The following is a 144,179-nucleotide window of genomic DNA, read 5'->3' as shown; positions in this document are numbered from 1 at the left end:
GAGGGTCCCGTTGACGAAGAATGCCTCATATATATATATATATATATATATATATATATATATATATATATATATATAATATAAAATGAAAATTTTGATTAAGAAAATGAATATCAAAAATATATACGACACGTAATTAGTTGAGAAGTTTTCATGGCTAGGAAACATATTTCAAGTTTCAATGCTTTCGAACTAAAACTCATTAACGTTTAGGAGGCATTTCAAATTAGCCGTCGTCCTCTTAGCTGAAGTACTCTCAAATTAATTATCCGCTAATTAAGAGAGTCTTTGCCAATATAATTTTTCGTTTAACATTGTAAAAAAAGAAAGTAACCATTTAAATAGAAGTATATTATGACAATTATTTTTTTCTCTTCTTTACAGGAGAAACTAATATTATGAATAGGATAAAGTTTAGTGAAATACGTGAAAAAAATGAATCGAAAAAAGAAAATTACGATAAAAATAAAGTGGAAAGTACATTGCATAATGATGAAATATTAGCATTAATAACAGATCACAAAGTGGAAATTGTGGCAAATGATTTACCATCATCCACAGAAACATCATCATCACAACAACAACAACAACAACAACAACAACAACAACAACAACCGAACGGAACAATATCTAGTCAATAAGTTTTTAAATATCTACATCTAATTTTTTGTTATTTCTCTGTAAATATTTATTGAAAATTAACAAATTTCGTTAATTAAAAAATTTTTTATTTGCCCCAAAAAAAAACACGACGAACTTATTGAGTGAATTTGACAAAATAAAATCCGGTCATTTTTATTTCAGTTTAGGAATCTCAGGAATGTATGTAATTTACTATATATAAATTTCTTTGTATAAAATTTATATGAAAAATTTTTGTTTATGTAAAATTTAAACAAATGTTTATTCCTCTTTTTTTTAATTATAATTTTAAAAAAATTTTACAACTGGAGAAAATTACGGAAATTGAAAATAAAATCATTGGTAGTATAATTATTAGGGGTTTAAAATTTTCATTTTAAAAAAATTTTATTAGGTGTATAAATTATTTTTTAAGATCAATTTTATTAATTTTCGAATTAACATTTGACAGAATTTCTTTTTAAACAAATTTTTACTTAACAAAATTTTTATGAATTTTTTTTTTGACCGAAATTACAAATGACCGAACAAACAATCGATTTTGACGCGATGTTTATAGCCAATCAAAATATAGTTGTCAAGAAAATCGTGATTGGTAGATTTTAAAAATCGGCCATTTGCAATTTCGGACAAATAAAAATTTGGCGTTTTAAGAATTCTGACAAAAATAAAAATTCGGTGTCTAAAAATTTTGTTTATTAAAAATTCTTTAAAAAAAGAAATACCGACAAATGTTAATTCAAAAAAATTAAAATTTGTCCAAAAAAATAATTATATCTAATAAATTTGTTGAAAATAAAAATTCTAACTAATGTTTTTTGTGGGATAATCAGGCGTCCCCTCCCCCCCCTATTATTATCATTGTCAATAATCTAGAATTTTTTTGTATAAAAATTCATGTTTGTATTAAATTTTTTATAAATAATATTTTTCTGTATAAATATTATACAAATTATGTTGTTTTTTTTTTTGTATAATATTAAACAATATCAGTATCGAGCTATTGTTGTTAACTTGGTTTAAATAATTTATAAAAACACATCATTATGACACAGTATTTTTTTTCCAAATATTAAATCCGATTTATATTTATGTTATGATTAAAAAAAAAATAATAAATTTCATAACGCATTGTGTTGAATAATTGAATTATAATCTTGAGTGGAATTTTAAAAATTTTGAAAATAAAATTTTTTTAATATTTTTTTTTTACACTTATTAACAGGTCTATAATTCTCAATTAATGTTAATTTTTTTTTTTGTTACGATTTATATTACACAATTAGATATAAGTTTCGTTGTAATTTTTATTTTACTGCCAATTACGAAAGGCAATTATTGTTAATTATAATATTTTACTTTTTATTATAAAAATATAATATAACATTGAATAAAGGAATTATAATTCATTTGTCCACTTTCATTTATGCTAACCGTTATAGAAAAATTTTAATTTTCAAATTATTAATTGTACTGTGAGTTCAATAATCGTAATTTAAAAAAATCTAATAAATTCATAAATATAAAGCATAAAAATAGAACTAAAACCTTTTGTTTTATTTTTGCATTGTGCTGCTTTTATTGATTTGATTGAAAAAAAACAAATAATTATTTGTCAAGAATATAAATTGTTTATTTCAATTAAATGAGAAAATAAAATATTTCAATGTTATTTATATTTATGTTGATTGAAATATAAATTTTGTGAGATGAATTATATATGAGGGGGGAATTAAAGAACAAAATTGTTAACAAACGTTTTGGCCAATTGCAAATATTTATACACATGTTCATATATGTTTCTTTTGTTTTCTGAATTTAATCATTTATTGAAGAGCATACAACATCCGCTCTCAATTTATTTGCAATCCACTATACTGTTGATCGAATAATTGAAAGGCCAATTTTAACTATTTACCGTGTCAATTTTCGTGAAACTGGAAAATTAGCCAATCACGTCTCTGACAATTCACTATGATCAAAATGAAAGTGCTTGAAAAAAAAAATATTTTACATTCCTGAATTTTTATTTTATTTATTACAAAATTATTACAAATTATACAATCAAAAAGCAATTTTGAGATAAAAAAAAAATGACATTTTTTTTGATAAAATTATTTTTTACACTCACACTTACATTAGCACTTACACATTCAATTTAGTCAAAAAAAATTTTTTATGTTCTTTGAGTTACAAAATTTTAAATGATAGAATTTTGGATTTTTAGGTTAAGAATCTTGTAAATTGACTCAAGTATACAAGTGCCAACAGTGTAAAACAAAACTACAAAAAATGGCGCCAAATTTAAATTTTATTGAATTAAATGATGAAAAAAAATAAATAAATAAAAAATTAATGAAAAATTAAATATAAAGAAATTTTTTGAAAATTTAATCATACACAAAATTTATAAAATTAAACATTATTATAAACATTACTTAAACTTAATTTATCCCTAATATTTTCGTATAATAATTTAATGTCATGAAAGTCAGACACTTTTTTTTTATTTTTTCACCACAAATGCAAACTCGAAATAATTATACCATTTTCTCGCGGATAATAAACAAAAATTTTCGCAAAGGCTTCAATTATTATCTTTGTAAAAAAAGAAAAGAAATAAAATAAAATTCTTATATACAATGTTTAGCATTTAAAGTTAATTTTATTGGCTCTTAAAATTCTAAGACAGGTTTTTATGCACAATCATATAAAAAAAAAGTGTTTTAATTTTAACTCAAAACTTGTATTTTACCAGACCACACGTGTTTGTCAAATAATTTAATATTTACATCAACACACACCTGATCTGACGCAATTTTTAATGCTCAAAAGAAATGAAAACTCATAATTTTTATCTCGACTACTATAAAAAAAAATCTATTTACATTCTTCTGAAATTAATAACATTATTTCTTGGCCAATAGTTTCTGTTGCATTTCATGAAACAAAAATTCGTTTTTCTTAATTTTGGAATGAAAAAAATTTTATTATCAATGTTAATTTTTCAAATTAATTTTTTTTAATTTTTTTTTATTTTTTTTTGTAATTTACTTTATATGGTAGGGTAAATGTACCAGTGAACCTAGAAATCTACTTCAGCGACTGTTGGTAAAAAATTTTGAAAATAAAAATCTAAAAAATTACCGACGTAGAAATCTACCTTCCCGACTGATAGTAAAAAAAAATTTGAGAAAAATTCTGGGAATTTTTTCTACCATTAGTCGGTAAGGTAGATTTCTATGTCGATAATGTTGTATATCTTCATTTATCAAAATCATTGCCATCAGTCGGTAAGGTAGATTTCTGTGTCGGTATTTTTATATTTTCATTTAAAAAATTTTTTAAAATCAATCGATAAAGTGTCAGTCTGTGTCAGTATTTTTTATATTTACATTTTTCAAAAGAAAGAGAGTAAAATATTTCAAATTGAATTTCTTTGCGATTTTATAGCAAATCTTATTTAATAAAATAGTTTAATTTTTTTCTAATACTCTAAGATATCAAAAATTTTTCACTATGAAAATTGCCAATAATTATTATGAGTGAATAGATTTTATAAAATTAATCTCGGGACATCTAAAAAGGACAAACTCAAGAGAATCAACCATATAACTTAGTTTTATAAGTTTGAGTAAATGTAAATAATTTAATTTAAATTTTATGCTGCTATTTTCGAGAAAGAATTTTCATACGGTATTGGGGTTTATTTAATCCAAATGTAAATGATTGCCTTAAATAATAGGAAACTAATTCACGAAAGACAAATAAGTGGTTTTGTTGAACATTGTTTTGTGTGGTGGTCGTATAGTGCGAAAGTGAGGATTGTATTGGTCCAAACTCTAAAACCGCTCTAGACTTGTTTCGGGCTTTGAGTTTTGACGTCTAGTGGAGTTTAGTCACAAAGTTTCTAGAATCCTCCCCCAACGAACAATGGCAACAATCTCTCTCTCTCTCTCTTTCTCTCTAAACTATAACCAATGCAGTTTACAAAAGTTCAATTCGATTTTCTAGAAATAAGAAAATTTCCACAATAAAAATATAAAAGAACTATTCTCTGCCAAATGGACACACCCCTACTGTTAAAAATTAGTTTGATATCAAATTTTTTAAATGTAAATAATATGTAATTTTTTGTAGCGTTCAAAACCTATGTAACCCCATTTAGCAACAATTAAGTAATCAAAATTTTGAATTCTTTTGCTAAAGTTTCACAAAAGCATGTACATACACGGAGAAAAAGAAAAAGTAATTTTTACTACTTTCAGAGTAAAACTGGACCAACTCGAAGTTTCTGCGCATCTCTGGCAATTTTTACTCCAAAAATAGTAAAATTTATTATTTCTGTTGTAAATTTTACTGTTTCCGTAGTAAGTTTTACTATTTCTAGAGTAAATTTTACTATTTTTGGAGTAAAAATTGCCAGAGATGCGCAGAAACTTCGAGTTGGTCCAGTTTTACTCTGAAAGTAGTATAAGTTACTTTATAAAAGAAATCTTTTTTCTCCGTGTATGTATTTTATAAAATCATTTGAATATGTGCGGAAGTATATATATATATATGGTATACATATACATGTATGTATATAGCGAAGTGTTAAGAACTGTATTAACATTAATCCATTCTAGTTATAGTGCTTGGTGGGTTTCTGTTGGACACTCCCCTACAGTCACCTTCCATTAGCCGATTACACAGATTTGCAATTCATGGGTTAGCCACAAGAAATTATAATGAGCACACGAGGCATACTGTTTCTGCATGAAAAACTGTGTCACCCTTAGGCGCGCATCTATTCATGTTCGTTATTAATAAAATTCCAAATAATATTCATAATCACTTTCTTCTACTTCTATAATGTTCTTTTTTTCAACAATATAGCATGGGACCTTATTCCAAAGCAAACCACAACACAGAAAATTAAAAGGCATTAAAATAAGCTACAACGCTTATTATTTTAATCAAATTTTGCTTATTTTAATCCATTTTGGTATTAAAATAAGCAAAAATTTGATAAAAATAATAAGCGTTGCAGCTTATTTTAATGCCTTTTAATTTTCTGTGAAAGTGTGAATATGATATTCTGATGTATTTTGATGCGCTGAACACGAATCTGAAGTCCGATTTGCTCCATCACCTTATGATTTTTTTTCTAACCTCAAAAAATATATCTATGCAAACAAGTAACTCAAAAATTTTTTGTGAGCTTGAGTTCTAGGGGTTTTTGGGGTTGCTGATTACGAATCTGATCTCAGCAGTGGAATTACTAATAGCGCTAGTCGCTATGTAGCGCTTTTTGTTTTTTAGAATTAAAAACTTACATATTTTTAGTGAAATTTGTTCATGTTTGCCAACTGTTAGTTTCAAATAAAATAATTAACTAGTGACGAAATAAATCATACTTTAATATTGCAAATAACCTATTAATTTAATAAACAACAACTTTAAAAATAAATTATCTAGTTTAATGTTAAAATAATTTATAAAGGGAAATAAATTTTTTTCATTTAATTTAATAAATAAACATTAAGAAAATTAATCTTATTGCAAGAATTAAAAATAATAATTTCATGAGATTTAAAATTAGGATATTTTTTACCAGCCTAAATTTAAAAATTGATAAATTTTTTAAATTAAATTAATTATTTTTTAATTAAATTAATTTAAATTTTCATTTTTTGAAAAACTTACAAAAAATGCCCTATACATTTTTTTAGTGAACCCTTGCGTGAGAACAAAAATTCTATTTCTGAGGTTATATCTTGAAAATTTTTTTAATTAAAATTTTTTCCCATTTTAGACAATGTCTAATAGAAACTTTTAATCCTATGAAAAAGATAATAAATATAAATGCAATAAATATTGAATTATTAATATAAAAAAGAAAATTAAATAGTTTATTATTATTGGATAAAGGTGAATTATTTTCTTGATTTTTTGTAAGGATAGAAATTGGAAATAAAAGTGTTAATATAATAATATTAATAATTATCATTGCTTCGAATTGCCTTTTTATAACTTTTGTGATTTGAAGTGTTACACTTGAAAAATTTGTCAGCCTTTTAGATACTTCTTTTAATTGCTTCATTTCTTCATCGTGGGAAATCCTTATGAATATGATACATTCTTGATTCTAAAAAAAAATTGTTAAATTATAAAATAAAGCAAATATGAGAAAAAAAATATACAAAAAAACAATTGTACCAACCTAAATCTATCAAAATGATATCATTTTTTTAAGTCTCCCGATAGCTAGAAAATTTTTTAAAGTGAATGTAGCTTTGAATCGCTACGTAGCGAAATCTTCGTAGCGCTGTCGCTATTTGTAATCCCACTCCTGATTTTCAAAATCTAAAATGACGCACAAGTTTAAAAAAAAATTATTAGATTTTCATGCACAAAAGTATCTAGGGGTTTTTGGGGTCGCTGACCACGAATTCGATGTTAGATTTTCAAAATTCAAAATGGCGTATGCAATATTTTTTTAAAAAATTTTTTCCACATTGCATTTGACATTTTCAATTTTTAAAATTTGAGATCAGATTCCTAATCTGCGACTCCAAAAAACCCCTAGAACTCAAGTCCACAAGAATTTTGAGTTACTATTGTTTGATTAGACATGTTTTTTGAGATTAGAAAAATATCCTGATTTGATATAGAGCAAATCCGATTTCAGATTCGTGTTCAGTGCATCAAAATACGTCAGAAAATAATATTACGGTTTGCCTTGGAAAAAAGTTAGATTTTTTTGTTGTTGTCCTGCGTGTAATTAAATATGGATAATTTCTTCGAAAACTGGTAAGTTGGAGAGACAAAATTAATTTTTTAAAAATGTATCTGTCAAAAATTAAAAAAAAAAATTAGAAAAATAATAAATATAAATGAAAAATTAACGAAACATTTTGTTAAACGTCTAAATAAAGAAAGTAGAAGCTTTTTTTTTAAAAAAAAAGAAAGGGGTAACTGAAATAAAAAATAATAAATTACTCCCTTGAGTATAATTTTATTACAGTGTAAGTGTAAAAATTTGTTGAATTTACTATATGCGCAGTTTATGCATAAACTCTATTATGCGAAAGGTGATTTTTCTTTTACTGCTTTATTTATTTAGGTTAATATTTCAAATTATCCCAACAAAATATAAAAAAAAAAATTTAATGCAAAAAAAATTGTATACTTAATAAACGATAAAAAAAATTAATAACAAAATATACGTATTTTCAAACAAGTAAACTATATTTAACAATGTCTGTAAATGCAAACTTTAATAAAAATCTTCCGGTAAGTAAACAAACACAAATATTTGTTAAAAAAAAAAAAAAAAAAAACTTTCTATCTATTGTAATCTCCTTCATGAAGAAAAATGATTTCGAATTTTTTTTTTTAAAGTAAACACACACACATATATAAAAGTAAAAATAATAAAATAGAAAATAATACAGAAATAGAAAATTGTGATAAAGTACTATATGTCAAGATAAAAATAATCTAAAAATAGAAATTTGTCTTCATTATGCCTGTAATCTGTTAATAAATAAGAAATTTTGAAAAAAAAGGAACGTCTGCGAAATTGTTGCTCTCGCTCACTCTTTATTATAGTCCTTTCATGTGCTCTTTGGGGCCGTCCTTAAATCACGTTACTTGAAAGGGGTGGTGGGGGGTTAGGAAAATCATCACAGTTGATCACTTGGGGGGGGGGGTAGGGGGTTGCCCATTTGAGCACGTGATTTTTAACTGCAATTTTTTTAAAAGCGGAATTGATTGGTATTATTCCTTGCAACCGCGCGCAGCGGCGATTTTTAAATCTACACCTACAATTGGTAATATGGGTTGAAAGTGATGTTACCGACGTCGGGTATTGTAAAAGTGGGTCTAACCTTGTGATTTGTGAACGGTTTATTCTCGAAATCAAATGTCAGAGATTCTGCAAATGTAAACAAAAATTGCCGGTGTGTGTATACTAAACGTACTTTTAATGTGAAAAAATATGAATGTTATAATTTATTTTATCTAAAGAGAGTTACTTATTAGAGTCAAAATGAGTTCCAATTTAGGAACTTTATATGAAGAGCTATTCAAAGAATATAAAATTATTAACTGCTATAAGTCAGCACAAAAGACTCAACAAGATTTTGTAGCTCTCTGGATCGAAGCAAAAAATAAATATAAGAAAAAATCGGAATTGTGCGAATATGCTCAAAATCTTTTAAAAGAATTTCGACAAAAAAGCAGGATTAAACAAGCGACAAATATCACGAATTTTTTTTCGACTGCTTCAAAATCAAAAGTATGTTATTATATTTTAATATATTATATATATATATGTATACTTGTCAAATTTATTACGTTAAATGATTAAATATTTTTTATTAGCATTTCGATAATATAAAGTATATTTTTTAATAATTTTAATAAATTAAAAAATAATTTTTTTTCAAGAATAAAGCGACCATCGATTTGACCAAAGATTCAGAAAATGCGTTAGAATCTAAATCCACAGCATCAACATTCCAAGAATCAGCGACCATCGATTTAAATAAAGATTCAGGAAATGCGTTAGAATCTAAATCCACAGCATCAGTTCCTAGTACTGAATTGTTGGAATCATCAGAAGAATCTAATAATTCCGATGGTGTGAAATCGTATTGTAAGAACTAAAACGAAAATTCTTCAGTTTAATTCAGATTAAAATTTAATTAATTAATTTAATTTAGAATTCTCATTTTCAATCAAAAATAAGTACAATAATATTTTTGATAACTATGATTTATATATATATTTTTTTTTATTTCTCTCCATGTACATCTCTTTGGATAATAACTATGATTTATATTAAAAAATATATTTGTCTATTGATATATTTTGTTCCTATAAAAGTATTTTTTATTTAAGACAGTAAAAAATAATTAAGTTAAGATAAGAAAGGAATAAGACCGTAATTAATTTTATTTTTCCAATGAATTATGATTTTTATCTAAAACTAAAATAATAAATTTTTGCATAAAAAATATAAATAATAAATATTTCTCGATTATTCTAAAAAGTACAATATTTTTTCTAATTTTTAATTTTAATTTTTGGTGATAAAATTTCAGTGTTGAAACGAAAGTATGCTACTCCTGCTCAAGATGAAATCAAAAATCGCATTACGAATTTAGAAAAAGAGGTAAATATTTTGTATCTTCGAAGGGATTCTATAAATGCTGATGGAAGCGAAAAACGTAAAATAAATGAGTTAAAAAAAGAAATTGAAAATTCTAAGAAAGCGTTAAATAATTTAGAGTTACATGTTAAGCAAGCCAAAAAGTATAGAGACACTGTAAGGGAAAACATAAAAGAATTTAAAAATAAGAAAAAGCCACCTGAAAACGCGGAAATTGACTTAACACCTGGCCGGCCTCGATTAGAAGAGAATCAACCTGATTTACTAAAAACCATTGCTGATATAGCTATGTTCGGCGCTTCAGCAGAAGAACGTCGCCGCTCTGAAATCGTTCGAACTTGCAAAACACTTGACGAGCTTCATGCTCTGTTACTGGAGCTTGGTTATAAAATATCGAGAAATGCACTGTACATTCGTTTATTGCCTAGAAGATATAACACGCTTGAGGGAAAAAGACATGTTCTTACTGTTCCAGTAAAATTAAGTCGTCCTGAAGCTGATCATCATAAGGCGCATCCAGACCAGTACTTCTGCATTGCTTCAATTCGGATTCTAGAAACAATTGCTTCGATTTTAGGACCCTACCAAGTCATCTTTATATCACAGGATGATAAGGCGCGAGTACCTATCGGAATTACCGCAGCTAGGAAGCAGGCCCCATTGTTAATGCATGTTGATTATAAAGTCTCTTTGCCGGATCACGATTTTGTCGTAGCTAATCAACATAAATTGATTTCAAGTGTATATGCCGGCTGTTCGATAAAAAAGAATGCAATGGGTAAGCCAGAAGCGGTTACATATTCTGGCCCTACCTTCATTGCTATTAGAAGTGGGAAGCATTCTACATCAAATGCATCTACCCATGCAGAAGATTTCAGAAGCCTCATTGAACTTGAATCTTTTAAGGAAATCGTTTACAACGAGTCAGGTGAAGTTAAACCTATCATTATGATTTCATCTGATGGAGGACCAGACGAAAATCCTCGTTTTCCAAAAGTTATTTCGAACGCAATAGAGCACTTTAAAAAAAACGATCTTGACGTTATAATCGTCTTTACTAATGCGCCGGGTAGGAGTGCATTTAATAGAGTGGAGAGAAGAATGGCCCCACTTAGCAAAGAATTAGCAGGGCTCGTTTTGCCCCATGACTCATGTGGAACTCATCTTGATCATAGTGGACGTACTGTCAATAAGGACCTGGAAAAGCAGAATTTCGGTAAAGCTGGAGAAATTTTATCTGAAATATGGAGCAATATGGTCATCGACAATTACAGTGTTGTAGCACAATATGTCGACCCAAACCCAAAAGCTGAGCAATTCGTACCACCTATTCCTTCACCAGAATGGTACACACAACATGTACGCGAAAGTCAGTACATGGTTCAGGTATGCATAACTATATTTATTTAGATTTATTTAATTTTTAAAATAAGAGTTTAATTTAGAATTCAGTTGGTTACATTATATGATACCAAATTATAATATCAACATTTAATTCAAAATAATTTATTGCAGTAAATTCGAAATTCAATTAAAGAAAATAAATAATTTTTTTCGAAAATAGGTTGTGAAGTGCAGTGATAACTCTTGCTGCAAAACAATGAGAAGCTCCTGGTTAACTGTTGTTCCAACACGATTCTTAAGTGCACCAATTCCAATTTATCAAACTCCAGAAGGTCCACATATTCCAAGTCCACAAGATCATGATGGAAAAACATTCGCAGAATTCAGTTTAATGAAAACTCTGCACATCAAACCCGATTTGGACAAACTACCATACGATTATTATTGCCCAAGTTTACAGTCGGACATATCAGCTAGAACGTGCAAAAAATGCGGTATATATTTTTGTTCGAAGAAGGCTGTCTTGAATCATGCAAAATTCCTTCACAGAAAAAAAAAAGAAATTGTTGAAAACAATTGTGATGAAATTGTTGAAGACAATTGTGATGAAATTGTTGAAGACAATTGTGATGAAACAGAAGCAGTTGAAGTGGAAGCTAGTCAATTAAAAGATACCGAAGAAGTAGCTCCTCTAATCAGTATTGAAGAAAGTCTTCGAAATCCCTGGATTGAGACTGATTAATTTTTCGAAAATTTTTAAGCAATTTAAATTAAGGCGAATTTATGTTTTGTTATTTAAAAGAAATTAATGTGTTTATGATATAATTATTGTTAAAGTCTATATATGTATATATAATATATATATATATAAATAATATAAACAGTGTGCAATAAAAATTTTTTGCAAAAATTTTAGCCTTTAATAAAAGTCACGTGCAAATAGGGGGGGGTGGGGGGTCACGAAAACTGTCACTGTTGATCACCTGGGGGGTGGGGGGTAAAAAATTAGCCTAAATCCTGTCACGTGATTTAAGGACGGCCCCTTTATGAGAGACTCTAAATAAAGGAGTTTGCGATACCATTTTTCACGGTTGTCCCTCTTTCGTCGTGAGGGCGTGTGGCTCTCACACTTTTCAATTTTCATGATAACCGTGAATTTATGACTTCCGTCTATCGTCCGAACAATTAATGGTAACTTTTGAGATAAGACTTGACGCGCGCGCGCGCTCGCGAAAGCTCGCGACTCACTCGGAAACGAATAGAAAGATTTACGCTTATGGTGTGTTATATATATACGAACTTGACAATCACGATTCAAATCCATTGTATTTACCTCGAAATTTCACTCCCTATTTCGATTGTCCTCGAAATTCAATTGAATGATTTACCGATATATATATATATATATATATATATATATATATATATATATATATATATATATATATATATCCGCGCAGTGACCAAATATTGCTATAATGAAATTTCTGATAATATTGACTTTCTTGAGATGAAAATATTGTGAGATTCGTTTCATATTGTTATATCAAGTTAACCTATACTCAAAGAAAAGTTTTTATTTAACTAAATATACAATTATTTTTTTTTTATTAACACGTCACAGTTTTCTGAGGCTCTTAAATTGAGAGCATAAACAGCATCAAAACGTTGCATTATCAACAATTTGATACACTTTATATTCTCAATTTGAGATCCTCAGAAAAACTGTGTTTCAAATTAAATAGTGTAAATAGTCTCCGCAATTACACTATTAAGAAAATAACTGAAAATAAATCGTTTATTTTTCAGTCGATTCATTTCGGCCATAATTAATATAAGTTGATTAAATTTTTTGCATCAAAAAATGAGAGCGCCTCGTGTATCATTTCTAAAAATGATTTACAAAACGTAAAAAAATACTTTTATATAATTTAAGAGACTAAAGACGGAGGAAAATGTAAAATTAAATTTGCATTGAATATATTGAAATACGAATATATAATTTTGGAGAATGTGGAATACATTAAATTTTCATAAATCTATATATATATACATGTATTAATCAGATTTGCAAATATGTCATTTAACAATTTTAGCCAAAGTGAAATTTCATTTTTCATTTGCGTATATGTTGAACATATGAAATTTGAAATAGGATAGTAAAATAGTCATATGTAATGAATTAATGTCACGTTTAATGATGTCAATAAATTTTACTAAACGGACAAAATCGTAAAGTTTATTTTTCAACAATATGATATTATACATTAAACTTTTAATTACTATTTATATATATATATATAAACACACAATGTATGTTTATTATTAGACTATAAAACATTGAACACGCCCTTTAATGTAAATGCAACTGGTGGTCTTAACCAGCATATAGTTTATTAATAAGAAAATATTCAAGCAGCTAATGCAACCATTGAGGTTTCTTGTTGTGTAAAAACCTAATCATCTCTCTCTCTCTATTTATATAGTATATGCAATATTCAAATCCTTAAGACCATGCTAGTTACGTATAGGATAGAGCAATGGCTCGAGATGCATTATATATATAGTTAACTCAGTTTCGGTTTATGCCCCATAAAACGTGAATGCCTTCTAAATGGGCAATATTATGAGTAGTAATGTCACTGTGACCATTCTAAATACCAAATTCAAACGACAATTTCGCATACGGCCCACTACACTGTCTTATCTATAACTGAAATGAAACAATTTGCCCTCTCGTGTCCTATCTTTTATATATATTATTTAATTACAGAACTGTCTTAATTAACATTATTGAATCAAAAATTCTCTATGACAATAATAATAGTTAAAAAAGGTTAATATATGCAACATAAAATTGCTCTAATTAACAATTTTTTTTTGTAAATAGAACCATATTTTTAAGAAAAACAAAACCGACTGTTGATAATGTAGGAATCTACCTTACCATCAGTAATTGAAAAAACAAAAAAAATTATGAGTTACCTACAAATCTGATAATGTAGGTAATCAACCATAACATGTGTAGAAAAGAACAAAAAACAAAAATTTACAAATTATCGAATGTTGATAATGTAGGAATCTACCTTATCATCAGTGATAAGAATAGAAGATAAAACTAATGAATTAACTGCTAAGAGAATTGCAGAAAGCTACATTATTTTCAATTGAAGAAAAACAAAAATTTTGTAATATATCGGCTGCTGATAACATAGGAATTTACTTTACTACCGGTGGTAAAAAGAGAAGATAACAACTAATTATTTACCTGCTACGGTAAATGTAAGAATCTACATTATTCCCAATCGCTGAATAAGAAAAACAAATGAATTATCGGCTGCCGATAATGTTAGAATCCACATTACCATCAGTGGTAAGAAAAGAAGATAGGATCTAATTATTTAACTGTTGAGGGAATTGTACCAAGTTATATTATTCTCAATAGTTGAATAAGAAAAAACAACAAAAATTTTGCGATTTACCGGCTGCTAATAATGTAGGAATTAACTTCATCACCAGTGGTAAGAAGAGAAGATAACAACTAATGATTTATTCAATTATTTAACTGCTCCGGTAATGGCTTGGTGGTGAGAACACTTGGTCTGCGTTCGATGAGGTTAAGCACTTCTGAGCACGGTTAGTGCAAAGATGGGTTACCCTTTGTGAACGCAGTGACCGGATGTGTTTTCACCACGTGAAGACATACCGAGCGTAGGCTTGACGCCGAGGTACAACGGTGTGGATTGTCGATTAATTGTCCGATTCACACCGCTGGAACTCGGTTGTCAATAAGCCGGTTGTACTCAGGAGAGGTTTTCTACAATTTTCCTACTCCTCTGGCGAGAAAACCCATTACGGGTGGTCCAGGCAAATGCGAGTACTTCTATCGTCGAAAGTCGTACTGTAGGCGCACTAGGTTAATAATTTAGAATAATTTTCAGGGTTATGCTTCCAATCAAAAAGTATTCCTCGGGGACGCTTGTCGAGAGCGTTAGGCCAATAGGACAGGAGTATAAATTGAAAAAAAAAAAAAAAAAATTTATTTAACTGCTGAGAGAATTGTATGAATCTGTATTATTCTCAATCGTTAAATACGAAAAGCAAAAATTTTGTGATTTATATGCTGTTGATAAAGTGGGAATCTACTTTACCACCAGTGGTAAGAAGAGAAGATAATAAGAAATGATTTAACTGCTACGGGAAATGTAGAAATCTACATTATTCTCAATCGTTGAATAAGAAAAACAATAATTTAACCAGTTAACGGCTGCTTGTAATATAAAAAACTTAACATCTGCCGATAATGCAGAAATCTTCCATACTATAAGTAGATAATGAAATATAGGAATTTTAAACTGTCTCATTTCAACAAAATCAAAAAAAATTTTCAAAAATTAAAAAAAACCTTTATTTATAATTAAGAAATTTTTAAATTTGTGTTTTATAATCTTAAAATAGAGGGAAAAACTTTTATAAGACAAATATTTAGATCTAGTAAATATTTTTGGGTTCAAATACAAATTTAATGGATAATAGTATTTATTATGATTAAATTAAATTTATTTGAACCAAATAAAAAAATTGTTGACCTAAAAATTTTTTTTCTTAATATTGTTAGTTAGTACTGTAACGTTTGTAATTGTAGAATCAATATTTTAGCTCGCCGAGCCAGGGTTCGTTTTGATTCCAACAAAAATAATAACAGGATAATTACAAACTGAAACAAATCATTTATTTACAACGGTATTTACAAGTGAAGAAAATATACAGGCGTACAGATAAATCGCGGAAGTCGATTTCACACAACGATTGTCGGCGTCTATCGCGATACGTTGAGCCGCGGAATCGAAAATCGGCATCAATCTGGTAACGTCACTTATTTGAGCCGCGCATTAACGAAATCGGCTTCAACTCGCTGCGATGAGCCGTGAAATCAATTGTAATACTGCCTAAAAATCCGCGATATTCTGATGAACCACGAGTAAAATTCGTGTTATAATTATACAAAGAGTAAAACTCTAAGTATATCTACAAAATGGTAAAAAAAAGAGCGGAAAATCTACATTAAACTTTATGAATACAATATGACCTACGAGTAAAACTCATGTTCCAATTATACAAAGAGTAAAACTCTAGGTATATGTAAAAAAAACTGTAAAAAGAACGGAAAATCTATTTTAAACTGCGGGAATACAATATTTCTTTACTATACATTTGTTACGTTACTTTACATCTTGATAGGCTACTTTACTATATTTCTTTACTTTACTTTACAATTCGTTACTATACACTATTCACATAAAACCGATATACTGTTCGACGGGTAAAACCCGACGAACGAGAGTAATACTCTCTATAAAGATTTTCGGAGTAAAACTCCTAGTCAAGTGGGTAAGACCCACCCGGACTCCGTGTAGCACGAGAGTGACGGTCCTCTATCTATGATCTCTAATGTTTATTTTTAGGTTGATGCATTTGCTTCTTTACTCTTGATGTCTGATAATGTAGTATTTGTTATTCTTGGAAGATGATCGAATTGAGGATTTTAATAAAGGCCCACGTCAAGTATTTCTACTACGCGTGGGCGCCGAGTTTTTGGACGGCAGTCTTCAGGGTTGTAATCAATTATGTTTTGAAGTAGTATGTTTTCATGATTCTCGACTTGTAGAAATAGTTTTTTGGCTATATACTGTGAGAATTTGCGTATACTAGGTATTTGCGCAAGTCTTTGTGTAGTTGTTCATTTGACACAAACCATGGAGCTTTTGTTATTAACCTTAATATTTTGTTTTGTATGACTTGGATCTTGTTAATGTGAGTGTTTGCTGCCTGGCCCCAGGAAGCAATTGCATATGTCAGAGCAGGACGAATGACAGTAACGTAAATTAATTAGTGATTGTCCTCAGCGAGAGCGCAGCTTATATAGCCGATCGGTGGGCTGGCCGCACGCGAGTGAGCTTTGGCGATGCGGCCCACGCGGCGAAATCGGGTACTACGTCTTTGTGCTCCGCGGTCGGTAACATGTTTATCGACTCGCGATAATATTTAGTACAAATATTTACCGGACGATTTCTAACTATCATTACAGTACATTGCTAATATGTGTATGTCCTAAGTTTATAAATCATCTATTTTCACAATTAAATTCGAAATATACACACTGTCTGATCCAAAAGGATTTCAACAATTTAATTGTTAAATTATAATTAAAAATCCTTTACACGTCACCTACACGTATTGAGATATACAAATTATGAATACATAATTTGCATGTCGCTCGGGGCATAATATATATATTCCAACTTCTCTCTTTCCAGAGATATATACATATATATATACACACATAAATATAATGTGAAATAATTTAACAGCTTTAGGAGTAATGAATAATTGAAGTAACAGAAATTTCAAATTAATTCTAATGAAAGAATGCATTTGCCGCAGAGAGACATAAGAAGACATGACAGTGGTGAATTTTGTAAAATTTGAATAACAGAAGTAAATTCTAAAAACAGAAAGTTTCCTTTAAATAATTCTTGACAGATCTAGCCTTTATGCTATATATACATATATTCCCCTCGAGGGTTGAGGATAGTTACATCAGGATAACATGGATCTATTGTGACGGTAATTTCTCTGACCCAAGACAAAGTCGAGGCAACTGCGATTACAATATAAACAGAGTTATGTCGTACCTTCTCTCTCTCCCAAGAGATGGAAATTTTATTTTCAGATATCGAGAAACTCCTTTAGATTCGTTAAAATAAATTATATAATATATATGAAACATATTTTACATAAACAAATTGTACTTTTTTTCAATTTATCACAAATTTTTATTTTATTATTATTATTATCCATTTGATTTCGAAAATATTTGTTAAATTGACATTCATATAAAAATCTTTTAAAGTTATAAAAAAAGGTATTATAAGAAAATTTTACCGTTAAAATATTTAGGATTATTCTAACTTTGAATATAAATTCATCGTTATTGCCAACAAATGGTAAAGCAGTTTTTCACTTTATCAACTGAAGATAAAATAGATACATGACACAAATTATTATTAGGTATTGGAATCTGGTATTGTTTACCAGCGATTAGCAAAGTATAAATCTGTATTGCCGACCAAATTATAATAACAACTACTGGTAATTAGCCGATATCTAAATCTAGGTTTAAAGAAAAGAAGTTTTCCGAAAGATAAAAAATTTTTAAGGTTTAAAAGATGCATCTTAACGGAATTCTTGCATTAAAAATATTTATGGCTAAATTGGAAACAATTTCTTCACTATTTACAATTGATGGTAAAGTAGATTTCCTCTTTACCAACTGAGTATAAAATAGATATCTGATACAAAATCCAACGTATCTGCATTCATATGTTTTCTTTAACAGCAATTGGCAAAGTAGAAATCTGCATTGCCAACCTAATTGTTACCAACTACTAGTAAGGAGTCAAGAAGGTACTGGTAAGTCAAATGAAGTAAATCTAAGGCAAATAAAAAAATAAAAATTTCGACAAGATAAAAAGTTTTTGAGGTTTAAAAAACACGCATATTAACGGAATTCTTTCACTAAAATATTTAGAACTATCTTGGATTAGAATCAATTTATTCGCTATTTCCAACAGATGGTAAAGCAGATATCCATTTTATCAACTGAAGATAAAGTAGAAATCTGACACAAATCCTCAGATATCTGCATTTATATACAGGATTTTACCAGCGATTATTAAAGTAGAAATTTGCATTGTCGACTGAAATTTTATCATCTACTGATAAGTAGCCGAGATCCGAATCAAAGATTAATGAAAAAATATAGTTTTCTAAGAAATATAATTTTTTTAATATCTTTTTGGTGGGGTTTTCTCAACAATTTTTGTTTAATTCTAACTAAAAATTAGAGAAACCGGAGCAAAATTTACTCTTCGCTATTCTGTTTTCCAATTATTAAATTTTCGGGCAAAAAATAATAAGGATTAAATAGAGATTGTTTAAATCGACATAATCTTTCAAGGAGAAATGATTTTCTCTCTCTCTTGCATTTATAATGATCTTGATTTGAGTTCAAGAGGTTTGTTATACTATTACTAATGGAAACTTCAAATGGAACGAAAGTTTTAGCTAACGCACGGAAATCGAAGACTTATGCAAGTTCAGTATAACGATTAGTCGAGTGATTCAACTTCGAGTCGAGTGTACTTCTGCAAAAGTTTCAAGCTGCTCGAGAGATATCTAATTAAGCATGATATCGAGTAGATACTTATGAACCGATTGATAAGGGATGTTGTAATTGGATACCATTCGGTATAATTGAAATTCAATAAAATGAACGAGTGAACCTGTGAAAATGTTCCCAATTTCAAACCAAATATTTACGTATGCCATCCTGTACCAATTTTATTAAAATGCCCACCATCAGATGAAATAGATTACAGAGATTTGTGAATTCAATTTCATTTTGTGCTCTATTCAATTTCCCGAACATACTATATGGACAATTTTTTTTTTTTGGTTTGAATCTGTAATTATTTTTAATGCATTATTATTATAAGTATTATCTTATGGATTTTTAGTGAAATTTTTTAATTAAAAACACAAAATATGAATTTAAATTGTAATGTATATGTATAATATTATGAAAATAATAATAGTTATATGTAGGTAATAGTAACAGTATCATACTTATGGTAAAGAGGATAAACTAACGTTTCATTATATGCTTACACGAAAATGTAATATTTAGATAAGGGATCTCCCAACGAGCGTTATGTAATGTACTTAAAAGGGCCCGCAGGGAAAACAATTTAAACTAACTATGTTTTCTCATGAAAGGTACATATTAATAAATTGGACAGATTTTTGGTAAATTTTTGTTTGGAATTCAAATCATTTTTAAGTTTAGTATACAAGAAACATATTAATAGTTATGAAAAACAGTCTTAGCTATCAATTTTTTTTTTAAATTTGAAAAACCAAAAATTTTGTAAAATATAATGTAAAATATAAATAAACAATAAAAAAATTAAAAAGTACAAAAAATATATAACAAAAAAATTTGTTTACATATGGAAACAAAAATTATAAAATAAAAATAGTTAAAATAAACAATTATAACAAAACAATAATTAATAATTTTAAAAAATCTTAACAATCCTAATACAAGAGCAATAAAGTTAAAAAAAATTGCTATTATAGGTACTTATTTGCATATAAAAATTATTAATATATCATGACACTGAAGTTACCAACGTTGAATCGACGAACAGAATTTTTTTTTCCTCAGATTGAATATTTCCCCGCCTTGGTTAAGGATTTTCAGTGTTTAAGGATGTATTGGGGACCAAAATAAAGAAGTTTAAATTTAAAAAAATTGGTTCTTGGCCTTTAAACTAAACTGAAAACGAAAAATTCGTTCGTTGATTCGTCGAATCAACGTTGGTAACTTCAGCGTCATAATATATCACGGTACCCTGGAACCAATCTCAACCCTCAACATTCTCCCTTTCAAAAATTCCTGTTGCAACTTGTTCGGGGTACCTCACTGAATATTTTCCAACAAGAAAAATCAAAATCCGTCGGGCGCTTTTTTTAATTTCAATTTTTGCGATTTTAGCGCCAAATTAAAAACAAATGGTTTTTATAATTATTTAAAGTAAAATTCAACTTCACATGGTCAAATTTTGTTCAAGAAATTATACAAAATCATAATTCCAATAAAAAATTTCTGTAGAATCGAAATCTGACATTGGCTTTCGAATTTAAAGCAGAGGAATCCCAAAAAATCCGAAAAACTGTAAATATTCTAAAAGCAATCTCACTGTCGTTTTTTTCAAGTTTTCTGTGTCGAATTTTTTTTTCTGTATTAAACACAGAATTCCTTACGTCATCTACAAACCGCAGTGTTAAATTCCAGAAAACTGCTGCGTTGGTCAAGATTAATTGGCGCAGGCGCAAATTTCTTGGGAAAAAAACAGACTAGAAACGAATTAAAAATTGTTTTTCTGTTAACTTCATGCTTGTTGTCACAAGTCAAAACGTTTTACTATTAGCGTTTGATGAACTATTTCAACATTGAATAAAAAACTAATTTAATTGGATGCCAGGAGAATATTCTGATATTGGTAATTTTTACACGATTAAGATTTTAATTCCATATTCAAACAATTGTGCATAATTTTTATTTTTTTCTTATTTGATTTTAATTTAATTGATTTTAATTAATCACTGACAAAAAAAATGTTCATTCTATAATATTTTGTTTTGTAAATTTGAAAAAGTAACTGTTACTTATTGGGAAATTTCGATAAATTTTGAAATTGCTCTTATTTTTATAAAATTTGACAGACAATTTGGAAAAAACAACGCTACGGTGAGATTGTTTTTAGAATATTAACAGTTTTCCGGATTTTCTTGGATTTCTCTGCTTTAAATTCGAAAGCCAATGTCAGATTTCGATTTTACAGAAAATTTTTTATCGGAATTATGATTTTGTATAATTTCTTGAACAAAATTTGACCATGTGAAGTTGAATTTTACTTTAAATAATTATAAAAACCATTTTTTTTTATTTGGCGCTAAAATCACAAAAATTGAAATTAAAAAAAAGCGCCCGACGGATTTTGATTTTTCTTGTTGGAAAATATTCAGTGAGGTACCCTGAACAAGTTGCAACAGGAATTTTTGAAAGGGAGAATGTTGAGGGTTGAGATTGGTTCCAGGGTACCGTGATATAATATATTCTTTTTGTATACATTTATAAGAAAATATATTACTAACTTTTTTATTAAAACAAAGAAATTAATATATATATTTTAAAAATTTTAATAAAAAAAAAATAATCGTATGTAAAAAAAATGTCTAACCTTAACCCTGCAAAAACGATATATCATCTTCTTTGGAATGATATAGAATCTGATGGAAACACACACGCGGTTAAAAAAAAGTTTCGAACACTCCCAAAACCACGTTTAAATTATTCAAAAAAACAAAATACTTTTTCTAAATATTTAACGGATCGCGATTTTAAAAAATTTCGAACACTCCCGCTACAAAACAAAATTTAATAAAATTACAGAAAAAACATGTTTAATACTCTAAAAATTTTTTTGTTCGCGAATTAAAAAAACGAGCACTCCCGAAGCTATTTACTTAAAATGTAAAAAAAAGAATCAAATAAAAAATGATAAATCAAATGCATACAATTAAAACGGAAAATATTTATTACAAAATTTAGATTCACGTTGAGCACGTCTGAACAGGTCAATACACGAATTGCAACTGATTTAATTATCTTTGATATTTTACAACCACATTGTTTTGACTTTCGGCTTAAGGTACACACTACTTTGTACTTCAATGTGACCCAAGGAGAAATTTGGTCTAGTACACAGAGAAAAATAAATATCAGGACTTTCTTAGCAGAATATTACATACCTATATTTATTTCGAACGCGCTCTGTCGTCAGATTTTGGTATTACGAAGCACTTTATTTGTACGATTTTTTTCCAAACACAAAATATTTCAATGTGACATCATCTTTCCTACCAGGTGGTAATTTTGCGCAGATATTTATTTTACCGACACAAATTTATGTATAGAAATAATTGTTATTATTATAATATATATTGCGGTAAAATAAATATCTGCGCAAAATTATCACCTTGTTGGCAGGATGATGTCACATTAAAATACAAAGCTGAAGTACACAACGTTTATGATAAACGATTTTTTAAGAAATAATTTTTTTAAAATAAAAATTCTATAATTTTTTTGCCTAAACGAGATTGAAGAAAAAAATACTGTTCACTCAAAAAATAATAACTAATTTTTTGTCTACAAATTTTTTTTTAAATTATTGATCAAGAAACGTTATAAAAAAATTTTTAGATCAAAAATAATAATAATAATTTGCATAGAAAAATATTTTCTCTTCACAATCGTTGATTGTAAACTTGAAGTTCACCGACATTAAAAATAAAATAACAATTAGTTAAATTGACTTTTAGGTTATGTCAAAATAACTAAAAATTTTCTTGTAACCAATTCAATTGGTTTAACTACTTTTTTCAATTATTACTTGTTGAAATTCAACAGTAGTAGTAGACGACAATCAGCTACAGGAAGCGAATACTGTTTGTTGTCGAAAACTAACAGATGGCGCTCGCTACTGCGTCGGTAAAGTTTCTCTCTATTAAATGTAGATAATTCTAGTTTGAAATAAATAAGATTTTTTTTTTTCATTATTTTACATTAAATTTTCTTTTTTTTTCATTGGATTTTAATAAAGTTCGTGCAACAAAAATGAATAATAAAAGAAGCTTAAAAATTGAAAAATTGGTTGAAATTTTCTTATATATATATAATCATTTATGGTTTTGTTCTACAAAATCTTTAGTGAGACGATCCATTGATTTAACGAGAGAGCATCATAAAACCCTCCCCTATGCAGGTCAGCAGTTTTTAACAGCTTTTACGATCAATAGGAGATCGGATGGTCGCCTTTAATTGAGAACGTTTTGAATTGATCGTAAAAAGGACTACATTGATCAGCGAGTACACAAAAAAGATATTGAGAAACGTAAATGAACCTACATACTATATATATATATATATATAGAGAGAGAGAGAGAGTGAGAGATGAATATATATACGTATATGCATGTAATGAATAAAACTAGTCGACTTTTTAAAAAAACAATTTCTTTTCATTCACCAAGACTCTTTTTAAATTTGCAATTCAATCCTAAATTTACTTCTGCCTTGATAAATTCATTAATTTATTTTTTATTGTACACTCTAGCAAATGTCATTAAATCACAACATATATACATTTTTTTTCTTTGAAACATAAAGATCATTACGAAAATTTAATTTCCTTTCAGTTTTGGAGTTTGAATACACAAAATAAAAATACAGAGAAATGAATTTTAAATCAATCCAAAATAAATGGAATTTTTTTTAAAAATAACACAATGACCCACTAAATTAAAATGGTATATTAATCTATATAACCACTGTTATAAATTACTCCACTTAATCTTTAACCCTAAACTGGGATAATTTCGCGTTCGAACGTAAATGACACAATGGGTCTGCTGGACCCGACGTATTCAAACGTTTATTGTACAGCCGTTATTGAATATTTTTGCACAAAAATTTAATCTCAGGTAGCTTATGATGTTTTTTTTGAAATTTTCATTAGTTTTACAGGGATAAATTTATTTGAAGTTAGTTAAAAAAAAAATTGTGAAAAATACTCTTGATGTATTATTCTTTAAGGAATAAATTACCATACAACAGCAGGACTTGCAAGAAAGGTATTTATTTTGCAAAATAAAATGTGTCTTTTTAGGTTAAAATTAAAAATTTATACCTAATTATTAATGTTTGAAGCTAATTTTTTCTTTTGTACCGAATTAGTTGTTTCAAAAAACTTAGAAAATTACTAAGAATATGTCAAACTAATATATTAAAATATAAAAAATATTTTAATGCTACAAATTCAATTAATTTGAACTCGAAAAAATGCTTGGGTCTACTGGACCCATGGTGCCAGTTAAGGATTATGTGACATACTACCCAAATCATGAAAAAGACATATTACCCCACTTTTAAAAATTTCAAATAATCGACAGAAAACTAAAATTCAGTCTTGTATTTTCATTTCCATTTATTCAAAAAACTAAATAACATCAACTTTTTGTTTCTGGCTTACAATAAAAGTTATTTTTCATTTTAATTTTTCGTTTCATTGACTCTCACTATTTTAAAAGTATAATCTTTTTTATTTTTATGGACAAAAATTTTTTAATAACTAAACTAAGATTATAAATAATGAAAAATACTTAACTCTAATTTGAAAAATACAATTTTTCTTTCCTAATTTTCAATTGACAAAATTTGGGAGAAATTTTGAAATTACAAATTTACATTTTCCTGAATAATAATCAATTCAGGAATACGCAAGTTCGGTTGAATGCAAATTCGGTCAAAGGAAGATATAGATAATCAATTCTAGAATACACAAGTTTGGTTAAATGCAAATTTTATTATAAATAAAAATAGCGAAGAAAACTCAAATATTTTATACACAATAGTATTCAATAAAAAAAAAAACAAAAAAACAAAAATCTTTATATATTAATACACTAAAAAAAAATTTATTTGCTTCAATTAATTCAAATAATTACAAAATATTTACATGCATCAAATATGTTTTATTTGCATCTAAAAAATATAAATTTCCTTCAAATAATTTCTTTTATTTCAATTATATTTCAAATAATAAAATTTCTAAAATATTTTAAAAAAAATGTAAAACAGACTTCAATTTTCCATAATGGAATATGATTCTACGTACCAAAATAGGTCGAAAAAAAAATTTGACAACTCTACATAATGTATATTTTAATAAATTGAAATTTCACTGATTATTCTGTTCAAAATTAAAATTCCTTTAAAATTTTTAATATTTTTCATCGACAATTTTTTTAATACTTTTTTTATGATTTTGAACACTCAATTGTATAGATTTTCAAAATTTGTCGGTTTAAAAAAAACATCAATTAACATAACCTCAAATTTAAATATATTTTTAGTTCTGTTAAAAACTACTTTTTATTTTGAGGTTATGTTAATGGATTGAACCTTCTTAATTGGAACAAATAATTTTGTTATTTGAGCCAAATATTTTTTTATTTGGAACCAAAAAATTTTGGTTTTCAATGTATAAAATGTAAATTTGGAAAAACTATACAAATATCAGATAAGCAAATATTACTTAAAAACTACATCTCACTTTCTTTTTTTTTTTTTTTCTTTATCTTAATGAACATTTTCCTTTCATTATAACAGAATTAATTGACGACTGAGTAATATCGAAAGGCGCGCGCATATTAATTAATAATTAAGAAAAAAAAATCATACCAATTATGAAACATCATGTATACTATATATGTATATATGTAAAATATGAATTTTCGAAACTTGAAGATAAAACATGCAACATTAACAAATTTCGCGAGAATCATTATAAGTGCATCAGTATATAGGACCAATTTTATTGATGTAATATTTTTCAATGTAAAATTATATTATCTAAGCACAACGCGCGTCATTACGTGTGTAACATTCCCCTTTCGTTTACTTTGTAACTATGAGTACGAAACACTTTTTTTTTATGAGTCTAATAACATAGAGGAGTGGTAATTTCTGTCCAGACAAGAAATATGTCGGTTTCACTTTTCATGCACAAATCCTCATTAAATAAGAATGAAAATAAAAAGAGAAACATCCGTATAAAACCAATAAGTTTAAGATATATATATGCGCGCAGGAAACTTAAGTAAATTTATACTTTTAAAAAAAAAAAGAAAGAAAGAAAGCAGTGAATCCATTTACCTAGATAAATATATATTTTATATACAAAAATGGGAATTAAATAACTAGAGATTTTTGCAAATTATGTCATAAAAAAAATTACGATATTTTGAAATTAATATCATTATCATTATATGTTTTAAATATTAATATTATCATTATTAATATTAGGTATAATTATAATTATTATTATTATTATTATTATTATTATTATTATTATTATTATTATTATTATTATTATTATTATTTTTATTATAATTTAAACTGAACTTGACATAACATAACCTAAAATAATTAGCCCCAATCTAAAATTTGAGGTTACGTTAGGCTAAACTATAAACGTAAAAAAAAATTATACTTATTTATCCTTCAACTTGACCTCCGCTTACATAATCTTAAACCTTAAACTTTCATTTTCCGAATAAATACAGTAGGTATTAATAATAAGTAAAATTATACGTCTACTGGATATTTGAGAAGTGTAACTAAAAATTTTATAGTTAAATCCAGAAAAAAAATTGTTACGTCACTTAACTTAGATCTTCAATAAATGAATATTATATTAAACTCTTGAAAATACCAATCTTATATTTTTTGAGACATAACAGTAAAAAAATTACATAGGTCGGTAATTCAGAAGACTAACTTACCATTTTCAAATTAAAAGAAAAAAATAGTTGTGGCACTCAGCTTAAATTTGAAATAAGAAAATACTTTTAAAATCTTGAAAATACGACCTACATTTTACAAATAAAACAAAGCGGATAGAACTTAACGTATGTCGGTAATACAGAAACCTAACTTTAATTTTCATAGTCTTTAGAAAAAAAAACAGTTATGGTACTAGACTAAAAACTTGAAATTAGATAATACTTCAATAATTTTTAGTTTCTTATTCATAAATTTCGAGAAACAACTGAGACAACAACTTCTGTCGGTAATGTAGAAATCTAACAAAAAATTTATTAATAAAATTTACGAAAAAATAGCTGCAGTATTTAGCTAAGACCTTAAATAACGGAATGCTATAAATATCTTGAAAATCCTATTTATAATTTTCGTGAAATATCGCAAAGAAAAACTACCATCAGTCGGTAATTCAGAAAACAAAATAAAAATTTTCTAGTCAAAGTAAAAAAAAAATAGTTGTGGCACTTATCTTAGATCATGAATAAACAAATACTACAAAAATAGTGAAAATACCACTTACACATTTGGAGAAAAATCAAGGACAAAACTCCGTCCGTTTATAATTCAGAAACCGAACTTAAAATTTTAAAAACAAATGGAGAAAAAAAATTGTGGCACTAATATTAAATCTGAAATAAATAAATAATCTTGAAAATACGCCTTACAGTTTACGAAAAAAACAAAGGAGACGGAACTAAACGTATGTCGGTAATACAGAAATCTAACTTAAAATTTTCTAATCAAATTCAAAACAAATAGTTGTGGTACTAAGATTAAAAGTTAAATTAGTTAATAATTTAAAATTCTTAAGATTCCTGAATTTTTAACATTCGAGAAATATCAGAGATGAAACTACACCGGTCGGTAATGCAGAAATCTAACAAAAAGTTTTATAATCAAATTTAGAAACAAAAATAACTGCAACATGTAGCTAGGACCTTAAATTACTGAATGCTACAAAAATTTTGAATATCCTATTAATAATTTTCGAGAAACATCGCGAACAAAATTTACGTCAGTCGGTAATTCAGAAAATGAATCAAAATTTTTCTAGACAAAGTAAAAATAAGTAGTTGTTGCACTTATCTCAGACCTTGATTAAGGAAATATTGTGAAAACCTTAAAAATACCAATTATTGCCTTCGAGAAACAAAAAAGGACAAAAAATATAAGAATGTCGGTAATGCAGAAATCTAACAAAATGTTTTTTAATCAAATTTGGAAAAAAATTAGTTGCCACATGTTGCTAGAGCCTCAAATTACTGAACGCTACAGAAATCCTATATATCTTATTTATAATTTTCTAGAAACGTCACGGACAAAAATTACCTCAGTCGGTAATTAAGAAAACTAATTAAAAGTTTTCTACTCCAAATCAAAAAAAAAATAGTTGTGGCACTTATCGTAGACCTTGAACAAGCAAATACTTTTGAAACCTTAAAAATATTAATTATTGCTTTCGAGAAACAACGAGGACAAAAAACATAAATATGCGTCGATAATACAGAAATCTAACGAAAAATAGCTAAATTTGGAAAAAAAAGAATTGTAGCATTTAATTACGACCTCAAATAAGCAAATGTTGACAGTACCAACCATTTTTTAACTAGAAATAGAAAAAAAATGTAATTTAATATTAAAAAAAAAGAAAAAAAAATTATTGAAATCGAGGTAAATGAAGGAAGAAAGGATATCAGTATAACCTAATAAATAACAAGTTTTATGCACCTTGCCAATCGAGAATATATGTGTAGACGCAGAGTCAAAGTTGAGACAGCAGGGTATAGAAACTTGAAAAATAAAATTTGTCATTCCCTTGGAACGAGTTTCTTAATGATATTTGCATAGCCATATAGCTTTATTTTCAACGTTGTGCTAAACCGGAAACTCACAACTTTTCTCTTCTAAACTCTCATTCTGTCTTATTTTTCTGTTTCTCCCTCGTCTTTTTCTCTTTCTATATATATATATATATATATATATATACGTTTATATGGGTCTCTCCTTCTTTCTCACACGTTTTCGCAAAACCGCGTCAACTTGCATAATAAAATGTGCCAACCTGTTGCACACAATACGACTTGAAAAATTCACCTATTCTATGCCTTTACCCCCTTCCCCCACCCCTTTCTTTTTGCTCCTCTGTAAATACACGCTGCGTCAATATAAAACTGTAACATATTACGCTATTGTTAATAATTGCATCCCCCACCCCCTAAAGTACTTAACCTCTCTTTATAACTTTTGTTTAATCGCTTATAAAACATTTCCAAACGATTCGAGTCATTTAATTTTTTTAATCAAGCAAATTTTCATTTCCGCACACGTTAATTGAATCCGTTAATTTTTTATATGTAAAATGCTTTCTCATCGTTATAATAGGTAATGGGTGTTCCTTTTTTAAAATGCTTTTTACTTTTTTTTCCTTTTAAATTGTGAAATAATTTTTAAACATTCCCTTATAGAAAAAAAAAAAAATTAAAGTTCAAAGGAAAAAATAAAAAAAAAAAAAATTAAAGTTTTTTTTTAATAGGATTGAAAAATTTGAAATTTTGGTAAAAGTTAATTAATTAATTTTTAATGTTTGTTTATTTTAAACTAACACCGTGTTTCTATGGTAGTTTTTATTTTCTAAAATATTTATTTGAAAAAAGACATGAACTTTTTTTAAATAAATATAATTTATACAAAATTTCTTTTTATACAAATTTTTATTTAATCAAATTAAATTCGATTAAATAAGAATTCATTTTTTAAAAAAAACAAAAAAAACAAGTTTGTAATAATAATATGTGAAAAATTAATTTTTAGATTATTTATACTTGGCTTGTAAATGTACCATTAAAGTCATTTATAATCGATGCTCTCGATCTTATAAAGGAAGCCGGTAATCTTCGTTTAATACTAGATTAATTAGTAGTTAGTGCATTTAAATCTTATATCAAATCTTAAAGAATTTTCAGGGAAATTAAATTTATAATACAGCTTTTGAATAAATTACTCTCGACAAAACTCATAACAAGATAGCTGAAAAAAAAGTAAACAAAAAAAAAATAGCTAAATGTAATATATAATTTATAATTCTATGTAATATTATATGAGTTATAAAAGTGAAATTTCTTTACGAATCAGAGAAATTCAAAACCAGTGCATAAAATGCCCCACTTTGCCCTATTTAAAATAGGGCTATGATCAGTTCTCTTTTTTTGCAAAAAAATGTAAATTAAGTTTTTAACATTACCTTTTATACAAATTTTTATTTATTAAATAATTTTTTCACTGTTTTCTTGAAAGGATCAAATTCCAACGAATTGATCCCACACTCAGAAAAAAATTTGTTTGAAGCATCCAAATTTTGGATAAATCAACTAAATAAATGCATTGATATACAGTTAATCAAACATTTGGTTGCATAAACCAAACGTTTATTTAGCTCAATTAAATTTTTTCTTTGTTCAAAAAATTTATTAAAATAAACCAAACAGTTATTTAGATTAAATAAATATTTATTTGAATTAAACAAATTTTGTTTGAACTAACCAAAAAATTGGGTAAATATAAAAAAATGGTACATTTGGTTCAAACATATCTTTTTTCTGAGTACAATATTTGGGATTGCAATTTGATTCTTTCAAATTAACAGTGTTAACAATATATTTTTAATGACTGACAAAAATTTACGATTGTAGAGGGATTTTTTTTTACTCAGAAAAATAAGCTATATTGTTTATCAAAAGTGAATAAAAATTGCGATTTTTGTTTGTTCTGAAAGAAAAAAAAATTCAAAATGTTAACAAAATAATAATATGTTATTTCGTCAAATTATTTTAAAAAAACCAAAAAAAAAAAAAAAAATGTATTCAAAGAAATCGAAACTTGTTTTCCAACTTTTCTCGTTTTTTATGTTAATGAATTTACACTAATTTCCCTTGATCGGTTTAATTTCTCATTTTATCTGATTAAAACATCAAGTATATTACTTTCCTTTCATTTTAATTCTAGTTTTATTGCAAAATAACGTTCATTCTCCTCTTTTTTTGTACCTATCTTCAATTGCATGCGGTTGTCTTGAATAGCAACTATATTTATATGAATGAATACATGTAGTAACCATGAATAAGAAAGTTTAATATATATTATATATATATATACATGAAATTTACTTATTTTATTATAACCCGTGTGGAAAACGCCCCGTTCGTCCCATGAGTGATAGGGGCCCCCGGCAGGGTCCCAAGTGGAAAATCCATGAGGGCAAATCCATGCGGGCACCAGCAGGGCCCCCGCTATTTGCCCTCACGGTGCCCTGCTCAAAAATTTGTCTAAGTCCAAAAACAAAAATTTTTTTTTACCAAAAAATGTTTAGTTCAGAATGCATTAAATAACATTTTAAAGCAGTTGAAATAAACATTAGGTGACATTTAAAAAAAATCTAAGTACCAAGTTTTGGAAATCCACAAGGGCACCAGCAGGGTGCCCGGTCTTTACCCTCACGGTGCCCTGCTCAAAAATTTGTCTAAGTTAAAAAAAAAATTTTTTTTTGTATAATAAATGTTTACTTCAGAATGCATTAAATAACATTTTAAAGCACTTGAAATAAACATTGGGTGACATTTTTTAAAAATCTATGTACAAAGTTATGGAAATACACGAAGGCTCCAGCAGGGCCCTTGCTATTTGCCTTCACGGTGCCCTGCTCAAAAATTTTTCTAAGTTCAAAATTCAAATATTTTTTCATCAACACAAAATGAATGTTTCCAATGATTCAGAACAACGAAAAACGCGTTTTTAATAAAAATATATTTACACTTTTTTGAAAATAACACTCACACTTATGGCAAAATAGATGAGGGCCACCGTAGGGGCCCGCATGGATCGCCCTCATGATCGATTAGCAAAATTTTCTAAGTCCAAAATTCAAATATTTTTTCGTCAACAAAAAATGAATGTTTCCAATGATTCAAAACAACGAAAAACGCGTTTTTAATAAAAATATATTTACACTTTTTTTGAAAATTCACCTGAGATGATTCATGATAATAATCATAAAGCATATAATTAATTATATTTTATAAATTGCATTTGATTGGAAAATATAATTTAATATCTTAACTTTAACTAAATGATGTTAAGCACTTTTCTTTGTTAGGTATTTTTCAAGTTTAAATAGCATCAAGAAGTTAGCATTCGTTTTGAAGTAGCGTGCGTAGCGTAGTTGGTAAAGCGTTAGACTCATAGTCCGTAGGTCGTAGGTTCGATTCCCCCCATGCGTAGATTTATTTATTTCTCAGGTTTGCGTTTAATCATTAATTCTATGTATGAATTAGTTGAAAAATGAAAATATCCTATCATAACATATTTTTTAATTTTTTAATTAATTTATTTATTATTACTTTTAATTATATCCGACAGTTAATTAATTAGAACGTTAATTAATAAATTCAAGTTGAGTAAGAATTTAATTTAAAATTGAATAATTATTAAATAAATATGTTATTTATTCATAACTTAAGCTTATTTATTATTAATTAACTTTTATAATATAAATTTATAAAATTTATAAATAAAATATAATAAATTTTCCATGAGGGTAACCATGAGGGAAAGCATGTCACGCCTTTGAGGGCTCCACGTGGATTGCCCCTATGGTTTCCATGCGGCACGAGGGCAATCCACGAGTGCCCCTCACGGGGCCATTGCCAATTTTCCACACAGGAAATAATAATCTCAACTAGAAAATTATTTACCTTCAAAGGTATTTTATCATCGTTTTTTTTTTACAAAATTTTAAACATATACACAATTTATAATTAAATTTAAGGGACACCTGATTATGCACCGAAAAATAATCCTCTTGTTTGAAGAGGATTCCTCTTATTTCAATGTATATTTTCCTCTAGTATATGCTGCAAAAGGATGTCCTCTAGGTTTAAGAGGATTGTCCTCTATGTAAAATTATTCCTCTTAATTTAAGAGGATACTCTTATTTTAAGAGGAAAATATCATCTTAAAAAGAATTCTGAAATAATAAAAATGATATGATATGACGCAATCATCTTTGCGCATGAGCGAATTTTTATGGAAAATCCTCTTAGAACTTAGAGGAATATTCTTAAACATAGAAGATTATTCTAAATTCTATAAGAGGAATGCTCTAGAATAGTCCTTTTGTTTCGATCCTCTTGAAATTAGAAGAAAATATTCTCATTTAAAGAGTAATACTCTTGTTTTAAGAATAAAATTCAAGAGGATTCTGTAAGAGGAATTTTCCTCTGAATACAAGAATATTTTTTTTTCGGTGTGTTCTAAAAATCATTAGTTAGAATTTTCATTTTATATAGAATTTCATTTGTCATAATTATTTTTTAGCCAAATTTTTATTTGTTCGAATTATTATATTGCAGAATTATCATCAAAATTATTTTCTATATTACACAATTTTTATATAACCAAAAATTAACTTCACAGAATTTTTTTTTGCTCGAATTTTCATTTAACATAATAGGCATTTTAAAGAAATTTTATTGGAGAATTTCATTGCATAGAATTTTCATTTCAAATGAATTTTCATTTGTTCGAATTATTATTTAATCTTTAATCCCAAGTAAAAATTTACAAACCGGCGCAGTGTTGCGCCAGTACTGGCAATTACTGGCAAAGTACTGACCGCCAATATTGAACCAATACTGGCATATGTTTGGGATGATAACGTTTATTAGTACTGGTCATTAGTAATGGCTTAGTACTGGCGTTCAGTACTGGTTCAATACTGGAATTTAGCAGTAATTCTGTATTTTGCCAGTACGGGCAAAATTATAGTAACCAGTAATAAGCCAGCACTGGTAGATGTTTAAAATTCAGGGTTCTTTTTGCTTTTTACATTAATTGAGGAGCTGGATCGAAGAACCGACTCATACCATTAACTATTAATAATAATAAAATATTATAATAAATTTTAAATTGTTATTTTTTATATTAACATTTTACTCTTTATTTTATTATTCAAATAATTTCTTCAAATATTATAAAATATATATTTATTTGTATTTCTTAAAATTACCGAAATTGAATGAAATAACTGGTTAAAATAGAGTTTATTTGATTCAAATATATTTTTTCAGTGTAAGAAAAATAATTTGAGAACTTCATTAATTATGTATTTTTTTTATTAAAAAGTTTTAATATTAAATTTAAATTTCATAATTCCGTTAACGAACGCATTGCAATAATCGAAAAGAAGTATTAAAATAATTTTAAAAAAATATGTATGTACATTTAATTTCTAACCAACAAAAATACACAATTTTCACGTCTATGAAGTTGGCGTCGACGCTCAACGTCGAAAATTATTTTTCACGGGACCAAAAATAACAAATCATTTTTAAAAACAGTTTTGGGTTCACATAATACCTTAAAAAGTATTTCTTAAGGCATTACATATTTGGACCGAAAATGTTTTTAAAAAAATAATTTGACATTTTTGGTCCTGTGAAAAATAATTTTCGGCGCTGAGCGTCAACGCCAACTTCATGGAGGTCAATTTTGATAATTTTTCTGGATACTGCGGCATTCGGTATTGAATTAATACTGACCGAGTACTGGTTTGCCATTACTGTCTAAATAATACTGGCGCAGTATTGGAAAATACTGGCATGCCGGTATTGGCTTGCAGTATTGGCACAGTACAGAATTTAATCCAATATCAGTACTGAACCAATACTGGTAAGCCAACTGTCGGCCAGCCAGTATTGGTACATTATTGCGCCTGTTGTCAATATCGGCGTTTGACAGAAATTTTTCCTTGGGATATTGTTTTCCAATCTTGGGTGAATATTGGCCCAATCTTGGTTATCGATATTATTCAATAAAATTTGCTACGTAACAACTTGTATAACCTTAATTGATTCAATTCTATGCCAATGTTGACGCATTTTTTATCAATATAAAATTATGTAAAATTAGTTTCAATTATAATGAGCCAAAAGTTTTGAACGTTCAAATGAACGAAATATTTTTTTCAATCTATAAATGATTAAAATTATGATGTCAATGTAAATTTAAAACAGTAAATTAAACAACTATTAAATTAAATAACTTCTTTTTAGATTCTTAAAACAATATTTTTGATAATATAATTCGTACTTAAAGAAGTTGGAAAAAAAATTTTGTTCATTTAAACGTTCAAAACTTTTGGCTCTTCAATTATAATTATTTTCAAAAAATAATTACTTAACTAAACAATTTACTTTGAAATGACCTTAAATGAAATTTACATAGGCTTGAGAGAAGAGAAAGAAATAAACATCGTTATAAATTCAGCAGTTGATTGCTATTTAAAGATTTACTATTATTACTGTAACGCACTTGCATAGTTATATTAGAAACCTAAGTCCAAAATTACGTTTCTCGCGCGTATATATACAGTTATACGATCGTAAAACAATGCTAGACATTCATGTATATATATATATATATACATATATAGTTGGGGCACTGTTATAACAACGCGAGTAGTCGTGAAAGCATATATACATATATATACTTTGTGTACCTTCCGGTTGCACTCTGTCGAATAGCATATATACAGTTTCGTTTGTCCTGGGAAATTGAAATTTCGACAAAGGTGACACAAAATATGCAATTTTTGATAATAATCCACATAAAGCACGTTGGTGACACTTTCACAAGATGTTGAAATTAAAAAGTTTTTTTTTCACACATTTATGATGAAAATTGTAAATAATGCAAATTTTCATATTCTTATAAATATATGACTCAACAAGTTACAACTATATAAGTTAATACACTTAAGTATTTTTAATGCATAGGAAAAACTTTGTTATACTTTGATCTAAAACTTTTCAAAGTTCCACGTGATGATATACTAGGATGTTGCTATAAAAAAAAACAGATAAAACTTCCATCAAAAATATTTTTTATGAAAGAAAATATGTATATAATTTTTTTGAAACTTACATGTGACTTTATTCACTGCCATTATTTTTTTTAAATATTCTATTCATTTTACATATTTTCTTAATTTTTTTTTGTGCAAATTTTATAATAATTATACTATTTGGAAAAAAAGTAGAATAAAAAAAAATGCGAAAAATAGCCAAATTTGTAAAAATCGGAAATTGTATAAATAAAATACTTACGAAATTTTTGTCAAGTGGATAAATATTGAAAATTTCATGTCTTACCTGAAACAATAAAAAAAAAAGAAATAATTATAATTTATGCATTTCGTTTAAATTTTTAATTTAAAATATTTATTTATTATGTACCTACATAAAATATTATTTATTACATAAAAAATATTACCTCTAATGATTTTTTTTCTGGATATATTTTAAGTAAAATTATCTTTTATAAAATTTTTTTTTTGTATGTAAAGAAGCAAATTTAAAAATAAAATTCTTCCTGTTCAACATATCCCGTGCAGAACTTTTGAAAGGGCCTTGACAGGGTCCACGTCGGGAAACTACAATCCGGGAACCTGATCGGGACCATGGAAAAAAAGCCGATTAAAACCGAGGCCCGACTATGGCCTGGTTTGGCCCCGGTCGGTTTCCCTGTTTCAACCGGTTCAAGGCCAGGTTGGCGAATTTATGCACAGGATACTATTGAATCGATAGCATCGCCGTCTACAAAACTTGGTCCAATATTGGCACAATCGTGGCAGCCAGTTTTATCAAATAGCAGCATTTCATATCAAATTTTAAAAATACTCGGTTCAATTGTCACTAAAATTATTTAACTAAACCGTTGCCTAACAAACTTGGTGGAATATTGGCGCAATCATGGCAGCCAGTTTTATCAAATAGCAGCATTTTATATCAAATTTTAAAAATACTCGGTTCAATTGTCACTAAAATTATTTAACTAAACCGTTGCCTAACAAACTTGGTGGAATATTGGCGCAATCATGGCAGCCAGTTTTATCAAATAGCAGCATTTTATATCAAATTTTAAAAATACTCGGTTCAATTGTCACTAAAATTATTTAACTAAACCGTTTTCTTAACAAACTTGGTGGAATATTGGCGCAATCATGGCTGCTAGTTTTATTCAATTGCAAAATTTCCTACCAAAATTCAATGATTATTGAAATAATTTTAGCTAAAATTATTCAATTACAGCAATGTCTGACAAACTTGGGTGAATATTGGCCCAATTTTGGTTATTCAATATTCTTAAATGAATCGTAACATTTTCTACATAACAAATTTTATATATGAGTCATTCCATTATATTTCGAACAATGTCGTTGCCGACTAATTTTTAAAAATTATGATACTTTGCAGGGATGATCTTGAAGTTATAAAGATCACGAAATGAAAAGATTTTTACTAAAATTTTTATTATTTACTTTAAAATATGAATTTAAAGTGTACGAGGTGCTGAAAATTGACAGTTTTTCAGCCAGCAGAAAATATTCGAAAAAACCTATAATTTACCATAAAAGTGTGAAAATTATTATTGCAATTTATTAAGAATGACTAAATTTACTTTTATAAATTGATTTAAGCATTTAAAGATATGAAATAATAGGAAAAACATGATTTTCAATTTCATCTTAAAAATAACCTAATTTTGCTATTTTTATCGATTAATTATGAGAAAGGGTAAATATTAAATTAAAAAAAAACTTACCAAATATCAAGTCATTGCTATTAACTTTCAGATTTTCTTTGTACTTTTTAATTTTTCTCTTTATTTATATAAAAATTTTGAAAAAGAAAATTGCCACTTTGCTAATTTTTGCGATTTTTGAAACTGAATAACTTGTTTACAGTAAAACGGAAAAATCTGGGATTTTGGGAGTATTTAAATATTCACTAAATAAACACACTCCAAAAGTCTTGCGTTGGTTTTTGAGCTATTTTGTAAGATAAAGCAGATCGAAATTTCATTACTTTTGAGGCTATATTGACAATAATTTGTTCTTAACTTGAAGTTGGCTCGCAAGTGTTGTCATTTAATATAAACAAATATGAATTTATTACAAGGCTCGACACTTGCGAGCCAACTTCAAGTTAAGAACAAATTATTGTCAATATAGCCTCAAAAGTAATGAAATTTCGATCTGCTTTATCTTACAAAATAGCTCGAAAACCAACGCAAGACTTTTGGAGTGTGTTTATTTAGTGAATATTTAAATACTCCCAAAATCCCAGATTTTTCCGTTTTACTGTAAACAAGTTATTCAGTTTCAAAAATCGCAAAAATTAGCAAAGTGGCAATTTTCTTTTTCAAAATTTTTATATAAATAAAGAGAAAAATTAAAAAGTACAAAGAAAATCTGAAAGTTAATAGCAATGACTTGATATTTGGTAAGTTTTTTTTTAATTTAATATTTACCCTTTCTCATAATTAATCGATAAAAATAGCAAAATTAGGTTATTTTTAAGATGAAATTGAAAATCATGTTTTTCCTATTATTTCATATCTTTAAATGCTTAAATCAATTTATAAAAGTAAATTTAGTCATTCTTAATAAATTGCAATAATAATTTTCACACTTTTATGGTAAATTATAGGTTTTTTCGAATATTTTCTGCTGGCTGAAAAACTGTCAATTTTCAGCACCTCGTACACTTTAAATTCATATTTTAAAGTAAATAATAAAAATTTTAGTAAAAATCTTTTCATTTCGTGATCTTTATAACTTCAAGATCATCCCTGCAAAGTATCATAATTTTTAAAAATTAGTCGGCAACGACATTGTTCGAAATATAATGGAATGACTCATATCCTTAATTAATCCAATGTCACCCAAACATTCAACCAATTTTAAGTTATTCATCACTGCATATGGGCCACAAGCTTGGGCGAAATCTGGCTCAATCACTAATGCCAATATTAATTATTTCACTGCAATATTGAGTATCAAGATTGGACAAATATTAAAAAAAACTTTTGGTGACAATATTAATTTATTACAGCACTATATGTACAATAAGTGGAAGAATATTGGTTCAATCTTGGATGCCAGTGTTAATTACTTGTCTACAAAATTAGCTACAATAATTGAGAGAATATTCTTTTAATCTTCAATGCTAATGTTATATAATTGATAGCATCACCGTCTACCAAACTTGGTCGAATATTGGCGCAATCATGGCATACAGTTTTACCAAATAACAGCATTGCCTATACCAAAATTGAACGAAGTTGAAGTACGCAACGTTTATAGGTATAAATTGTTTCTTTAAAAATCATTTATATAAACGTTGCGTACTTCAGCTTCGTAAAATTGAATGTTTATTGGATTTATTTCTGCTGAAATTATTAAATTACAGCGTTGCTTACCAATCTAGGGTGAATATTGGGGCAATCATGGCTGGCAGTTTTATCCAATAGCAACATTCCCTAACAAAATTCATTACGATTATTTGCCTCATTTTTAGATTAGAAAACGTTTTAGTTAACATAACCTAAAAATGGTTATGTTATGTTAGGTTATGTTAACTATTGAATAAAAAAAAAATTCAATCAAATAGAAATTCAGTTCAGTAAATTTTGCGATTATATAAAAATTCTATTAATATTGAAAATCATTTTAATAAAAATTCTATCAAAAAATAATTCGAGCAAATAAAAATTCGACTAAAAGAAAATTCCATCTAATTGAAATTCTGTATCAAATAAAAATTCTAACAAATTAATTTTAGGCATTATTCATTCGTCTCAAGTATATATATATATATATACGTATATCAAAGTATAGTGCGCAGAGGAATATATGTTTGAAGATGAAGAAATGGGGGATGAAAAAAAAGAAGAGGAGGAGAAGGAATATAACGAAAGATGAAATAAGAAAGGTGCATTTTCCTTGAGATATATATATATTTTGCCCCCTTCTCCAATATATATATATTGTATAAAGTATAGAAGAGAAGGCAAAGTTCGCCCCCTCTTCTTTCACTCTTTCAGTTGGGACAAAAGTCTATATATTCTCGATGAGGTTGGCAGGAAACGTCGCGAAATTTATTTTCTGGCTATACCGCGAGAGAACGATTGCTCGATATTCGATTACGCGGGTTCGGAAAGTGACGTGGGAGTAAAACGTGCTGTGAAACGACCCACGAGTATATATACATACACACAGGGTGAGTGTGAATCTCTCTCTCACTCATATGAAGAATTGAAAAATTTTCTTCCTTACACTATATATGCACAAGTGACACTTTTTTTTATATATATATATATATATATATATATATATATATATATATATATATATTTATTGAAAAATATAAAAATTTTACAAAATAATAACAAAAAAAAAGGAAATTGATAAAATGAAAAATAAAAAAAATTACAAATTGTTTCAAAAATGGAGTTTTCAAAAGAAATTAAAAAAATAAAATAAGGGTGAAGAAAAAAAAAAATTGATAAAAGTTGGTTAATTTTTATAAAAATAAATTTTTTTATATCTAAAAATTGTGTAACAAATATATTTTTTTTTTTTTGCTATATGAATTAGTTGTAATTTTTAAATCGTAATATTAAAATGTAAATAAGTCATGAATTTTTAAGTAAAAAAACGCAATTTTTTTGGTTTTTATTTTTCACAATTTTTTTTTAACTAACTTCAAATAAATTAATCCCTGTAAAACTGAAGAAATTTTAAAAAACATGTCATAAGCTACCACAGATTAAATTTTTGTGCAAAACTATTCAATACCGGCTGTAAAATATACACGCGTTTGAATACGTCGGGTCCAGTAGACCCGTTGTGCCATTTACGTTCGAATTGTGTCAGTTAAGGGTTAATGAAAAAAAATTTAATTTTAAATAAATGAGATTAAGAAAAGAAAAATAATTTTTTAATTTGTTTTCAATAATTTCTTTCTATAAAACTGACAAATGGAAACAAAATTTTTTGTATTAAGTATTACTTTACATAGGGAAATGTAGCCATGAGTGGAAAACGTTTTGTTTTTATAGTGAGATAAGCTACAAGTTACATGTATTTGAAATTTTTTTTTTTACTGTCGTAGAAAAATTTTTGTACACTGAAAAAAAAATTTATTTGATTCAAATAATTGGTTAGGTACTTGACTATATTAGAAAATAAATATATTTATTTGTATAAAATAATTATTTCAATCAATTAAATTGTATTTGTTTCAAATACAGAAATTGTAATTAATTTAAATCTATATTAATAAAATCAGACTTTCGTCTGTACATTGCTCCAAATTAATTTTTTCTTGCATAGTTTATCATTTTAAGTAGTAAAGATAACAAATATGCCATAAATAAAAATTCTGTCTGTCTGTCTATCTGTCTGTCTGTCGTCAATATTTTGTACCGGCAAAACTTTAAAACGGCTCAACCGATTGAGGTGAAACTTGGCAGTGTATTCAGTCTTAACGTAACTTAAAATCTTAGCCATATTTGATTAAAAAATATTAACATGAACGAAAGTTATGACATTTTTTCAAAAAATTTGAAAAAATCAAAAAAATGCAAATTTTTTATTTTTTGTCAGATTGATTTGAAACTATTTGTACCTAATTTTTTCACATAAATACAATCAATTTTTTTATTAAATTAAGTAAATAGTCTGAATTTAAAAGTCTAAATCAAATTTTTGAATTTCCAATTTTTTTAATAACATTGTAATATAAGAATTCGTTATGTTCAACTTTTTATAAGTAAAACAATAATGTTTTTAGTCTGTTGGGTATTAAACGCAATCTTAGCTGCACACCAATGAAAAATATTAATTTAAACAAAAATATGACACTTTCAAAAAATTTAAAAAATTTAACATTTTTTATTTTTTGATAATTCTTTACTAAACGTTCTTTATTTAAAATTTTGTGACCAATTAAGTATGCTTTTAACAAGAAATTTTAAGAATTTTATCAGAATTTTAAAATTAATAATTGCAAATCTGAATATGAAATCAGATATTGTAAAAATAAAAAATCGAAAATTACTTTTTTACTCTTTGAAATTAACAATTATTATATTTAAATTATTATTATTATTATTGAATATTATTATTATTATTATTATTATTATTATAGATACAAATTATTTTTAAATATAATAAAACTAAATAAACTAAATAAACTTAAATATAATATAATAAATATAATAAAATTAAATTATTTTCTTTTTATTTAAAAGAAATTTTTCTATTAAAAATTTATTCTTCAAATAATTTTTAAAGTTTTTTAAAATTTTAATTTAAATTGTATTGATTAAAATAATTTTTATTTTCAATACTATAAAATTAAATACAATTTTAAATTATTTTAATTTTATTAAAAGCAGTGAAAAAATTAAATTGAATTGAATAAATAATAATTAAAAATTTATAAAAAGATATTTTAATACAGGAGAACACGTATAGTTGGATGTAATTATAAATTTCAAAATTTATTAAATCTAAATATTATAACCGTCGAAGACGGGTGCGACAGCTAGTATAGTTTATATAATTCAAATAAAAATTACTTGGTTCAAGGTAAGTATTTATTTAATAATAGTCAAGTAACCAATTATTATTTAAATCAAATAAATTTTTTTTTACTGTAGACGTTTTTTAAAAAGTGTTTTTTGCCGACTATTTTTTTTTTTTGTAGTCATGAGTTTAGAACATTCCGAAATGCTATTTTTCAGTTGTTAAATGTTAATTAATTAATTTTCTAAATTTACATAAAAAAATGATAGTTTTTTTAATAAGATGTCACAGTTAAGAGGGTAAGTCCCGTAACATAACCTCAAACTAAAAAATAATTTTTTCACAAAACTAAAAATATATTTAACACATCAAATTTTAAAAGATTTAGTTGTACAAATTTTCAAAGAAAAAAAAAAAATTGGACTCAAAATTTACCGCCAAATAATAATTTTTGTTCATTTTTTTCTTAAAAATTATATGTAATTTTTATTCCATTTTTTTTTCACCTTTTTATCTTTGAAAAATTCTTTACAATTCTGTTTTTGTTAAATAGTGTTTTATTTACGAAAATATAACTGAAGTAAGCGTAAAATGGAAAATATTAACCTTTTTTTATTATCATGAAACATATAATATACATATATTCAGTGCATAACGTTTATTATTTAAGAGTTAAAGTCCGACTTTATAAGCAAGTTTTGAAGAGAGAGAGAGAGGGGGGGGGGTATTATATTTGAAACGACTAATAAGCGCGAATTTCAAATTCACTGTGTGAGAGAGCTTTTCGTAGTTTGACAGAAAATTTATTATTCCATATAAGAGCCTGTGTGTCGCTCAGAAACTATGTCGGGTTGAAATTTCGTGTGGTGACATAAGTTTTACGAAAGTTTCGCCTGATGTACGGATTTAAGTGAATAACTTTAAACCATAACTTTTGCGATGCATAGTATATATATATATAGTTCACTACACATCTCATATACACTAATATTACACGCAATTCGGCATATCAAACAGTTTGATGACTTTTCTCGTTTCCACTGTTTATTATAATAATTATTATTATTATTTTATATATGTCCTGACACGGTAAATAAAATTTTAAGGTTATGTTTATGATTTTTGAAGTGAAAATATATATATAAATAGGATCACCTTTTAATTCAAACCACTTATACCTATTTATGCATGTGGCCAAGGATTTCCGGAAAAATTCTGAAAAATTTTCGTATTTTTTCCCAGAAAAATTACTTATTAGAATTCTTGCGGAAATCTTTCCACATTGATAAGTAGTTATTAGATTCAAAATATTCAATAAAAATTGATTTTGATTTTACATAATTGAAAATAAACGTTTCATTAAGGTGAAAAACTGTTACTAAACATAACCTAAAATTTAGATTATCGTAAGGTCCTTTTCAACGTGTCAGGACGCTGAATTCAAATTTGTTGTCAAATTTTTGTAAATTCAAAATGTCGAATCCAATATGGTGAACTTAAAAAAAAATTTTGTTCAAATTACTTAAAACTCGTTACTCGTAGGGTTTTTTAAGGTCACTAATCACAAATCTGATATTAAAAATGTTTAATTTTAACATCAGATTCGTAATCAGCGTTCCCAAAAACCCCCGAGTAACGAATTTTAATCAAATTTGACAAATTTTTTAAATTTTGGACGCCATATTGCAGCCGCCATTTTGTATTTTGAAAAACTGGCATCGAATTCGTGATCAGAGACCAAAAAAAACCCCGAAATCGTATGTATAACATATAAAGAAATGTGTAATTAAAAAAAATTAAATTAATTATTTTTTTGTTGTAAATAAATAAAAAACTTCTAAAATACTTTTTTATACTTTGAATAAAAATTCTTAATCAGCAAAAAAGAGTTATTTTTTCTGTTATTAATTTTTTTTTGTTTTGTGACAACCAAATTTTTCATTAGCACAACAATAACTTACAAACAAAATTATTTTTTCTTAATGGGATATTAATTTTTTCCTCAGATACTCGCGTATCTGAATTATTTTCAAAAAAAGAAGTATATATAATATTCACTTATACAGGAAAGAAACATTTATATTGTTAATTAATATATGCTCGCGGAATACGTAAATCGATTATATGAACACAGCAAACGTTGCAAAAAAAAAGAAACAGTAAAAAAAAATTCATCAACAGAACTTTCTATAAACATCCTGCTTATGGATTATTAATTATCTGAATCGAGACACTCGTCAGTTATAAAAAAAAAAAAAAAAAATTATAATAAAATTTCTCGAAATAGTATATATGCAGAAAACAAAATTTTTATCCTGAATTTATTATAATTTGAAATAGGAGACGGGCGATGTTTTTTTATCGATTCAAACGTCATTTTTTTTTATACATTATTTTCATCTTTTCAGATTTAAAAAAAAAATTGAATATACTATGTAATAATATACTTGATTGAAAATTGAAACAAAATTTTAAATATAAAATAAAATTGAATAGGAGAAATATAGTAAAAAGATGGAAGACAATAAAATAAAAAAAAAACAAAGACAAAGAGAAAGGAAATAGAAAAATAAAAGATGAAAAAAAAATTGTTTAAAATAACAAGTGACATTTTTCATTTAAGAAAAAAAAACATTGTTCTTTATAAAATCCCTCGACAAAATGTATAAAAAAAGCTATATTATATAGTAAAAGCAAACGAATATACAGATACATTTCAATGTAGAGAGTGAAAAAATGAAAAAAAAAATCTTCAATTCAGGAAGAAAATGAAAAGTCGAGTGAAAATTGATGTTTTAAAGTGAATTCGATCAAATTACGTTTTTATATTCAATGGAATTGAATCAATTTTCTTCTATATACATAGTTTCTCGTTCAGAGAGAAAAGTTACGAAACGATTGAATAATTTTTAATCATTATAACATAACAGATTACTGGCAATCAAACATGTTATGCTTACCTTCCTCAATTTCCGTAAACGGGTTAAATTCTCTTTTATAATATAGAGAAAAGTTTTTTTTTTTTTTTTTTCTATATAGATATTTAGACTGAGAGGAACTCGAATAGGGAATTCTCACTCATTAGATGGGAACATTTTTCAATAATAGTCCAAGTACTCGAGAAAGTTGTTAAGAAAGTTGTTCGAATAAAAATCATAGAATTACACTTTTTGACATCAGACCACCATATAATATTTATATATATGTACATAGAAATAAAAATTAATATTCAAAAACAAAAATAAACTTCTAACAACTTATATAATTATCCCATAAATAATGTGTTCTAACTTTTGATTTTTGCATACGTTAAATTTTACTTATTTAAAATTGTCAACTTTCATTATAAATTATTTCATATAGTATCGAAATAATTTTGCACTAGAATTTTTCGACGCACTTTACTTTAAAAATACGTCGCTGAAATTCATAACGAATGTAAAAAAAATAAATAAATTTTTACTTAAATAATAATAATTAATTTTGTGTCTACAAATTTTCCTATAAAATATAATATATAAAAAAAAAGATAGATTCATTGAAAAAAATTTAATCGATTCAAATACTTAATTACTATTGACGATTATCAAATAAATTTTTACTTGTATCAAATAATTTTTATTTCAATTAAATAAATTTTGTATTTGAATCAATAATTTCTGTATTTTAAACAAAACCTCCATGAAATTGGCGTCGACGCTCAGCGTCGAAAATTATTTTCCATGGTATCAAAAATATAAAAACATTTTTAAAATTTTTTTAATTTAAAAATAATAATTTGAAATTTTTAATAATTCTGAGAAAAACAATTTTCGGCGCTAAGCGTCGAAGCCAACTTCAGGGAGGTGAAACAAACACAATTTAATTGACTCAAATAATAATATTATTTGATACAAATAAATATTTATTTGACAATAGTCCAAGCAACCGATTATTTGAATAAAATAAATTTTATTTTTTAGTGTAATAATAATTTGAATAGAAAAATATTTTTTCTTCTAAATGTTATTAATTTAAAAAAAAAAATTTCTAACCTTAACCTGCAAAAACGATGTGTCATCTTATTTGGAATGATAAAATCTGATGAAAACACACACGCAATTAAACAAAATTCGAACACTACCGAAACCACGTTTTAATTATTCAAAAAAATCAAAATATTATCAAAATATAGTTTTTAAATATTTAAGCGATCGCGATTTTAAAAAATTTCGAACACTTCCGCTACAAAAAAAAATTTACTAAAATTAAAGAAAAAAGCATGTTTAACACTCTAAAATTTTTTTCGTTTTCGAATTAAAAAATCGAGCACACCCGAAGCTATTTACTTAAAATGTAAAAAAAGAATCAAATAAAAAATGATAAATTATATGCATACAATTAAAACGGAAAATATTTATTACAAAATTTAGATTCACGTTGAGCACGTCTAAACAGGCCGCAATACACGAATTGCAACTGATTTAATTATTATCTTTGGTATTTTCCAACCACATTGTTTTAACCTTCGGCTTAAGGTACACACTACTTTGTACTTCAATGTGACCCAAGGAGAAATTTGGTCTAGCTCAAGCAAAAATTTCTGTCATTGACAACAGGCGCAATCATACACCAATACTGGCTGGCCGACAGTTGGCTTACTAATATTGGTTCAGTACTGATATGGATTAAATTCTGTACTGTGCCAATACTGCAAGCCAATACCGGCATGCCAGTATTTTCCAATACTGTGCCAGTATTATTGAGACAGTAATGCACAGAAAGAAAATTTAGTAGCAATATTTGATAAATCTGATAGGAAATTTTAGTATTCTCTTTTTCAAACGCGGAACATTTGGGTTTGATAACGAAAATCGGTATATTTTTACCAATAGTCTTTTTAGTAAATATATTCCAGAAATTGAAATTATTATTTCGTAAATTGATAAATTTATACGAAAAACCAGAAGTAAGTTAAACCGACGTGCACTTCGTTATTTACTAAATTTATATGAAAATTTGGAAAGATTATTTCGAAATTTGTTAAAACTATACTAAAAATTCGAAGTGGTTCAGTCGTGACAGATGACGACAGAAACACCAACAGATTCTACGCCAAAGTTTTATCTCTTTCTCATCTCGAGGATAGACGAGGATATGAACTTTTAAATGCACACACACACACACATACACCGCATTGTTTTACATCGATTGGCTTATTTTTATTCCTAACCTATACTAACGATAATACGTATAATATTCGCAGAATAACGCTTTATATACAAATTTACGCTCATGTGAAAAACTGATGTGACCATTCTTATATACTAACCAGACATATTTTTACCGCTTATGAGAAAGGTAAAATTATATCAAAACATGTTTAAAAATATAAATAAAAATCATTATTTATTGGGAAATAATTAAATATTTTATTATTTTTTAAAGAACAATTTTTTTTACTGATTTATTGTAAAATCTTCGAAATTAATTATATAAAAGAAATTCAGGTCTGTATCAAGATAATAGTAAAAAGGGGCTTGTCTAAAGAGCTTCGTCAGTCTTCGTTACCACTCGGTGAGGATCGGGCAATTCCGAACGTTCAACTTCGGCAAATTTCGTCGAATCTTGTTAACTTTGATATTTCTTTTTCAATTTTCATATCAAATATATCAAAATCTAAAATAATTATATCATTTTATACAATTCTAATTACGAAATTTGAAATATTTGGTTAGAAAAATTGATAAAGAGCTTATTAAAATTTGACATTTTTGTGTTTCAATAAAAAGATTTCAGATTTCGTAAATATTATATCAAATATTCTTTCCAACTATATTAAATATTCTTATTTTAATCTCAATCATTCTTAAAAATAGTATCGAAAATCGTTATCATGCCAAAATGTTCCGCAATTGTAACCAAATATACTAAAAAGTAACACCATAATATCAAATATTGCTACAAACTTTCTTTCCGTGCAACACTGCGTCGGTTGTAAATTTTTGCTTGGGAGTACACAGAGAAAAAAATATTGTATTGTATATTGCACTGTATTTGTACGATTTTTTTTCCAAACACATAATATTTTAATGTGACATTATCTTTCCTACCATAGGTGGTAATTATGCGCAGATATTTATTTTACCGACACAAATGTATATGTATAGGTTATGTCAAAATAACTAAAATTTCTTGTAACCAATTCAATTAGTTTAACTATTTTTTCAATTATGACACAACTTTGAAACTTTTATTATTTTATTACACTATAATAGTTAATGGTAAATTTTAAAGCACCGAAACAATTTTAACGAAAAATCTTTTAGAGTAGCGGAAATTCAACAATATATAGCAGATGACAATCAGCTTCAGGAAGCGAATACTGTTTGTTGTCGGAAACCAACAGATGGCGCTCGCTACTGCGTCGATAAAGTTGCTAACTTTCTTTTCAGTTATGAGACAATAAATATAAAATAAGAAAAATATTATTATTGTAATAATTAACAAAATTGTATGTAATTTAAAACGTGAAGTATAGAAAAATTGTGAAAATTTACCAAAAGAAAGATGAGAAAAGAAGGAATGTTTATTTTTTTTATTATTTTAAAAGTTTAACAAAAACTAGGTTGATAAATGAGAAGATATTGGTATATTTTTTGCACCTACTTTATTTGATTTGAATCAAAGTCATTCATATTGATGGCTTTAAGAGAAAGGAAGTATCAGCTTTAAACGAATAGATCGACCGCAAAGAAAAAAGAAATCAAAAACCGCACTCATCTAACTTTACAAGATAAAAAGTTTCTAATGTATTTCTTTTATTTTCCAGTACATGAATTTCACGGTTAATGTATCATAACATGATAATATAATAATAATTATATTCATATTGCTAATATCAATATTAAATTATTAATAAAAAATAATTATGATATTATGCTACTTTTTAAAAATAATAATAACAATAATGATAAAAATAAAAATAATAATACACTGAAAAAAAAATTTATTTGATTCAAGTAAATATTTATTTGATAATAGTCAAGTAAATCGAGTATATGAATCAAATAAATTTTTTTCAGTGTAATAATAATAATAATAATAATAATAATAATAATAATAATAATAATAATAATAATAATTAGAAAAGTATTATTAAAATTTATTTTACAATATACAATTTACAATATTTATCAAACGTAAAATTTTGTTTTTGAAAATTTTTAAAAATACTTACAGAGAAAAAAAATTATTCTTTTAAACACGTTTCATAAAAAATTTTCAAGTTCCGGTTAGAGTTCGTTGTACCAAAATTAGACACTTTATTTCTACCCCAAAGTGAAGGGTTTGTGTAAAAAAGAAAAAAAAAGATTGCGGTTCGAAGTTATAGAGTCTAACTTGACAGAACTAATATTAGCTCTGAGAGGTAAAATATATATTTTTCTCTTCGTGTTCTATACATATATATACATTAAATTACTTTCAAAAGAAATGTTAGGAAAATTTGAATTTTATATCATTATTTAAAAAAATAAAGTGAATTTTTTTTTAATATACAAAAACGGGTGGAAAATATGAAGGGGACAACAATAAAGTTATGAAAAAATGTATATTTATAATTATAATAACGTGTGAAAAACATAAAGCGGAAAGTCGTAACGCAATTGGAATTAACGCGCAAGTTAACGCAACGTTAGCCAGCTTGATGTTTAATCGAGCGATCAACTAATCTGTCCTTAACGACCTGTAGTCGGATTTAACAGACGCACACACATATATATAATAATACATATATTGGTTATATATATATATATATATAAAAAGAGGGATTTCATAAAATAAATGTCCGTATATTCTTCATCCCCCTTTTTCCTACGATGAGGATAATAATAATATAAGAACTCTTAAAGGATCGACTAACTCAGTAAAGATTATACTACAATCTTATCTCACTTCAACACTCGCTTTCTTATTTCTCCACACAGTTCAAAACGACAGAAAAAAAAAACACCATAAAAAATTGATTCACGAAGCTTTAAATCGAAAGAGGGAGAAAGAGAGATAGAGAGAAAAGTGTTCGACTTAAGAATAATAAAAAACAGAAAAATTTTTTTTTACCATTTATGCAGAAGGAAAAAAAAATTTTTTTTTGTTTTGAACAACCTGTTTGGTGGGTTACTGAAAAGATTTAAATTTTGCTTTAATTTTTAATTTATATTCTATTTAAGTTTATTACATATACAGTATATAAAATACTTAAGAATAAATATGAAAAATCTCGCACGCATGGGGGATCGAACCCAGGACCATTGGGACGCGAGCCGTATACATAGACCACAGAGCTACTTTGACTTAAAAATTTTTACCTAACATTTCTTTTTAAATATTAACTATCTTTTGTTTGTGCTTACAAAAGAACTAAATTATTTTTTAATTTTTACATTTAATAATAGTTTATAATCCTATATAATAATTTACTAAAAAAATCATAAAATACATTTTTTTAAATTTGTTAATAAATAATTAATTTATTAAATCAGATTAAAATAAACGTATTTCTGACGTTATAAATTAATAATAATAAAAATAATACCTAATAATAATATTAATAAAAATAATAATAATAATAATAAATATATATGTATAATGAAAATGGATATATAATTAATAGGTAATTTCATTTAATTTCGCTCTTCAAAATGCAGTTTCCCTAATATGAGCTTCTCTCTTTGCATTTACACAGTTATTACTATTTACTATCTTCCTTTCCACAAAGGATTCTCGTAATGGGTGTGCTACTCATATATTGAAAAGTAAATACTAAGGAAAGTCATCATTTGCAACTTGCAAGCCAATTGGAAATGTGCTAATTAAACTTGTTCTCGTACTTTTGAATCCCATCACTCCCGCTGAATTTCATAATAATATTTTAACAGAAAAAAAAAAAAAATTATAAATATATAAAAATTTTCAAATCTAATTTTTGAAAATTGTTGAATAATTATATTCTTTTTCAAGCAAACCAATATTAAATTTATTATTATATTTTTATATATAAATATATGTGCCATTCCAGGAGTTTTTTAGCACTTTTCGGAGTAACCTTTCCAAATTAAATGAAACATTTTTTTAATAATATTTATTAATATAAAGGTCCAAAAAAATCACTTTTTAAGTAAAAACAATTGTTTATTTAAAAAATACAACAATAAATAATGCAAAAAATTCACTTTTTTCCTGCAACTCCAAATAAATTGGTTTAAAGATCAAAATTTTCCTTATTTTTCAAGCTTTAATACCGCACAAGAGACATAGAGTCCGAGAAAATATTCAACTCACAATTTTTTAAACAATGTTTGTTTACTTTTTTGTATTTTATTAACTGTGAAACGTCTGCTAAAGCTGCGCGCGACGTTTGGAAGTTGTCGCTTTCCTTATTGAGCAGAAGCTCATTACACTAGCGTAGTAGAAAGCATGTTGTGTGAAATGTGAGGTTATGTTGTCATTAAACGAAACGTAAAAATTTCTGGTTATCACATTGAATGGTTTTTAATTATCTACTTTGCAGTAAAAAATCATAAAAAACATTTTTGAAGGATGAAAAACCTCCCTTTTCACACAACATGTTTTTTACTACGCTAGTGTAATGAGCTTCTGCTCAATAAGGAAAGCGACAACTTCCAAACGTCGCGCGCAGCTTTAGCAGACGTTTCACAGTAAATAAAATACAAAAAAGTAAACAAACATTGTTTAAAAAATTGTGAGTTGAATATTTTCTCGGACTCTATGTTTCTTGTGCGGTATTAAAGCTTGAAAAATAAGGAAAATTTTGATCTTTAAACCAATTTATTTGGAGTTGCAGGAAAAAAGTGAATTTTTTGCATTATTTATTGTTGTATTTTTTAAATAAACAATTGTTTTTACTTAAAAAGTGATTTTTTTGGACCTTTATATTAATAAATATTATTAAAAAAATGTTTCATTTAATTTGGAAAGGTTACTCCGAAAAGTGCTAAAAAACTCCTGGAATGGCACATATATAAATTTTTATAATCTGTACAAAAAAAAATATACATTTTACGTTTTGTTAAGATATTTTTTTTTTTTAATTGCAACAATTATCAGTTTTTTGATATCTTTTTTTATTTTCTAAAATATTATTTCGGTAAGAAAAAATTTACTTTTATATAGCATTCAGTTATTTAAGATCCAAACTGCGTGCCACAATTATTTATTTTCGAATTCGATTAAAAAAATTTTTTGCTAGATTTCTACATTACCGACGAACATACAGTTTTGTCGCTGTTGATTTTCGCAAATTATAACAATGATATTTTCAAAAATGTTGGTAAATAGTATTTATTTTTTAATCCCTAAGCCAGATGGCACAACCAATTTTTTTCGAATTTGGCTAAAAAAAATTTTTTTTAGATTTCTGAATTATCGATCTATATATTATATTTTTCACATTATTTCTCAAAAGCAATAAAAAGGTATTTTCAAGATTTTTGATATTATTAGCTTATTTATTTAAGCTTCAAGTTCAATGTCACTGTTACATTTTTTCCGAATTTTGCCAATAAAATATTTCGATTTTCTATATTACCGACAGATGTACAGTTCCTTTCCGCTGTTTTTCTTTTGAAAATTATATATATATATATTTCTAAATTTTTTAATATTTTTATTTATTTAAGCTTTAAGCAAAGTGCTACAATTATTTTTTTCCAAATCTGACAATAAAATTTGTCGTATTTCTACATTACCGACAGACGAACAATTTTTTTCCCCGCATTTTTTTGAAAACTATAAGTAATATTTTAAAATTTTTGATATTTTTTATTTATTAGAGCTTTATGCTAAGGGCCACAACTATTTTTTTTTAAATCTGCTAATAAAATTTTCGTTTTTCTACATTACCGACAGACGTAAGGATTTCAGTTATTTTCAAGATTATTGATATTATTAATACTTATTTAAAATCCAAACAATTTTTTTTCGAATTTTCCAATAAAATCTTTCGTTTTTCTACATTACCGACAGACGTAATATTTTCTCGCTGTTTTTTTTTTTTATAAACAATAAGTGATATTTTCGAAATTTTTTATATTTTTCATTTATTTAAGCTTCAAGCAAAGTGCCACAACTATATTCTTCCGAATTTGACTATAAAATTTTTAATTTTAATTTCTGAATTACCGACATGTATTCTCAATTTCAGAAGTATTTTTTTTTTTTTTTTGCTTCTTTATAAGGTAAAAAAAATTCCTATTCTAGTAATCACCAGTCTTCATTACAGTGTAACACGTCGCCAGAGAAGTATTAAATGACGTGAACAGGCGCCGTAAATGCCCTTCTCATTTATACAGCAACGTTTTTAGCATCCACTATACGCATAAGGCTTGTTTTTCTCGGCAAATATATATATATATATATATATATATATATATATATATATATATATATATATATATATAGAAAAGAAAATTGAAGAAAATAAAACAAAAGTAAGCGGAGAAAGCTGTAGGAGGGTTGATTTCTCGTCCGCAAGAAAACGAGAAATGAGAGCACAAGAAATTATTATTCGACTCGAGGCAAAACGTCTTAAAACGTTTTAACTACCAACGCACACCGGCTGTCGTTCAGAATTTCGTTTTATAACATTTACACTATTTCAGAATTATTATTTACTTAATTTACGCGAATTTACAAAACATCTCAAAATCTCTCAATTATTTTAATTAACACATATTTATTTATTTATTTTGTAAAAATCCTTCTATATTTAATATTTATATTTTATACAATTTAATAAATAATTTTATAAAAATTTACAAATTATTTTTTAATTACCAAAAAATTTAATAATAGTAATATAATTCAAAAATTATACAATCTCTTTTAATAGTAATTTAGTTTTTTTTTTTAATTTTTCGTGCTAATAAAGTTTGCTAAGTAGTCATAATAAATAAAGTAAAGTAGTGCGTTAATTTATATTTATGAAAAAAAAATCTAAATAATAAGTATACAAACGAAAAAACAGTTTAAAATTGCATTATTTTTCTTTTTTAATGTTACAAAAGTTCAACATTAAAGTGTTTAAACCTTTTTCTTTTAAGACGAAAACTTTATAAAATAATTAACATAATTTTACGGTCTATAAAATTCATATGTCTATTTTTTTTTTGTCATAAAATTGCATTCAAAAATTTTTATATAGAAATTATAATTCTATTTTTTCACGAGAAGAGAGAAAAATTATTTAAAACATAAATTATTTAGGGAAAATTGGCTCCAATTAAAAGTTATGATCAAAAAGTTGATAAAATATTGAAGAAGAAATAAAAAGTTGAATATTGGTTTTTGAAAATTATTTTTAAAATCTATATAGATTTATGAGAATTAAAACTTTTTTTATGATTTAATCGAGAAAAAAGAAATATCATCAAGAGAAAATTATTATAGATTTATAATTAATTTTATAGAAATAATTTATTGTTTGCTAGTAATTTAAAAGGTTGTGTTAAAAATTGTTTTTTTTCTAATTTTTAATCCAAAACTTTTAAATTTAAACTTACAAAAATAAATTAATAATGCAGCTTTCTAGTCAATGAATATTTATTTATTATTTAAATATAAGCTAAATGCCACAAATTTTGTTTTCCAAATTAAATTACAAAAAAGTTAAATTAAATTTCTGTATTACCGACATTTTTATAATTAATGTTGCTCATAAATTGTAAGCCACATTTTTCAAATTTTTGTCAGATTTATTTATTTAAAGTCATATCTAAGTGCCACAAGTTTTGTTTCTCAAAATTTGACTACAAAAATTTAAGTTAGATTTCTATATTACCGACATTTTGTATAACTGAGATTGTTAAAAAAATTTAATTCATAATTTACGAATTTTTCTCACATTCACTTATTTATGGTCACAGCTAAGTGCCATAACTATTGTTTTTTTTTAAATTTAACTGAATTTTGAAATTAAATTTCTTTACCGACTGGAATATAGTTTTCATTGGTTATTAAAACTACTAACCGTACCAATAATTTCCTATACACCAGTGTAAATATAGTAACATATTTTTTTTTTTGAATCAAAAATAATTTGTTTCTTAATAAGTAATTTTAGTGAAAGTGAAAGTATAAGTGCGAGTGTAAAACAATAATAATACCGAAATCTAAACTTAAATTTTTGCAATTAAATTTAAAAAACAAAAATTACGGCATATAGCTTTGAAATGAAATAAGAGAATGCGACAAAAATTTGAAAAATGTGGCTTACAATTTATCAGCAACATTAGTTATAAAAATGTCGATAATACAGAAATCTAATTTAACTTTTTGTAATTTTATTTTGGAAAACAAAATTTGTGGCATTTAGTTTATATTTATATATAAATAAATACTCATTAACTAGAAGCTGCATTATGTATATGAGAGTATAAGTCTAAAAAAAAAATCTAAAAAAAGACCATAATTAAACTATTTCAAAAAATTTAGTTCATTAAAAAATCATTAAAACTATAACCTTAGAATAGATTGAATAAATGAAGTTAAAAAAAATGTAAAAATTAAATAGCTTCACCCCTTTGCCATAAATAAATTAAAACAATAAATAAAAAAAAATAGTTGTGAAAAACAATTTTTTTTTTTTAAACGCAGTAATAGGTGCAAAGTAATAATTAATTATCAAGTGTATATTCTGATTCTATTTTGCAAAAGGGGATTTTCTCTTTTCGAATAAAAGGGAAAATAAGACATAGAGGTGTGTTTGCGTTTATATGAGAGTTGTGTGACTAACTTTGTAGGAAATGATTTGTTTAGCGTGTTGGTTAGGACTGACTGCTTCTATTTGATTACATATATTAGCTCGTTGAAATGCAAATGTTGAGTCTCTCTTCGCGCCAGGTTGGCTCTATGGCTTGGCATATTCATATAGCATATGTTTAGTTCGCTTGGCACCGCAACGGTATATCATCTTTCATTGTACAAATGATCGAACGCCTCTGTACCCCAGTTCAACCGTTGTATTATCATAATTGCAACCAAACATAACAAGTTTGCATTTCGTATATATATATATATATATATACGTATGCGTATTATCAGCGCGTCGAACGTTTCGATATTGGCACTGATATCAAGGGGAGGGGGGAGAATATATATATATATATATAATTGGATCGATGTAAAATTAACCAAATTATCCTTCGCGATTGAAATTTCAATAGTCAGTCAATGCGAATGAAGCAGTACTATGCCAATCAGTTTAATCTCCGAGATTTACTGCTGTTCTCCTATACATATATAATTATTGTATACATATCATTTTGTGCGCTCAATTTATTTATTTAGAAATATATTCTTTTCATAATTTTTTAGCTAACTTTGAGGTTATGTTTCCTCCTTAAGTTGGGACAAATTAGGTTCTGTTTCCACGAACTTGAACTTTAAGGTTATGTTCGCCTCTTGACATTGATTTAACATTGAGGTTATGTTCCATAAATTATTTTTTCCACAATTTTAAGATTGTGACAGTACTTGACCTTCGATTTTGAGGTTATGTTCTTAAATTTTTCTTTGTAAAAAAAAACAAAGTATCATGGCATTATTTTCTTGCATTTTGATTTTTTGAAATATGTTACTATATTTACACTGGTGTATAGGATATTATTGATACGGTTAGTAGTTTTAATAACCAATGAAAACTATATTCCAGTCGGTAAAGAAATTTAATTTCAAAATTCAGTTAAATTTAAAAGAAAGACAATAGTTATTGCACTTAGCTGTGACCATAAATAAGTGAATGTGAGAAAAATTCATAAATTATAAATTAAATTTTTTTTGACAATCTCAGTTATACAAAATGTCGGTAATATAGAAATCTATCTTAAATTTTTGTAGTCAAATTTGAGAAACAAAACTTGTGGCACTTAGATATGATTTTAAATAAATAAATCCGACAAAAATTTGAAAAATGTGGCTTACAATTTATGAGCAACATTAATTATAAAAATGTCGGTAATAAAGAAATCTAATTTAACTTTTTGTAAATTAATTTGGAAAACAAAATTTGTCTGGAAAGCTGCATTATTAATTTATTTTTGTAAGTTTAAATTTAAAAGTTCTGGATTAAAAATTTCAAAAAACAATTTTTAACACAACCTTTTAAATTACTAGCAAACAATAAATTATTTCTATAAAATTAATTATAAATCTATAATAATTTTCTCTGGATGATATTTCGTTTTTATCGATTAAATCACAAAAAAAATTTTAATTCTCATAAATCTATATAGATTTTAAAAATAATTTTCAAAAACCTATATTTAACTTTTTATTTCTTCTTCAATATTTTATCAACTTTTGATCATAACTTTTAATTGGAGCCAATTTTCCCTAAATAATTTATGTTTTAAATAATTTTTCTCTCTTTTCGTGAAAATAGAATTATAATTTCTATATAAAAATTTTTGAATGCAATTTTATGGCAAAAAAAAATAGACATATGAATTTTATAGACCGTAAAATTATGTTAATTATTTTATAAAGTTTCAGTCTTAAAAGAAAAAGGTTTGAATACTTTAATGTTGAACTTTTGTAACATTAAAAAAGAAAAGTAATGCAATTTTAAACTGTTTTTTCGTTTGTATACTTATTATTTAGATTTTTGTTTCATAAATATAAATTAACGCACTACTTTACTTTATCTATTATAGCTACTTAGCAAACTTTATTAGCACGAAAAATTAAAAAAGAAAACTAAATTACTATCAAAAGGGATTGTATAATTTTTGAATTATATTACTATTATTAAATTTTGGTAATTAAAAAATAATTTGTAAATTTTTATAAAATTACTTATTAAATTGTATAAATTTTTTTTTAAAATATGACTTTAAAATTTTGAGCAGCCTTAACTATAAAATTGTATGCGTGGGAAACGAAAGATTATATTTTTGAATTTTAAATTTATTATAGGGAAAATAAGGTTTTGAGTATATTTATTATAAAAACCTTATTATGAATAATAATCATATGCGCGTGTATTTAACTTTTATATACTAAAACACACATGTGCCATTAACATATGTCAATAAAGCGACCATATTTATTTACTTATCAACGAATATAATTTGGTATATCAAAATATTATATGCTGCATAATTAATGCAATATTTCAAAGTAACTTCATAAAGTAGGTGTATATCGATATTGTAAAATTTATCCATATAATTACAATAATTTCAAACGTATTCGTATTTATTCTTTTACAAAATTTTATAAAAATACTTTCTCGGACGTAAAAGATTGACTAAATAATAATAATTTTATTACTCTCTGAATTAGTAAAATTTTTAACTAATTTGTATTACTGACTCACTTTTTGCCTTTGAATTAGTAAAAATTAACTAATTAATTATTAAAAAAAAAAAAATTTGTTACTATCGCATTAGTAAAATTTAGCTAATTCAAAAGAAAAAATGAGTTACTAATTCAAATTAGTTAAAATTTTTAATAATTCAGATTTAGATAGTATAAAAAATCAAATTTTTTTCAATAAGTTGTAAGTTAATGAAATTTGAAAACAGTATATTAAGATTTGAGTAGAGGTTGATGAAACATGATGATATATAAAGAAACGATAATGAAGAAAATGAAAAATTACAAAAAATTTTCAAGAAAGAAAAATTATAATTAAAATATAATTTTATAATATAAGTAATTAATAAAAAAGATATTTTCGAAAAATTAATTTATTTGTGAACCTAATAGAATCTCATCTTAATATTATAAATGCATATTTCTTGTTCGATGGATTTCTACAACAAGAATATTGATTTACTGTCAATAACATATACATATATATATAAAGCTATCTAATTTTACTTTAATGAAAGTAGTCTGTCGAATCAAATGCGCGCGATATCGACAGTCAGTTTATAGTATCAATTAGAGCACTTAGATAAACATGACAATTATAATACGTGTGCCTTAAAATTGATTAATTCCTGTTGTGTAATTTCTCTATACCATTATTATCACTCACATAATTTTATATATATATATATATATATATATATATATATATGAACAAATAATGTGCGTATAACAGTATATAGTGTTTTAATGAGAAATCAGTCAGTCGTCAAAATGTGAATATCGACATATATTCAATGCACACTAATTATTACATCTCAGAACTTTCTTCTCTTTTATATATTTAATCTCGATTTACTTCCGATACTTTAAATATTTCATTAGAAGCTATAAATTTACCAACACTTTCCATAATAAATTATTATATTAGAGAAAAATTTATAAACTTCAAAATTTTATCTGATGCAACTAATTTTGCAAATTTATTGCACTACACCTTCATTAATTATTGTTAACATTAAATTTTTCAGGAAAAAAATTAATATATATATAAAATTAATAATTAATTAATTAATTAAATTAATATAAAATCATTTCGTCGCTGTTGACGAGACAGAAAGTTCTGAGGGCGCTTTAGGGTAATTCTACAATGAAATTAATTGCAAGCAAACATAAGTTCAGAATTTAGATCATTTTAGAGTATTTCCACAAAGGAAAGGGGGTACCATAACCTAAAAATTCATATCATTTTAGGGTAGTTCCACAGTGGAAAGAGAAAAACATAATCTTCCAATTTTGGATGATTTTAAGGTGTATTCACAATGGAAAGAGGAAAAACAACATCAAAATTAGGTCAAACAAGTAACATAACCTAAAAATAAAAGTGATTTTAAGGTATTTCCACAATAAAAAGAGAGCACCATAACCTAAAAATTTACATGTTTTTAGGATATTTCCAAAGAGGGAAAAGGGAAAAAACTTATAAATTTTGGTAATTTTAGGGTGTATTCACATTGGAAAGAGGAAAACATAACATCAAAATTAGGTCAAGAAGATAATATAACCTAAATTTTTTTTTGTAATTTTAGGGTATTTCGACATTGAAATAAGAGCAAACATAACCTCCAAATTTAGATGTTTGTAGGGTATTTCCACAGAGGTAAATGGAAAAAAAAAACTAAAAATTTGGGTGATTTTGAGGTGTATTGAAAATGAAAAGAAAAGAACATCAAATTTAGGTCAAGAAGGTAATTTATGACCTAAAAATTTAAATCAATTTAGGGTATTTCCACATTATAAAGAGGGCATGCCTACGATCTAAATTTTAAGGTTATAGTGCACTATAACCTTAAAATTTAGATCATTTCAGGGTATTTTCAAATTAAAGAGAGAACTAACATAACCTCCAAAAGATCATTTTATGCTGTATCCACAATGAAAAGAACAGAATATAACCTCAAAATTAATTCAAGTTGCGAACATAACTTTAATTAGGGTTAAATAACTCAGATGAAGAGCCGAACATAACCTCAAAATTATGTCAAGAGGGTAACAAAACCACAAAATCAAGTCTTAAGGTCGTACATCAAAAACTGAAACATAACCTTAAACTTTGAAAATGAAAACAATACGTCAAACTACAAATAAAAATCGAAAAAAAGAGTAAAATAAGTTTTAAAATATAACATTTTTCCAAAGAATCATAATTTTTTTCAATAATAATAATAATAATAATAATAATAATATACAACTTTTAATAAACATAATTCCTATATATAACACAGAAAATTAAAAGGCATTAAAATAAGCTGCAACGCTGATTATTTTAATCCAATTTTGCTTATTTTAATACCAAAATGGATTAAAATAAGCAAAATTGGATTAAAGTAATAAGCGTTGCAGCTTATTTTAATGCCTTTTAATTTTCTGTGAATGTATAATAAAAATATTATATAGATCTTTCAATAATAAAGCAAAGAACACGATATTGCACTTTTACAATTAGTCGTCTATCACATTTGGAAATGTTCAATTCATAAAAAAAAAATGCTATAAATGTTCCTTTTTTTATTATTTATTATTATACTTTCAAGTGAAATTTATCTTTGTTAAGTAATAAAATGTATCGGAAAACATTAAAAGAGAAAATAAAAGTTTTTTATAGTTTTTCAAACCTTAAGAAATATATATATAATATATATATACATTTTACATCTATATATATATATATATATATTAGAAAAATGTGTCTGCGTCACCATCGTAAGACAGAATATACATTTTATAGTTTTTCAGTGCTCGCAAAATGAACAAAGTCATAGCTTTCTAGGCGATAGGTTTATCGTTTATTCAAGTATGTAAAACCGTCAATCAGAATTTTTATAGCGTATTATTTCATTTTATTTTTTTTTTCAAAAAATTCTTACATCATACTTTTTTTTACACGTTGTGCAACAAGCTCAAAACTATTATGTAGTTTTCAATCAATTTTTCAATTTTGTAAAAGTTTATGTTTTCTCTTGATTTTTCTATATACATATACATATACATATATATATATATATATATATATATATATATATATATATATATTTAAAGAAATAAATATTTATTAACATATTTTAATTAACCTTTGACACTCGCAGGAAAGACATAATATTATTTCTAAAAGCTGAAGAGAAATTTAATTTTAAAAAAATACTAATTACCTTTTTACTTACAGAATAGAAAATAAAAGTTATGCAGTTAATTGTTAATATAAAATATTTATTTTTATTTGCTCTAAAATAATAAATTTTGTAATAGGGTCAGTTGGGGTAAATGGGGACAAGAGATTTTGGAGCTTAATTTAAAGTTTTAAAATTAAGTTCAACGTCAATATTTTAACTTCAGATCATACCTACAAGAGGTTCTGAGTATTGCCAAGCTTTTATCTTGACAATTGGCAGCAAGATAAAAAAAAGTTATCGCTTAATGCATAAAATTGATAAAATTTTGAAAATCAAAGTCAAACTGTTTCAGTATTTTGTCGAGAATTTCAAAGAAAACAGACTTAAAAATCATACCAAATTTTTTTCTTATTCCATATGACTCCCATAACAGAAATTCACTTGAATTTTTGATTTTTTGTCAATTTGGTTAATAATGACAAGCTGTTCCCATTTACGCCAAAAATTGAAAACTCAGGTTAAATGGGGATAGCTTGTCGTTATTAACCAAATTAACAAAAATCAAAATTTTAAGTGAATTTCTGTTTAAGGAGTCATAAGAAATAAGAAAAAAATTTGGTATGATTTTGAAATCTGTTTTTTTTTAAATGCGAGACAAAATACTGAAATAAAAAAAAATTTCAATTGGTTTAACTATTATATATCTACTACAAATTTTTTTCAAGTTTTTTCATCCCTTAATACAGTAATATATACTTAAGGAAACTTTTTTCTTAAAACTTTCTTAGAAACTATACTGTCTCCATTTACCCCAAATTTTATGAAATTTTCTAAATTTTGGGGTAAATGGGGACAGTCAGTTTCATGTGTTTAAAGATTATCTTAATTTTTTTCTGCTGTATAAAATTAATCCTGGGAATGTAAATAACAACTTAAAAAAAATAAACCCGCAAATATTATCTTTTAAAGGAAGAAACTTATGTAATTTGTGAAAAATAGCAATTTTGTCCCCATTTACCCCAACTGACTCTAAATAAATTTTTTTTTAAATATATATTTGTAAAAAAAATTGAAAAAATACTGCTATAAGGTCAAAATGAAGATGTTAATTGTTATTATAAAGAATATAGGTTACGTGAATATTTTAATAGGCTTTTTTCATATATTTCTATATTTATGTTTTCATTAAAAAAAAAAGAAAAAAAAAATTATGTTAAAAGATATCAATAAAAGTTCTTCTATTATTACTTTTTGTGTTTTACTGTCGTGTGCCATTTATATCAGCAATCAAGTAAAAACATTAATGTGACATACTATTCATTATGTGATGAGAAAAACGAAAGAAAAGTGATGTTAATGAAACTGACTAGTCATCGTTTCACAATGAATCAGCATATATATTTTGCTTGTCAGTAAATAATTGCTCGCGAAAAACAACACAAAGAAGAAAAAAAAACCCCCCCTTTCAGATGACCCAAATATCAAATTAAAAGTTGTTCCAGACTATTGTTAAAAAATTTTTAATTTTTTAAATTAAAATAAAATTTTATTACTTTTTAAAATTTAGAAAAATTTAAAGATAAGGCAAAAATTCTGATGTAAATAAATAATAATAATAATACAAAAAAATGACAATAATAAAAATAAAAATTATAATAAATAAATAAACAAATAAATAAGAAGAAAAAGAAAAAAAAAAAAGTATTGAAATAATTAATTCTAGTAAAAAGTTCACTTGAGGACAAATTTTATATCGAATATATATATGACTTTTTTTTTTATATTGCATCGATTCAATATGCAATTTAGAATGCACATTTCATTAGATATCTATTTTTACACACTCGATAAAAAAAAAATATGCAATTTATATTAAAAGAGATTTACCTCTTCAATGACTGCAATTTTCATATATAAATATAAAAAACCTTTCGTTATAAAAAAATAATTTAATAAATTTATAAATAATTATATTGCATAACTAATAAAATTCAGAAAAGATTTAATAAATTTATAAATTTTTGCATTCACTGAAAAAGTTATTCATTCGACTATATAATTAATTTAATTAATCATGAATAAATAATTACTTCAATAATTTGTCCAGCAAATAATATTAAAAGAAAATATATTTTTCACAACATAAAGACTCGCGAAATTTAATAAATAAAAATTTTTCATTTTAAAAATGAGAAATTATTATTTGCATTTCTTACAAAAGAAATCGCGTATATAATAATAATAATAATAATAATAATAATAATAATAATAATAATAATAAAAATAATAATAATAATGATAATAATAAAAATAATAATAATAATAATAATAATAAAAATAATAATAATAATGATAATAATAAAAATAATAATAATAATAATAATAATAATAATAAAAATAATAATAATAATAATAATAATAATGATAAAATAATAATTATTGAATATTGGTGTCTTTCGCGAAAAGAAGTAAAAAAAAATCTATTTATATTTTATCAGGTGAAGCGCAACCAAACGAGAAAGAGAGGTGCTAAAATAAAATCGCATATAAAAATGACGAAAGATATCTAACGTCGTTTATAACATCTTATAAACGCAAAAGTGAGAAATTAGAAATTATTTGAAAAACTAGGTGGATAGTAAATCATAATATAAAAGTTATGAAATCTTCTCAAGGAAAATCACTTTTGCATCTGACATAATAATATAATCGAAAACTGGGGGATTTCCTCGTTCTTTTAACTTAAATTCTTCATGTGTAACAAAATATGTACACACATATATATATATATATATATATATGTATTTCTCTTATGCTCATTGAATCACCATCGCACACACCATTCATTGAAACACCGCGAACAAATTATCCCATTCCGCATAGCATTCACTTTTTTTCCGCGTAATTACATCTTTTTTCGAGTAAATTTCTCAATTAATTTTTATTATTTCTTTTTAATGTTAAAATTGTTTCGCTATATGTATTGAAAGAAAAGAAATTTTTTATTGAATGATATTTTTTTGAAATTCATTATGTTTATTATTATCTATAATTATTATAATTAGTAAATTAATTGCTTATTATTTTTAAATTATTAACTTATTATTTTTATTAGTATTTTAAAATTATTTATTCATTATTTTTAATACACTATTATATATTTAAATTAGATTCGGATATACAAAAGTTCCAAATCGAATGTACCAAAGTGAAATGATCAAAAAATTTATTTTTCCAAAATATATAACCTCCCTAAAGTTGGCTTCGACGCTCAGCGCCCAAAAATTATTTTTCACAGAATCAAAAACTTCAAATTATTTTTTTTTTAATTTTTCAATCCAAATAATAACTTGAAAAATACTTCTTAAGGCATTGTGTGGACTCAAAACCTTTTTAAAAAATGTTTTTAATATTTTTGATTCTGCGAAAAACAATTTTCGGCGCTTAGCGTCGAAGCCAACTTCAGGGAGGTAGTTATATAAAATTTCCAAAGCCCAAAAGTAAAATGCCTTATAGTATAAAAGTTCCAAAATAAAAATTTCTTCAGTAAAAAGTTTAGACCTGTGACTTAAAGTTGGATTTTTAAATTAGAAAAATAAAAAAAATTTTTTTTTTTTTTTTGTAAAAAACGAATATTGGGGAAAAAATACTTTTAAAACAATAATATAATTTGGACCCTTAGGATTTGGAAGTTTTGTATTGAAACTTTTGTCACCATACCTGTATGGTAGTTTATAATTATAAAAGAATTATTACTAACCCCTACACTGTAAAAACTGTCCGTCTTAAAAGTGCAAAAAACGTCTTGTTTTAAGACGTTTTTCGCGTCTAAGACACAAAATGTGTCTTAAAACAAGACGTTTTTTGCACTTTTAAGACGGCTAGTTTTTGCAGTGTAGACAGTGCAATTGGGGTACAAAAGTAGCCCCACACTGTAAAAAAAAGTATCTTATTTTAAGAGGTTTTGGTAGCGTTTTTAAGGTATTAAGATATTTAAGATGTCTTAATGTCTTGAAAACACTACTAAAACATTTTAAAATAAGATACTTCTTTTTGCAGTGCAGAGAAAATTCAAATTACGCCCCTGGTTCTGTGAGAGCTTAACTGTCATGGCAGCACCCTAACCTTAAATTGAGTTTAGTTATCGAACTGTATCAATTTTGACCCTAGCGGCGATTATTTACTTTTCTTCCAATATTACAAAAAGATGTCGCCGCCGCCGCTGTTTCAAGAATTCTTGACCTAGAAAGGGGGAGTCCCCCCTCCTAAATTTTGAGGTTATGTTCGTTTCAAGGCTCTGAATTTAGCCGCAAGTCCCCTCCCCACCCCCGCCAGAAATGACCTAAATTTTGAGGTTATGTTCGTTTCAAGGCTCTGAATATAGTCGCAAGCCCCCCCCCCCCTTCCCTCCTATCATTTTCCCTCCTCCCCCAAAAATTGACCTAAATTTTGAGGTTATGTTTGTTTTAAGACCCTAATAAAGCAGTAAGTCCTTCCCCCTTCCCTCATCTCTCTCTATATTTCCCGCCAAAAATGACATAAATTTTAAGGTTATGTAAATTTCGAGACTTTCAATATAGCCGCAAGTGAAGGTGGAGTTTTCGCCAAAAATGACTTGAATTTAAAGGTTATGTTCGTTTCAAGACTTTTTAATAATTTATTGGTTTTTAGGCAATTTCATTGAAATTATTTTTAAAAATAATTTCTTAATGTCGATTTTAATTTATTTAATTATTTATTTATTATTAATTTATTAATTAAAATTTAATAATTTTAATTTTAATAATATTTATTCAGATTTCAATGAATTTGTAATAATAATTCTTTGAAATAGGTGGTTCATTTGGAAAAATAAGATCAATGGAAAATTAAAAAAAAATAAATTAAAATAGGGGGGTTAGCGCGCGAAGCGCTCAGGGGGGCGTAGCCCCTCTAGTATATAATAATAATATAACTGGTGGTAATTAATTAAAAATCGTTTGGGGTAGTTTTCTACCCCAGTTGTCAAATTTTTGTCATTTCTTGAACGACAAGTGTTCCAATAATAATTAAGTATGATCTTTTTTTTTTTAATTTCAAAAAACACTTAGTGGGCCTTCAAGTACATCTATTCAGCTTTACAAATCGACAGGGATTCTTAAAAAAAATTAATTTGTTTCAAAGATACACTATTTTTTTTTATAAAAAATGGTATTTTTTGCAAATTTTTTGTTTGTTTTTATAAAAATTTAAAGTATAGTGCTTATAATTTATAAGTGATATATTATTTTCAAGGCTGATAAAAATCATTATTCTCAAATTATATAATTATATATTTTTAAATATTTAATCAATTCGAACGAAATACACAGAAAATTGAATTTTTGACTGTAAGTTAAATTTATAATATTATATATCTCGATTAACTATATATAAACACTAATATATATATGTATACACAACAATTAATTTTCGCTTCCTGTTTTGTACCCATTACCAATACGGAATGAGTTATATAGAATATGATCGTAATTACCTATAAAGCGCGCGAGGTGGATAACCGGTTTCCAAGCAACGACGACGCGACATTAGCCTCATTTGAAAAGTATATCTAAACCATTATACCTATACAGCTGGTATGTGAATATATACATATATATATATAATTATTGAATTATAAACGGATGCGGAAATATCGAGAGATTTTCCTCAAATTATTATTATTATCATTAATATAAATCTTATAATTTACCTCCTTTTCCAATCACTGTGAAAAATGTTTAGTCAGAGCAACTAAAATTTGATTGGGCCAATAAATAAAATTTTGTTGGTATTTAAGCCACCAAACTATTTATTTGAGTCAACGAAATAATTTGGTTGAGTGTTTTTTGTTGGAATAACAAAAATTTTTTTGTTAGCTCAACCAAATTTTTTTTGTTAGCTCAACAAAAATGTTTGATTTTTTAGATCAAACTATTTTGCTGTGCCAACCAAATTATTTTGTTCTCGAAACCAAATTTTCCTTGAAATTTAAAAATGTTCAACCAAATAATTTTTTTGGCCTAACCAAATGTTTGCGGTTGAGATAACTCTATGACTTTGTTTCATCCAAGCAAAATTTCGTTATAAGAACCAAAATTGCCTAACCAAACGATTTTATTGAAAACACAAAAATTTGTTTTTAGTTTAAAGTGTAAAAAACATGAACTATATGTACTTTCCAATCGATCAAGTCAGATGCGAACTTGTTGACCCAACTAACTATCTATATATATATATATATATAGTGTGCAGTACTTTGGTATCGATGTACCAGTAAAGTTTTAACGAGTTTTGCCCGCCGACTATTCAGGCAGATAAAATTGATAATAAGATCTTGAGGAGTGATTACTAACGAAACACAGTTTCGAGAACAGCTTTAGTTTAAGGGTTTATCTAAACTTACGCGGCACAAGTGCCCTATACAATTCTTCAAATTGGATTTTCAAAACATTTACCTCCGTGTACATTTAGTTTTTCTTTCTTTTTTTCTTTTGAATATAATTAAAAATGTCAAAAAAAAAGAAAAACCTCAAAATACGAACAACAATACATTTTATATAATTATTTAAACCAAAATTGCAAATACCACAAATTATTATTATCAGTCAAAATTATTTGTATTATCGCTACTTAAATTATTACTACCACAAATTATTGGTAGTAGTATTAATGGTATCTCAAATAATATTTAACTCTACCATTATTTTTGATTTTAATTGGAACCAGTTCCAGAATTATTGGTACAAGAAAAATTACAGATAACACAGAATATAATTAAAAAAATTTTTCCAATTATTAATTATTTGTAGCTAATTAAATTTTTTGTAATTTATTAGTAGCAGAATCAATCGTACCACAAAGTATCTGTATCTATTAGTATTATTGATATCAATTGGAACCAGTTCGAAAATTATTGATACCAAAATTGCAAATACTTATTAAAAATAATTTGAACCAGTTCCAGAATTAAAGGGTAGAATGACAAATTATAAAGGGGTCAAGCGCCAATTTTTCGAAATTGTGGTTTTTCATTTAAAAAAATCAAGTAAATTCATTTACACATTTCTGTAAAAGAATTTTCTTTTTTATTGCGTTTTTAAATCAGTTTTTAATAAATTATATTAAAGAAAATAATTTTGATAGCGATAATTTGCTGTACTAATAATTTTGGTACCAACCTTTTGTTGTGGTACTAAAAAATAATGGTACAAATAATTTTTGATTAAAAAAAATTTTAGTTTCAGTTATGCAAAAAATACTGATACCAATAATAATTTCCGGTAGATATAATTCTGATACAAATAAATTGAGGTACCAATAATATTAGTACCAATAACTCTGGTATTAATATTTGTTACTGATAATTTGCTGTACCTACTAATATTTCTGGTATTATTTCATGGTATCTAATTGCAGTACCTAAAAGTTTTTTTTTTTTTGGATAACAATATAACTATACAAGAAATTTATAGTACTAATAATTTTGTTACATATAATTTTTTGTATTAACATTTCTGGTATTAATAGTTTTAAAATTACATTTAATTTAATGTACGATAAAGAATAATAAAAAATATGCTTGTACTTAAGGAGGGTGGCGGGTCAACATAACCTTAAAAACCTGTCAAAACTAAAAAATTGTTTTTAACGCAAACAAAAATATAATAAATATATTAATTTGAAACAATTTTAAAAGATCTAGATTTACTCCTTTCGAAAAAAAATTATTTTTTTCCAAAATATTTTGTCAATAATTATTTTTTTAACATTTAGTTTTTTTTTCTTTTAAATCAGACAAAAATTGCAATTTGTAAACAATTTTTATAAACAAAAGCACATTTTACTCAGTGAGACATTCTCTACAATTGTTATACCTTTTTTATATTGTAATAAGTATGTTCTTAAAAAGTTATAAACAATTAAAATTTTATTTATTAAATAACTTTTTAAGAACATACTTATTACAATATAAAAAAGGTAACAATTGTAAAGAATGTTTCACTGAATAAAATAAGCTTTTGTTTATAAAAATTGGTTAAAAATTGCAATTTTTGTCAAATATAAAAGAAAAAAAAACTAAATGTTAAAAAAATAATTATTGACAAAATATTTTGGAAAAAAATAATTTTTTTCAAAAGGAGTAAATCTAGATCTTTTAAAATTGTTTCAAATTAATATATTTATTATATTTTTGTTTGCGTTAAAAACAATTTTTTTAATTTTGACAGGTTTTTGAGGTTATGTTGACCCGCCACTCTCCTTAAGTAGAAAAATAATTTTTCTTGCTTTGAAAAAATTATTTAAAAAGTTTTTTTGTAGAAACATTTTTTTGCTTCTATTATTAAATTATTATTATTATTTTTTTTTTTGTAGCATAGTCTAATAAAAATTTAAACAAATTGAATTTTGGCAAATGATAATATTCAAAATTATAAGCGATAGAGGGAGAATGCTAAAATCTATATAGACTTGAATTTTGAGAGCCTCAGATTAATGATGTTTGACATTGATGACAATTGGCCATCATGATTAATAGAGAGCAATTATGATACTGAATGGATGCATCTCGCACAGTTTGGATTTTCTGATGACTCTCTAGATCAATCATTTTTAATTAGAGCATTAATTACAAATATTATACATTCAAACGATGAATCTAAATAATTCTTTCATGGATTTCATTTGTTTAAGCAATAAAATTTTTATTAAATACGCAAAAAAAAAAAAAATTTTTAACTGAATTTTCTATTTTTCTGCACTATATGCAAAAATTTAATTTTATCCAAATTTACAGTTTTGTTTATATTTGTTAAATGAGTGCAGAATTATTATTATAAATATATATTATTTAACAAAAGTGTTTTTAATTAAAAAAAAAAAAAAAATTATAAAAAAATTCTGGTACAAATATTTTTTTGGTACCATAATTATTTGTATTAAATTTTTTGGTAACAAAAATTATTTGTACCATTATTCTTGGTACCACAACAAAGGTTAGTACCAGAATTAATAATGCAAATAACAAATAATAACAATAATACCATAATTATTAGTATAAAATAATTTGTACCAGAAATAATTGTACAAAAAAATTTTTGGTGTTAGTATTATTGGCACCAAAAATTATTAAGACCAAAAATTTTTTTTGGTACCTAAAAATATTGTTACCAAATTTTTTTTTTTTTGGTGCTTTAAATTGCATACGAGTACCAGAATTATATATTAAAAAATAATTTGTTTATAAATTGAAAGTCCAAATTATGTAAATGATTTAACAACGAAGTATTAAATATAAAGACTTTTGATTTCTAATTTACTTTTAATTTCTTTTTGATTTGAAAAATTAATAGTCGATTAAAATGTTTTTAAGTTTCTTTATAAATTATTGATGCATAAAATTCACGTCAAATGATCATTATCGTTTTAATCGGGTTGAAAGTAAGTTGGTCGATTAAAGATTTTCACTAATTTTTTGTTTTTTTTTGTTTATATAGCAATTGGCGTATATCAATAATGACTGACACCTGGTACGGTAAATGCGTTCCCGGTTTGTTTGATTCTTTACCGAGTGAAAGTCAACGAAACGCAATAAATCAATGTTTCGAGAAACAATTAAATTTGCTTATTTCTTATGAAATAGAAGAATAAACAAAAAGTGCAGAGTTTTGCTTTTGCATTTATTATTTGAGATGTGTATTTTTTTTTTTTTAAAAAAAGGTGGTCAAGGTTTAGAAAAATATAAATGAATTATTTTTAAGAATCGAGAAAGAATTTTAGATTTTAACTTCTTGATTGTATAAATTAATAGCAGTGAAAATTTAATGAATAATTGGACATTTATCTTTTTTTTTTCTTCTTTCAATGAATTAAATGCAACGTTAGATAAGACGAAGAAAGTTTTTTTTTTCATATTTTCATCGCTTTTATAAATGAAGAATATTTCTTAATTAATTGCATTTTAACTACTCTATACACTTTTTATTGAAATTTAAATCAGAAAGATTTTATCAATTTTTCATAATTTTTTTTTTTATTACATGTTTTAATTATTGTATTATTATATATACAATGGAATTTAATTACAAAATAAAAATACAAAAATAAATTTAAAAAATTTGATATTAATAAAAATACAAATATTTACGCAATCTATTTATATAAAGTGTTTAAATGTACAATGTATATATATAAAGTTATTGAAAATATTTTATTAAGTTATAATTTTATTAAGAGAATATTTTAAAATGAGAAAAATATTATCCATAAGTAAGTTAAGAAAAATTATTATTAAAATATTAAAACGCTGACGAAAGTTTTTTTTTTTTTTTTTTTTTTTAAGGCCATCCGGGAGAAAATAATGGTTTTGTAGATTTCTTCTCATTTGAAAAAAATAGAATATTTTAGGTTGTAATTTTTTGGAAATAATAGAGGAAGGTACCCTGCCAGGGGCTCTTCTCGGAATTTTGCATAATCTTGATAAATAATTATTGAAAAAAATGTTTAAACATTGGCAAAAAGGGGTTTCGTAAATTACTTCTCATCTTTAAAGGATAAAGTATTTCGAGTTGGCATTTGGAGGAATAATAGAGGAAGGGTCACTGAGTGGGGCTCTTCTCCATTTTTGCAATAATATTTTGAGGAAATAATTTTATTAAAGATTTAAAGTGGAGTAATTTGGGGTAAGTTAGTTCAGCAGCGGCCACTAGCTAGAATTGGCGCCACCTTCTGGGCCACTGACACATAGATTCAATGTCTGTGTGCTCGCCTCCCCTACTGTCCCCACTTTTATCAAAAATCAAACTTTTATAATCACGATTTTCAATACTTTTTTATAAAATTACTTGTAAAAATGGAGATGATTCTTAATCAGCTCGCCCTCATCTAATTAATCCGACAAATCCGAACAAGATATTTCAAGTTATTTACGAGTAATATCTCGCGCGGGAAAACACTTTTAGGTTAGGGATTTTTCCCGGATGGCCTTAAGCAGAAAATAGAAAAAAAAATCAGGAAATGATTGTCCGTGCAGAAATACTCTAAAAATCAGTGGCACGTAAAACTGCCTAGAAAAGCAAGTCTCGCGTAAAAGTATGTGGAGAAATATTGAATATAAAAATAATGGCAAAGGTAGATTACTTCACAAAGAATTATAACAGTAGCTCATGCAGAATATTATCCTTCTTTCAACACCAACAATTAAAAGTCTCCCTGATTATAAATTAGGCAAACGATATTTATCCTGATTTTTTTTTCTCTTTTTTTTGTAAAAATAAAGTCTCAACAAGAAACAAAATTATGTTTCTTTTTTAAAACACTATTTGGGGATAACTGTGCTCGGAGAGTTTTTATCGAAAATTTAAAATTTCAAAATTTTTTTTTCCTTATTGTTCCACTGGGGGTTGATTATTTAATTTCAAATTCACTTTTAAATTAACTCTTAATTTCATTTCCAATTTCAATTTCTCTCACTTTCATAATCAATTTCATCAATTTTCAATTTTAGTTTCACTTTAAAATTCAATTTCTCTAAATTTCAATATATTTATTTATTCGAATTTTCATTTAACATAATAGGCATTTTAAAGAATTTTTATTGGGTAGAATTTCATTGCATAGAATTTTCATTTTATTCTTTCAAATGAATTTTCATTTGTTCGAATTATTATTATTTGATATAATTTCCATATAATCGATTTTTCACACTACAGAATTTTTACTTAACCGAAAAATCATTTAACAGAATTTCTATAATTGATAGAATTTTCATTTGTCCGAAATTGCAAATTGCCGAACAAACAATCGATAGAAAGATTTCGGCGCGATTTTTAAAATTAATCAATCACAATTTTATGCGGATAATTTTTAATTGAATGATTTTAAAAATCGCGCCGAAATCTTTCTATCGATTGTTTGTTCGGCAATTTGCAATTTCGGACAAATGAAAATTCTATCAATTATAGAAATTCTGTTAAATGATTTTTCGGTTAAGTAAAAATTCTGTAGTGTGAAAAATCGATTATATGGAAATTATATCAAATAATAATTCGAACAAATGAAAATTCATCTGAAAGAATAAAATGAAAATTCTATGCAATGAAATTCTACCCAATAAAAATTCATTAAAATGCCTATTATACGTTAAATGAAAATTCGAGCAAATAAAAATTCTGACAAATAAAAGTTCGAACAAATAAAAATTCGGCTCAAAAGTATAATTCACATTTACTTTCAGTTTCACTTGTAATTTTAATTTCTATAATATTTAATTTTTAATTCACTATCAACTTTAATTTCAATTTCACATTAAATTTCCCTAGTTTTCGGTTTTAATTTTAATTTCGCTTTTAATTTTAGTTTGACTTTCAATTTTAATTTCAATTTCACTAATTTTTAATAATGTTAATTTTAATTTCGCTCGTAATTTTTACTTTACTTTCAACTGCAGTAAATTTTAATTGCAACTCCAAGTAATAAAATCTTTTTTTCAATTATACATTTATTGTCAGATTGACATTTAAATTAAAATCGAAAATTAGTGAAATTAAAAGTGAAATTGAACTTTAAATTGAAAATATGTGAAATTGAAAGTGGAAATGAAAATTAGAGAATGTAAAAGTGAAATTAAAATTGAAAGTGAAAATGCAAACTTCGAATTGAAAATTAGAGAATTTGGAAGTGAACTTAAAATTGAAAATTAAATAAATTAAAAGTGAAATTGAAAATGAATTTGAAATTACATAATCGATCCCCTGTAGGTCGGATTAATAAAGATTGTAATTTACAATTAGATGTAAAAATTTAAAAATAAGTTTGTTATTTTTTTTTATCACAAACAGAAGGTAGTTAATCATAAAAAGTGTTAGGTAAATGATCTCTAAACGTAGCTGCGTGGTCAAAGTACACGGTCGCGTCCGGTCCCAAGGGTTCTGGGTTCGATCCCCCATCCGTGGGAAATTTTTCAAAATTATTCTCAAGTCTTTTATATACTATATATGTAATAATCTAAATAATAATAACAATAATAATAATAATAATTAATACAAAAATAATTAAAAAAATATTAATAAATAAAAAATTGTAAAAACTAGCATAATTATTTTTAAAAAAAGGGTCCTCGCATACTTGTGAAAAAAGAATAATGAAAAAAAAAATCACAAAAATAAAAATTTAATTGACAAGAGTAAATAAAAAATTAATATCATAGGCTGTTGTATATACAATTAGTAACAGCATTATTACCATCAATTTATTAATATTATTCGCTTTATGACAAAAGAAAGCAAAAAAAAAAGGACTAAGCTGTATAAGAAAAGGAATAAAAGAGGTGAAAGTAAAGAATGGGACAAACAATAAAACCGTCGAGTGCCAGGGTGAGATAAGGCGATGTCAAAGGAGAGGGAGAGAGAGAGAGAGAAAGAGATTGTAACGGCACAATGGAATGAAGAAGCGAAAACTTGCCTTTATACTATAGAAAACTGGACTCCGCATGATGTAGAGCGCGTATACAGGTTGGAATCTAGGAAAAACTATGAAAACCCCATCAATATGACATTGACAAATATCTCTTTTTCTATCGAAAAACATTGAGAAAAAAAGAAACAATTTTTTTTTCATTTTGTTGCTTTAATCAAAAACATGTTTTCCTCTTTTATATATAATAATGATTTTTCCATTCAAAGGGAATGACAGAACAGGAAAGAAAATGACAAATGAACTGCCAAACAATTTATAGAAAAAAAATATATGTGTGCTCTTGCTCATAAATATAATGAATTCATAAAAATTAATATAATAATAATAATTAACTTAATAAAAATTAATTTAATAATAAATTAAACATTTTATTTTTCAAATAAAGTCAAAAAAAAAAAATTTAGAAAATTTTCTAGAAATTTCCCAAAAGTAAGAAAAACAATAAATTATACTTACTTTTTTTTAATAAAACAACAATTGATGGTTCTATTTTGATAACTAAAATCGGTACTAATTTAGTCCCAACCAAAAATTTCAGTATTATACCAAAGTTGATTACTGGCGCAGTACTGGTTCAGTATTAGCTGCCGAGGCTGGGCAGTCTGTACTGAACCAGTACTGGTATTTTCATTGTATCAGTACTGTTGCAGTCTTGGGTTACTAAAAATTTCAGACACTTTTTCCTAAATATACCAAAAAAGTATTACCTGGAGTGAAACTTATCACTGTTACAGTTATAGCTTTCTTTTCGTATACAATACATTACAAAACTGCCAGTACTCGGCCAGTACTGAACCAGTAGTGGTTACCAATACTGGTGCCAACTCTGGTAGCCAATACTGGTAAAATGTTATCCCAAAGTTACGCCAACTCTGGCGCCAATACTGGGTGACAGTACTGTACCAGTATTTGTCAGTACTGCGCCAGTACTGCGCCATTAGTAAATTTTTGATTGGGGTACTTTACTATTTTTTAAAAAAAAGTTATATTTTGAGATTTTTTACTTTCTTATAGAACAACAATTCCCAATCAAAAATTTACTAATGGCGCAGTACTGACAAGTGTTGGCGCAATACTGGCACTCAGTATTGGCACCAGAGTTAGCGTAACTTTAGGATGATAACATTTTACCAATATTGGCTGCCAGAGTTGGCACCAGTACTGGTAACCACTGCTGGTTCAGTACTGGCCGAGTACTGTCAGTTTTGTAATTTCACAGAAAATTAAAAGGCATTAAAATAAGCTGCAACGCTTATTATTTTAATCCAATTTTGCTTATTTTAATACCTTTATAATTTTCTGTTATTGTATATGAAAAGAAAGCTTTAATTATTTGCATCAAAATAAATTTTCTGAAAAACTTTTTCAAGAAAATAAAAGTTGTTTTTTAATTTTTAACAAGTGTTGTCAAGAAAATTTTTTAAAATTTTTTTTTGAAAAATTATTAATTTTTTTATAAAAAATTTTTTTTATTTTTAGTTTGATCGTTTAAAAATTTTTTTGGTTTATTGCATATCTGAAAACAATAAAAAAAAACTTGCAAAATGTTTTGGAATTAGTCTCAGGAAAATTTTTGTTTAAATAATTTTACCCACAAAAAAGCAAAATAAAATACCTTTTAATTTTCAAAAATAAAATCAAAATGAAAAAATTTTTATAAACAAAATATTTAAACAAAAAGATTCATCGGGTTCACTCTTAGAATTTTTTGTAAACTAGTATTAATCAAAAAGAAAATCTATTTGAGCCAGTACTGGCTCAATATTGGCTTAGTACTGGTTTGCCACCCACTGGGAGGGTGGTACTGCAACAGTACTGATACAATGAAAATACCAGTACTGGTTCAGTACAGACTGTCCAGCCTCGGCAGCCAATACTGAACCAGTACTGCGCCAATAGTTAACTCTGGTGTATAATACTTAAATTTTTGGTTGGGAATTTACCAAAGTATGCAGATTTTTTTTCTGGGGGGGGGGGTGATTTTTTTCAGAGAATGCCTCATATACCTTTGCGCACTTTTATCGTAAAATCATTCACATACATAAAAGTGGAAATAAAGCAAAAGTAAACATTTTGTTTTCGCAATGTTATTTGAAAAATTTTTTCTTTAAAAAATCCCTTTTTCCATTCAAAGAAAGGAATCGTCGACCAAAAAAAAAAAAAATGGAAAGGAAAAAATTGAGAGAAAAATAGGGGTAAAAAAATAACAGAATCAAGCGCGCAGGAGAAGCAGTGAAACGGAAGCTCTGGATGAATTCCGGTCGACCGGTCGTCGACCACTGGTATTTGGAGAAGCTGCTGGACTTTGTTAGCCTCGACTCGACGTTTACTCTAGCCCCATCGATCACTGAACGTTAAGCTGTGCCTCATAAATCGCGACGTCGCAGGCGATTGTTTCGCGTATTGCGGATTAGTTTCATCGCAGTCGGCTTAAATTGTGCCGAGAGATTCGCGATTTTCGCGATTTCCGATTCCCTATAACGCTATATATATACATACCATTCTCCATCACTTCAACTATCGATGCCCGATTTTTCTACTCTCTCTCAACCCTTCCCCTTCCTTCTCTTTCGACCCCCTTCGAAAAAAAAACTTTTTTACATATCAATCCTTCATCCTCCCCCTTTACCCCCTTCTATCTAAATTTTTATCTCCCGTGTGGCTGTTTCACGTGAATTTCACAACTATACATATTATATATATGTATATACATACACTTACAAACATTTTTTCACAGATCAAAAATTTTTTTTTTTTTTTTTGACATTTGCAAAGAACTATAGAGTAATCAATCAGTGATTGAAATTTTCAAGATAGATTAATTTTTTTTTTTTTTAATAATGGCTTTCTATATGGGGCAAAAATTCTCAAGTTATCCACACCGAAAAAAAAATCCTCTTGTTTCAAGAGGATTCCTCTTATTTCAATGCATATTTTCCTCTAGTATATGCTGCAAAAGGATGTCCTCTAGGTTTAAGAGGATTGTCCTCTATGTAAAATTATTTCTCTTAATTTAAGAGGATACTCTTATTTTAAGAGGAAAATATCATCTTAAAAAGAATTCTGAAATAATAAAAATGCAATCATCTAATTTGTATGTCATAGATATAATCTATAAAATATTAAAAGAAATAAAATTTGTTATTCCATGATTTACATCTATTTGAGTATAAATAAATTGAAATTGATTTTAATTTTTTTGAATAAATCAACTAAATCTATTTTTAATAATATTTTTATGCACAAAACATATAATTCATTAAATTTGAAAATTTATTTTAAATAAATTTTCGAATAAAATATTAAAATAAATAAAAATCGTAATAAAATAAATTTTTAAATGGCATAACCTCAAAATTATTTAAATTTTCTTAAAAATTACTTTTACCTTCAAAAATAGGCACGTATTGTGTAAGTTGCAACTCTATCAAGATATTTAAAAGATTAATATCCATTTTGTTTTATTCCCATTTTTTCACACAGAAACTAAAACTTTTTCACGCATGATATGCGATTTATAACGCGACGTAAATGATATGACGCAATTATCTTTGCGCATGAGCGACTTTTTATGGGGAAATCCTCTTAGAATTTAGAGGAATATTCTTAAACATAGAAGATTATTCTAAATTCTAAGAGTATATTATTTTTATTCTAAAAAGATTATTCCGAATATAAGAGGAATGCTCTAGAATAGTCCTTTTGTTTCGATCCTCTTGAAATTAGAGGAAAATATTCTCATTTAAAGAGTAATACTCTTGTTTTAAGAATAAAATTCAAGAGAATTCTGTAAGAGGAATTTTCCTCTGAATACAAGAATATTTTTTTTCGGTGCAATAGCAAAAAAAAAAATTTCAAAAATGTTTTTATTTTTTCAAACAAAAACTATTCACATTTTAAAAAAAAATTTAATTCTCATCTCTCTCTACAGTTTTTTGGTAAATTTCATAGATGAAATTCAAATTTAAGACAAATTTGAGGAAATTTTTTTTTTTCACTTGGATCACTTGGATCCATCTAAATTTTGTACCACATACAAATCAGAATCTTTATTTTTTAACAATTATTTTTGTTGTAGAAAATTATTAAAAAAAAAATGTAAATTGTTATTAATTTTATTTTTATTTTTGCGTCTAAAGTGAATTTTTCTTTTAAAAAAACAACTAAAAATTAATAGCAAAGAATAATAACAATTTGAAGTTATAGGATAATTAAATAATTTTGTTTGGTACAAAATAACATAGTAACATTAAATAAAAATAAATTATTTAAAGAATTTTACTCACTAATCCAATAATAATTTAAGTCAATTAAAAATTTTGTGAACAATTTTTCTCTAATTGGTACATTATTAGGACAATTGCGAGGACAATTGAGAAAATTTATTAGAAGCATGTTTAGTCCAGTGGTCAGGGCTCTTGACTCGTAATAAAAATCCAAGGGTTCAATCCCTTGCGAGAGTAAGTTTTTTTTCAAAAATAATAAATATATTAACTGAATAAATATAAATGCAACTTTAAATAAATATATATGGAAAATATAACAAATAAATAGTTAATAAATAATAAATAGGTAATAAGTAGATAATAAATAAATAGTAAATAAATAGTAGATAAGTAGTAAAGAAATAGTAAATAAATTGTAGATAAATAGGAAAAAGATTAGAAATAAATAGTAGATAGTAAATAAATAGTAGAAAGTAGTAAAGAAATAGTAAATAAATTGTAGATAAATAGGAACTAGATAATAAATAAATAGTAGATATTAAAGAAATAATTAGTAAATAATTAGTAAATAGCAAGTAGATAGTAGATAAATAGTAAATAAATAGTAAATAGATAGTAGATAAATTGTAGATAAATAGGAATTAAATAAAAATAAGTAGTAAGTAGGTAGATAAATAATAAATAAATAGTAGATAAATAGTAAATAAATAGGAGATAAATAGTAGATAAGCAGTAAATAGATAGTATAGATAGTAGATTAATAGTAAATAAATAGTAGATGGTAAATAAATAAATAGTAAGGAATTAGTAAATAGTAAGTAGATAGTAGATAAATAGTAAATAAATAGTATAGATAGTAGAAAAATAGTAAATAAATAGTAGAAAGTAGTAACGAAATAGTAAATAAATTGTAGATAAATAGGAACTAGATAATAAATAAATAGTAGATAGTAAATAAATAAATAGTAAATAATTAGTAAATAGCAAGTAGATAGTAGATAAATAGTAAATAAATATTAAATAGATAGTAGATAAATTGTAGACAAATAGGAATTAAATAAAAAATAAGTAGTAAGTAGGTAGATAAATAATAAATAAATAATAAATGAATAGTAGATAAATAGAAAATAAATAGGAGATAAATAGTATATAAGCAGTAAATAGATAGTATAGATAGTAGATTAATAGTAAATAAATAGTACAAAGTAGTAAAGAAATAGTAAATAAATTGTAGATAATTAGGAAACAGATAATAAATAGTAGATGGTAAATAAATAAATAGTAAATAGACTGTAATTAAATAGTAGATAAATAGGAAATAGATAAAAAATAGATAGTAAGTAGATAATAAATAAAAAGTAAATAAATAGTATATGGATAGTAGATAAATAGGATATTGATAATAAATAGGTAATAAGTAGATAATAAATAAATAGTAAATAGTAAGTAGATAGTAAATAAATAGTAGTAAGTAGATAAATAGTAAATAGATAGCAAATAGATATTAAATAGATAGTAGAAAAATAATAAATAAATAGTAAGTAAATAGTATGTAAAATGTAAATAAATCATAAATAAATAATTACCATAAAAAAAAGCAAAACTTAATAAAATAATAAAAAATTTTCAATAAAAGAAGATAAAATTTATTATTTTAGAAAAAAAATTTTGCTTGCTTCAATCAAAAATTTGGAAAAAAAATTGTGTGACAGTAAATTAATCTGCATGGTGTAATTAATGTAAATTTTGGTTAATTACAAACTAATGATTCAGCTAATCACAAGACATGAATGTATTCAAATCGTGTAATTAATCGAGAATCGATTAGCCTATATATATTCCAAAGCCATTAGTACTAAGGTATTTATATTGGTGGAGGGTTCGATAGGTCAAGGTCGGAGGGAAGTCATTCCGTATAACGGAAAGACCCGAGGGGTAGAATATTTCGTTCAAGGTCATGCTCTTGATGGAGAAATTTCGTTATAAACTTGCATTCGTATCATATATATAGGTACACATAACACAATTCCATTTCTCACATATATCCAAATCTATATCGGAATTTTAACAAACGCGTTTTATGTTATTTTATAAGGGGAAAAAGAATTGAAAATTATTTACAAATAAATTTTGTTTTCGAAAGAAAAAAAAAACGATTAATGTTAAAAATATTTTTTAAAACGTTCAGAAAAAAATATTTGATAAAAAGGTTTATACACAGAATTGGAAGCACATTTTCAGAAAGACGATTCTCACACCCATCCAATTTTTCAAGCTTCGAAAGAGACATTCATACCCAGAGGAAATCGAGAATAGTTTCATCGTATTTTTCAATTTTTAACATTTTTGACATAATAAAAATTTTACCATTTATTCAAACTATACATCTTACTTATTGAAACAACAATCACTTAAAATTTATTATATTATTGTAAAGTTAAATAAATGGTATAAATAATATAATTTTTTTATGGTATGGCAAGGTTCTCATAGTTCGTTTCCAAAATTTGGTTTTCATTAAGAAAAAAATGTTAATAAGAAAAAATTTTTTTATTTTAAAAAAGAGTTTTCATTCACTCTGATCATGGATTTTTTTTATAACCAGTGGAGAAATAGTTACAAATAGACTCAATAGGATTTAGTTAGCCTCGATAGTTTTCCTATAGTTAGGAAAAACAAGAAATAGATTTTTTAATTTATATTATTTTAAAAATATTAACAAATAAAGTAAATCGTTATCCTATTGTTTACACCTAGTTTTGAAATAGGGCTCTGGCTAGGGTCTAACTAGTTTTCCTAATTTAACCCTTTCGTGCCTCCGGTACATATATGTACCACTTACAAAATTTGATGTAACTCTTACAAATTTAACCCAATCAGTAATTCCAATGGATAGTTTTATTGGCAATCGTTATTACTATATGTTAAAAAATAGAAAACAGTATTATACAGTTATAATTATTTTAAACAATAGGTACAACATTGATAAAAAATTAACAAAAGTTATATATCAATAATGTTAAGTCATTCATTTAGGCTTCATCCGTTTTTAACAACACATTGACTTTTAATATTTTCGAGGTCGCTGATTACGAAACTGGAGTCAGATTTTCAAAATGCAAAATGGCGGATCCAATATGGCGGTCGAATATCCAAAATTTTATCTGTTCTCTTCAAATTCGTCACTCGGGGGTTTTTGGGGTCGCTGATTACGAATCTGAAGTCAGATTTTCAAAATTCAAAATGGCGGATCCAATATGGAGGAATAAATTTCAAAATTTCACCGATTTCCCTTAAAACTCATCACTCGGGGGTTATTAAAATTATTATTTTATTAAACTAATTATATTGAAAATATTAATTTTATTTTAATCACCATCTTAAAATTATATTTAATTAATTTCTTTCATATTACAAATTTTTGTATTTTGTTATATGTAAAGCTTACATCGATTTTGAAAATTCGCGCGACTCACATGATAATGAAATTTATCCACCTTGTTAAAATAGGGTTCTTGGCGAAGGTTCACTGTAAAAAAAACCTAACGCGCCTTATTCGGAACCTCTTAGGTGGTGTGGAAGACCGTCACCGCTGCAAACAATTGATTTGAAAGTGAGAAAAATTTAAGAATTTCTAAAAATTTTTTTGAACAAACTCGATCCGTCATTTTGAATTTTGAAAATCTGACTGCAGATTCGTAATCAGCGACCCCAAAAACCCCCGAGTGATGAGTTTTAAGGGGAACAGATAAAATTTTGAAAATTAGTCCGCCATATTAGATCCGCCATTTTGAATTTTGAAAATCTGACTTCAGATTCGTAATCAGCGACCCCAAAAACCCCCGAGTGATGAGTTTTAAGGGGAACAGATAAAATTTTGAAAATTAGTCCGCCATATTGGATCCGCCATTTTGAATTTTGAAAATCTGACTTCAGATTCGTAATCAGCGACCCCAAAAACCCCCGAGTGACGAGTTTCAACAAAATCTATAAGCTAGGTTGCCCGGGGGCACGAAAGGGTTAAAAAAACTGTCAACAAATTAAATTTTAAAAAATTATCATTTATTATAGACATATTTTACATAATTAAAGCGAGTTTTCATACTACTGTTTTAACTAGATTTAAAATAGGTATCTGGTCAGGCTGTGTACAGTTTTCTTAGATGGAAATAAATATAAATTAGTTTCTAATAATATGTTTGGTTAAAAAATGTTATTAACATCTAATAAAAAATTCTTTATACTACTACTTTTACTAAATTTTAAATAGGGCTCTGATCAGGGTCTAGCCAGTTCTTCAAGTTTGAAAAATGAAAATAATTTTTTATAACTATGCATTTAGTAAATAATGTTATTAAAAACTAAAACAAATCTTTATACTATCACTTTAACTATACTTTAAAAAGGGCTCCGTCCAATGTCTAGCCAGTTTTCCTAGTTTGAAACAATTTTAACAAATAAATTCTTTTAAACTACTGTTTATTCGAAAGTTATTACATAATTAAAGAATATCTTTATGCTACTGTTTCACTAGATTTAAAATAGGGCTCTGGTCAGGATGTAGACAGTTTGCCTAGTTTGAAAATAAATATAAATTAGTTTTTGTAATATTACGGTCGGTAAAAAATGTTATTAAAAGCTCAAGAGAATTTTCATATTACCGTTTTAACTAGAATTAAAATAGGGCTCTGGTTAGGATGTAGACAGTTTGTCTAGTTTGAAAAAATGTAAATAAATTTTAAAAATTACGTTTGGTAGAATATATTAATAATAATTAAAGAAAATCTTCATAGCTTTAACTAGATTTTAAATATGACTATGGTTAGTGTCTAGTAAGTTTTCCTAGTTTGAAAAAAAATGTAAATATATTTAGTTTTTAAAATTTTTTGACCGTTTGTGAGAAAGTGATTAATAATTAATAAAAATAATAGTATGCTACTGTTTTAATTATTTTTTTCTGTTGAAATTGTTTGTTTTTTTTGAAAATATAATATGAATATAGTTAATATTACTATTTAAATAATTATTTATTTCGTATAATTTATAGGAAAACAGTTTTTACCAAATAAAAGTTTTCGAAAATCCAAAAAAAACGAACAATAATTTTATCGAAATTGTTGAAAATCTCCAGAAACTTATTATACTCACAGAAGTTTTTTGAAATCGCTGAATTTACGAATCTGACATTACATTATGTTCATAATTCGCGAAGCTAATAAAGTGCAGACAATAATTTTAAACTTTTGAAATTATATCGACAACTTAGAAAATAAACTTTTTCCATTATTAACAATTTTTAAAATATAAACTATTATACAATATATATAATAGCCGAACCCCTATTTAAATTCACTAAAAATATTAAATATTATTTTGATTAAATTTATATTTAATAAAAAATTTTTACATTTGAAATTTATTTATATTTTAATATCAACATAAAGTATATTTTAACCTGCATCTGTGAACTAAATTTTCATCTATTTTGCAATTAAAAAGTTAATTAGAAACGGAATAAGTTTTCATATGTTTTCAAAGATTAATTTTAGCCAAATTTTTGAAAAAAAAATTTATTCTTTCATTTTAAAAAATTTATATCTAAGCTACACCATGGATGACGTTCTACTAACCTATGACCCTAATTTTGAGGTTATGTCGCAGTATTTTTTTTTTCTATGATTTTCACCAAATTTTGAGGTTATGTTCGCCTCCACGCCTATGACATTTGACGTAAATTTAAGGCTATATTCTCTTTTGACCTGTGACCCTTGATATTTTAAAGGGGAGGGTCATCTCTTGATTTCTGATACTAATTTTAAGGTTATTTCTGTTTCAACTCCTTCAAAAACTTTGATTTTTGAGGTTATGTTCGTTTTAATTTATGATTCTGTCGTTCGAGCTTGAGTATTGATGTTATCTTAATTTTTAACCTATGTTTTTGATATAAATAGTACAATCTCTGAAATTTTCGAAACAAATTCTGAACGGTACGTGAATTTGAATGCTTCGTGAGTTGAATGGTAGGTGAGTACTGTGAGCTTCCGCGTAGCGTCGAAGTTCTCACCTAGCGTTCATTCAATCAATCATTTTTTTTTAATTTTCCATTGATCTTATTTTTCCAAATGAACCACCTATTTCAAAGAATTATTATTACAAATTCATTGAAATCTGAATAAATATTATTAAAATTAAAATTATTAAATTTTAATTAATAAATTAATTAAATTAATAATAAATAAATAATTAAGTAAATTAAAATCGATATTAAGAAATTATTTTTAAAAATAATTTCAATGAAATTGCCTAAAAACCAATAAATTATTAAAAAGTCTTAAAACAAACATAACCTCAAAATTTAGGTCATTTTTGGAGGAGGAGGAGGGGAAATGAGAGGAGGGAGGGGGGGACTTGCGGCTATATTCAGAGCCTTGAAAAGGACATAACCTCAAAATTTAGGTCATTTCTGGCGGGGGAGGGAAGGGGACTTGCGGCTATATTCAGAGTCTTGAAACGAACATAACCTTAAAATTTATGCCATTTTGGAGGAGGAGGGGAAATGAGAGGAGGGAGGGGGGACTTGCGGCTATATTCAGAGCCTTGAAACGAACATAACCTCAAAATTTAGGAGGGGGGACTCCCCCCCTCCTAGGTCAAGAATTCTTGAAACAGCGGCGGAGGCGGAGGCGGCGATATCTTTTTGTAATATAGGAAGATATATACAAATCGAAAAGTTATTATATAGTATATTTCTAAAAATAAAAGTTATTTATTTGAGTTATTCTATAAATAAAGAGAAAATCGTTATTGTTGCTTAGAACTAAAATAAGTTTATCGAACTCTGTCTGTGGCGAGGTCTATGGAACATGTATATATATATATATATACGATTCTATATTTAAATCTTACAATTAGTGTCGATCAATATTCTATATTCTTTCCATTTCTATATTTGAAATAATGTCATGTACTTGTACATTTTTTCTTTTTTAGATGATCACAACAACGGTCACACAGTTAGAGCTGCCTACTAAGCAGAAAATCGAAAATGCAGATATTGCTGTCGAAGATACACCTCAGCTACAATCTCAGGATGCACAACAACCTCTAATTTGGCGAAACATAATTGGCATTGCAATTTTACATATTTTAGGTATCTATGCATTTGCGGTCAGTTACAAGGAGGCCAAATTCTGGACCTGGGTATTCAGTAAGTATTGATAATAATAATAATAATTAATATAATAAATTATTAAATTCCACCATTAAATTTTGATTTAACTGAATTCACATTTAAAAGAATTCAAATTTCCATTTAACAGAATTCTGACCTAAATGAAGTTGGCGTGGACGCACAGAGTCGAAAAAATTATTTTTCAAGGGGATAAAAAATATCAAATCCTTTTTAAAAAGGTTTTAAGTTCGCATTATGTCTTGAAAATTATTTCTCAATGTATTATTTGTACTGTAAATTTTTTCAAAAAATAATTTTGATATTTTTTGTATCCTGTGAAAAACAATTTTCGACTTTTTTTCGTTAGCGTCGAGGCTAACTTGATGGAGGTGAATTTTGATTGAATCGAATTTTTAAATGCCAAAATTCTTATTTAACAGAAACTTTATTTTTGTCATCATAATTTTTGATAATTTATAGATTCAAAAAAATATTTCGTTCCTTTGAACGTTCAGAACTTTTGGTTCATCACGAAAAATAGTCATTTGAAAAAATATTTTAAAAATTCGAATTATCATTTAACCGACATTGCAAATGACCGAATAAATATTGAACAGAAAAGTTTTGGCGGGGATTTTAAAATCAATCACAATTTTCTTGATTATTTGTGATTGGTTAATTTTAAAATTCGTGCCAAAACTCTTCTATCGGATATTTGTATATGGCCATTTTCAATTTTGGTCAAATGAAAATTTGGGTGATTTGATAATTTTAGAAATAAATTTTAAAAGTAAATTGAAATAATAAAAAATATATTTAAAACTACTCCTAACTATTGGAATTATATATATAACCGTGGATACTTGGAAGAAAGAATATTTTTTTTTTTTTTTTGGCAAACTAACATTTCTTTTTTGTTCAAATAATGAATAGTATGGATAATTTTTTTGGCAACATTCTGATGTAATATATTTCTCTTTTCAAACAGAGAAATAAGAAATATATTATATATATATATTTTCTAATAAGATATATACTTTTCAAACTGCTTCTATATTTTCAATATGATAAATTGGATGAGATAACTTAATTGCTCTGTCTACTGGGGAATATATATTACTTCTATTTTGTGTGACAAAGCAGGGTTGTACTAAATCAAAATTTATCAATAGCTTTTTTTTTACAAAACCAATTAGTATTTATTGTATTGTTGACTAAAGGAAAAAAGCATACCGTGTCAATCGGAGCTAATTTGGTACACCAGGGGCTATTATGAGAGCGAATTAAATTATTTGGTTGTCGTAACCAAATTTTGATTGAAATTTAAAAATGTTCAACCAAATAATTTTGTTTGCCTACACTGTAAAAAGAAAGGTACTAATTTAATACCGACTTCAGGTACTAAATTGTCATTTGGTTCTATTTTGATACCTAAAATCGGTACTGTTTTAGTACTTTCTTTTTACAGTGTACTCTCTAAATTTGAATTAGCTAAAATTTTTACTGTTTGAATCAGCGAATAAAGTTTTCACTGCAAATCAGCGGATACAGCTAATAAAATAGCGAAACACGAATCGGTTGTTAGTCGCTGATTCGCAGCTGCATACTTATAGCTTTTTTAATCAGCGACTATTCGCTGCCAATCAGCGGATTTTAGCTGATTCAAATTTAGACAGTAAACAAATGTTTGGTTTTGAGATAAAATTCTATGAAATAAAAATCCTAACAAATTAATTTTAATTATTATTCATGCGTCTCAATTTTAATGTACTGTCTTAATTAAAAATAATATTTACTAAAAATTTAATTATTTGTCAGCAAAAAAAAATTTCATTATTTAAAAGTATTCTAATATTTGAAAATAAAATTCTCCTTTTTCCAAAAAGAAAAAAATCTCAGCGAGAGGAATAAGGTATAATAATAATAATAATAATAATAGATGAAAATTTTTGGTCGATTTCTCTCTGATTTTTCAAGAACATTATTTGAATTGAATTGGAGCGTTAGCTAAGTATGGAATAGGATGCTGCAGATTCTATGTTTCCCAGACTCTCTTTCTCTCTGTGGGTGTTTTTTTTTTTTTTTTTATTCACCTCATCCAACTCTGTTTCTCGACTCGTAGTTGTTGGCACGAAGCCAGTGGTCGAAAGTTGAAACACGACATGAATATGTACCCTTCGATAATTAAGGGAACGCCGCCGACTTGACCTCGATCGATTTTCGATAATCGTCAGTACGGTAATTACCACCTCGGCATTGCTGATTCGACATGGTTGAAGGTCCTTCGCACCATCACTATATATAAGATAAGGATTATTATGGACCACATAGATCATCTTCTCTATATAATCACATAATAGTCACATATATATATAATAATGGGGGTTCAATTTATATATTTTCCACTTTAATGATAAATTTTTTAAAGGCTTGCAAGTATTAAAATTATTAAAATTTTATCTAAATTTTGAGGTTATGTTCGTTTCTTAGTTAGGGGAATTTCACTGCAAAAAGAAGTATCTTATTTTAAGATGTTTTGGTCGACTTTTTAATGTTTTTTACAACTTGCTTCTAAGTTATCAAAAACATATCTTAAAATGCATTAGTTTCTTAAAATATAAGATGGATAGGAAGATACTTTTGGTAACTTGCTTCCAATGTGTTTTATAATAAGATACTTCTTTTTGCAGTGTTGAAGTTATGTTTGTTGGACATAGCCTCAAACCTAACGGTCCTTGGACCTATGCTCTAGAATTTTGAGGTTATGTTTGACATATGACCTTGAATTTTGAGGTTATGTTTAGAATAAGGCCTTGAATCCTGGAAACCTATGCTCTAGAATTTGGAGGTTATGTTTGATTTATGATTTTGAATCCTTGAACCTTGAATTTTGAGGTTATGTTCGTTTTAATACTAATATACTGAAAAAAAGTGTTGTGCTTACAACAAAATCGCTGGGTTAGGCAATTTTGGTTCTCATAACGAAATTTTGGTTGGCTGAAATAAAATCGTTGAATTATCTCAGCCAAACATTTGGTTAGGCCACCAAAATTATTTGGTTGAACATTTTTAAATTTCAAACAAAATTTGTTTACGAAAACAACATATAATTTGTTTAACACAACAAAATAGTTTGGTCTATAAAAAAACCAAATGATCATTTGTTGTCCTAACTAAAATTTGGACAATCAAATAATTTAATTCGCTTTCAGTTCGTACCTTCAGAGAACAATTAGTTTATAACAAAATTATAAAAATAACAATAAACAGAAAATAAAAAAAAAAAAACTAAAACTGTAAAATATTATAGGAAAATTAGTACCTGGAAAATTCAAGTAAGAAAATCTATTATATCTAAAAAATTAAAGATGCAATTAATTTATCCTAATTTAAATTCATTAAATAATAATTTAAACATATAGAAATTTTCACGAAATGACATACATAAAATTATAATTTATATTTTATTGGCTAGAGATATTGTCCCTCATTTCAGGGTATGCAGTAGACATGTTCGTGGTTTTCCTATATATATATATAGGTGGTGGAACGTGAGTAATACGAGAGCGCGTGGTACGTGCGAAACGATATGAATATATGCGAATCGGGTACGAGATTCGTGAAATTTTAAAGCCACCTTTTGAGATGCGGGTTACGTTTTAGGAAAATGCGAGACCACTTCGCATTTCGGGCTGAGTGCTCCTAAATTCAAAATTTAAATAGAACTTTTTACCTCGTGCCTTTGCCTCTCGTCAATATTTATTTTTCGCGTATTGACTAATTTTTTTTTTTATTTTTTTTTTAAAATAACGGAAATCGAATTTTTTAAATAAAATTTTCTTTTTTTTTGAAATCTAATTCGAATCTTTTTAAATGATTTTTTTTTTTTTTGAAATAATGGAATTCGAATTTTTTTAAATAACTTTTTTTTTTGATTTTAAAATAATAAAATTTGAATTTTTTTACATAAAATTTTTTTCTAGCACATAAGATATGGCGAAGGAGATACTCTTGCAGTAAGAGGAAAGATGAAAATTAGTCCCACTTATAATGTACACTATATAAGTACCTATATATAAAAAAGAATATTGCTGATGGTGAAAAAAAAAAAATCGAGTGCACTTACCTCTGTGTCGAAGGTCGGAACAGAAAAAGCAGCCCTCGAGACAATATTCCTTTCCGTGAGAAAACAAAACTCCCATCGATAAAGTTTCTGCGCAAAGAAAATAGAAAATTAGAGAAAATTGTCATATCTCAGAGAGAGAGAGAGAGAGAGAGATATTGAAAATTTAATTTTTAATGAACAATTTCATTTTAATTTTAATTCAAATATTATTTATATATCGACAATTTTAATGAAGTTGACTTTTCTTCAGTTGTACATTTATATCTAAAATTATTCATTTTTTTCATTAATTAATTATTAGGTGGACAATTTATAATTGTAATTGTGAATTATTAATTAAAAAATTCATATTGAATAATAATTAAATTATTACAAAGTGCATAATAATAATAGTAATAATAATAATCAAAATTATTATTATTATTATTATTATTATTATTAATTGTTGAATTTAAAATTGTAATTACACACTAAAAGAAAAAATGTATTCGATTCAAATAAATTTTTATTTAAATTAAATAATTTTTTATTTAAAATAAACAATTTTATTTACGCCAAATAAATGGGCTAATAGACTCTTGAGTAAAATATACATTTATTTAACTCAAATATATTATATTTAGTTTAAATAAAACATTTTTCTAGATGAAATAATAATCGGTTATTTGACTATTATGAAATAAATATTTACTTGAACCAAAAAAATATTTTTTATTCAAATGAATATTTATTTGTATCAAATAAATTATATTTAAATCAACAATTTTTTTTTATTTGAAACAAAAAAAAAATATAATTGACTAAAAATTTATTTTCTTCAAAGAAATATTTATTTGAGTTAAAGTAATCGATTATTTGAATAAAATAAATAATTTTTTTTTTCCAAATACAATAAGAAAAAATTGTTTGAAATTAATTTTTAAAATAAAATTTAAAAAAAAAATTTTTTTTAACTGTACATTTTTCTATTTTTATCGAATGAGCTTATGAAAAATTCAATTATTATATAGGTATCTATGATAACCATTATTTTGAAAGAATATCTCTCAAATTAAAATAATGACACAAAAGCTAAATGTTGTCAGTAATGGCGTCATAAAAAGTTTTAAATATTCTTTTTACGTAGTTTAATTTGATCAAGTTGAGATTTTCAGTTTTATACTTTCTTTTTAGGTCCACTATACGGTATATCAGCGGGCTTAGGTATCACGGCTGGGGCTCATCGTTTATGGGCTCATAGAAGTTACTCTGCAAAGTTACCGCTCAGAATATTTCTCGCTTATCTGTATTGCATGGCAGGTCAGGTAAGAAATCTTCATAAATTACTTTTTTTTTACGATTTACGAATTAAATTTACTTTCCACACGCATTAATGATGGACAATAGATTTTTTTTTTTTGCATTTTATACTTTTCAATTTATTTTCTATTATTTATTTATTACTTTCTATCAGTGTTGTTGTAATACTGCGTATTTTTATTAAATCGGATGTCGTAACAGGTGTAAAGCAAAAAAAAAAAGTGTCACCCTTGCCTCTAAATTTTCTTAAAATAAATAATAAACCTACAATTTTTTACATATATATAAATTTATTATAATATTTATTTATTTATTATAAATAAATATTTATATATAATTTAAAAGATGATGAAGAAAATAATTTTAATTAATAATAAATATTAGAAGTAGGTAAATATTTTAAGACCCCTTAATATTACGTGCCTGGATCGCTAATTGAGGTTAGTTTTCTTTTTTTTTTACCCTCCGTGCGGTAAAAAAAACAAGCGTCGGCAATAATGAATCAAAACCGCTAAACTCATTAAATTGGTGTAACAATCCTTTTATCTAAACTCAACATATATACAGAGAGAGAGAGAGAGAGAAAAAAAAAAGTAAATTTAACTTCGAGAAAAGCAAACGATAACAAAGTGATTTGGTGCCACGTTCCGCGCCCTTTTGTCGATTCAAACTTTGAGCAATAAAAATCAACCAAGAGAAAAATGTCTCGATACAAGTCTTTTTTTTTTCTTTTTCTCCTACGAATAGCTCCTTATCCACCTTTTTTCTCTCCCAAGAGAGAAAAAGAGAGAGAGAATGCCTTAAGCCAGAAGCGAAGTACTTCTTAACGCTTGGGCTCTCATGAAGTTGCCTTTTGGTACCGCCCTAGTTTTCTCCTTCTGTTTCTGCAGGAGAGTAAATGTGAAATCTTTCCATCGCTTCCCTTTTTACCTTCATGAAGCTTAACAGCCACCCAATCTTCAACCTAAAGAATTTATTTTAACACATTGCGTCACATGTATCCTGTATATAGATATAAATTTATACCAGGGAGCACGTATTTACTTTAAACAATTTCTGTCATTAAATCACGTGGACTACAATTGAAAACGTTAAGAGAAAATAAGTGAATTGGAAATTTGTTTAAAAGCAGTCAAGCGAATTTAACGACTCAATCCTTTTATCCACTATAAAAATAACTTAACTCAACATGTTTCGAGTTTAAAGTTTAATTCCAGTTGGTATTGATAAAAATTTAATTTTTTTTTTAAAGAGTAAAAAAATGTATCCTTTTTGTCTTCCACTTTTTAAAGTCGATTAATATTTAAATATTAATAATAAAAAAGTATTTCTAAAATTTTATTAATAGAAGATAATAACGATTTTATATATAATATTACACAAATTACTATAAATATAATAATATAATAAATAATATTATATAAATTTTTTCATAAGTATTAATACTTGCACGAACACGCTCCATTAGTCTAACAGTCGTGAATTGAACATAGAACTGTTCGCAGGGCTCTTTATATACTAAAGCAACGGTGCGCAGTGGTGGGAGGTAAGCGCTCACTGATTGGTTGATCGCGGAAAGTGAAAGGAGTCATTCTCCCGCCAGCGCGCAACCGACAAATCCGCTCACACTCACCCCACTACGATCACAACGTGCGGCTTGGAAATCGTATATAAGAGACGCTCGTACCTCCGAGCGTCACTCTAGGTCCAGTCTGCTAACCGTATTAATAGCAGTAATTAGCTCACCGCTGCTATTAACCAAAACTATGTTTCTCATTCTCTACTATTGTAAGAATTAAAAATTTCAAGACAATATCAATTTAAATAATGTGAAAGAAATTTATTTTTTCCGACTTTTGTCCTTATTTAATTGTTTAATTGTACTGTTGGTTCTTTGTCATTAAGGGAACAATATCAGTCACATTCGGTAATCAAAAAAACATTTATTAAGACTAAATTAAAGATCCATCGATATTCTACAAAATTATTAAACCTCAAATATGTTTACTACTACCACTATTTTAAAATAATATTAACAAATGTTATAAATAAATAAACTTTTTTCTACATTAAAAGAATATTTTTTAACCTAAAAATTAGAACCATTCTCAATAATGCTACCTAAAATGAAAAAAAATAAATAAACGTGACACGTATTTACGCATCATTATATGTTTTTTCCACTGTAAGACGGTGCAATTGTTTTTCCACATAATAAGAATTTACTCCCTCAAAATTACACACCTATTTACCATGATGTTAATACTTTCTTCTTCTCTTCCGTCTCTCGTAAACATTCAAGAAAGATTCGCTACAAGTACATAGGAATACAATTCTAAATTCTATCTCCGGTATACCACTTGAACACATCTCTCGAAGCCTGTCGAGTTTGTGTTACTTTCTTCTCTACTATACTCTACTTTAAGTTCCACGATTGAATTCCCTTTATTTTGAATCTTAACAATTTATGAACAAAAGCATTCCTTTCACAAATTCAACAATTGTATATAAAATTTTTTATAATTTGCACATTAAAATCAACTTTCATTTAAATTTTAAAAAATTACGTTGAAAAATGAAAATTAAAGAATAAAATAAATAAAAATTAGTGTCAATCCTCCAAAATCATGTAGAAAATATTTATTAAACGAGAAAGTTCGATATAACGATTTTGTATTAAAGTGGATTTAAAACACACACGATGCCGAAAGTCGTTTCAATGGTTTAGCACTTTTTCGCATTTTCCTATAATACTATCATCGAGCACTGAATTCTCTCACACTTCTCTCTCTCGCTCCTGATTCTATATCTTCTCGTACTTTTCTCAATCCTATCCTATATCTTCCATTAAATCCTCACTATACTCTCTTCTTTATATTCTCTACCCCATGCAACTATTTCCGATTTGTTTTATTTCCCTCTTCTCTTTTATCACCCCCCGTCCGTCTTGGTTCATACTCGATAATCGTTTTAGCTCGAGAATTTCATAAAAAAAAAGAAGTGCCTTTCGACGATAACGATATTCGTACTTTAACGAACTTTTCCTGGATCTCCGTTACCTTCCATTAACGGGGACTCGGTGCACTTTTACATTGTACTTTCTTCTTTGAGAGATGAAATCCTTGATTCTATTTATAAAACTAGAAGTAATTTTCGATGATCGCCGCAGTTTGCTTCAAAATTAGTGCTAATGAAGTTATTTCTATAAGAAGGAAAGAAAGAGAGAGAGAAAAAAAAATTTTGAATCTTAATGAAGGTGTAAAATTAAGAATTTTTTTTTCCTGTACAATATCCACTTTTATAATCGTAGATTTTTTTCTAATCTAATAACGAACTAAGGTGAAAATCAATAAAAAAAAAATTTCTTTTTGTGAAAAATTATTATCCCTAAAGGTTAACAAATTTTTTTGGTAAAGTTTATAAAAAAAATTTTTTTTACTATGTTTAGTTACTTTTTAAATACATAGTAATAATAAAGGAAGGAAAATTAAACCGAATGAAATATGCTCAGTGATATTGGAAATATTTTATATTACACAAATAATAAATATTTATTAATTAAACATAATTAACTAATTTTTAACTCTTTATAATTTTGTATAATAATTTGTAAATTGCAATTGACTTGAGAATATAGTTTTTATCTGGTTCTTTTCAGTCGCTTTTAACTTAAAGAGATAATAATTTCTCTCGAAAATTAATGCAGTTATTTAAATACTTAATTTACGATTTACAAATATAAAATTTTTTAGTATTGATTTTAAATACATTGCACGATAAGCAGAATTAGTTAACAAGTTTTTTTTCCCGGTATATATTGTACTGGAGTGGGGATAGCGTGGAATAACTAACCCTTGCGCGCGCAGCACAGAAGTAGGTATAGAGCTCTTGTGATTGGTAGTGACGCGCTATCCCCACTTATTTGCGGCGCGCGCAGTACAGAATGGGTGGGGAGTACCGTTTATATCTCTACTACTCGACGCACAAATTGACACTGAACTAAAAACAAGGTAAAAACTATTTTTTCTCAAGTATTTTGTAATTAATTCACAAAATATTCAGACAAATTATTAAGTGTTAAAAATAAAAGTGAAATTATTTTTTTTGTAATAAAAAAATTTACAATTTCACTGAATATATTTCACTCGGTTTATTAATTTGGTTTCTTTCTAAAAAAAATTTGTTCATTATTATATTTATTTACAAAATGGTATAAAACAAAAAAAATAATTTTAATAATCTTTTCAATAATAAAAGAATTTTTTTTGACTTTAGAGATAATTATTTCGAAAATTAATGCAGATTTTTACATTATTTATTTCTTTATCTATGATTTCTTTTTTAAATTCTTTTTTTATGTTCTATATAATTTTGTAAATATTGCTTTTAGAAAACAAATTCAGTTACTTTCTAAATGAATAGTAATAATGGATGTAAAATCATATCGAATGAAATATAATTTACAATTTTAATAAAAGTCCTTCTTCTGCGATGTTACCATTTTTTTTTATTATATTATATTTATTTCATTATATTGTAAAAGTAATTATTTTATATTTTATCTTTCAATAATTTGTCCAATAGTTTGTAAATTAATTGGAATAAACTTGAGAAAAAATAATTTAAAAAATATTTTTTACCTTGTTTAGTTCAGTGTAAATCTGTGCGTCGAGTAGTAGAGATATTAACGGTACTCCCCACCTATTCTGTACTGCGCGCGCCGCAAATAAGTGGGGATAGCGCGTCACTACCAATCACAGGAGCTCTATCCCTACTTCTGTGTTGCGCGCGCAAGGGTTAGTTATTCCACGCTATCCCCACTCCAGCCGTTTGGAAGAGTGGGCCTTAAAATTATTCTATCTCTTTTAATTTTCTTCAAATCTATTCGAAACTTCGGGAAAGCATTCCTTGTACTTTAATAAATAAAAAATGTACTAAATAAAAAAAAACCAATTTTTTGAAAAATGGTAACAGGATTCTTCTTAAATAACTGCATTTTTTCGAGAAACAAATTTTTTTTAGCTAAAGATTGAGACAAGATACAAACTTAACAAGACCAATAAACGATTTTTTTCATCAGTTTTCTTTATTCGTATTTCTTCCAATTCCCCTGTTTTATCCTTTAGCATTTGGAACTTTTTCTCATTCTCCTAGAATATCACGTGCTCGATAGTCGTGTACAGCGTACGATACGTATATATATATACAGCTATAGAATGGAAACTGAAACGGTGTAAAGGGTAAAGGATGCCACAAGGTAGACAGAGATAGAGAGAGAGAGCCAAAGTGTTATCGTCGTATCCGACGTATATCGGAAAATAGGGTAGTAGCTGCAAATCGAACCGATCCACCAAGTCTCGAGTTGCGGTGTAGCTCTCGCAATTTCGCGACCTCGAGGTAAACAAAATATCTATATATTCACCTCACATGAAACCTCTCTTGATGGTAGCCGCGTGCGCTACCCTTTATTATACGTGTATTGTTCTCGACACTCTCTCTCTCTCGAATTCTATAGTTGAACACGATCGTCAAAAAAAGGAGTGATAAGGAACAACTTCCGTTCACGTAGGTTTACACAAAAATAAACGGCATTTATCAGTCAGTAGCGCAATGTCGATTGGCATTTTTATTGACTCAGGTCAGGCAACAATCGTATAACGTTTGAATTTTGACGTTTCATGCAATTGCCTCTTGTATACAGATACAATAAATTTTCTACAAAGGAATCGAATCCGGTAAATGTACACTGGTATAACCAACTTTTACACGCATGAAAAATATTTGTTCATGCAGAAATATATATTTATATTGATTTAACAAGAATCCGTTGATTTTTATCTTAAAAAAAACAAAAAATAGTTTACAAACAACGTAATTTTTTTTGTATACAAATCAGAGGTATTTTTAAATTTTTGTAAAGAAAATTTTTTACAATGGTATAGTTATTTAGACTCGTAAATGAAATGAAATAACCGGTCCAGAAATACATTTTTTTTTTTTTTTAATTAAAATAAACATTTTCTCTTTTGTAGAATATATATGGAGAGGGAATTATCTAAAAAGATGTATATATACTAGTCGTAAATATAATGTATGTATGTGTATATCTATCCTATTAAAATGCATCGCTGAAATTGAAACTCGGAGAGTGGAATGCACACATATAAACCAGCTGCGAATTCTACCTCGAATATTTTCCCTTTGTTTATATTTATATATTTATGGTTCATGAGCACATCGCTTCTTCATTATGAATAACCAGTAGAACATTTGTTTGAGACGCTTTTCGTATTTTATTTTCGAGACTATTTTTTTAAATTACACACTACAAGAGAGATTATTCAGTGTAATTATTTGTATATAGAAAAAAAATATATATATATAAATATTTGTATGTTTATTAAGTGAGAATGATTTATATTAAAACTGTCCGATTAACACCAATCTTTTTCTTTATCTATGTAACTTTTATCTTTGATAGCAATAAAATTTTATTGTTAATTGCTTGTGGCACAAATTTTATTCAATTTTTTATTTCATTTTTTTTTGTTATTAATATATTTAAAATTTAATTTCTAAATGTTTTTGCATACGAAAGATTATTTATTTAACGCTTAACAATTTTGTTCTATTTTTTAATTAATTTTCTATTTATTTATTTTTAAAAAAAATGAAATGTTTATGTAATCCATTATGAAATAAAGAAAAATTAGTTAAATATCCTTGAGTAATACTTATCCTTTTGTTTTTTAATTATTTAAACACATTATTATTAATAAATTCAATTATTTTTATTTTGGAGCATTAACATAATTATTTCTTCAATTTTAATTTTTATAATCACTGTTACAACCGATAAACATAACATAGAAGTTAAATAAATAAATATTAAATTAAAATTTAATCTAATCATTCAATTAGATATATAGTTGAGGTAAATTTAAAAAAAATTCCTTTATTAGACTAAAGTCCATAAATTATTTACAAAGTCCAGTTTGAGAATACTTAAAATGGAAAAAAAAGAGTAGAATCCCGGTTTGAACTACATTTGAGTGACTAGTTGAGGTAAATTTAAAAAGATTAAAAAGATAATAATGCACTTAAATCTTTCTGCAAGGTAAAATTTAAAAATAATGATGCTTCAAAATTTTTTCTTATATTGATTTTTAGAATTTTTGTAAATTTATGATATATTTTTAATTTGGAAGAATATTTACTACTTTTGCTTATTAAGCCTAAGATTGTTGCTGATATAATATTTTTTCAAATATAAATTTGTAATGGCGCAACAATATTTAGAAGTATTTTTATATAATAAACATTTTTAAATTAATGTAGAACGTTACACTTGGGCATAGTACAGTTTTTACCATGAATTTTTTAAAAATATTTGAAAAGTATTTTTTACATTTTATCAATAAATAATAATAAGGATTTTATATAATAATTTTTTACATTAGTTTTCATTAATATTTGCACCTAAACGTTCAATTAGTCTGACAGCTTGTAGTAAACTAAGCGGAGATGTGCTTCGCAGTGCTCTTTATATACTATAGCAATGGTGGGAGGTGAGCGCTCACTGATTGGCCGCTCGTCGGACAAGGGCGGAGTCTTACTGCCAATAGCGCGTAACGAGCCAATTCCTGAGCGCTCTCCCCACTAAGAGGAAAAATTGAGGTCGCTTATTTCTATATAAAGAGAGCCAGGAACTCTGTAGCGTCACTTTTAAAGTTTCTTTCGCAAAAAAAAAACATTGCACATGCTACACGATTAGAGAATTAAAAAGAGTAGCAAATATAATCGCTTAATAATTGCCATATATTAAAATTGTCTGTTAGTTAATACTAATTAGTTAAATAAATTAAATACTTAATTACTAAGTTAATGTTATTAATTTCTATAAATTTTAATTTTTCTCCTGTTGTTTTTCGCAAATCCCAGTCATAGTTTTTTTTCCAAGACAAGAAATTTCGCTTAAATAGCACAGTTACTGGCATATAATGCGCGTTGAATCGAGATTATACCGCTATTAATCAAACAAAGACATATTTCAAAGTAATTTCTCGTCAAGACACGCCTAATGGAAAATTTAGCGCTTTAGTTGAGAAACTGCAAAGTTCCTTCTGGCGTGCGTGGCTGTGCTATCGAATAATATATATATATATATATATAGTGGAGTAAGTACGATACCGAGAAGTGGAAACTCCCAGTACGGTTATATAGCAATAGAAATTTGTCGCGTTCTCTTTGCCAACGCTGAGCCTTTTCCCGAAGACTGCGGCGTAAATGCACTTTCTCGGTTTATTAGGGCATCGAACCAAGTCTCAGAGACCGGGAGGGATGATTCAAGTGGGCGGAAAAATCTACTAGATACTCGTCTATAAGGGTCGTAGATGCCGCGATGTCTGCTTTCAAACGAACCGACAATGGCAGGCAAAAGGGGAAACTGCAAACGCTAACCAATTGGTAGAAAAGTTTCACCATCTCAAAATGAACATCCAATGAAACTAGGATTGTATATATTCCTTTCGAAATATCAAAAGCGAAAATGGAGATACTTTTTCTGAGCTTGATAAAAAAATTTTCCGCATATCAATTTCAAGCTATGTGATATATTAAAAATAGTATTTTCAACTGATTTTATAGAGAAAGAATTTGGCGTCTATAGACAAAAATTTATACTCAAAAACTACTTTAATGTGTAAAGTTGTTAGAAATAAAGTTTTTGGTACCTCATATCTCTTCCTTTTTTTTCCCCCCGTCTTTCAAAGTGGCATTAAATAGCTTTCTTTTGCTTAACATCCTTATCTATATCGATTCTCAACTGTACAAAACTATTCTCAACTATTTTCAACTACTAACGCTTGAAACAATCCCAAGTTCTCACTTTTCAGGGAAAATTCTTCTTTTTTTTCAAAAAACATTGCTTTCGCGGAAATATATATATATATTTAAGTATTCCAAACACTTAAAAGTTTTCCTCTAATTGCCATAAATTGTTCAATCGCCTGATAAACTATATATATATATATACATATTGTATGCTAGAAGAGGAGAGAAATTTGATATAAACTTGGCTGCATTTCGAGCGAAATTATTTAGGTAATTTCAAAGCCCCCAATAATCCTCAACAGCAATCTTCTCTTCATGCTCTTACACAACAACTTTAAAAGTCAATAAACTTTCAAAGACACTAATCTAATGGTCCATTACATTTTCCAAGTAATTACAATTCCCAAAACTTTCAATTGGAAAGTCAAAAATTACCCTTGGAATTTCTAATGCTCCTTTACGATACGGTACATTGAATTTCAAGTACTTTCTTTTTTCCTAGCTCTTTTTTCATTTTCATTATACATTTTATAGTTGCGTTTCATTAAATTCTGATTCGTCTAGAAATTGTTGAATATTAATTTGGTAAAAAGAAATTTGATAAAAAAATAAGAAAAAAAAACAGAATATGATTATGCACATTTTATTTGCGAAAAAGTTTTAATATCTATTATGATTGTAAATAAAATAATAATTATTATTATTTAGTGAGGATGGTACATAAAAATTTGACTGTTGGTCAATTAAATTTCTACCTTATCAGATATGATTAAGTTAATGAAATATACTTAATAGGAGATACCTATTTACCATCTTAACAATAATAATTATTATTAACCCTTTTATTGAGTTTAGAAAAATTAATATTTTTTTGTCAGACAACTGACGCTGCTGAATCTCTATAAGTTAATAAATGGAGCTATCTATTGTCCTTCACTTTTGCTAATGGTAAATCTCTCAGTGCCTAGGAAAATTACAAGGCATTACACATTATTTTCTGCATCTTTTCATAGAACTAACTATGGTAATAATTCTTTAATTGATAGAATAAGTAGAGAAGCAAATATGATAGCAGATGAATTGGACTTGTTTGATAGGAATGCGATCAGATTTAAGTTAGCTCTAAAAAGAATTGTACTTAATACAATATTGTGAACGGCTTATCTAGATTTTAGTTATTGGTTGAACCTATGTTTTAAGAGTTATGAAGTTACACACCCCTCCTCAAGCGCCGTAAAGTTATACAAAAATGGATCCAACATTGGACAATGAAAACTTGTAGGATTGGGCTTATATTTTCAAAATTTTCAAACCGTGAAATTGCCCCAGCTCCTATATTCAAATAAAACGAATTTCTGTAATTATCCCAAAGAAAAATCTTGAAAAAACCGATTTTTTACGTTTGGACGCAAAAAATGTTAGCAAATATCTGTTATTTGCAAACTTTTCTAGTTTATAAACGCTGTACAAGGTTCTACAAGGTCAGTAATAAAAAAGGAAAAACAATTAAGAAGAAATATTTTGTTACTGTAATTTCGAGTGAAAAATTAGTATTAGCATGAAAATAGATAAAGTCATTTTTACAAATTTTGTAATGGTCCATCAATGTCTCACAAATTTAACGAGGACAATTCTACCACTGCCTTATAAAGTTGTGTCGCGAATCTTTTATCTCCAATGTTGTTTATTTTGTATGGTTCCCAAATTTCCATGAAATGGTGATAAATCGCTTCTCCTGCCTGTTCAGAAGAATAGCCTAAGCCATTGCCGTTTTCTATCGTTTCTAAACTCTCTTCTATATGTTCTTTAAAGACTTCTATATGTTCTCGATTTTCATGCTAATACTAATTTTTCACTCGAAATTCATAATACAGTAAAAAAATATTTCTTCTTAATTGTTTTTTCTTTTTTATAACTGACAGGTAAGTAGAACCTTGTACAGCGTTTATAAACTAGAAAAGTTTGCAAATAATAGATATTTGCTAACATTTTTTGCGTTCAAACGTAAATAATCGGTTTTTTCAAGATTTTTCTTTGGGATAATTACAAAAATTCGTTTTATTTGAATATAGGAGCTGGGGCAATTTCACGGTTTGAAAATTTTGAAAATATAAGCCCAATACTACAAGTTTTAGTTGTCCAAAGTTGGATCCATTTTTGTATAACTTTACGGCGCTTGAGGAGGGGTGTGGTTAACTACTTAGATTGTAAGAGTACTTTGTACAAAAGGTCCAGTCCCGTTTATTATTAAATAAATAAAATAAATAAAAAATCCCGGTTATTTACTGTTTTTAAAGGTTTTTTTTTTTTAACTTTTACCTGTTACATTATTTTTAAAAAAAAAATCGCTAACCTTAGTCAGCAGACGATGTATATCATATATTTTTGATGATAAGATGTACCGGAAACACACTAAAAATTTTCCAACACTCCCGAAACCACGTTTAAACTGTATTGAAAAAACAAAATACTTTTTCTAAAAATTTAAGCGATCGCGATTTTAAGAATTTCGAACACTCCCGAAACATAAAAATTTACTAAAATTACAAAAACAAAAAAAGAAATTTTACACCAAAACTTTTTTGTTCGCAAATTAAAAGAATCGAGCACTCCCGAAGTTATTTACCTTAATTGGGAAACAAATAAAATTAAAGACGACAGTGAAAATTTGTTTATTTATCACCTAAAATAATTAAAAATTACCAAATTTTCTCTCACGTTGTCACGTCTTAACAGGTCAATACACGAATTGCAACTAAGTTGAATTTGAAAACTAAACACATTGTTGTGACCTTCGCCTTAAGGTGTATATACCCTTTGTACCACAAAATGTAAACATACACCTCAGGATTCAGATATAAAAGTAATAAAATTCCAAAATCGTTCAAACACATTTAAAATTACATTATTATTTTTTTAAAATATTATTTAATTTATATCAAAATATAGTTACAATTAAATTTAAAAAAATAAAACTTGTCATCCTGATGATTCCGAATCTGACATTAGAACAAAGGTTAATTTTATTAGAATCATAGAAATTGTATTCGCACTAATAATTTTTCTCTACCTATTTAAAATAAATTTTTTATTTATTTTATTTATTAAAACAAATAAAAAATAAAATAAATAGTTTTAATTAAATGAAATAATAATTTTACTTCATATAAATATTAATTTATTAAAATATTTATAATTTATTAAAAAAATATTTCCAATTTCTAGAAGGATTAGAATTTCATGAAACGACAGTAGAACCCTTTTTTCATGCAATTAAGAAACTGGGTTTCATTTTTTCCCCCCCTTTCTTTCAGATATCAGTGTCTAGAGTTTTTTCTCCACTTTTTTTCAAAGATTGGCTTCAACCGTGATTCTGCAAAAAAATTTTTTATATCAACATCTATCTTTTCAGACTCACATGTACAAATGGATAAGAGATCACCGAACTCATCATCGTTTCTCGGAAACACCGGCGGATCCACACAACGCTAATCGTGGATTCTTTTTCTCCCACATGGGGTGGCTAATGATGAAGAGGCACCCGGCTGTCATTCAAAATGGAAAAAAAATCGATATGAGCGATATCGCCTCTGATCCAGTGATACAGTTTTTTGACAAGTAAGTTTTATGGAAAAGAACAATTTTTCTCTTCTCATCAAAGCATAAAGAGATTTTTAAAATATTATAATTTCGTTCAAAATTATTAAAAATGAATAAAAATTATTTTTTTTCAAATGAATTTAATGACAAAAATTACCGTTTGTCCCGGAATTTCACAATTTTATTTTTTTTTTTTGAACTTACATTCTATTCAAGAATATTAGTGATTTAATGTAAAATTTTTTTGCAAAATATTCTTAGTATTTTGAGGTGTGTAAAAATAAACAAAAAGGAAAAAAATCGGGTCCAAAGTTTAAAAAAGTTAATTTGTTTATAAAAAATAATTATTTTTTATATAAAAATTTAAAAAAAAATTTTCGTTAGCATATTTCAGAAGTTAATGAAAATCTGCAATTTTTTTTTCTGCAAAGAACGAAAATAAAATATTTATCCGAATTTAAACTGGAATAGGTAAATTTCCGGTGTAATATACAGTATTTAAAATAGTTAAGAATAATTTTGAAAAATCTTACGCGCATAGGGGATCGAACCCAGGACCCTCAGGACGCGTGCCGTGTACTTTGACCACACAGCTATATCAAATTACAAATCTTAAACTAAGAAATAGTTTTTTTTTATTATTTGTGCCACTATTTTAATATTATTTTATTATTTATTTTTTTATTTAAAAATAAAAAAAATACTTAATAACAAAAACATTTTGAAGGTTCACAGATCCGACCTTTTTTTCCTTATTTAAAATCGTTGCTATAGGTTTAAAAAAAAAAACGTAACATTTTTATGCTACAATGATACATTTATATTTTCGGGAAACTGTTTTTGATGAAATTTACGTTCGGGGAAATGGATTCCGTAGTTTTCCAACCTTAAACCATCAATGGTTAACAATAATGAACCAAGAAAAAAAACCATTCGGTTCCAATGTTGTCCCACGGTAAACATTGTCAACTTCCCACTGGATTATTTAAAAAAAATTATCATAAACTAATAGTTAGAAATCATATTTTAATTGAATATTCGAGATAATTTGAAATTGTAATATTGAAACAAGTTAAAAAAATAAAAGGTAGTAAAAAATTTTCAAATTTTTATTAAGTGCTTTAATGCTTATCAAGAGATATCATTCTCAGCGAGCTCACCTAATTCAAGTTGATCTTAACGTTCCTTTATTTAAGATTCTTTTTCCTCTACGTTCAACCTAAAGCTTAACGTTTAATCTTCAATTTAAAAAAGCGAACTCTTGCGATCAAGTTAATAACACTCATTTCAGTATAACTAATTTTATTCTCAAGTGGAAAACGTACAGAAAATCGTTGGCTTTGATGGGAATTTTATGCCCGGTATATTCATTTACTTTATTTATTATATCTAACCCCTTATATATATACCAAAGAAGATGAATTTATTTAATGAGAATAATATTTTATTTGATACTTATTTTGCCAGCAATAATAATTTTTATTGTATATAAAATTTAAGCTTTAAAAAAATTTCATTAGAAACTAATTTCAAGTTACTAAATAACTTCTTTCACACCATATGGAAGTTCTTTTAGGATAGAAAAATTTACTGTCAAAATTTTATACGAGTAGACAAAATTAGGAAATTAAAAAAAATTTTATACATATTTTTTTTACTTTAAATACACAAATTCAATTTCCCTTAATCTCTAATAAACAGATAAGTCTCGTTAATCAATTTCACATCAAAATCCAGTCGAATTTAGATCCGTTCGTATTTACGAGAGAAATTCAGTACCTCTATATATTGCAAATAAGTATGAGTGGTGACGTTAAAACTGTTGATAAACGTTATTGATGTCAGACATATAGTTTTGCGCATAAAAACAGATATATCTTGACAATAAAGAGGACAAGTATAAATGATGAAGTTGATATAAAAAAAAAAAAATATATGAATAAAGTGTCTCTACTCGATACATTTTCTAGATTTTATAACGTTATTTTTGTAGTAAAAGTAAATCACAAGTTATATGACAAACTTTTGAACAGCGAATATATGAATTTATAGTGGATGTGTTATATATGTTTACAGATTCTACGAGCCCATCATGTTGTCTTTGTGTTTCGTTCTGCCAACTCTAATACCCGTTTACTGTTGGAATGAAACTTGGTACATCAGCATCCACGCTGTCATCATTCGTTACATCTGGCTGCTAAATGCAACCTTTCTCGTCAACAGTTTCGCACACATGTGGGGAAACCGGCCGTACAATAGGTATAACGAACCCTTCTTTTTTTTCACCGAATACACATTCAACCAACCATTTTCCTATTTAGCAACAAAAAAAAAGAAAAAAAAAAACCCCGATGAAAATGGTAGAATAAAATTGAAACAATGCATGTATTGATTTTTTTGTTTATAATATTGCGAAAGAAGTATTTTTCGAAAATTCACTATAAATGTAAAATGGAGTGTAAAAAATTTTGAAATCAGTATGCCATGTACAGAAAAAGAATTAAAGAAATTAAAAAACCCTATTAATAATGAATTCGAATTAAAAAAACTATGGAACTGTGGAAAAATTGGATATTAATTATTAAAATGATAATAGTAGTAATTCATATAGATTTATAAAAAGTATAATATAACGAAAACCAAAAATTATTATTCTTCAAGAAAAAGCAGACGAAACCTTACTATCAATAATCAACAGATCGTTTAAGAGTGACGATAGCGAGTTCCCCGTTCTCTTTATATAGTAGCACACGATGTGAAATTATAATAGTGGTGGGGAGAGCGCTCAACGATTGGAGAGTTACGCGCTACTAGGAGAGAGACTCCTCCCATGTCCAGCGAGCGGCCAATGAGTGAGCGCTCACCTCCCACCGCGTCGCACCGTTACCAGAGTATATAAAGAGCGCTGCGTACCCCTCTTCGTTCAATTGACTACAAACTCTCAAACGATAAAGTTCTAATAGTACATGACTTTAATTAGGAACGATCTTCATCTGATAAAAGTATTTTTATCAAAAATAATATGTAAAAAAATGAATCGCGAAAAAGTTGCATAAAATACTATGTTCAAGGTCATGATTAAATAAGTGTATAATAAATGAAACAGAAATATAAATTATATTAATATTAAATTTTTTAAATACATTTATTAATATTTTTTTTATTTGTTTTTGCATATTTCTTTCAATTTTAAAATTTTTTACTGTTTAATAATTAATTTTCACTGAAAATATATGATTTTTGACTAAATTTAATTTAAGAGATAATTTGTATGGTACAAGTTGACCTACGTTTTTTAATAGAATCTCGTTATATTATAGAAACAGATTTTATATTATTTTCAATCCTTTATTAATTTTTAATCAAATTAACAAATTTAATATATAAATATTTTTCATTTGAAAAATATTAATTAATTTTTTGCCTAGAAATTTTTTTTAGGAAAATTATTATTGATCGAGAAACGTTAAAAAAAATTTTTTTAGACAAAAAAATAAAATAATTTGCAGAGAAAAATATTTTTTCTTTTAAATCGTTGATCTTAAACGTTGTGAAATGTCATCATATAAGTTAAATAAATGAATATTAAATTACAATATTCATTTTAATTGATTTTTCGAGTCTAGACTTGCCTTCACATACTCCGGAAATTATTCAAATTGGTGTTGTTTAAGATAAGAAAAGATATACTAATTTAAAAAAATACTTTTATAAAAATTATAAAGTTGATAATAATTTTAAAAATTTCAAAATTAATTTAATCTTTGTAAAAATAAATTGAAAATTCAGAGAATTAATTATTTAATTAATAGTAATAAATTAACCTTGAAATTTTTAAATTTTATAATTAATAAAATTTGTATTATATTTTACCGTGTTAAAATCTTAAATAGTCTGATAATTTGCAGTCAACTGAGCGTAAAGATGTTCACAGGTGCTCTTTATATACTCTGGTAACGGTGCGATGCGGTGGGAGGTGAGCACTTACTGATTGGCCGCTCGCTAGACGTGGGAGGAGTCTGTCTGCTAGTAGCGTGCAACTGACCAATCGTTGAGCGCTCTCCCCACCACTATTATAATTTTACATCCTGTGTTTCTATATAAAGAGAACCGGGAACTCGGTATCGTCACTCTAAGAGATCATTTGGGTAGTAACAGTATTTTTTTTTTAAGAATTAACTTTTACTTTTTTTATATTACTTTTTTCCTATAATTTGTACCGTTAAGTCACTACAATCAACTAATTATTTCTGCAAATTATTTTACAAGTAAATAAAAATTAATACAAATAACAACTTAATTTAAAATGCAATTGAAAGCAAAAATGTACCTCATTCCAATTTTTTTTTTTATCATTTTTCAAACATGAAAAATAATTTCACATAAAAATACAACATTCCTTCTGATAAAATGTGACTACAAAGCAGAAACGCGTGAGAAATACGAAAGGGAAAGAGTGAGAGAGAAGTGAAATTCAATTTGTCTGGAGAATTTCAATTGTTTGCAAAATGACGAAAGCTTGAAGTACATGTATACATATATATAGATACAAAGAAAGCACTTACATACATATATGTATAATATATCCAGTACAGTCGGAAAAAAGTTTGCTTTTCTTACAAGATTTAAAAATTTCGATAAAATATTACTTTTTAATATATATATCGCCCATTGTCGAACTTTGCTTCCCCTTTAATCGTTTGACACTTCTTTTTTTTTTTTTGACGTGTCACTTTAATGGTTTCCCGACTATACGACGAACGAACTCACAAGTTTTAACGATGATCGATTATTCTCTTATCATTCTCTCTTCTCCTTCCGCAGGAAGTTGAGGCCAACGGAAAATCCAACAGTGGCCTTTTTTACACTTGGCGAAGGTTGGCACAACTATCATCACTCCTTCCCATGGGACTATCGTGCCGCTGAGCTTGGCGCTTATGGACTCAATCCGTCCACGGCTTTTATTGAGATTATGTCGTGGCTTGGCTTGGCCTACGATCTCAAAACACCCAGCAAAGATTTGGTTAAGAATTTCAATCTCAATAAGGGCGATGGCACCGACAGTTTCTGGGGTCATCAGTATCACAAAAATATTCAACGAGAACGTTAAATTATAAAAAAAAAAAAATTTTTTTTTGAAAAAAATGTTCTGTAGCTAGAAATTATAATTTTTTTATGTAGAAAAAGAGAGAAAAAAAAACGATTTGTATTTCGCGCAAAACTTGAGATTTTTTTTTAAAAAATGTAAGTTCTTTGCTAGATTCAAATTCGAGAAACTGGAAAATTTTTTGTATAGTATTTTTTAAATAATTATATCTGTCTTTCATATATATGTTATCTGTAGTGAATAAGGACTTGTTTCTCTAGTTTTTTTTTTTTATTTTAATTTTATGTATTGTCATTAATTTTCGAATTATTCTCTTCACTGTTGCTAAAAATTTCTCCCATTCAAATACAATTATTATATTCGATTTTGCAAAATTATTATTTTTTGAAACAAAAAATTATAAAATAGAAATTGATTATATAAACTATTTTTTGAAGGTTAGGAACGAAAACACATGTTACAATTTGTGATATTACCGACCGAGTGTCGGTAACATCGTACTGCGCAGACTCTGAAATTTCGGCGCCAATTTCAAACACTAAACTACTTTAAATTTAAAAATCCTCTTTTTTTATTATGTAAAAATGTTACTTATGCTTACATTATCAAAAAGGCAAATATAATAGAAAAAATATACATATATGTACATAATAAAAAATAAATTTAAAAAATAGTCATTTATTTTATACAATAAATGTAAATGGAAAAAAAAATATTAAATTCACTTTGATTAAAAAAATAATCAAGCAAAAATACGTATACGTTTTATTTATTGAAAATATCATTATTTTTTTTATTTTCAATAACAACTGATTGTGTCTATTGTTTACTGTAAGCAATCCATAGATTGTTAAAGTGTACAAACATATATGACGTACAATTTTGATTGAAAGCTGTATATTTCAGAACATGCTATTCGCATTAACAAATTAAGTGAAAATAAGCATGGATGGTTTGTGCATTTTTCACAAATCAGTCAACCATGATTAATATACAATATATATAATTATCGTGAATTTTCGATATTGAGCCATCATTATTATTATTATTATATTTTACTCTGGACTTTCAACTAGAAATATTATTATCACAATTTATCGTTTCAATATAATAATCAGGAAAACGTGTGGTATTCAAATGTTTGACAATAATAATGCCTCTTTATTCATTACTCATTGTAATGACGACATTTCAAAATGTTAACACTCCATTTGTGACATTAATTATAATTCACACAATAAATTAACGTTCGATGTGTATATTATTTTACTTTTTTCCTTTGCGTTAAAAAAAAATGTATATATGTTCATAAACAAACATATTTTCTCATTTCTCTACAAATTGTTGTTATTATGACAAATTTTGAATTTTAGGGAGAAATTGAGAATTATTCGAAATTTTAATGCGATACATTTTGTTAAATGAAAATATTTAGTAGGCGTTTATAAGTTTTTAGTTTTTAAGAAAAATTTACATATCTGTATATGTAATCGGTAACGAAAGCTTTAAACTTGTTATAACTATTAGAAAGTAAAAAAATTTTTTTTAACCCTTTCGCTTATAAATTTTCATTATAGAGCGATTTTTTTTCTTCACATTGAAAACAAAAAATTTATCTCAATGCCAAATAAATGTTTAATTATTTTAAAAAACAAAAAAAAAATTATTTGGCTTGAATAAAAATTTTATTTGCGCTAAAATAATTTTGTTTTTATTTGTTATTTCAAAAATTCCACTGGATCAGAAATAAAAAATTTTAATTGAAAAAAAAAAATTGTTCTCATACGAAAGGGTCATTTTATGTTACAGAGTAAAAATAGCAAAAAATAATTTTTCTCCTTTTTAATAATTTCTATTTTTACTAATTCATATTTTTTCCCAATCGATTTAAAATTCACTTTCAAATCTAATTTTTTCTTTTTAATCAAAAAAAAAAAATTGACTTTTTTTTATATTTAATTAAACGAAAATTCCTCACAATATGAAAATAAAATCACCAAAAGGGGAAAAAGAATTTTAAAAGTAATTCCTTTTTTTTTCCAAACTACATGAATTTGTAATTTTGTATCAGTTTTCTCAAAGTCACATACAATTTCACTTTGAAATTTCGCTACTGGTACTTTAACGAGTATAGCGCACTTTCCGGAGCATGTACGGCCGTTTCCACTTAAAGTTAATGAAATTCAGAAATTGCTCAAAGCCTAGCTCCCACAATCTTATATGAAACTTCGATCGCAGATTACTTTAATGTGCTAATTACACTTCTTGAATTTATAATTTAGTGCTTGAATTTTATTTTTTATAACAAAAAAAAAAAATTTATTCATCACTGTATAATTTTTATCAGAAGCAAAAGCAATATTTTCTTCCTTATAATTAAAAAAAAAATTTATATTCGTTTTACTTACGACAAATTATTTTATTAACAAAACCAAATATTAAATAATATATATATATATATATATATATAAATATATAATTATTATATTCAATTTTTTATATACGTCAATTCATGACTTAAAAAAATTTTTTATACTACTTATATATTTATTTCACTTAAAATTATTAAGAGAATTGTAAATTATTTTACATTAATGAAATAATTTAAAAATTATCACAGAAATTAAATTACAATTATGTATGTAAATTAATTTATAATTCTATATTATTTCCTCTGTATATTATTAGTTTTAATTGCCTGATTTGTATTCATTTTTTGTTCAAATAATAAAAAAGTTATATTATTATTATTATTATTATTATTATTATAAAAATAAAATAAACAATGCATATTTTTGAAAATTTATTCCTGGTCTAAAGAGTAAATTCCCTAGCCAATGTACCTCATGTCCTTTAATCCCTAAGCTTCTGGACTTTATACTTTTCTCTATCCCAAACTTGGAGAGGCAAAGACGAAAAGTCGAAGCTCGAACTCGAAACAAGGATTTTCGGTGAAGCAGAAAACTTGCGAGAGAAACTTTTATTAAGAATCGATTTAGGACAAAGTCATTATTACCTTGTTTTCTTCATTCTTTCTATTTTTACCAAATCAAACTTTTCTCTATCTTCACACACGTCTCTTTATTATATTTAAAAACTTATTTAATTAATGTCTTCTTCAACGCGCGCGCGCACGTCAACAACTTAATTCGAAAATTAAATGAAAAATACTTTTTTTTCATATTTTTCACTTTTTAAATAAATTAAAATACCTAATTTCAAATTTTTAATAAATAAAAATAAAATTTTCAATTTTTAATAAAATAGAAATTTTTTTTTAAATTTTTTAATTATTAATATATACGATAAATAATAAGAAAGGAAAATGTCTATTAAAAAAATTTTAAAAAGCATTTTCTATTTTACTATCTAAATTATCAAATAATTTGTATCCATTAGAACGGGGCGACACAAACGACAGTTTAATTACAGGGTAACCTAGTTTTTCGCGCACTTTTCAGCTCGTAAAGTTCTCTGGCTTTCAAGTTGAAAAAAAAAAATATATATATATATACATAAAGCCATAAATTAAACGAAAACGAGTGTTACAACACTGATGAAAATCCTTCGTCAGGAGTTCAATCCTTAACGAAGACGCTGCCTCTGCGAAAAATAAAGGAAAGATAATATAACGAGGAGAAAAATAAAGACGTAGGAGGAGAAAATAGGGAACAAGAAAAAAAAATAAGCCTGTCCGGTACAATTTTGCTGCGGTAAGACGGAAGGATAAAGATTCTCTTATATAGCTAGGCAATTACTCAAGAGTCGTCCCCGGGCAACATGCGATATACACTTCATGTTAATTGCCAATTTTATAATTTATCGCATTTTTTAAATTTTCTCTCTCAAGAATTGAAAAAAAAAAATTAATTTTTATAGTTTATTTTGGTAAAATAATGTCACGCTGATAATAATAATGATAATACTCAAATATAGTTTGGTTGCTTAAATACCAACAAAATTTTTTTGTTGGCCCAACCAAATTTTGGTTGCTCTAACTAAGCATTTTTCTCAATGATATTTCATTTTGTTTGAAAAATTCTTAATTATTTTCTCATTAACATTTTAATTAAATTTTCTGGAAATTAAAAGAAAATTTTCTTTTAAGTAATATCCATTATAACTGTATAAAAATTGCAAAAAAAACCCCTTGCAATGCAAATTACAAGTCAAATTCGCAAAGTAGAAGTTAAAATGAAATTATTATATAATTGCATCCTTTGAATTATTTATTAAAAAAAATATATTTGGTTCAAAATTTACATTAATTATATATCATTAAATTTTTTCAAATTTTTAAGAAAATGTTACTTTTTTTGTATTCATTAACTTTATTGAAAATTTCCAAATTCTTTCTAATTTTATTTAAAAACAATGATATATATATATATTAATTTTCTTGTTATTTATTTGTTAATGAGCCAAAAGTTTTGAACGTTCAAATGAAAAAAAAATTTTTTGCAACTTCTTTAAATACGAATTTTATTACAAAATATTGTTTATTTTGACTATTATACATATATAGGTATAGTGGATACTGTCAGCAGTGGCGCTGTATACTAACATGTTAAATCTTTAACCGGTCGGTAACATAGAAAACTATAAAAAATTTAATTTCCAAATTTAACAAAAATAAGTTTGTCATCGAGATTAGATCAAAAGTAATCGAATAACACAAAAATCTTAAAAATATGACTTAAAGTTTTCGAGTTCTGGCCGGCGATATGAACGCCAATTTTTCTGACTTGCTCCCTAGAGTAAGACGTTGTCACGTCAAAACAAAATTTATTTAAATAATAAATATTTTTTTTCTTGAAAATAATCCAACATTGAATTCTGTGTTAAAAATTAAAAATTTTCCTACCTAAATATCCGATATTCTCTATATTTTATATATTACGAATATTCTGGTATTTAAAAATTTTTTATTTTCATATAATTGACATAGAGATGAACATGTCATCAAAACTTAATGAAAATTGATTTATTTAAGAATAGCATAACAGCAGTAGCAGTTGGAGATTGTTCATAAATTTTATTGCATTAAAAATCATCTTTTCGCTGCTTTGCAAATTTTTCCTTAGCATTTTTTTTTTCGACTTTTGTTTTAACCAAAATTTGGTTATGGGCCAACAAAAAAATTTTGTCTGTTTGGTTTTTTAGATCAAACTATTTTTTTTGTGTTAATCAAATTATTTTGTTGTCGTAACCAAATTTTGCATGGAATTTAAAAATGTTCAATCAAATAATTTTGTTGGCCTAAACAAATGTTTGGTTGAGATAACTCTATACGCGACTTTGTTTCAACCAACCAAAATTTGATTACAAGAACCAAAAATGGCCAAACCAAACGATTTTGTTGCAAATACCAAATCTCTCTTTCAGTGTATGTGATTATTTCTGTTGTGTAATTTCATTTTGACTTTGACTTTGATTTTCACTTTAACTTTCCCTTTTATTATCATTTTCACTTTCATTTTCATCTTCACTTTCATTGTCACTGACATTTTCACTTTTCATCTTAACATTTCATTTTTCAGTGAAAATGAAAGAGAAATTTAAAGTGAAAGTGAAACCTCTGATCTTCTGATCAAGCTAAATTGATTATTATTATTATTATTGTATGAAAGTTAAAAGACATTATATTCCCCATAAAAACAAGGTATAAAAGACACATTCTTGAATATACTCAGTACGTATATAAGTTCTTTCTTTTTCTTGCGTACTAACTCACGAGGAGCGTACAAAAAGGAAACGTTTAGTCGAATCGAAAACGGAAATGATTCTTTTCCTGTCGCAGAAGCGAGAGCTGAAAGAGGAAATGAAGGAAGGAGAAGAATTATTAGGGGCAAGAGTAAGAAAATGTGTAAGTATGTATATATATGTGTGTGTGTATGTGTGTATGTTTGCGAGTGGAAGAAACAAGAAACCGAGAACGATTTTCAAGCGAGCCGGAGGTCTGGACGCGGAAACTCTTTTCGAACTTGCTCATTTTCTCCTGCTAAATCATTTATATTCGAGTGTAAATGTCCCGAGGTCGGGATTTATCACGATCATTTTTCAACGGTTCGTTTTAATTACGCTCAAAGTTTCACATTGTAGAGCATGTACATGAACAAACACACACCGATTTGCCCATTAAACCAGATGAAAAGAGAGAGACAGAGAGAGAGAACGTAAAAAATCACAAAACACATCTGTTGAATCGCAAATAAACTTCACTTACAGCTCATTTAATTCTTACTGCAAATAACCATAAATAACCATATTTCCACCACTCGATTCTACTATTTATATGGGGCATTGTATTTTAAAATTATGCCCCTAGTAAACAATTGACAATATAAGACATTTTTTAAATAATTATTTCTCCCATTTAATTAAATCAAATTACTTTTGCAATGACTGTTTCGAAAGAGAAATTTCTAAACTTTATTATTGTAAAAAAAATTTTTTAAAAAAACGTTTAATTAGCATAAAAAATTTAGTTTGAAGGTTAAACTTATAAATATCTCAAAACACGTTGTCTCCAATTTTGACAAAATCTGTGTCAAAAGAAAGCTTAAATATTCTATTTTTTATTTCCGTATAAAGTTTATAATGGGCATTTTCGAGGATTTCGAGAAATTAATTAAAATTCTCAGACGTTTCAAAGGTTAAAAAGGGTTGAAATTTGCATGAATAGAGAACCTCTGTTCAAATACAGCGGCATTTGTTTTTACGAAATTTTTAAATAAATAAATTTTAAAACTTCAATTTTAATCTTAATAATTTTTTTAAATTTGAAAAATTTTTAATTGCAAATAGCTAAAGATCAATATATTTATTGTTTACAATATTTTTTTTCTCTAATGTCAAGTGATGTAATAATGTAAGGTCAATGGAAATTAAATTTAAAAAACAAAATCCGCTCTTAAAGAAATGGTTCTCCATTCATACAAATTTCAATTCTTTTTAACCTCCGAAACGTCTGAGAATTTTAATTAATTTCTGGAAATTCTCGAAAATGTCCATTATAAACATTACGGAAATAAAAAATAGAATATTTAAGCTTTCTTTTGACATAGATTTTGTCAAAATCGGAGACGTTTTTTGAGATATTTACAAGTTTAACCTTCAAACTAAATTTTTTAAACTATTTAAATGTTTTTTTGAAAAATTTTTTTTACAATTGTAAAGTTTAGAAATTTCTCTTTCGAAACCACTCATTGCAAAAGTAATTTGATTTAATTAAATGGGAGAAATAATTATTTAAAAAATGTCTTATATTGTCAATTGTTTACTAAGGGTATAATTTTAAAATAAAATGCCCCATATACAGAGAAACTTCACAAACATATACTTAACATAATATTTCGTAAATATTTTCAGAAATATTTCATTTGAAAAATTTTAATTATTTCAATGCAATATGTTTGAAATGTTGATGTAATTAAAAAAAATATCTCCACTTTGTGAGGAAATATTGCATAATAACAATTTTCACAAAAAATGTTGTGTCAATATGATAGCGACACAAATTTTAAAGTTAAAAAAAATTTCGGATTATTAAACATGACTATTTTATGTTCTTGGAGTCGCTGAAACCGAATTTAAAGTATATTTAACCTATAATCTGAAGTCTATTTAGCCCCATAACGTCAGGCTTTTGACTAACATAAAAAAAAACATTTAAAAAATCAAATTTGCTGAATTTTTTTCAAGGTTATGTTAAAAGCTTAACGTGGTGGGGTTAAATAGACTTCAAATTCGGCTTTAGCGAGCTCAAAAACATGAAGTACTCATTGGTAATGATTTATACTGAAAAAAAAAATTTATTTGATTCAAATACTCGATTACTTGACTATTATCAAATAAATATTTATTTGTATATCAAATAATTATTATTCGAGACAATTAAATTGTATTTGTTTCAAATACAGAAATTATTGGTTCAAATACAATTTATTTAATTCAAATAAAAATTATTTGGTTCAAGTAAATATTTATTTGATAATAGTTAAGTAATCGAGTATTTGAATCAAATAAATTTTTTTTTTCAGTATATAGATCCGAATTTTTTTTATTTTAAAATTTTGAGGACGAATTTTGAGTTTTTTTTTAAAGGTTAAGTCATATACCTAGACGTGATGGGTTTAAACTGACTTCAGATTTGGTTTCGGCGACACTAAAAACATAAAATAATCATGGTTTTACTTCAAACTCAGAATTTGCATTTTTTTTTTGTATGCCTGTGTTATTATTAATTAATTAATTTTTTACTACTAATTACTAATTGTCATTGTTATTAACTACATTTTTTCTATTTTAACTTAATTTTAGTAGAAAATAATTTTTTCAAAAATAAATAATTTTTAAAAATTTTCAATTTCTAAATCTTCTTTTGGAGAAAAATTAAAAAAAAAAAAAAAAATTATTGAAACTTGATTTTTCCTACTATTTTAACTAGAAAATATTAATTTTTGCAAAAATAAATCATTTTCAAAAATTTTCGTTGTCGAAATTAACTTTTTCAAAAATTCACAAAAACGATCAATATATAATTATACTGAAACTAGATATTGTTTCAAAAATAGAGATTTTTTTTTTTTTAAAGTAAAATGTAATTTACAAATAAAAAAAAAAATAAATAAAAAACAGAATTAAAATTCATAAGAAAAAAAAACTAATTCCAAACTCAATAAAAATTGAGAATAAAAATCTATTTAAATTGAAATGAAGTAAAGGTTAATTCTTATAAAATTGAAGATTCTTGGCAAATCTCAGGGCGTAAGCTTTTTGTCTGTCGTAATCGTTTCTAAAGACGAGGGGCACTTCTTGGATTCCCATCCTCCGAATTACCGGCATTATAACAGTTTTATACACACGCAAGTCGGCCCCCGGAAAACTTGAAATTCATGACGTCATTTCCAAGACCTCTTTTACGGCATATCATTTGCCATTTCGTTGCCAAACTCTCTCTCTCTCTCTCTCTCTCTCTCTCTCTCTCTCTCTCTCTCTCTCTCTCTCTCTCTCTCTCTCTCTCTCTCTCTCTCTCTCTCTTCCCTTTGCCGAATAAGAGGGAATTGCGAATGGGAAAATGCGGCTTACACTCTCGGTCGTTACACTCCTATCCTCAGGGTTCCTCGCGTTTTTATGATGTACCTAAAATATTCTTTCCTTCTTGATTCTGTTAGACCACAGTCCTCTACTCCCCCGCAAAAAAAAAGATCTTAACATAAATTTTTCTGATACCTAAATCAGAGGAATTCTTATTCGACTTAAGTTGCCTTAATACGTTCTTTATATATATATTCTTGAGCAAAAAAAGTAAAAATATAATGGTAGTATATTTTTAGAAAAGTCTTGTGAAAATAATAGAAGAAGATATTTACTTTTAATTTTACGAAAAATTTGAGAAAAAATTAATTTGTTGCAAATTAATTTCCCAAGCAAAAATTTACAACCGGCGCAGTGTTGCACCAGTACTATTAATAATAAGAAATTATTATAATAACTTTTAAATTGTTATTTTTTTATATTAACATTTTACTCTTTATTTTATTATTCAAATAATTTCTTCAAATATTATAAATTATATATTTATTTGTATTTCTTTAAATTACCGAAATTGAATGAAATTATTGGTTAAAATAGAGTTTATTTGATTCAAATTTATTTTTTCAGTGTAAGAAAAATAATTTGAGAACTTCATTAATTATATATTTCTTTTATTAAAAAGTTTTAATATTAAATTTAAATTTCATAATTCCGTTAACGAACGCATTGCAGTAATCGAAAAGAAGTATTAAAATAATTTTAAAAAAATATGTATGTAAATTTAATTTCTAACCAACAAAAATACACAATTTTCACGTCTATGAAGTTGGCGTCGACGCTCAACGTCGAAAATTATTTTTCACGGGACCAAAAATAACAAATCATTTTTAAAAAAAGTTTTGGGTTCACATAATACCTTAAAAAGTATTTCTTAAGGCATTACATATATGGACCGAAAATCATTAAAAAAAAATAATTTGACATTTTTGGTCCTGTGAAAAATAATTTTCGGCGCTGAGCGTCAACGCCAACTTCATCACAGAAAAAACCTGAATTCAAATTGAGTATAGATTCTATACTCAATTTGATTCGCAACAAAAATGAAACTGGTTGTTTCATTTCGAGTTCTAAGGTAAAAGTATCAAAATGAAACAGGCAAGTTTCATTTTGAGAAAAAGAAAAATGGAAAAATATTGTGAAATAACGAATAATTTTGCACAAAAACATGAAATATAATAATTACAAAGAAGTAAATAACACGCCAGACTTAATATATTTGATTAAAAATTGCTTGTAATCGCGTAATAAAATAATAAAGGAAATATGTTTTTAGGTTAGAAAAATGAAAACATGTGTTTTGACAACAGGAACGGTACTGCCAACTTAAATAATAGCGGTAAATTTAAAAACTTATGAAATTAATTATTATCTACGTAAATAATAATAAATAATTTTTATTTAAAAACTTCTAAATATTCGTACTGGTCAAAATAATCTTTCTGGTGTTGTTGAAATATTAGAAACAATAATTGAAATACAAAATTACTCTGCTTATGATGCCAACTTAGAAATCTGAAATTCCAGCCAATATCATTTTGAATAACATGAAGTTTGTCCCATATTCATTTCGATACCCAAAAGAAAATGAGTTGCAACAAAAATGAGTCCAAGTTTTTTCTGTGATGGAGGTCAATTTTGATAATTTTTCTGGATACTGGCATTCGGTATTGAATTAATACTGACCGAGTACTGCAGTGGGATCACTAATAGCCCTAGTCGCTATGTAGCGTTTTTTGTTATTTAGAATTAAAAACTTACATATTTTTAGTGAAATTTGTTCCAAATCATGGCCAAAATAAAATACCGTTGACAATTTCTTCAAAGCTTAAACTGCAAGATAGTAATTTAAAAGAAACTATAAACATAACCCCTCTAAATAAGGACATTGACATAGAATTCATGTCAATTTCCTAAAATATTTTATCTCTAACTTCATGTTTGCCAACTGTTAGTTTCAAATAAAATAATTAACTAGTGACGAAATAAATCATACTTTAATATTGCAAATAACCTATTAATTTAATAAACAACAACTTTAAAAATAAATTATCCAGATTAATTTTAAAATTATTTATAAAGGGAAATAAATTTTTTTAATTTAATTTAATAAATAAAAATTAAGAAAATTAATCTTATTGCAAGAATTAAAAATAATAATTGCATGAGATTTAAAATTAGGATATTCTTTACCAGTCTAAATTTAAAAATTGATAAATTTTTTAAATTAAATTAATTATTTTTTAATTAAATTAATTTAAATTTTCATTTTTTGAAAAACTCACAAAAAATGCCCTATACATTTTTTTAGTGAACCCTTGCGTGAGAAGAAAAATTCTATTTCTGAGGTTATATCTTCAAAATTTTTTTAATTAAAATTTTTTCCCATTTTAGACAATGTCTAATAGAAACTTTTAATCCTATGAAAAAGATAATAAATATAAATGCAATAAATAATTAATTATTAATATAAAAAAGAAAATTAAATAGTTTATTATTATTGGATAAAGGTGAATTATTTTCTTGGTTTTTTTGTAAGGATAGAAATTGGAAATAAAAGTGTTAATATAATAATATTAATAATTATCATTGCCTCGAATTGCCTTTTTATAACTTTTGTGATTTGAAGTGTTACACTTGAAAAATTTGTCAGCCTTTTAGATACTTCTTTTAATTGCTTCTTTTCTTCATCGTGGGAACTCCTTATATGAATATGATACATTCTTGATTCTAAAAAAAATTGTTAAATTATAAAATAAAGCAAATATGAGAAAAAAAATACACAGAAAAACAATTGTACCAACCTAAATCTATCAAAATGATACCATTTTTTTAAGTCTCCCGATAGCTAGAAAATTTTTTAAAGTGAATGTAGCTTTGAATCGCTACGTAGCGAAATCTTCGTAGCGCTGTCGCTATTTGTAATCCCACTCCTGTTGTCAATATCGGCGTTTGACAGAAATTTTTGCTTGGATTACGTAAAATTGATAGAAAAATTAAAATAATGCGATTTTTGCTGTAAATTTACGTTAAACTTCAACTTCAAAGAAATTCTGACAACTATTCCTATACACATACATATAATAATACATGCAAAAACACAAGTAAAATTTTTCAGTTCAAAGTCTCGAACCAAGTCACTCTTTTTTATATAAAACAAATGGCACTGCTTTTAATTCTTAAAAACGCGTTTTGCGATTGCGGTTGTCCCGCTTTTTCTCTAAAAAAAAAAAATTATTTCTTTAATCCTCAACCTTTTCCCCCTCTCTTTTTCTCTCTTTAACACTTTGCAACAGAAAGCCAAAAATAAAAAAAAAATTCCTTTGATAAAAGTGCTTTGCTTCTGTGAAAATTGCATATCCATTTCGAAGTGGCAATGTGGGTTTACAGCTTCACTCTTAATGTTACTACTACACGCCGTTAATGTATTCTTTCTATATGAAAAAAAAAATTTCTCACAATTCTTTGACATTTAAAACAAAAAAGATTTTTATTTCATTTTTGTTTAATTTTACTTATCAACAAAGAATCAATAATTAATTTTAATTACAACAGATTTTCCATTGTACAAGTAATATTTAATCTTTCAATGGCATAAGGTAAAAATCTCTGCTTTTCTGCAAATGATAATCAAAATTTTGAGGAGGATTGGTATACACGTTAACATAATCTCAAAACTGAGAAATTGTTTTTTTAACAATTTAACGCAAACAAAATTATAATTAAAATTAGTTGCAACAAATCATTCTAAAAATCATTAGTTGTTAGAATTTTCATTTTATGGAATTTCATGTATTTGTCATAATTATTTTTGAGCCGAAAAATCATTTAACAGAATTTTCATTTGTCCAAAATTGCAAATGGCCGAACGAACAATTGACAGAAAGATTTCGGCGCGATTTTTAAAAAATCAACCAATCAAAAATTATCCATAAAATTGTTATTGGTTGATTTTAAAAATTGCGCCGAAATCTTTCTGCGGATTGTTTGTTCGGCCATTTTCAATTTCGGACAAATGAAAATTCTACCCAAAATAAAAATTCTTTAAAATTCCTATTATGTTAAATGGAAATTCGAGTAAATAAAAAATTCTGACAAATAAAAAATTCGAACAAATAAAAATTCTGTGAAGTGAATTTTCGATTATATAAAAATTATGTAATATAGAAAATCTTTTATGTTGAAAATTCTGCAAAATACTAATTTGAACTAATAAAAATTAGACTCAAAAATAATTATGACAAATGAAATTCAATAAAATGAAAATTATAACTAATCCCCTATAACACGGAATATTCCAGGAATATTAAAATGTCCGACTTTCAGAATGTTCCACTGGAATATTGAGGGAATATTCCTTTAGAATATTAAGGGAATATTCCATTGGAGTATTGATGGAATGTTTCATTGAAATATTAAAGGAATATTCCATCAGAACATTGAGGGAATATTTAATTGAAAAATTGTACAAATATTTTTTTTAGGAATATGTTTTTTTAAGACCCAAATTATGCAATAACATTGTGCAATCATTAAAATGTAAAGAGACCAAAATAAATGTGGTGCCTCCGTTTAATATTTTTAAGTCAATTTTTAATTCCAACCTTGTTACTGGGTTACTAAATAAAAAAAGTTTATCCATTATTATTCTATATGAAACACTTTTTGTTTGTTCATCAGGTCCCTTGTGAATAAACCAGAAATAATGTTGCTCATAAAATTCCTTTACAGATTTGAATAATAAAATGACTTTTCAAAATGAAAGATGTAATATACACCTGGGAATAATTAATGTGAAGAGAAATAATTCAGAGAAAGAAAAAGAGAGTGAGCGTGACAAAAAAAAAAACGATATTCAACGAGAATAAATAAAAATACAAATATATATATGTATATAATCAATAAAAGTTGAAGAAAAATTTATTTTATATTATAGCGAAGCTCCAACGTTGAACTTTCAACCGATAAATGTGGAGTCTGGGAATAACGAGGGTAACTCACGTTTTCTCTAGGTACAGTGAGAGCCATGCAAAAATACATACTCCTAGTCGCATACCTAAAAGCTTTACACGCCATTACACAAAACTGTGATGCTGGTCGACGCCTTCGTTCGTATTACTATTGCACTGTCTGCAGAATGTTTTCGCTTTGTTGTCAAGCAATTGTAAATGTACACCCCCCCCCACCCCGCTATGTTCTCATGCATTTCAACACTTGTCCTACATTTTTCCTTTTTCTTTCACCTGGAATTTCCTAATTCACAGTTCACTGGATACTCAAATAAAATATTTCTCCAATTGTCACTATATATATATATATAGTACACGTTTAGATACATTTTTAATGCAAAACAAAAAACCACATTTAGAAAAAAAGATTTCTTTGAAACAAAGAAATCGTTTTTTTTTTAAACTCACTTTTTGAATCAAAGATGAAATTTTTTTTTGAATTAAAAAAAAGTTTTCTTTACTATTACAAAATGAAAATTTTGAAGTGTTTTGAATTAAAGAAATTTTTACACTCTACACGGAAAGAAATGTTCTGTAGAATTTACAGAAACTCCTGCGCCATCTACTGATGTTTCTCCAAATAGAGAAATTTGTAGAATCATTGGCATTAAAATCTGTTAATTCTACAAGTTTGAGCTACAGTTCTTAAAAACTGTTGAGTGACCAAATTATGTATACTATATGGGGATAATATATATTTGGTAGAGTATTTCTTATAGGTTATATTCTCCTCCGAATACATTAAATTCGCGGAACATTATTGTATAAATTAGTATAACTTCTATGTAAATAAATTCATCCTTCAATAATTTTCTAACAAAAAAAATGAGGAGCAAGTTTTCAAAACTTATGAAAAATCCACTTTTTCTTATGTCGAGAAATTGAAACAAACGACTTTTCTCACTTAATCACTACAGTTAATTTTAAAATAAAAAATTTGTAATAATTTATTTCTATAATAATGTTTATATACTTAAGACGTTTCCTTTTTAATTAAACTTTCTTGCCGACACTATGATAATAATAAAAACACTAAATTCGCCTTAACCTCTCGCACTCAATCGTACTCAGCCTTAGTCGAATCACTGCATTGTTTTCGCGCATGCGTTAAATCCTTACAGAAAATATTTGTAGAATTAACAGATTTAGGAACATGTAAAATCTCCAAATCGATGTTAAAACTGTAAATGAATGTAAATTAAACAACTGCAGATGAATCACATAAGTACAGTAAAAAAAATGTAATTCATATAGAAAAAGAAAAACTTATTTGTTAAATTTTACATTAAACTAAATTAAATTATTTCATAAGAATTTAAAATCTATGCAAGAGAAAATACGTAATCATAAATTATAAAAAAAAATTAATCAACTACTCATACGAAGAACTACTCAAGCAAAAAAAAATGTTCTTAAAAAAATTAATTTCATTACCTCATTTCACTTACATATAACTAACTAAAAAATTTCATTAAAAATGTTAATTGTTATTAAAAATCAATTTTTTACTTCATTTTTGACGTTAACTTTTTTAAAACAGTATTTATCAATTTTAATTTGTCACGACAAAATCGAAACCAAATGAAATGATCTTAATAGTCAAAGCGACAAATTCCCCAAGTAAAATTTGAATTAAAAAAGTTAATTGATATTAAAAATCACATTTTCAATTTCGTTGTCGACTTAAAATTTGTTTAATCAATATTTATCAATTTTAATTTGTCACGACAAAATCGAAACCTACTTGAATACACTTAATAGTCAAAGCGACAAATTCCCCAAGTAAAATTTTCATTAAAAAATATTAATTGTTATTAAAAATCACATTTTCAATTTCGTTTTCGACTTAAAATTTTTTTAATCAATATTTATCAATTCTAATTTGTCACGACAAAATCGAAACCTAATTGAATACACTTAATAGACAAAGCGACAAATTCCCCAAGTAAAATTTTCATTAAAAAATATTAATTGTTATTAAAAATCACATTTTCAATTTCGTTTTCGACTTAAAATTTTTTTAATCAATATTTATCAATTCTAATTTGACACGACAAAATCGAAACCTACTTGAATACACTTAAAAGTCAAAGCGACAAATTCCCCAATAAATAGTTTTCAAATTTGTCGCTTAAAGATTAAAAGCTAAAAACCAAAATTTTCCTAAAAAATTCGATAGAGACCTGAACAATCGATATAATTAAGAAAAATTGCATTAAAAAATTATTTCTATCATGAATATTTTGTCGTGCATCTCATTTTGTCTTAATTAATTGTTTTCGAATTTGTCGCTCAAAGATTAAAAATTAAAAACCAAAATTTTACTAAAAAAATTCGATAAAGACCTGAAAAATCGATATAGTTAAGAAAAATTGCAATGAAAAGATTATTTGCATCATGAATATTTTGTCGTGCATCTCATTTTGTCTTAATTAATTGTTTTCGAATTTGTCGCTCAGAGATTAAAAGCTAAAAACCAAAATTTTACTAAAAAATTCGATAAAGACCTGAAAAATCGATATAGTTAATAAAAATTGCATTGAAAAGATTATTTGCATCATGAATATTTTGTCGTGCATCTCATTTTGTCTTAATTAATTGTTTTCGAATTTGTCGCTCAGAGATTAATAGCTAAAAACCAAAATTTTACTAAAAAATTCGATAAAGACCTGAGAAAATCGATATAGTTAAGAATAATTTTTTTAAATTGAATTTTTTTTTGAAAACTAAATTTTTTTTTGAAAAATGACTTGCCTACTTTGTTACGGCAAAAAAACGGCAAATTTCTGTCAAGAAGAATTTTGTGAATTTTTGTAAACAACGGAGTTAGAATGGGTGCTTCGCTAACTTTATGTAAACTTAGCAAAGCACCCTATTTTAAAAAAAATTGAAGAGCGACAAAATTTTTTTTTTCACAACTAATTAGCGACTAAAAAGCGGCAAATTTTGGTCTATATAAGACTTTTGGTTATTGAAGTTGTTTCGCTAAGTTTATGTACGTAAATATTTTTGCTGTTCAAAGTAAAAACCTAGTAAGTCGCTTTTCGATAAGTTTGAAAGTCGATAGAACGAGTCAAACGATTTTCACCCTTATGGAAAAGCAATTTACTAGATTTTTATATTGCACAGTAGATTTTTCATTTAAAAAAATTTGAAGAAAAAATTTATTTTTTTGATTCAAATAAAAAATTTTTTTTGTATAATCAAAAGAAATATTTTTTTGCGTCAACAAAAAAAAACAAGTAAAGAAATAATTTCTTTAAATCACAATGCAAAAATATATAGCAAAAAGAAAATTTATAAAGAAACCTTTATTTTTAAATTTTTGCAAAAAAAAAATTAAAAATAAATTTATTATTGGCCATTTCAATATAATTTTATCAAAATATAAAAAAAAATGATAAATAATTTTTTTTTTTTATTACAAATGTAGTATGCAATTTGTTTGTAAAAAAAATAAAAACAACATTATATCTTGTGCATACAAAAAAGCCAAATAATATTGTTGAGAATAATTCCAATGTAAACATTATTTAAGACATATGTGATATGATAAATGATTATATTATACTGACACATTAGTATTATTCAATTGCTCGAATCAAGACATATTCTTACTTTTTTATCCAGGTAAATAGCATATGTATATATTTATATATAGATATATATACATATATATCCAAGTACCATTTTTTATTTTGTATTATAATTATTAAAGTCAATTTACAATTAGTTAAATAATAATTTTATTATTATGATTATTAATTCACTTTCACTTTCACTTACACTAAAATTTTCCAATACTCATTGACTTAAACTTTCAATTACATAGGATAAGTCCGGGGGAATTGGCCATAGTTTTTTTAAAGGTCTGTAAAAATAAAAAGAAAGTGATTTAAATGTACTAACTTTTATTGCTAATTAAACATTGAATTTGAATTTTTAACTTACAAATAATAATAGAAATGAGAAATTTTTTAAATGCAAACAATCTTAAAATTAATATTTTTTAAAAAACGCGTTTGGTCTTCTTTTCTTCTTCTGACCACATTTCGAACATTTATCATTAAATTGAGTGCAATTTTCATGAAACAAAGGTTACAATCATTGCACTGAATCCAGTCTTCGATAAGCGCTCTCTGTTTGTCTCTCACCAACACAACAAGTCTACAAGGTATTTTTTTGAGATATCAGAGTGGTTTCCAATTTATTTTTGTGTCCTGAACACGATTCCGGGTTACAAAATTGCGTACCACATCACACAGAAAAAACCTAGTCTCATTTTTGTTGCAAATCAAAATGAGCCAATGCTAAACGACATAGACAGTGGCGCCACCAACTTAGTTCATTTTTGTTGCACATCAAAATGAGCCTTCTACATGGCTCATTCTGAGTTCAGTTTTTTTCTGTGCAGTATTTTGACCCTCACAGCACCAGATATCCTAGGATATTCCATAAACATCCCTTGGATATCCTAGGGATACCTCAGAGCTATCCTAAGGATACTTTAAGGATATCCAAAGTAGCGGCGGTTAGGATATCCTATGGATATCCCAGGGATATCTAAGGATGTCCCTAGGACGTCCCAGGGATATCCTAATTATTTCCCCGGATATTATTAGGATATCCTGTGGATATCCTTAGAACGTCTCAAGGATATCCTCAGGACGTCCAATTACGTCCTAAGGTAACAGCCCAGATTTGAAAGATAATTGACAATCACGGGAAACCTATTTGTATCAAAAAATCGCTATCTCAAATAGTCAAAATTTGAATCATAATGATATCCTAGGGAGATCTTAGCGATATTTCTAGAATATTTTAACGATATACCAAGTTCATCCCAAGAATATCCCCACGATATCACTAGGTCATCCTTGGAATATCCCAGGGATATCCCTTGAATATCCTCAAGATATCCCCAGGATATCCCAAAAATATCCTACGTAACGGCGGTTTGGATGTTCTGAGGATATCCTAGGATATCCTAGGATATCCTATGGACGTTTTCAGGATATCCTACATTAGTTTAGGATATCCTTTTGTTGTGAAGGGAGTAAAGTGGGGGTAAAGTCTCCAAAACTCGTGTTTTTGAGGGTTTTCAATTTTTTTTTCTCCTTAACCCCGGCCCAGGGTTGCGTGGCGCAGGAGTGAAATTAAAATTAAATTATATGATTTAAACTTTAAATAATATAAGACTTAACAGTCTTGTACTGTAATTTTACAATAAAATTATTTTAAATTTAAAAATTAGAAAATTTCGTAAAATCGTGAAATCGTAAAATTACAAAAAAAATTTTTTTTTTTTTGATAATAACGCTGTGAATATTTATAAACCATTATTCGATTAAATTTCTTGAATAGGATTGTTATTGGTGCTTATTAATGTGTAAATTTCATATAATCAACTTCATTTTATTAATATTTAACGAAATTTTCAGATAACCGAGCCACCTAATCCCGAATGTACTTTTGAAATATTTATTAATTTTTTATAAAAACTGTTAATATAAATCAAAAAATTTTATTTTGTTTCTTAATAACAAATGTATAGAGCTCAAAACTTAATATTTGAGCTCTTCTAAAATTAATTTTTTAAAGAGGTATCACAAAAAAAATGAAGAGGTTAAAAAATTACTTTGGAGTGCCAAAATCAGTTAGTATTTTAATCTATACTCCACAATAATTAATGAATATTAATGAAATTTTGTACAAACTTACAGTTCATCAAGTACTTTAAGCAGAATAAAGAGAAAAATTAATGTAACTTAACACTTTTGAATAAACTCAAGTGCGCCAAACAGCCCCGGTCTCCCCTAAGTGAGAATAAGAATATAAAAATTTTTAGTTTAAGTTAAAGTAAGAGTGTAAATTTATAACAAAAAAACTTTAGTGACAGTAAAATAAATGTAAAAAACAACTTTTAGTGAGAATAAAAATGTAAAAAATTTTATTAAATAATACAGTGAGAAAAACATTTTTTTTTTCCGAAATCGAAAGTGAAAATACTCAGAGTGGAAAAGTAAAAAAAAAAAATTTCAAAAGTTACAGTGAGAGTGAGAAAGGAAAAAAAACAATTTTCCTAAAGTGAAAGTTTTGCAAAAAAAATTTTTTTTTTTCTGTTCTTTATACTCTTTCAAGAAACCAAACAATATTAATATTTTTATGTACCTTTCATGGAAAATTTAAAAATAAAAGAGACAGTGTGATAATAAATTTAAAGCATTTGTAATAGATTCTTGGAATGTCATTAAAAGTCACAATTGTAAAAAAAAAAAAAAAAAAAATGATAAGAGAAGAAAAAAATTAATTTGTAATACACAATTGCATATATGAACATTTTTTAATAATATTTGTTTAATTTCAAATAATTTTTCAACTTTCTAATAAACCAGTCATAAATAATATTTGTAAGTTGATAAAAAATTTTTTTAAGGAAAATAAAATTTTATTTACGAAATAAATATTACAATAAATAATTTTATTACTGCTTTATATGTTTTTCTTGATAAATATCAAGATAATAACGTCATTTAAAAAATAAATCAAAAATTCTTTACTTAATTATTTGAAAAACAATAATCGCAATTATTGCTATAGTACAATATTAATCGTGTGATACATAAATTGAAAAAAAAAAAAAAAATAATAACTAATCTAACATTTTAAGAAGAACTGAAACAATCAATTGTATCTGAGTTTCAGTTATTTAAGATGGAAAACTACATTTATCTCTTTGGACTATTGTTAACAGCTGTTTGTTCTTTAAGTTTAGAATTAAATAAATTTCCTTTAAAATTGGAGCTGCAAAATGTGAATATAGTAAGAAAAAGAATTATTTAATTTTTTAACACTTCTTTGTAATTATATAAGTAGTGCATAATGTAATATGCGACGCACACTAAAGAAAGGGACTTAACAGAAAAAAATTGGAGGTTATGTTTTGAAATTTAAAAGTGAAAATACACAGAGAAAATCATCTCTCAATACGAATAATCGATACTTAAGTTTTCATTATATGTGACAGTCCCCGAGAGAAGGGACCTTAGCTCACCAAAACGAATTTCACAGGGCAAGCGTTTGAAGAAGAAGCAGAAACGCGGAACTCGAAGAGTGGGGCGGAACTTCTGAAAAGTTCCCCCACCACACTAACACAACGTTGTGTTTCTGTATACGTGAGCTTCGTCTACTTCGTGTATCTTCGGGTCTCACGTACGCGAAGCTCACGTACGCGAGAGTATAGTTGTGTAAGTAAAGTAGTGGGGCTGATTTCTTGAGTGCCACAATCCGCCTCGAAATGCGCTTGACATACCCATCTTCAAAATGTTATTGTGTCAAAAGCAATTATCCTAATCAGTTTTTGACTTTTGCATGTGAAAAAGCAATTCAAAATCTATCATTTACCATATAAAACTCAATATTGACCTCTGGTGAGCTAAGGTCCCTTCTCTCGGGGACTGTCACATATACAAATTATGCAATAAAAACTAATTTTATTTTAAATAAATAGAAAGGAATTTTTAATCAAGGTTAAACTATCGTAAACATAACCTATAACTCGTTTGCTTCTTGGGTCCCTTTTTTTAGAGCGCGTCACATATAATATAATATAATATAATATAATATAATATAATATAATATAATATAATATAATATAATATAATATAATAAATTATTTGTAATTTGGACTAAATCCAATTTTCTACAAAGAATCAAAATCAAAATTTCAATTTAATTTACATGTTTGACAATAGATATTCAGGCATGGAGATCGTACACCAGAAAAATTTCGCGGCGAAATGTATCCTACTGATCCAAATATAAACAACACATTTTATCCAATGGGTTACGGAGGTTTGACAAATGTAAATTTATATAAATATTTCACTTTTGTATAAAATATAATTATTTAAATTAATTTTCCAATGGTTTTAGAGCAAAAAATTATAATTTTCTTTACAAAATTATTAGTTAAATTAAAAAAAAAAAAATTACCGTCATTCATTACAGAATGGAAAATTACGAGCATATTCATTGGGTCAATTTCTTCGTGAAAAATATGACAACTTTCTTGGCGATATTTATTTGCCTGAAGATATTATGGCAAGAAGTACAAATTTTGATAGAACAAAAATGTCACTACTCGCTGTTCTTGCGGCATTATATCCTCCAAATAAAATTCAAAAATGGTATCAAACACTTAATTGGCAGCCAATTCCAATAGATTATGAAAATCCAAAACAAGATTCATTGCTAATGCCTACAGGTTGTCCTAGGTAAAGATAAATATAAATATCTTTTTAGTTTAAATATTTTATTAAAAAAAACTATAGCAAACAAGATAATTCTCGTTCAATTAATTTTCATCAATCGATAATTTCTATTACGCCAATTTTAAAGTTTTCAACTATTAAAATTGGGGGTTTGTTTTAAAAAAAAACTTTTCTAAATTTTTTTTTTAAAGAATAAAACAAAGTTTATTTAACATAATAGAGGGAGAATTTTCTCTTCAATATTCAAATTTTACGTGTATACAATAGTCAATCATCGCGCGTGGAAATTACGTCAGAACACTAAACATCCTTAATTAATGCTAATAGCAAATCAGGCACACGTATATGCTTCCATTCTGCAAGCAATGCGGATTATCCGGTTTTCCCTCATTAATAGTACAGTAAAAAAAAAATAAATAATAATTTAGATTTAAGGCTATGGAAAGAGAAATTCGTCAACTACCGGAAGTATTAAAAAAATCATTAGAATTTAAAGAACTATTGAGAAAATTGACACACTGGTCAGGAAACAATATGACACACTGCAAATCAATATACAATTTATACAATACACTTGTTGTGGAGAAAACAATGAATCTTAAAATTCCACAATGGGCTGATGATATATTGGCTAATGGAGAATTAGAAAAAGGAGTGGCATTTCATATTCAATTGAAAAATTATAATACAACACTACGAAAATTCAATGGTGGTAAGAAGAATAAATTTTGTTTTTCTGATAATCTAATCGATATTACTGCTCGGTCTAGAGTGACGATTCGAGCTCGAGGCGCTCCTTTTATATATGAGTGTATCGGTCGAGGTGGGGAGGGGGCCTACGGTAGGGGGAAGCGCTCTCTCTGATTGGTCGCTCTTGCCAAGTGGTGGCGATCTCACTTAGCTCGACCAATCGAATACCACCTCTCCTATATACTTGTTTCTCGCTCGCGCCTCGGGTATAAATATCGGTTACTCAGCAGCGAACGAAACAGTTTTGTACTCTTCCTCTTGGAGCTCAGTAAAGACTCACTTTTATTGAAGAAAAAAATTAATTGAATATTAAAAATAAATTTTTTTTTTTTTCTAATAATTAGACTAATTTTATTACATTAATAACTTGCACCCATTTGTCCGAAACTTTATAAGCAAGAATTATCATATTACAATATGTGCCTGAAATTCTAAACGTTCAGATCAACGAAATCATTTTTATGGTTTATACATTTTTTAAAAATTACTACAGCAAATAAAATAGTACAATAAATTATAAAATTATTTTTCCATACTGAAATCTATTTTAAAATAAAATTTGAAATTAAAAAAAAATAGTAAACAAACAATTTTGACATTTTTTTGGACCTTTATAAATTAATAAAAAAAAAAAAATTTTATCAAAATCAAATAAGCCTTCCTGAATTCCAGAAGTAAAAAATTAGGTTAGGTTTAAGGACAAATTGACACAAAAGTTTTTATTTAAATTTTACCTAGAAACTTAAAGATTAATGATAAATGAAATATAAAAAATTCGACAAGCCTTAATTCTCACCAAAAAAAAACTAGTTTTTCCTATGTTATTAAATTATTATTTCAACTTTTTGTAAATACCCAGATAGCACGGAAACTTGCAGCAAGTTAACCGTGCAAGCTTGTCTGAGCTAGCGAAATGTCCCACCCAGGGCAAGCTTGCCGTGAAAGCTTGCTGTAAGCTTTCCAGGAAAGGTTGCTGTAATTTTGCCATGAAAGATTGCTACAAGATTGCTGCAAGCATATTAAGAATGATTGTGGCAAGGTTGCCGTGAAAGATTGCTGTAAGCTTGCTACGTAAAGTTGCAGGAGAATTTCAACAAGCTTCTGGAAAGGTTGCTGCAAGCTTACAGCAATCTTTCACGGCAAGCTTGCCGCAATCATTCTTAGTATGCTTGCAGCAATCTTGTAGAAATCTTTCATGGCAAGATTGCAGCAACCTTTCCTGGAAAGCTTACAGCAAGCTTTCACGGCAAGCTTGCCTTGGGTGGGACATTTCGCTAGCTCAGACAAGCTTGCAGCAAGCTTGCGCGGCAAACTTGACAAGCTTGCACGGTTAACTTGCCGCAAGCTTGCTGCAAGTTTCCGTGCTATCTGGATAATATTAAACATACATTTTCGCAAATCTAATTTCGATTTAAACAAAATCTTGATCCAGTAAAATTGTTTTAGGACGGCTTTTGCGAAAAATGACAAATAATATGATTTCACGAATAGATGGAAATTTAGAGAAAGGAAAAAAAATGAATCTCTACAGTGCTCATGATATTAATGTGATTGCGCATCTTCTTACTCTAGGAGTTTCAGAAGCACATCAGCCATTTTTTACAAGTGCAGTAATATTAGAATTATATCGTGATTTCAATAACAATTATCACGTACAGGTAATAGAAAATAATTATATTTTTATACGCAGTGAAAATAAAAAATTTATTTTATTCAAATAATTGGTTATCAAAAAAAAAATATATTTACTTTTGAAGCAAATAATTTTTAATTAAACTGTATTTTTAAAAAATTATTTTTTATAAAATTTTAAAGTTCATTTCTTCTTTTCAAAATTAGGTTCTATATTATAAAGGTGACTCAAAAAAAGCAGAAATTATGACAATACCAAATTGTACATCAACTATTGATAATATGTGTGAATTTAATCAATTTTGTGATTTAATGAATACTACAACGCCAAGCAGTGAGGAATTACTATGTACATAGTAAAGATTCTAAATTACAATTTATTTCAAAAAAATAATAAAAAATCATTGTTTCTTCTTTTATACTTACAAATTTTATTAAGTATTTATAAATTCTTGTCAAAAAAATTAATTATTTCTCAATAATAAATGTATCGTTTTTTTTAAATATATCTATCGTTTTAGAATAAATTATTTGAAAAAAAAAAACAAATGCATATGTACCAAATATACGCGTACCGAATATATGTAAGAAAAATTTTAAGAAAATTTTAACTGATTTGCAATGGCAAAAAATTATATATATGTATATAAAATATGTTACGTTTCTCGCATTCGAAAACGAAGAAATTTGTTTATCAATGAAAGTCATGGGGAAAAAAAATACTATCGGAAACGGGAGGAATATTGATGCTTGCCATTTTGAAAGTTATCGGTTCTATCTTACATGCAAATCACTAGCAACTACTATGCTATGCGAAGAATTTATTGGGAAATTCGTGAACTTTTTGCCCTTGACGAGACATTTGTGGCGAATTTTGGCTTTTAAAGTTTACCATTTGAAATCACAAGATGAATATAAAAATGCATTTATCGATATTCAATCTCTTTTTTTTTACTCTTTTTGTAAATACTAAATTAAATTTTAATATTTTTAACAAATTATTTTTATATTTAAATCTAGTTAATTTATTAGACTCACGTTTTCAATGGAATAAAATATGTAGAGCACTCTTGAATTCTTTTTTTTTTTTTTGAAGTTATAAATTGAGAAAACTCGTATTCGCAACATATGCTCTTTCGCAAAAAAGGAACCGTACAAAAGAAAGGAAGAAAAATTGGAGTGATTTAAATTAGTGGTAAAGAGCAAAAAAAGAAACCTCCCCCCCCCCTCAAAAAACGAAAAAAAAATGTGAAGTTTCTTGCACTGCAAGCGAAGGAATTTGTTTACCAATGACGGGAAACAAGAAATGTGAATGGGAACTGGAGGAATGGATGCTTCCCATTCTGAAAGTTATCGATTCTAACTTACATGCAAATCACCTTTTACTTTTGCTTCTACTATGTAGAGAATTTATTGGGAAATTCGTGAAAGTTTTTGCCTCAAACGTGACATTTGTGGTGAGTTTTGTCATTTAAAGTTTATATCGTTTACTTTACAATAAAGTATAAGAAAATGTATATCTACAAAAAATAGACCCCTAATTTTCAAAAGTTTACATTTCACTTTTAAAAAAAAAAAGTATTCTCTAAATTAAATATAAGAAAAAAGTGGATCTATAAAATTATAAACATAAAAAATATATTGTATAATAAATAAAAATATGTTTCAAAAAATGTTAAAAATAAAAGAATATATATAATTTTGCGAATTATTATATGTTGGTACAGAGAAAATTAGAATCTTATAATTAAATTTAAATTCTATTATAGTTTTATTATATAACATCCCAGATAACACACGTACTAGTACGGTAGCAGTACAATACTAGTACGGCGTACTAGACGTACTGGTACTGTACCAGCCATGTACCTTCGCACGGTACCAGGTACCGTACTAGTACGGCGTACCGGTATGCAATATCGGTAGAATACGAGTACGATACCAGTACGACGTACTGAAAGACTTCTGTAAGTTAGTATAACGTACCGTTATTGTACTAGTAATATACTAGTACTGTGTACCGGTATGAAATACTTCCTTTGTACTGGTACTATACTAGTACGAGTATAAAAAAGTGTACTGGAAATTACCCTCCCCTCCTCCCTACCACCTGGCTTTTATTTCAGTTTAATTTATAATTATTTTTTTTGAAAAAATACAATTCATGTCATATAGTTTTAACAAAATATTATTTTTATTTGAGAACTACATATAAACATACATATAATATATATAAATATAATTTTAATATTTATATAATATACATTATTTTTACATTAAATTTATAAAAATAAGTGTTTAGAAAAATATTATATTTAATAATTATGTTTCTTTGGGTTTCGTAGTTACGAATATCTTAATAATAATAAAATAAAGATATTAAAAGCATTTTCTAAAACTTCTAAATCTAAAAATCTTCGTCGTCTTCAAAATATTCTTCATCTTCATTTTCTTCCTCACCTTCATTCTCATCTTCAGCTACATTTTGTTCATTTTCACCTTCGTTTCCATTATTATTATTATTATTATCTTCATTGCCCTGAATGTTTTTCTTTCTCCGTCTCCTACGATTCTCGAGTGCTTTAAATCCTTTCTCCATACTCACTCTGAATTCGCTCTCCACTGGGCCAGGAAACCTTGGGTTTAATCGCATTGCCTCTGAAAAATATGTTGAAAATTATATGTAGTTAATATTAAATTAATAAACGTTAAATTTGAAATCAGGAGATTTATTTACCGCGACACGCTGCAGCAAAACGACTGGTTTCCAGTGCTAATTTGTTTCGACTAGGTACGCCTTTCCATGTTATATGAGGGGAGACTTCTTCTTCTTCATGGAAGGAAGCATAAAAATAAGAATTTCCGCATTCAATAGAATTATCGCGGCCAAGACTCACAAGAAAACCAACCTAAAAAAAATTAATTAAGTGGATCAGATTAAATAGACATATTGAATAAATAAATAATGAACTATTTTATTATAAAATTTGTACTAAATTATGAAATTATTTTACTTATTAAAAATAATAATATTATTTAATATATACCAAAGTATCAAAGATTTCTTGACTCGAATTATTGAAGGCCTCAAAATCCTCTCTGACACGAAATGGCAAGCCATCAGGGAGATCTTCTGCCCGTCTAAAAATTTCCGTAGTTAGCCTCCTAAGCATTTCAGTGTTGTTACTAAAAATTAAAGTTATAATAAATAAACAATTGTCTAACTGAAATGAAAATTATATATGACCATATTAGAAAAAGAATATTCAAACCTACTCAAATTTTTCCTCTAGAATCTGAAGTCGATCAATCATATGGGCATATCTCTAGAACTTTTAAACTTTGAGATATTAGAAAAATTAATTTTTCTTTCAGGGCACATTCGTGAAACAAATTTTATTGTCTTCAGTATTGATCAAATACTATACAAAAATTTGCGTAACTCATTTTTACACATTGTTACGCAGCACAGTGGGCCTTATTGCAAAAAACCTGCCCAAAATCTCTAGATGTGTTTAAAACTGACTGAAATTTGTTACTCGCGGATTTTTTTGGTCGCTGATTACAAATCCGACGTTAGTTTTTTAAAATTCAAAATGGCGGATCCAATATGGCGGACGACTTTTAAAAAATTGATCGAATTTGTCTGAAATTTGTTACTCGGGGGTTTTTTGGGTCGCTGATTACGAATCTGAACTTAGTTTTTCAAAATTCAAAATGGCGGATTCAATATGGCGGACGACTTTTAATAAAATTGATCCAATTGGCCTGAAATTTGTTACTTGGGGGTTTTCGTAGCTTAGTTTTTGTAACCATGTACATAAAATTTAAAGTTTCATTACTAATATTTCAAATGGTGTATCAAATATGTCAGAAAGATATTTTTCAATTATTCAATTTTTTAAAAAATTTTGTTTGCAATTTTGGATCCACCATTTTGAAATTAGAAAAGTTAAGTTCAGATTCGTAATCAGCGACCCCATAAACCCCCGAGTAACAAATTTTAGGCTAATGGGATCAATTTTGTACAAAGTCATCCGCCATTATGAATTTTGTAAAACTAAGTTCAGATTCGTAGTCAGCGACGCAAAAAACCCCCGAGTAACGAATTTCAGTCTAATTGGATCAATTTTTTTAAAAGTCATCCGCCATATTGGATCCGCCATTTTGAATTTTGAAAAACAAAGTTCAGATTCATAATCAGCGACCCCAAAAACCCCCGAGTAAAAAATTTGAGGCCAATGTGATCACTTTTTTAAAAAGTCGTCCGCCATATTGGATTCGCCATTCTGAATTTTGGAAAATTTAAAATTCAGATTAGTAGTCGCAGCGACCCCAAAAACCTTCGAGTGAGAAATATCAGCCAGATTTAAACACATCTATTAGTTAATACTTACTTTTCTTCACAAACTATGCGTCGGACAGTTTAGGTTTATATTCATTATTAATTATAAAGTTTTAATGAAGTGTGCAAAGGTGAACGATTTTTCTGTAGACTTTTATAATGCATGAGAAGAGATTACAATGAGTTGGGAGCATTTAGAAGCAAAATTCAACATGTGCTTTTCAAATATGTGGTTTTTTGATATGAGTTACGTTTTAAAATTTAATGTTTGAAGTCATTGCATTCTTTGTGTAAAGGAGGCACACATTCCTGTATGGGTTCAAATTACTTCTTATTAGGTAGATAATATAATCCCGTTGTGCCGTTACTCAAAAACCTCCGTTAAAAAAGTTATATCAGTTTAACTGCTAACTTGTAGAAATTTTGAAAAAGTTGTCTCGCAAGTTTGAAGCTACATAGTTTTTATTCAATTTGAGGCACATCATTGTTTCATGGATTTTTTAGTTCTTTACACTCCCACCTACTTCTATTGCAAGCCACAAGACACACAATGTTTCGTTAAAAAAGTTACAGTCTATAAACTAAAAAAAACAGTCAATATCACACACTAGAAACTGTCGATTTCACCACTTTAACTTACGTTCGTCATTTCCTACATAATTAAAAAAATTATATAACGCATGATACATTTAAAAAGCCCTATAATTGGTCAAATTATGGTATTGAAAAATTATTTAAAAAATTCTTAAGGTATCATAATGAGCGATAACATAAAGTTTAAAAGTTCTAGAGATATGCCCATATATGTTCTGAAATAAGAAGAATTTTCATGAAATGTGAATTAAATTATAATGTACATAAATTTAAAAGATTTTTAAAAGCACATTACTCACGCCCATATAGGTACTTCTTGCACATGTTGTAAATCTACCAAGACATGTTCCTCTCTTAATGTTTGTGCAGTCAAATTCTGCCCACTTGCTAATTCTTTGGGTAATAGCAATGTTTCTGCGTCAACTTCAACAACTGTTTCATTATTTTGAGGTAATAAAGGTGGAGGCTTAACAGTGAGAGATCCAGAAGAATGCGATGCCAAAGGTACAGGTTTAATTGTGGGGGTTGCAGTTTCAGATCTGCGTAGTGTATGTTGAGATGAATGAATTTCAGTTGGAGATACAATTGATCCAGGATGAATAAGTTGATGTTTAGGTTGAGATGTTGAAGATCCTGATTGCGATATCAAAGATTGAGAATGAGATGTACTGGATGTAGACTGCGTTGCAAAAAATCCTGATTCAGATGTGGAAGTTGTCAACTGAGATATAGAAGTTGTAGTTTGAGATGTGGGAGTTGTAACTTGAAGAGTACGAAGTTTAAGTTGAGAAGAAGGAGCTTGAATAGGAGATGCGACTGATGTAGGTTGAGATAAGGACTGTTTAGAATGTGATAAAGAAGGTTTAGGCTGAGGTATGACAGATGGAGACATGACAATGTTAGGATCCGATGTGGGAATTATATTTCGAGGTTCACAGGTAGAAGAGGATTTCTCCTTTATCGTATTTATGTCCTCATATAATTTTTCAAGCATATGTATGGTATTGTTATTTTCAATTTCGGGCGTTTCTTTATCTTTTTGTCCAAGTCCTTTTCCACGACCTTGCCCACGGCCTCGCCCACGACCTCGTCCACGTCCTCGATCATGCTTTTTTGCTTGAATTTGATCCTGCATCTGTACTTCAGACTGCGATTGGTCTTGTTCACGTCCGCGTCCTCTTCCTTCTCGCTTCCCTCGTCCTCTTCCACGACCTCTACCTAGTTCCCCCTCTTTTCTCAATACATCCGAATTCATCTAAAAAATTGTATTAAAAATATTGTAATTATTAATAAAATTGTTAGAATTAGTTATTTTTATATACATTTATAATTCAAAATGTAAAAAATGATTTATGTATATTATTATTTACCATAGTATAAAATTTTAATTTATTGTAGCTTTTTGAAAATTAATCAATAGTAGAAGACAATAATCCAACTACAAATACGCCGGGAATAGGTTCCTCGGATTTATTATTTTGCCAAAATGGCATTCGAAAACATTTTCCTCGAATTTCATTAATTCCGACTACATTTAATTCATTTATTAGAACAGAGCATAAAAAAAATCCCATTGATGATGACGGTATGCCAACATCGTATAAATTAACAGCCCTTTCGAATTTTTTGATAATAAATTTATATACGTCCTTAACTTTTACAATATTGTGAACAACACAAATTGTACCATTTAATAACATCAAAGTATTGTCATTGTTATTCACTGATACGGAAAATGATGTACATTTAAGTGTCTGATATTGTTCACAATTGAGGGACAAACATGAAGGTAGAATACTTTTCCAAGGTTTTCCTGGAATCGTGTTAGAAAACACATTAACATTCTTAATTCCTTCAGTTACTGAGTCCCTTTCTGCACATCTGTTTGCTATTTGCTGCAAATGTTGATGAGGTTTTCGACAAGCTTCGCGGAAGAAAATCATATTGTTCTCATAAGGAAAAGCTGAGAAAGAATCTAATGCTCCATAATCGGAAAAATCATCAGCAAGATGTTCAAGACTGTGGATATTATAAGAAGGAAACTGTGGACCATAAAGATCTACAGATCTAATCAAAAATATTCGCAGAAGACTCTTTGCACATCCAATGTTTTTTGCCGATGAAAATGGATTAACTAAAATTCGGAGGGCTGAGTGCAAAATAAGAAAATGCAAATAAACGGCATCATTTAAAATTCCATAAAAAAAGGCAGGACCTGAGTACAAAAGAATTTGGCGAAACTCTGTTGCTTTAAATTTAGAAAATATTAAAAGATTATCAGGCTTGCGTGAAAAATCGGATGGACAATATTTTTTTATTTGTGCAAGACGCTTATTAAGAATTTGAATCGAATTCACGGACAGTTTAAGATGTTTTGCATATTGTCCAAACACTATTACACTTAAAAATTTTTTCATGGCACCTATACAGACACTATGCATGTATTCAAAAGGAACTTGTTTTACCAAATTCATAGGAAGACGAACAAGAGCATTAATGGCATCGGTATGATGGTTTTTATCAACGCAATTTGCATATTCTTCACCAGTCCGTGGTTTGTTATCAACAGAGGGATAAGACATCACACCTCGGCGAATAGAGTCGCCTTTTATCCAGCATTTAGAGCAGGGATAAAAAGACTTATGACCTGTATGCGCTAAAACAGCTGCACGAGCAAGTGCATCAGCAATGAAACATCGAATTTCGACTGAATATACAGCGTTTTCATAAGGTACGCCTCCACTTGTCAATACCTCCAGTAAATCGTCAACAAATGTTTTAAAAAATTCATTAAAGTCCGTAGGTTTCGAAGAACCACGCCAAATGCCAATAATCTCTGGCTTACATTGATGAATATTTGGTATTCTTATTTGTATTGGCCACATTTGGATTTTTCCCTGTGCATCTAAAGTTGCACCATCAGTACTAAAATCTAAAAGTAGGTGATTAGGTATTAAACTTATGGGAGTTCTCTGAAGAATTTTTATTAGACCTTTTTTTACGCCTAAATGAAGATATTCACCGCCAGCTAGATTGACAACAGAACTAGGAGAGCGAGGAGTATGCATTATAGTACGTGCATCTAAAGGGATTTTTTTAAAACAAGAATGATTGTGTATAGCATGCAAAACGGAATTTATTTGGACATGATTCATTGAAGTGCTAGAAAACGCGTTTCTAAGATGAGAGATGATGTTTTCAATTTCGCTTTCCTTTTCACATTGCGCTGTTATATCTAATTGACCAGAGAAAGATGTGTCATTTACATTATAATCCATATTTAATTCGTTAGAAATATTTAAATTTGTTGACTCATCCACAAAATTTGACGGATGTAATTTATGATTTAAAAGTAAGTCATGGTGTGGGTTTAATTCATTTGATGGTTTAAAAATATTTTCCTGAATTATATTATTTGAAACAACAGTAGAAACTAATTCTTCACTAATATTCAAGTTGTCATGATTTTCTGTAGAAGACGCGAGATTCAGTACATCAGAATAAAAAGTGTTAGAAGAAATTAGTTGACGTTCGCGACGAGCAATTTGTTCTATTCGTTCCAATCGTCGACGATATACCCGACATAATTTGTCTTGTGGCTTTCGAGTCCTTTTAATGCTAAGCCGATACATTTTAAATAATATATATCGTAAATATAGCTTTTTACCTTCTTTTTGATATTGTAATCTGTAAAAAAATTTAATAATTATTTATTTAAAACAAATTGTGTTTTGTTAAAATTATTACCAACAATGTATTTTATTACAATCTAAAGAAATTAGTCACGTAAAGTTAATTCAACAAAGTAGTTCAGAAAATGATGTAGATTTTTAATAAGCATTCTAGCTTTAAATAAGTAAAACTTTTAATAAATGATAAAATAGTTATATGATTGGTAAAGTGTCCGTTATTTTCTATTTATCAGGAAATTTACTATAAAAACGTAACGATAATTAGTAAATTATATATAGGTAATATAATATATATATATATATATATTATATTTACTATTTATTATATATTATTTATTACATTTATTATATTTAATATATTTAATATTATATAACGTATTATAAATCATTTATAAAAAGTTTTTGTAAAACATTTCCAATCATTAAGAAATGGTTTTTAATCTGGCCAGAAAGAATAAGATTTTTAAAGTTAGAATACTTATTAAAAGTCGACATCAGTTTCTGAACTACTTTATTAAATTTACCTTACGTGACATATTTTTTTTTGATTGTATTAAAATACGTTGTGTTAGATTTTCGAAAATTTGTCTTTAAATGCAAGGAAAATAAAATTACACATAAACTAATTTTACAAAATAAAAATGTAGAACAAAAAAAAGCAGTGACCGGAAACTGTCATTACAGATATTATAAACAAAATTACAAGATAAAATATATATTTTCAGTAAAATGAACCACATAATA

General features: G+C 26.6%; 3 protein-coding genes across 5 annotated transcripts in view; all 3 read left to right on the top strand.

Annotated features, from left to right (window-relative positions):
• Positions 1-1,799, top strand: part of LOC127277640 (sodium-independent sulfate anion transporter-like) — a 20,679-nt gene extending 18,880 nt beyond the window's left edge. Inside the window, exon 11 of the mRNA XM_051298937.1 lies at positions 385-1,799. Within this exon, the coding sequence (XP_051154894.1) occupies positions 385-641 (257 nt within the window). The 3' untranslated portion in view covers positions 642-1,799. The remainder of the gene's footprint in view (positions 1-384) is intronic.
• Positions 1,800-40,191: 38,392 nt separating this feature from the next.
• LOC127277643 (acyl-CoA Delta(11) desaturase-like) lies at positions 40,192-110,799 on the top strand. Its single transcript, XM_051298945.1, has 6 exons — positions 40,192-40,336; positions 86,900-87,116; positions 92,380-92,510; positions 104,750-104,955; positions 107,014-107,196; positions 109,762-110,799. Exons 2-6 carry the CDS (start codon positions 86,900-86,902, stop codon positions 110,045-110,047), a joined length of 1,023 nt encoding a protein of 340 aa, XP_051154902.1. The 5' UTR covers positions 40,192-40,336; the 3' UTR covers positions 110,048-110,799.
• A 16,850-nt stretch (positions 110,800-127,649) lies between these two features.
• On the top strand, positions 127,650-135,310 carry LOC127277642 (venom acid phosphatase Acph-1-like). Of its 3 annotated transcripts, none has more exons than XM_051298943.1 (7): positions 127,650-127,779; positions 130,855-130,971; positions 131,904-132,014; positions 132,160-132,425; positions 132,851-133,134; positions 134,619-134,830; positions 135,012-135,310. In XM_051298943.1, the coding sequence occupies exons 2-7, from the start codon at positions 130,864-130,866 to the stop codon at positions 135,159-135,161; spliced, it is 1,131 nt and encodes a 376-aa protein (XP_051154900.1). In that variant the 5' UTR covers positions 127,650-127,779; positions 130,855-130,863; the 3' UTR covers positions 135,162-135,310. The 3 variants fall into 3 exon arrangements, with proteins under 3 accessions (XP_051154900.1, XP_051154901.1, XP_051154899.1); XM_051298944.1 differs by lacking the exon at positions 127,650-127,779 and adding an exon at positions 130,541-130,559; XM_051298942.1 differs by lacking the exon at positions 127,650-127,779 and having other exon boundaries at positions 130,711-130,971.
• The last annotated feature ends 8,869 nt before the right edge of the window (positions 135,311-144,179 follow it).

This window comes from Leptopilina boulardi, unplaced genomic scaffold (assembly GCF_019393585.1).
Source record: "Leptopilina boulardi isolate dan_hultmark-lab unplaced genomic scaffold, ZJU_Lbou_2.1 LbouV2_172, whole genome shotgun sequence".
Lineage (NCBI taxonomy): Eukaryota > Metazoa > Arthropoda > Insecta > Hymenoptera > Figitidae > Leptopilina > Leptopilina boulardi.
Note: the sequence above shows the minus strand (reverse complement) of the source record. Positions and strands in the feature narration are given on the sequence as shown.

Excerpts from the sequence above, each read along its gene's own strand:
- LOC127277643 (XM_051298945.1), top strand. The coding sequence starts at position 86,900 with ATGATCACAACAACGGTCACACAGTTAGAGCTGCCTACTAAGCAGAAA. Across the intron at positions 92,511-104,749 it reads TGTATTGCATGGCAGGTCAG|ACTCACATGTACAAATGGAT; the intron begins GTAAGAAATCTT and ends CTATCTTTTCAG. Across the intron at positions 104,956-107,013 it reads GTGATACAGTTTTTTGACAA|ATTCTACGAGCCCATCATGT; the intron begins GTAAGTTTTATG and ends ATATGTTTACAG.
- LOC127277642 (XM_051298943.1), top strand. The coding sequence starts at position 130,864 with ATGGAAAACTACATTTATCTCTTTGGACTATTGTTAACAGCTGTTTGT. Across the intron at positions 132,426-132,850 it reads ATGCCTACAGGTTGTCCTAG|ATTTAAGGCTATGGAAAGAG; the intron begins GTAAAGATAAAT and ends ATAATAATTTAG. Across the intron at positions 133,135-134,618 it reads ACTACGAAAATTCAATGGTG|GACGGCTTTTGCGAAAAATG; the intron begins GTAAGAAGAATA and ends AAATTGTTTTAG.